We start from the raw sequence: 144,179 nt of genomic DNA on the forward strand, positions 1-144,179 counted from the left end.
CATATTATTTAAAAAGTAATTCTCTTATGTAGACTTTCCATTGAAAAAAGCTGCTTTTATCTAATTTTACATTTTTCTACAATGTTTGTAAAGCCTTTTAAGAAAGAGCTTGCAATCAAACTTTGGATTTTGAATTACGATGATTAAGTCACTTGAAACATCATTTAAGAAGCGTCAGGGGAAAAAAAACAAAAAACCCAAGAAAGCCTTCTTCCCAGATAATTAATTAGATAAAGACTGTTAATAGTTTGCAACAGCTGATAGGAGCTCACAGATGGCTAAGCATTTGGCTGAAGCAAACAAAATAAGCTGATTGTTTCAGAGATTCTTAGACAGCGAAATTGGAAAATAGGAATGAGAGGCCGCGGATCCCAGAACACAAGCGCAAAAAAAAATAAAAAAAATAAAAAACGCCAGGGAAAGAATGCTTACGTTCCCTGCAAATTGGAATGAGAATCCATTGTTCTTTGAATGAGGAAAATATAAACAGCGTGAAAAGAGAGGAGAAATGTGAAATCTATTGCGCATTCAGAATGGTAACATAATAACAGCGTTTGATACTTGATGGCATGTTACAAGCTAATACCTATTTGCAAAAATGTGCACAAAATTACACCATCAGATTTTGGAAGAGAGGTACTCAAGTGTTTACCAGATCAGTAATGGTTGTAGATGTGTAAGATTACAGGCCTGGCTGGTTTCCCATAAAAAACAAAAATATGGCGTCAGCAGCCGTGCTACAGATTGAAAAGTAAATGATTTTCATGTTTAACGGCACCTTTACTGTATGCCACGTGGCAAGAAGATATTAAGATATTATTCCGGGTGAGATTTATGCAAGCGAGTGACATTGTGTCAACAAAGCCTGGATGTGACCGAATAAAATAACAACAGTTTACTAGAGTGTCAGATGCGTAAGCACCGCTGGGAGCGCGCCTCGTCGCATCCGAGCAAGAAAAAAATAATCAACAGATAAACAAATCCTGCACAAGCAACAACTGTTTTCAGATCTTTTAGCACAATATATCAAGGCGTAAACTGACACTTTTAAACAATCGCTTGCTCACAGTTTATACAAACATTTCCTACAGCTATTCTTAGCAATCGAATAATTCGACTAAATTAATGTTTACAATCCAGATATGGCTTTATAATAATAAGAACGAATAAAGAAAAACATCCCAAATATAGCTTGGATTGCTAATGCTTGGGGTACCAGGGGCTTTGTTAGGGGTCTGCCTGTGAAACATCTAAGACCTGATTTGACCCCAGAGGGCACCATCCAGGGTCATACTGGAGATGATGAGGCAGCCCCGAAACTTCATCGATATATGACAGGCCACATGGACAAACTTATCCAGCTGTCATTTGCCCGGGGTGCCAAATGGCCAGTCCAGGCCTGGTGCAATCCATACCTGGGAACTCTCTATGTCTGACCTGGAGTCTCCTGGTGAAGACCCGCTGCCCAGGGCCCTGGGTCAGTTTCTATTTTCTCTGGACAGCGTGTTTAGCCATGTTCACTCTCCACCAACTAAAGTTTTGGGGGTAGCCCGTCCCTATAAGTGGCTAGCCATGCCTCATTGAGAAGCTACTCCCCGAAAGTTTGAGAGTTCCAAGCAGCCCGGGAAGCTCCCCAGTATGGCGGCACTCCATGCTCTTACTGAGCTTTTCCTGTTCCCTCACTTACTATAAACTAGTCCCTCATTTATAGTTCTGATATCGCCAGTATACATGACAAATATTCCATTTCAAGTAATTATAATATAACAAAACCCTCAAAAGTGACATATCCTCTATCCAACAAAAAAGCAGAGGTCAGGCCCCCATACTTTATAATGGATCATCTGCTTGACCAACATCTTCTGGATCCAGAATCAAACTATGTTGTTCGATTCTCTCATTAGATAAACGTATCCATAGTAACCGGATAGCAATACTCCCATATAGCAAATATAAATATATATATATATAAAAGACCATGATTCATTTTTATGTTAGGTATTTTTATCTTTGTCATTTTATTTGGTCTGCGATGTAAGCAGAAGCATTTTAGGGATTGTGATAAGAGGTAAGTTGTCGAGGCTCCATAAACAAAACAGGACGCAAGGAGGAAATCGCTACTGCGTGAACGGTCTCGTCTCTCATCGTGTGATAGCGAGATTAAAAATGAAAGTTATTTCCAAAACCTGACCCCTAGATGGTCGCAGCTACCCTGCGAGGACTGCCGCAAAACTCATTTCGGAGAACGAGGTGAAAGAAGAACAACAGAGAACGGTCTGTGATGGAAAAACCCAGGGAGCGTGGCTAAGGAAGAACTTCTAATCATGACAGGATTTCCAGCGGTAAATGAAACTCTCCCGAGGTGTTCAAACAAAATGAAAAAATAAGCAGGTACACTCACAGCGTGAGCGGCTGCTCCGAACGAGCTACAAGGTTTCACATAATAATCATCATTTTACTTTTTTTTTTTTTTTTTTTTTTTTAAACGCTCATGATCTAAGCAGTGATTTCCAGACAGACGAAGACGAAACATAACTATTCCAAGGCCTGCAATTCATTGGCGAGTGAGGACCAAATGACATTCCCAAGGTCACCGGCGAAGGAAGGAGCTCAGGGCTTCGGTGTGAAAATCCACATAAAATAAAAATCAGGACACAGACGCTCTGGTTACTTATAAAGAGAAATTATTGAGTAGAAGTCATAGGTATACCTGGGACCTCTCACAGTTTGGCCCCTGTGTCCAACTCAGGGTCTAAGGCTAAAGGGCAGAGACCTAAGACTCAGGGCTTTTGCTACCGGTTCTGGGGAAGTGGCTTTGCATGAAGGCGGGGCTAAGTGTACACGAGGCAGGGATAGCTGTAAGTGGGCGGGGAGTGGGGCTGGGTGTGGCCAAACACCACGCCCAAGCCTGGAGAAAGAGATGTGACTTGGAGACTCAGAGAAGCAGGATTTCCGCCGGAGACTCCCAGTGAAACTCCCAGATTTTCCAAGTATGCCGGTTCCACAGAACCATTAGCAGCCATGCACCACGATGTCAGAACCTATCCTCCCATGCACCACGATGTCAGAACATATCCCCCTATGCACCACAATGTCAGTACATATCCTCCCATGCGCTACGATGTCAGAACCTATCCTCCCATGCACCACGATGTCAGAACATATCCCCCTATGCACCACAATGTCAGTACATATCCTCCCATGCACCACGATGTCAGAACCTATCCTCCCATGCACCACGATGTTAGAACATATCCTCCCATGCGCCACGATGTTAGAACATATCCTCAGTCCCCCCCCCCACATAGCTAGCCCTGCATTAAAATATCAAATATATTAATATTTTCTCAATTGAGGATTTGTAAAGATTATTGTAGCTATTATATACTAAACTGGCCAGTATGATGCTACCGGCACTCTTATCACCCACTTTATTAACTCCTCTAAGAAGTGATTGAGTCATGCACCAGTTACAAAACATACACCATGATAACCCAATCAAGAATCCATCGGGTGCATGCTGGGATATTATTGTTAAATGCAAAGTGTGCAGAACAAATTGAATAATGGGAGTTAATGCAGGTACTACGGGTAACTCTATTCACAAAACACCCTAAATTAATCTTTTTTCTGTTCACACAGTTTTCATGATATTGAGTAACTAGACTAGTAATGATTTATCGTTTTGTTTTCTTTAATATAGTTATTTAGTGCCCTGGCACGTTGGACTGTACACATTAGCATTGAAAGGGTTGGAGTACAATAGTTGCCCTCTGCGCTTTACCGTCTCTGGTGGCACACACAGCGCACGCTCACTCTGATTCGCCGTTTGTAAAAGAATAATGACTGTGGCTGAAGGTTACTTGTTTCAGAAAATTTTTAGGGGGTCGAGCATTGAGCGATTTTAACGTTCACTGTGTTTCCGTCAATGGATCGGCACTCGGAGCCACCGTGTAGAGGAACAGAAGAGGTGGGCAAAAGGAACAAATGTCTGAGAACAATAGGAAAGCAACCCCAGAGTCTGTCATCTGTTCTCATCCATGTTGTAATACCTAAAATAATATTTTCACCCGTCACGGATCAATGATTTGAGTTATTCTTACACCCCTCTGGGCTCTTAATACATACTGCATGCCCTCACCTCAAAACATCTGTTACAGGTTCACAGTAAATTAAGCAGGAGCTCCACCGCTACTGAGATGTTGTTTGCATTTCTATGAGCGACTCTCTCATTTCCAGAATGATGAGGGTTAAAGCCTTCATTTGTGGGATGCAAAGAGTGCATGAAGACGTCAAACAGAGTGCAGGCTGCTATGAACATTCCTGGGAACTCTCTGGGGTTTTGCCCCAATCTAAGGGTTAAGGGGCAGATTCTCAGGGCCACACAGCTGACTCCGTCCTATTCTACACCGCTGTGATCATATCTAGTGATCTCCATTGGTGTTCTTGCACCCAATTTGTTATGGAATATATCCCTGCTTGAATGCAGGTGACTCTTTAAATAAGTCAAGGTGTCTTAACACTTTAAGATTCCCAGGGTCGGCTCTTTTAGACTCCTAGTCTCAGGGTAATTGGGTTAATTGTTTGCTTTTTAACGTTTTTTTAATGTCTGATGCATCTAATAATCAGGTGCGTCTTACCGTCCTAAAAAATTAGCATGAGGAACTAGAATTCCTATGACGATGGTGGTAGATAAGTGGAAGAGCCTCCTAGCAGGAGTGGTAGAAGTGAATACAGTGAGGGAATTTACACATGCATGGGATAAGCATATGGCTCCTGAATCTAAGACGAGACCAATAACTTTTAATTGCGTTTAGATGGTCCGAATGGCTAAATTATACGTTTCTGTGATGCTGGCTTAAAGTCATGGGGGTTGTAGTTAAAAAGACACAGCTATAGGGATGCGTATTGCTCGGTCCTGATATGGTTTAACAAGTCCCATCAGAAGGTTTGGACAGCAGCTCTGCTTGTTATAGCTCGGGGCATCCAATTCCCAGCACGGAGATTTAACTCTCAGCAATTTTCACTCTCAATTTTTTTTAAACCAGGCAAAAGGCCTCCCATATCCCAGAGCAAATGAAGTAATATTTGACATGGCGAGTCCTCGGCGCCGGCTCGTAAAACTGGTTAAGATGCGGGTCAGCAGTTATGGGTAAGCACTTTGAATCTTCTGTTTCCAAAACAAATAGGGCACTCGGAAAAACGGCTACACGTCGGCAGGCTGAGCGCCGCCGCATAGCGCAGGGCCGTCTTTGTACTCGTTACAGAACGGCTCTCCGCCGTGCGGAAACACAATCTTAAGTAGTGATTCTTTAGCCCGGAGATCAGTAAACACAGCACTTTATTATCTAGAACAAATATTTGCTGTGGACCAATCACACGGCGGCATTGACCCGTTATCCTTCAATGCGGAAAGGCTTGTCTCGTGAATGAAATGCCTGTCTGAAGCTCTTTATGCTGTCTGATAAACTGAACCAGCCGCCTAAACAAACTCATGTTTAGTCAAGTAGACGGATAACTGTCCGATGCGATAAAGACAAATAACATGTTATTTGGGCAAAACGAGAACTCCAGCCAAACAACCGACCAGAATAAAGGGAAGGAATTGGCTTCCCGGACAAGGAACGATTAAGGTTGGGTCCCTATCTTTGCACTGGTAATCTTAATTAAAGCAGGGTTTACTGTGAGTATACAAGGGCTGACACCGCTAGCCTAGGGGCCACGAGAGGGCCCTAGAGGGTATGGCTCCCTGCCGAAAATCCAGAGAACTTCATTGACAGATAGGAAAATAAACCATACCCAATCATTCTCTCGTGGTTCTATGAGTTCTATCAAAAGCTGTCTAGATCCCCAGTGTGAGTGAAACAGGACAGAGGTTTCCGCTAAGCCGAGCATCAAAAACAAGACTGTATTTTAGTACACAGTTTAAGATTAAGAGTGGAGAAAGGGCAGGAGGGAGCGAGACTCCGGGGGAAGATGAGATTCGATGTGTTTGGTCAAGATGATGCTCTTACTGAGCTGGCAGACAGCAATGTGGCCTGATAGTGGTGCTGGCCAGATGGGGAGAGGTAATGAGAAGTGACAGGAGGGCCCTGGGCACAGAGCATGAAGGACATCTACTGCGGTGTTTTACTTAATGGGAAGGAGAGAGACGCGGGATGCCATGATAAACTCTTTCCAGCATGGCCAGTGACTCCTGGAAGGGGGCTCGGGGTTGGAGGAAACTGTAACTCTGTAACAAACACGACAATGCAGCAAGTTCCGAGCAGCACCAGATGACATTCTACCCGTCATATATTCAAGGGGCAGAAGAAACTCTGGAATTTGTCTGCAAAAAGGTTTAAAGAGCAGATTTTACACAAAGACTGCTACATAGCAGAAGTTTATGGCGGTGGCCTTCCATACCCAGAGACTTCAGAGAGAGTCAATCAGACATAACACGTGTCAGCTTTATAGTGAAAACTCTGAGACTAATCTGACTTTATTACGAAGTGGTAGAGGCTAATACAGTGAGAGGATTTAAACAGGCATATGGCATCTGAACCTAAGATGAGACCAACGACTGAACAAGGAAAAACAGGCAGAATGGACAGGCCAAATGGGTCTGATCTGCTGGCAGAATTCTATGTTTCTATGATGATACCACCTGAGGCGACCACTCCAAGTGCCCCGGCCATCCTGAACGTTGGGGTTAGTAAAATATTCTTACTTAAAACACTTGCACATCATGTGTCTTGAACCAAGAGCTTGCCCCAGATCATTAGTAACTTTTTACAACTTCCACAGTAGATTAATTCCCAACTGCCCCCGAGCAACGGGACGTCGCATACAAAACGTAGCCGAGCCGGTCGATATTTTGCCTTTTTCTATGACAAGCCCACGTTAGTACAGTATATCAGCTTAACGATTATGGAGTGATTGGATCCGGTTGATACAACCTTTATACAGGCGGCTTCCTTATTGTCTAATCAAACAGCTGTTGACATTTCCACCAATCAGCACCTGGGACCGTAACACGGGAGGTTTGATAGGCACAACCTGTTTAAATCCCCCTTGGGTTTTGAATGTTGCCATTAAATTGACTGAAGAAAGAGAAAAAACAAAAAAGAAGAAGAATATGTTTTATGTCTATTCCTGACAAGTCGTTCGCCTGACAGCCCTAAACTTTGCATAGAGGTGCGCGGCTAAACCGTTGAGAGCCGATGGGCTGGAATCCAGGGGTTTGATTCATTAACAGGTATAGAAATACTTAATGACAACATAAAGTTTTCATTTAGAAGCTGAGAGTTGTGGCAAATGGTGTCAGAACCACCAAAAACAATTGATTTCCTGCCCTTTTCCGGAAAAGAATCCAGACAAGCAGAATGCAGATCCGAAGAACAGGGTTACGATATCTTCTCCCATGATATACATATAGGGGGGGGATCTAATACATATACATTGCTCATTTTAATCAGTAAATACCATTACATAAGATTACTGAACTTTAAAACGTAGGATTTGGAAAAGTGGCTGATCCATTTTAAGTCAATTGAGAACAGCAGGCGCACAATGCTCGTTTACAGCCGGCAGATGAAAACATTACTATTGTCTGCCTGGATATGGGAAGCCATCTTTGATGGAATTTCCTTGCCGATTGGACAGTTCCATTGGTTGCTAAGGCGATAAGACTTTCTTTTCTAACTCTGCACCGGAATAGTTCATTATGAATAGCGCCCCCGTTGCACAATACTTTACCTTGGTCCCAGAAAAAGGAAGAGGCATCAATTTTAATTAAAAAAATATATTTCCTCAAAATTGAGCAACTAGTATCAATCTGAAATAAGTGCGTTGATTTGAGTTTTGAGGGGGAAAATAAGTGATTCAAGGGGCAGTTTAATGTCACCCGACGCTCTCTCTAAGGAAGAATGCATATGGTCCATAGTATGATGTTTCCTGTCATTGATTGGCTGCCTGAAGTAGCCAATCAGTAACAGGAAAGGCCTCAAATTGAAATTACACCATGTTGCCATCTACCCTACCTCTAACCTGGCCACCTGAACACCAATGTACCAGACCAATGAACAAGGGAGGTGTACTATGCCCTATTATGTAAGAAAATTATCGGAGAAAATCATTAGAAAATCTTCTTTTCTCTTACCTCCCTTCTAAACGCGTGAACCTGGGAATTTCTCCAAAGAAGAAGAAACAAGCGGCAGAGGACATTACTGAATTACCGCCTAAAGGGCTTTCCTCTCAAAGCGGGCCGCTGATGCTGATCAAACAGCCACTTTATGGAATCTTGAAAAGTTTGTGCAGGGAGGCAGAAGACCATCTTGCTGATTTACACAATTGTACTAATGAGGCGCAATTCTTCGCGGTCCCACTTGATAAAGGCTCCTTCGAGGACTTGAAACGTTTGTCAATAAACCACTTGATTGCAGCGATGCTGGAGAGCTGTCATTACTTAGGCCGTTTCATTCTTTGCAGCCCAATGTGCGAAAATGTAAATATAATTTGGACGATGTCAGACGGAAATGTTATGAATTGAAGGCTACTGATATTTAAGCTGGATACGAGGTTTCTAACAGCAATTCGTTTCAAGACAGCGTACCGATCATTCCTTAACCATGCGTTACAGAATATGTATTCTGCAGGTAATTACCTTAACATGAAAAATATTAGGAATGTCATACCCAAAATCTAACTGTGCAAACTCAAACTATTAAAGGTGCTGTTCCATCGTGTCCCTCTCCCCCATCTCCTGGAGCAGTGGATGGGGAGAGGGGGTAGATGGGGACTATTTTATTACCCTCCACTGCACATGGGGTTAGGGGCTGAGTTATTCTTCCATTATGGCAGTATTGGAAGTATATTTTTTATATATTTTTTAAGGGTTTAATATTATTTCATAGAAGAGTTCATTGTTTCAGTCATCCACCAGCTGAAGCCTCTGCTCCCAACATCTACCCCACATTTCCTTAAAGTATTTAGATCATTTAACAGGAATTGTTTTCCCATGATCCTCCAATAATTACAAGTTAGGAGTCCAACTATTAACCTAAGTATGACGTTATTAGCAAACTATGGAAAGGCATAATTACAATATTGCATAGCGTAAGAATTACTCTCTAACGCCAATCTGCCCCTCTTATTCTCTTCTAATTAAAAATGCTTCCTTTTTTAACTATTTGATCCCCTTAATAGACTTAAAATCGAATAGCCATCATAGTTGTTTTCTGTTAGCATGTTTGTACCAGCTTTTAGGTCTGTATCTTACCATATACCGATATAATGTCTCTGTCTATATTACCTGGAGGGACCTCCTGACTAATTAAGATCCACAAGGAAAGGGACTTTGTTAGCTTATACAGGACTTCATTAGCATTGCCATAAAGAGTCAGCTCAGTGTGGTGCAGCAGGGAAAGTCATCTGAAATATCACACAATTGACACCAATGGCTGCTTTCGGATAAAGGAAGTTTGAAACAATGTGGAACAAAATCTAGTTCTTTTCAGCACTGCACCGTATTAATGTATAAATACTCTCTAAAAATCAAACCGATTTTTCATTATATTTAACTAAATAAACCACTCATGCTGCTCAGAGGTTAAAATCCCTTAGAAAAACAGCAGGGATTTGCACCTTCAGCTATGATATTAATTTATTTCTTTTCGGGCTTTTGGAAAAGAAAAAAGGAAAAAAAATATTTTCTTTTGTGTGTGCGTGTGGGTGTTAAATATTCATTTTTCTCTAAATGCATTAAATAATAATAATTAATAGCTTCCCTGCAAAGATGTGGGAATATGTTATTGTCATTTCTTGTAATAATGTATATTATTTAATATAACGTTTAATCTACCTCTTCTCTATGGTGGAAGAGCTATAATACTAGCAGAATGTTATTTAGAGGTCATTGTTACGTGCCCCCTCTCTAAATCCGAGATACACCATTTAGAAACACTGTAGGACACGGAGTGAAAGACATGTCCTGAAGTTAACTGGTCAGAGGACATTGTTACTTGCCATGTACTTATCGCAAACAGAAATGGGAAAAATGATTTAATCGTATTCTAAAAATGGCCAAAACCAGCACTTTCCAGTTCGAAAAAAACTATTGTGGCCAGTAATGTGTGGTTTGATGTTTATGTCAACGCTCATGAGATGTTTTGGGAAGTAAATAGAGTAAAAAAAAGTCCTGGTACGTTGTGACATCACTGAGTGGGTATTCAACGTAATACCATGTGTTCTCTGGAGGAGTTACCATGATATGTTTCATCCCATGTAAAAGAAAAATATATACGACAAGACAGCTAGCCTACCAAGGCCTCACTCCATTTTGCCCTAAAACACTACCATCTTAACAATAGACATCTTGATCACATTGGTCATAATAATTATCTGGACAGTCCCAAGGGCTTATAGCATCTTAGGTTATCCATGTCACCGGTGCACCTCGCATGCACTTGTTTCTTATAGAGGGGGGGAACCTCATGGCAGCGATACCTAAAGAATCAGCAGGTTAGGAGGTCACCACGTATGGAAGGACCGGCCATGAATAAGAAAGCTTAGAGAGAACCCTTCTAAAATAAGGTGTCATCAAAGCCATTGATAACCTACCTAAGTATCTGTTCCCCATCGTACAACCTGGGCCAGAACAGCAATATCAATTCTACGTTTCCTTTTTTTTTTTTTTTTTTTTTTTACAAGAAATTTTGCCAAAAACTCTACATAACGAGGGGTTTGATCGATAGCCAAGATGGCTATTTAATTAAAGAGGAATGTACTCTTTGAACTTCAAAATAGGAATGATAATAGTGACAGCAGTTTGCTAAAAATACCAAACAGGTAGGTTCCTTTATGAAAAGACATCAGAGAAGCTCTTCGTCTCGCTGGATATAAAAGCCTCAGAGTCGCATTGTACACGGCAGTTTATATTGTCATTTTTGTCATGATTCCCACATGAAACTAAAAATATTCGGTGTTGTAAATATCACCCTGCCTGCTTCCAGGCAGCCCGCTCTGGCGTGGTGCAAACGCTTTCCTAAATTCCCTCTAGTGCTTCTTTGCAGACGCTAGGTGAGACAAAGCGTTCGTTGGATTGGCATGCCAAGTTTTTTTTTCCAGTTTCCCTTCAACTCTCGAGTGTCAAAGAGACAACGGCCAAGAGACATTACCTTCCGACAGCTTTTCAGAGCTCGGTGTGAGATGAGCTGGCACTTACAGTCCAGTCTCTAATGTATAGGTGTCCTCTGTTGAGGAGGGAGAAGAAAAAAAAATAAAAATAAAATATATATATGTAAGAAAAGGCATTTGCTATAGTCATGGGCTGCCAAGCTAATTGGCAGTCTCAGCACAGGGACCGTTAGAGAGCAGAATAAGGCAAGAGACTGCATTACACTTTGTGACTGTGAGGCTGGGGCTGCCGGCTCCCCTGAATGCTGTTGTTTAGCAGGTAAGTGGAACACTTGAGTCTTCAGCGCCGGCTGGCAGGTAGGACACAAAAGCCGTGATTATAGGAAACCAGACACCTAGGAATTGCAGGAAACAAACACTCACAGAGACCTGTCTTTAATAAGAACAAGATCCTGATTTGCATGGCGTCTTTCAGTTTCCAAAGAGACCCCTTTCTTTTCCCCCCCATCATACTATTTATTCAGTGATTCCGTGTCCAGAAAGGGATGGCGGAGACGCGGACAATATTTCCTTTATTTGGAACGTCCACGGAAGTAGGAAAAAAATTATAACCTGAAAGAAATTATAGCTCACAAATTACATGGTGTTCAGGCGGGGAATGAACCCACCCCATTCTTTGTGGATTATAGCATTGTTTTTCTTTGTTCGGATTGCCGGATTAATTTCATAAAAATGCTTTCATTCTGTTAATCTCATAAAAATTTTGTTTATTTTACTACGCAACGCAACGGCAGAAAATAAGTCAGTAATTTATTCGCCTACCGACGATGTTTTATTTCGCTTAACTTTAGGTCTTTCCAAAAAGTTCTAGTAATAGAGTTTGCTAGCTCAGCGGGAAGACAGTTCCTTGTATCTACTGGAATTTCTGTAAATGAGCTCTCGAGATGCTAATCAGCAGAATACCCAGCAGATTCTGCACGTCACCAAAAGTTTATTGCCTAAATTTTGTTTTACAAAGTACAACAAAGATTTGTCTTCAGTCACCATCCTTACTATCAACTGGAATATCCATTCATTGTTACAAATTACGGTTTATTACTAATCCCTGCATACGGATAAACAGGACATGCAATGTGTTTTCTATGCCACATCTCTTGCTTATCCATGTCTAGGATGGATGGTCCCACTTTGGGTCCCAAATTCCCCGTGTCCCTTTTTCCCCTGATGCCCCTCTTTTCTAGGAGCTCAGAATGAAAAAAATGAAACAAAAACAGACGTATATATTGACATGATTTGTTAGCCCAGATAAAATTATTGCTATTTAATTAATTGATATTATTCTGATATTATTACTCCTACTTTATTAAGCTCTGTACAATTTAAACGAGGGGTAGTTTAACACAAATACAATTACACACGCACATACAACAGGTGTTGAGAATGCCCTGCTCTTCCATGGTCCCATGATTCTTGCCACTGATTGGCTGCTTGAAGTGGCCAATCAGTGGTAGGAAAGCACTCATTTAAATCCATCGGAGTGCTTTCTGCATGCAGGCTTTGCGGAGCCGGCGCTGAAGCTGACTGGTGGTGAGTACATCGGGTGCAAGGAAATATGTTTGGCCGGACATATCTCCTGCATGGAAAATAGCTGAGGGTGGGGTAAGAGGGGCAAATGCTTGGGGGGGGGGGATTCAGCAGAACCCCTCCATACATTTACAAAAGTTACACAATGGAAATTTAAATGGACCTCTCAGCTATGACATGCATTAAAAACCATATGATGGTAAGAGTGTCCATTTAACGCGGGCACGGATCATGGCAGGAGTACACGGAAATATCACCAACAACAGATTCCATCAACGCGTGTAAAGTTTTCTCCTTTCTTTTACTCTGTTGCTCTTTTGATGGTAATTTTCTTTTAAACATCAACCCAATCATATTATTACAATCCCAGAACAATTCAAGTCACATTATTATCTTGTCTAGCAACTCATTTTTTTTCCCCCAGACACATCCTTAAAAGCCTCCGCCTTCTCAAATTTGATCTTCGGCATGTAAATCTAAAGCTCAAACCCACAAATTAAAATAAATTTAAAGCACACACCGCTGGTAGCAACGTTGCGATGAGCCTGGCTGAGTTATGAGTTGCTTCTCACAATATTCACACTGGCAGACATATTAAAGATGCCCCATAAAAATATTTTACACGCGTGCTCCTCTGAAGCTACAGCGAGACAAGGACGTGATTGGATTGAAAGATATGTGGATGGGGTAATTTAGGACTGTTGTGATTGAGTAAAGCTTGCGGGGATGGAGCCGTAACCCTTTGAAGAACAGCAGATGCCCTGACTGGGTTTCCGCGCAGACCACCGAGGGTCCCTCTCGTACGGAGAGGGCCAACAATGTACAATTTATTAGACCTCCGGAGCCACTTTGTAAAATACGAGGGCAGCAGGTGTCTCTCCGGAATCCTGCTGCATTCCTTGTCGGAGGCGTCTCTCAGAGAGATTTGTCGACTGCTCCTGCAAATGCCGGTCTTGCTTAACTAACACGGCATCTGTTATATATTAGAACGCCCCCTGGTGCTTTCTACGAAGATTAATTGCATTCAACTCATTGTAGAAAGAACCGAGACATAAGGTAAGGAGATCCAGGTAATTCGGAGCGCTGTTAATAATGCCAGATCATCTTTGAGAAGTAGCCTGCAGTGTTTATAGGATTGCGTTCCTCCTGTGATGATGCGAAGCTGAATCACAATTGTTATGATAATAATTACTGTTTTGTTTAATGGATTTCCTCCCCGGTGACATCGATACGTGATAGGCTGCTGTAGAGACGGTGAACTTTCTCTACAACCCACCCCATGAATACGTCTTCATATCCCTGGCATATGTACTGAAATATGGAATTGGAACAATGATGATGTCATTTTAATTAAGAAAAGGGTCAGGTATGGTTGGAGAACCGATCAAAGGATGATGTCATAATGAGTAAAGATAAATTATGTTTAAAAAGCTGATTTTGCTGATAAGGGCTGGTATAACACATATTTATTCTTTATGTGATGGTGCATACTGCTGTGTAAATTAACATATTCTTTAGCACAATATTAATTGACTTAATAAGAATTTTGTAACCGAATAAAAAAAAAAATGTTATATATTAGAACTATAAAATGACATTGAATCTGAACTTCTAAAAGCTATTATTTAACACAAAGCAGAACTCGTGCTAAACGCTATATTTTCTACACACACTGTAGAAAATACCTATAATTTTCACATGCATTTGCGACCAACGCAGTTTTAGGCGAAAAGCTTATTTTCATCCTGTTCAACTCGGATATAACCAATCATTTCCTGAGCGAGGGTGCTATATAATCATAAAGTCCAACGGAATTAAGAAAAAGACAAAATATTTTTCAAATTAAATTTTTTAATAAGGTTTTTCCATTGGAGGAAAAAAAGACACTTCTCAAGAATTTATATTCCAAAATGACATACTTGCTATTTTTAATAATCAAGGGTTAAAAAAAACTAGGAATTCAAGAAAATTGTGAACTGCCATACATAAAGGGAAGGCTGGCACCTTCAGGCTCGAGAAGCACGCACTTGACCCACACTAAAACACTTACAATTACTTAAACACACACACACACACTCACCCTAAAACTCACTCACCTACCTCTACATACCTTGCTGGTAGCCTAAGCCAGACCTGTTTAATTTACCTTTCTTAACCAAGACTATCGTAGCTGACCTATGATGTAGATTTTATTGCGGCCTCTGCCATCAATCATCAGGTAAAAGCTCAATGAAGCTTCGCCTTTGTTGGTTATTTGCTTCCAGAACTGGGAGTTCTTCTGGGAGAACCCTGACAGGTAACCTATTTTAGATACCTTTAGGCAATGAAATACAAAGCAAAGAAATGAATGGGGTTTTTCTTCTGAATGTGTTTTCCCTTAGCAGCTGGTCTTACGATAAACTCGTTTTAAGAACCTACTTCCAACTTTTGAATATTGTGTATGAGGGAGTAAGAGAAGACGTGCCTCTCGCTACACATTGGAAGAGCTGGTGTCTCTGGCAGTAATTTTGCTTGAGTAACCCCTGTGATCATAGAGATTCACTCTGCATGACATTAGTAGACCATCACCGGTGGAGCGTGTCATGTGAAGCCCCCATTGCCAGCGGTTGGGCACTCTACAAGAGTTTGAAGGATCACACAGCAGCTCCAACAGAAGACATCTCTGATACTTCATTCAGGGTACCCCTTACTGACGTAGGTGGGGTAACTTTGGTGGTGTGGAGGTAACAGCGATATGATAAGACCAAGAGGAGGAGGCGGAAGACAATTCCTCCAATCAGGGAGAGGACGTGTGTGTGAAGGCTCCGCCCTGAAGGCGTGTATTATAATAAGCTTGTATCCCCCCCCCCCGGGAGACTTCAGCTTTAAAAGGTACAGACACCTGTCATCAAAATTATGAATGAGAAAAATAAGTGACTGCAGTAATAGTCCCTGGATAATTGCGTTATTACAAAGCTTGTGATAGCTGTTGATGGAGAAGCCATTACATAAAGAAGGATATTATATATTGATTATAGTTTGCCTTTAAGCCATGATATCATATTTTACTATGAGAAATCCGTTTTTAATACCGGAACACTTCAATTCCGCTACCCACCTGTAACCTGGATATAAAAACAGACTGCTAGCTTATCAGCTTCACCAAGTACTGTACAATTTCAACATTTCTGCGTCGGATCCCCGGAGCTGAACACGGATCTGAGATTAACCTTGGGATATTTACATTTTTATGTGCTGTTAAAATGATTATAAAACCTACCACGGCCTGCGGGATGTATAAAACGCTACCATGTTGCGATTTTATTTTTTTCTTCAACTTCAACTTTATATTAATCTGCAGAAAGTGGGGATTTGATGACAGTCATTTCAAGTTTCCAAAAAAAACCACCAAAAAAACAGCCAATATCGTAGCACCTAAACCAGGTAGACTCTCTAAAACTAAATTGCATCGTTTAGCTTCGGGGCTTCCGCTAATTATGCAAATACCAATAATATTTTAAAACCAAAGAAACGACAAGGTGGACTCTTTTTTTAATTTATTTATTATTTCTTTTTTAGAGTTTTAACAATCGCGAGGAATTCTGAATAAAAGACCCAATAAATAAACAATAAAAAGGAAACATTTTATCACGCTATTTGCTATGTTTCGGCGTTGGATTTTTATACTGATTTTGATAAATTACCGTAATTAGTATGATTATAAAGCGCTGCCTCTGTACGTTTTTAACGCGGTACACGGTAGAAGATCGGCAAGCGTTCTTGTGTTTCCGCCGCTGCCGTGCTTAAATAAAAGAGCCATGTATCTTCCATGCAATTTGTCTCGGGTAATCCCATTGCGGGTATGGCACAGAGTAATAAAGATATATGGGTCAAGGGAAGATATAGTGTTGAGAGCCGCACAATAACATTAAGAGGCAGAAAGTAAACCTCTGTAATTGACTTTGGCAAGGTTCACGAAGCACAAATGAGATCAGTCGTACCGACGAGAATAACCTATTCAGATAGAGCGCGCCATCCATGCTTAACATCATTGGAGCCAGAGACGGCACGCAACGCATTGCAGTCCACGAAGGGTTATGGGGCTAGAATCCAAGGAGGGCGAGAGGGACAGATCCATCACCAGATATCTCCAGAGGGAACCAGTAGCAGAAAAACCCACACCAGTCATATATCTTATTAAAAGGTATGAGGTAGTTACTTAATCCCCTTGGAACCTCTGATGATTCTTAAACACGTGGACCAGGCAGATTGAGAGAAAATATCTATGAGAAAGAATAATATCCAGCGAATATGGAAAGAATAACAGTAATCTGGTATTCTTGCTTTTGCTTTAAATTCTTCCATTGCGCTATAATTTTACATTTCACAGCATTATTTGTGGAATTGCTGTAAAAAAAAAAACATTTCTTTCAAATTCAGCAAAGCTGCTGTGAGTTAGTACTTTGTTATCCATATGACAGGCTGGCGCGCTATGAGAGGTCAAAAATGTCTGACCCCCGTCGTAAGTGTACAAAGGGTATGCTTTTATAACATTTACAGTATAAAGAGGTGCACAGAATACCTGGCAGAATGGGTGTCATGGAAACGTGCCGTTATAGCCCGTTAGGACTATATGGTGTTAAAAATTCCATGGTTACAATTATATGATGTCAGTCTCCAAGGACGAATGAGCAGAACTCTTTAGTTACCAATAATCTCTGTTTTGGCCAAAGATTATTAGCATTTCTATGCTCCGTATCATCTCTAAAGAGCCAATAGACCCGTTTAATAGTCAAATCTCACTCTGGTGCTATGAGTCTAGCCAGTTATCTATCACTCTCTCTAAAAGTGTCAAACACATGCTAGTCGTAGCCCGGTAGTAGCTGTGCTTGGTGGTAATGTCTCTGGAGTATAGCGACCCTTGAGCCCTGCCCTGCTTTACAGCAGATAGTTTGTAAGTTTTACCCATTTGGGTCAAACACACAAACTTCTGACTGGTTCACGGTCGGATGGCGTACGTGCGAGAGCCGAGGGTGAAATTATCTGCCAACTCTCCAAGGCACAGTCTTGACGTCCTGACACGAGGCTCTGCGTGCACCGGCAGCCCCGTACAATAAAATATATTATTGCTATCGCACACATATGGGGAGCGGATTAGACGGGAATGCTCCCAAAGTGTGCTGGAGATGTTCTCCGTAAACGGATGTTACAGGCGTCATGATTAAAAGACATGCGGTGACCTTCTCGGTAAACAACAACTTGAAGGGAAAAAAAAGGAAAGTGAATTCCCACGGGGGCTGGCGAGCAGCGCAGGCTCTAACAGAAGCTGACAATTTTCTCATCTCATTTTGTCTGAGCTTCTATAGGGAGCGTCGCTGGCAGCTGGTCTCACGCAAGACTTTAATCAGGAATACGGCTTCTCTGGACATGCTAATGGAAATGAAAGATTCTCTGTTTCAGGCTTCAGGCTCAATAAAAAAACAGGCTTTTAGTGCGTGTCAACAAGACCCATGCGAGACAGGTAACCCTTCGCTGCCGGGAAGGGCTGCAAGCTTAAGACCTTATGATGTCAGAGGAGGAACCAACAATACTGTAAGAATTACAACCGATTATAATGCAATAATCGGTACATCCACTAAATTATCCCTGGGTAACAGCGAGGGCCGGACTGGCCATCTGGCACGCTGGTCAGAAGCCCGGAGACACTTTGGCCGACAGTGCGCCATACTCGCTTACACTTACATCATTTGGCAGCCTTAAAGTACCAAGGCTGGATCGTCCGGTGGTAAGAATTACCTAGACGCAGAGGGTTTTAGAAGCGCTAATGTCTTGCTAAAAAAGCTTTTAAAAAAGATGAGAATAATGTAATGGTGGCTCTGTGTCTGATTGGCTATTTGGTGTCAACCAATCAGGATAATTGTATAAATTGAGATCACGCTCACTGACCAAAAATGGCACAGAGGAGAAAAATGTAATGGTGGCTCTGTGTCTGATTGGCTATTTGGTGTCAACCAATCAGGATAATTGGATGAATTGACATTCCGGTCACCGACCAAAAATTGCACGGATGAGAATAATGTAATAGGCGTTCTGTGTCTGCAATGAAATGCTGACATTCTGCAGCAATAACAGTAAAAATGACCCGGGTACACGAGAAATACAGACATATTTGAAACAATTTAAATATGATCTTTCACAGGCGTCTATAAGCTTAATTAGCTCTTTAATGGATTTCAGCATTATGGTGGCAATTAATTATCCAAAATGATTCTGTGTTGTATGTATAACGGCTCGCATTATAATTCAAAGTCATAGTCTACACGTTTAATAACGACACGTGAGTGGCGATGTGTAAGAATGTAACACGTGAGTGATTAGCAATGCCCAGCTCTAACCTAACGGTCCGATAACAAGACTCCTGCGCCTGCGTTCTGTGCTCTGGAACTCAACGGGTGAAAAAGGATGTCACTTCTGTCCACTCCTAATGTTAATATTTCATAAAAATCACTCTTTACTGATGGAAAATCTGTCCTTCTACAAAATAAAAGTGATACTTCAGATTTAATTAGAACAACAAAAAGAAGGGTCACAACTGCAACGTGTGCTTTAACGAAACAGAATATATGTTATGTGTTTGCTGGATAGGGCTAAAAAGGTATATATATATATATATATATATATATATATATATATATATATATATATATATATATATATATATATATATATATATATATATATATATATATATATATATATATATATATATACACACATACATATCCTAACCAATCACTTTTACTGAATCATTTTTTTTTCCTTTAAGGAAAATGTTGGCATTTGAAGGTTTATGGTATATCACAGATATGTGCCACCCATACACGGCGGTGGCCCCCGTGACAATTACCTTTTGTGCTTCCCTCACACAGTTCCGATACTCCTTCGCCAGATCGCTGCAGTTGAGCAGCTCCTGCTGGTTTTCCTTGTAACATTTCAGGATGCTGGTCTGGATATCCATACACACCGGATCATAACTCCTCTTCCTAAATATAAAGATACAATACACAAATGAATGACATTTACACCCATATGGACTACAAAATACATAATCAACAGCAAGCCATGAAAAATATATCCTATTCCTCTGTGAGTGTAAGCTCCCTGGCCAAGAACACAGGCGATGTTCTTTTTAAGGGGAAGTACATCTTTCTAAAACAAAATATTTTGTTAAAGGTGAGATATACGTGTCCAAGCTCAACTTACAAATATCACCCTTTAATACATGAAACATCAAATATATCTTTCTTTCAAAAGCTTTCTGGGTAACCACGAAGCCCATACATGCCCGCATTAATCTAACTATATATAACAGAACGATACAGTTCAGGTAATTTGTGATGTAACAAATGAAATGATTTTTCAATCAGATGTCCAAACTGTCCCAAAAGACAAATATTAAACAAAAAAAACTAAGCTTTTTACATTTAAATACTTATATATGGTGTTAAAATAAGGGTTTTGTAGATAGTATTTTATTAAATATGATTTATAGCCAAAAATCTTGAACTGTCCGCGTACAAATTGTTAATTCGGAATGTATATGTTGATAATTATTAGCCAGTTTATTACACGCCAGTGTTCCTCTAGGTATAATATTCAGGGTCTACTATAAGAAAAATGGCCGCCCCCATATGGGCCACATGTTCTTTACGCCAACAGAAAATCCAGTACAGGCCATGAAAACAGAAAATGCATTTTTCAAACCTAATTAACCTCATCATCATGTATAATGTGAGCCGTGTATAAAAATGTACAATTTATTGTAATTTTCTGTTGTCTGTTCGAATGCGTTTCACTTTAACGTTACCTCGGATTGTCAGAGACGGACTCACGCTGTAAATAAATCACGAGGCTCCTGCAGCTCTCTCCGCTGCAATACAGAAATACTCCGGGTTGCTCTTTTCACTCGTTCATCAATTTATCCACCAGGAATCTATGATAAGTGGGAACTGTCACGGGGAACAGGGCTGCCTTTTTCAAAGTGGATCTGTCACCTTTCCCAAATCTAACATTTCTACGCACTAAATAAACCCATATAACTGGGTTAACAGATAGACGGAAGAAACATTCTTGTATTAAAACCCACTTTATGGGAAAAGTGTCTTAACTTCCTGTCCCCAGGATCCGCGTGAATATTTCTCCCCATTATGTTATCTTTCCGCTAATGTTAAGTTGCTGATTGTTGCTGATTGGTTCAGGCAGTCTTAGTATGGGAGGGATAAGGAGAAGGAAGATCATTTCAGAAGAGGAAACGGATTAGATAACGTTGGCCTCCAATTTAGGCTTCCAAGAGGTAAATAAGTCCCATATTTTCTACTAAATATCTCCTAAACCAGGGGTGTCCAACCTGCGGCCCTCCAGCTGCTGCAGGACTACATCTCCCATCCTCTTCAGCCAGCCCCTTAGCTGAAAGAGCATTATGGCAGATGTGGTCCTGCAGCAGCTGGAGGGCCGCAGGTCCTGAACAACTACATAAATTGCCAAGCTTTAGCTTTTTTTCATCAATAAATTTAGTTATGCTAAAAAAGCTGTGGCCCTTCCCTTCAAGTGGCCAAATTTTTTTAAGAACAGAAAGATCGTCGTAGAATAAAACAACGGAATCTCCAACGGTTTTTCATCTCCAGACTGGCACAGATGGCGACTGTATTGTAGAACAATCTATTATGAGCTCGTCTGCCTGTAAGATGGTTACGCACCATGCAAAAAAAGGTTAAAATAGAGCTCTTTGCCACCTGGTATCCAGAAATGGTAGAGAGCGCTGAAACCCGTCGCTGTCTCTAGCAATCCCACACATCGTGACATGCAAGAGGAGCAACGTCTGGGAGTGTATCCTCTTATAAATGAAATCTCATCAACAGATCCTTCCCGTAATATTACTGTCTGCATCAATCAGGTAATTTCGCCGTGGTGTGGAATGCTGCCTGTGATATGTTCTCCTTAGGAAGCGTGTCTGCGGCCGGGCGAATACGCGAGGAGGCAAGCTTTTTATTAGCGGAAGCAGAAAGCATGCTTGCAGTGAATTAGTCATTCATCTTAGTCACAGACAATCTTGGGATTCCTAAAAGATCTGTTATTAACTCATAAGCGGCTGTTGGGAAGGGCCGGCAAGATCCTCAGCCAACAATACAAATCATCTAATGTTTTACACCCAGTGAGCTAAAGCCAGATGGACAACGCGCGTGTTGTGTATAAGGAAAGTCCGCCAGAAAAATAAGGATATATTGCAAAATATATGAGAAATTATTTTTCTGCAGATCTCAAGACCAGGAACAAGGAAGACTCTCTGAATTCTTTTCCACCGAGTTTGTTGTCTTTTCCAAAATCCTTAGATTTATATCTATTTTTCCTGTAGGTCTTATGTTGTTTTTGGAATACACTAAATAATGGTAAAAATAAACATTTTTTATACATGACAATATATGATTTTTGCCCAGATTGGTTATTTAATTTTTTTTTAGTAGTCCAACATTTTTATTTGTGAAATTATATCCTTGGAGTTATTGTTATTTTTTGGACAATAACGCTCCAAAGAATTCTATATCTGGGTCCTCACCCAGAAAACCTGATTGTTCCATTATAGCGCAAATATGTCAGCGACTTCTGCCTCTTTAAAAAAAAAAACAAGTGTGTAATAGATTTTGCTGCGTTTAGAATTAAAAGTGCTTTCCAACTACTTTGCTGAATTTACCACTTTTTATTGAATGCAGAATTCGAAACATAATTCCAAGAACTGTTCAATGTCAATCTTTTCTTAGAAAAACTAAGTAAACTTTCCCGCGTTTGTAATGGATTCTGGGGGCACTTAATCGTCATGTGACGCAAAAGTTTAGAAACTAAGAAAGCTTTTGTGATGTTGTCATGTGATGAAATAATTTAAAGGACATGATAAAATTAATTAAATAATGATCAGCTAGAAACGAACGTTTTGTCTTGCTTTGTTGAAGAGAACCTTTAATGCAAATGTGTGCAAGTGAAAAGTTGACACATTTGAACATTTACTATAATAACGTTCCATAATGCAGTAATCAAAAGAACCGTATGTGGTAGATTTACCAAGAAACACACAATCAATGCAGAGGTAATATATATATCATTTTGGAAAGTCTCTACGTATAAACTTTGCTATTTTGAACCAAAGTTTTCTGTCTGTAGGATTATTCCTGTGAATCCAGATGTTGCGACTGATGCTCCTATTTTGGAACAAAACCCTCATCGGTAGATAAAAGTGCCACCCCACTCACGTTATGATGTCATTGCATGGATGTCTATGCCCCCTGAGGCTTAAGTACCACCAATGCACCTAATAAATCGCATGCATGTCATGCTACAGTCTAAAAAATAATATTCTAAGAAATAGCTATTTTTTTCTGTAGAAAAATGTGATCATCTGTATTGCTGGAGGAAAAAATATTTCTATTACCAACCCTGCGAGAAACTGTTTCAAAACAATAAGGAAGACACAGAACCCTGTTACAACATGGCAAGATTCTTGATACACAAATATGGAAATGGAAAGAATATCAGATTGAGACTTTTTTTCTGCAAGTGTCAAACTTGAGCCCCTCGATACATTTGCCTCTAATTTCCTGCGGCTGCTATTTTCATTAGTGGATCAGTACAAGTGGTTCACAAGAGTCCTTGACTTTTATGATTCCGCCGTATTTCTCCACCTTTTTCACAATCAAACAGTAAAAAAAAAAAGCAAATCTTAAAACATTAAAAAATAATGGAAAAAGTGGTGGGTTTTTTGTGCACCACAAATAGCCAACTACGTCAAAGGAACCGTATGTGGCAGCTTGCATTTTATTATGTACTGGTGATAAGAGTTCAGGAATCATGTCTCATTGGGCATTTTCAGTTATGTTGACCCTAAGAAATGATTGTATTATTAACCCCTTCAATCCCAGGGGTTTTTGGTACCTCAAAGCCCAGAGCAATTTTGCCATTTTTGGGGTATGTCGGTTTAGCGATGATTCTCTTTTCCTGTGAATAGTGTACCCATATAAACTATATATTTTTTTTTCAAGGAGAGATAGAGCTTTCGTTTGATACCATAGTTGGATGATTAGCTGAAAATTTAGAATGAGAAATTTAGTAAAAACTAGCGAATTTTAGAAAATTAAACTAATTTGTTTTTACATTTTCCCTCTGAATCCTCACAAAATTAGGTAAAGTGATGGAAAATCCCCTCCAAGTTTATCAATTCAGGTGTCCTGATTTCAGAAATACCTAATTTATATAGATTTTCCAGAGTTACCCAGCACCAGGGAGCATACTATAAGGTGTACAATTTTGTATAATTTTTATGCCTATGGCTTAACGGGTTTGGGGGTTGTGAACGGGGGCAGGAGGGTTATAGATGTTATGCTAGGGCAATGGGAAGTAAGGTTTTTTTAATAATTTTTTTTTATTATCTTTTTTATATATTTTTTTTTAATTTTAATTTTTTTAAATTTTTTTTTATTTTTTATATATTATTTTTACACAGAAATGGTTAGAGGTCCTCCTAGGGAACTCCTGAACATGCCAGTGATGGCACAATGACATCACAGCTCACATTATAATTTTTTTTTGTATTATATATATTATTATTTTAATGATTTATTTAATATTTTTTAAATGAACTTTTTTTTTTCTGCTTTTCTCTTTCAGGACGGGAGGGGGAGTGAGAGACATGGTTTCTCACTCCCCTCCCCGCGATCCCCCTGCATCGATCACACTGTGATCTCTATGCAGGTCCTCACAGACCTGCATAGAGATCGCAGCGTCTCTGTGCCTCATCGGAGGGCAGGATATCCCCGCTGACGTAACCCGGAAGGGAATGCCCGATCGCGCAGTTGCAAACGTAACAGCTTACCGGCTTTCATGCCGGAAGCTGTTACGGGAGATCGGGCAGCAGAAAGCCGGCGATGCCGGCTTCTGCTGCCAGGGGGGAGTCCTGGTCTCCCGTGCAGCGGCAGGGATGTGTCCCTGACGCTGCACGAAGGGCTGGATGTACCAGGACGTCCATAGGGGTTTCTTTGTGGGCGTTTTTTGGACGTCCCGGTACGTCTATAGGGGATTGAAGGGGTTAGGGTCTTTAATCCTCGGAATATCTGAAATATTGTCAGTGTAGTTTCGATTACCAAAGTCATACACAACTTTTTCTAGGGTGGCCTCATAAAAGGTACCTAATTTGACGATGGACTCGTGATCATTTGATTTCAGTGTGGGCACTTCCATGTGTGCTCCTCTTTTGTGACACTTTGCTTCCGTATGACTTCTCTCTATGGACGAGCCCAGTTTTTTATTGCAGTCAAATTTAGCAGTGAGTTACAGGAGGTTTGACAACTTGGCTCATGTAAGGTGAGGGGTCGGCCACAGAAGCAGTTACTCGCTTTGTGCCCGATTTCTGGCCAAAGGAACCTCTCTGGAAGCTAACATGGGTTTGATTAGCCCGTCTCAGCCTCATAGACAAAAGTGATCCAGTACATACATATAAACTCCTATAGCACTATTCATTGGACTTGTAACCACTATGAGGACTTTCACTCACCAGACTCAGGCATTCTTGTTTGGAACACAGAACCCAGTACATACACAAGCCCTTTGGATGCAGCTCCATCGTGTTTAACACCATGAAGAATGCATTCTGTAGAATCTTGGATGAACTCATGTGAATGGCCCACCTTGTTTCACAAAGCAAGGTGTTGGGACACTTACATTCTGACTTAAAAGCTGGTCACGTTATCTACATAGAAAAGAAAGCTTAGGAGTTTGCAAGCAGTTTGCAGAAGCTCTTCTAGAGCGGACGCTTTGATTGAATACTGATCTGCTGGAAAGGCAGCCCGTGTCTGACCTCGAAGAAGCTTTCATACAACAGGAGGTGCTTTGTATCCTCGACAGAATACATTTATAATAATGATAATAATAATATTTCTTCCAGGGTGCCTTGGTTATTTTACTGTGTTAAAAATTAATTACGATTTCAGGATTTCTTTCTGATCATTTCAAAGGTCATATTTTTTTTGCCTTTATTAATTTAGTTCCATCGTTCTCAGTAATGTATTGCTGGAAGTACATACTTCACCTTGTGATGTATGGACCTTAACGTGACTTAATTTCAGCACACGTGGCAAAAGCCTAGGGGATCCAACGGACCGGTAGCTTTGATGTTCTCATGCGCATTAGAAATGCCCAGATAGTTTTCTTTTTCGGTCCATCCTGGCATGTAACAAAAGTGAGAATTTATAGACGCTTCTTTATAATAAGCGTCTAATTTCCATCAGGACCCCTATGGATAGGAAGGAAAGCAAACTTCACGCGTTCTTAGAGCCGACATGCTATGTATGTCCCATGGGTGGAAATATCCGTATTTTGCTAACAGAAGACCTCATTGTAACACATATTGTAAGACATTTTTGCTGCATTATGTGCATTATTTTAAATAAAAGCATTTTTATCTATCAGCGTATCATCTACTCTGCTGAATCTAAGTTTTGTGGTAGAAACTAAGCAGCGTTAGAAACATGATTCCTAGTACTATCGAAAGACCTTCCCAGAAATATTTTCAAATAGTTTCAAATTTTGGGTGATTTATAACTGAATTGGAATTTTGGACCTTCCAACGTGCATACAAGCAATACATACATCTGAGAGCGACAGCTTCCAAAGCAGCCCTACAGATGTAACTTCTCCAGATCCGTGAGGTGGGAGATGGATCCTACAGAAGGGGCGAGTAGGTTTAGAAATCAAATGCCAACCAATCCTTTATTTTATCTAAATTCCTGCAAAATGGTTATTAGAATCATGGCCATCCTCCGGAGAACCTTGCCGTGTCTGTAGATGTCACATCCCATAAAGGGCAAGAGCTGCGTAAATACATGGTTGGCTGGGGGGATGTGGAGTGTATGTTGTGTTCTCAAGTGCTTTTAGAGCAATCAGTACATAAATTCAAAGAGCAGAACCTCATACGGCCCCCAGACTCTTGTCGTTGGTGAGATACAATTTTGTCTGAATGTGGAAGCAGGTCTTTCATCTCATTAATCTTATTACTGATTCTGGACAGTCCCCCGGGGAAGATGGAATCTCGGAGAGTTTCTTTCTCTCAACCTGATTGTGTCACTTTGTACCAGCGTCTGGGGGGGGCTGGGGGAAAACAGATGGTGTTCTGGTGAAAGTGGACAAATACATTATAGGTAGATCTGATTGCGTCTGAGGACTCGGTAGCCAATAATGCTAATCTCCGCTAATTGGAAGGCACAGCGCTACGGTAAGCTAGTCAACAAATTGGGGTGTCTGCTCTTCATCTTCTATAGAGTATGCATGCTCATTGTTAGCGGTAAATCCTTTAACCATTTGAGCACCACAAACTCGAGTACTACATTACCCACCCGATTAGCAGAGAAAGTATTTATGGACAAATCTGACTATTCCAACGCAAAATTGGACACCAGAGAAAGAATATAACATTATTAAAAGGCAGCTACTTGGTATCTTTTTTAATGTATTCTGTATACAAAAGGGTGACAAAAGATTTAATGAGATTGAAGGCAATTTGCTAATTGTGTTTTACATTCATAAAGAATCCCGAAATGTGAATAATAATCAACCTGCGTGTCGTGGAGTGGCTGCCTCTAACCTAATTAAGATCTTTATTTTTCCAGTAGGATAAAATACACAAACTCAGAAAGATGAAGCGGCACTCTCAACGCACGCCACACACACAATAATTAAGAAAACAACCGATTCCGAGCCCCTCTAAAATATTTATTCTGAGAAAGAATTGAGAATGGGGATTATTAGAATTATCAAGACAAGGTAGTAACTACCTTATCTTTAACACCAACTGTCCCTGTTTAGCAGTCCCACTTTCAGTCCAAATTCTTGTGGAATCAGACAAAAAGGAGGTTTTCAAGAATAATGTTATTGCTGCATATTAGCCATTTGCATGAGTTCTCGCTTTGTATATCTACTAGACAAACACAGTGACTCCATATCATAATGCCTGTGGTAAGCAATAGAATGGCTCAGTCTCATTAACCCAGTCAGACACTCTTTTTAAGGAAAGTCTATGGAGGAATGGACTTAATTAGCATTGCCATAAACGGTCAGCTCAATGTGGTGTTTGATCATGGAAGTTCATCCAAAATATCATGACTGACAACAATGTAAGCCTCCAGGTCATTCTTCAGAAGGAGAAAGATAAATATGATTAGAGTTCTGTATAAAGGGACATATCATTAGTTTTCAGCAATTAGATGTCAATCTGCTAATCAGCATTAGTACTGAACTCTTCAAGAAAGACCACAAACATCCAAAAGGCTCATTATTATTTCGGCAGAACTAGAAGCTGAAACAAAAAAATGTGCTATCTGGGGTATTGTTCCTACAACAATGTTACACAGACCAAAAAACAACATTATCAGAGTAGCGTAAGAGGAACGCAGTTCTGTCTGAACCCATCCATGTATATAGACTGGGCACCTGGCAAACACCCCACGGGCCGATGGCAGATGGAGCCGGCCACTTACCTTTTCTGGCACTCAACGTGCAGATCCGGCGAAGCCCCAGGCTGGATACAAGCAGATCCATGTTGGTCTTATATTAAAGGGCCCATTTTTCTTCCCCAGTCAGGCCCTGCATCCAAGAATATTTCCACGACTACAAGAACATATCTGCTGTGTTTTCTAATCAGCGCCAAAATACGTAGAATTTTTTTTTTTTTAGTACTCTAAGCTTCAACTTGATTAAAAAGCTTTTAGAATTTACTAAAAATTCTACGGAGCCGTATTCTTTCGTTTTTAGGTCATTTTCCAACACAGTGAAAAAACACAATTCCTGAAATCCAACTAATTCTGATGTCTTCTCATGTCATTAGGAAAACTTAAGTAAATTAATGAACACAATTGTTCTCTCCTTCCCGGCAACACATACATCTTCTCCATTTAAGAACAGGTACATCTGTTCCTAATACTTGTTCCACTCATTACTTTCGAGTCAGATGACATTCGGTTTCCTTAATGACGAACCTCTATCATTTTGACTACACTGCAATTCCACCTTATAGAAACCAACAAGGAATAAGTCTGAACATTACGACTGCATAAAGTTGACTAAATCAGAGAAAAAGCCAGCTAAGCTCCCATTAGCATGAAAAGCACTATGGATTGGAGTACTTTATTTTCTGAATTTCTCCTAAAGAAGGGCCATTTGGATCAGAGGTATAATAAAGAGCTTATAAGAGCTACAATCTCAGGGATGGGCAATGAGGGCTTTAAGTTCAGTAAAATACTGAAATCACACATGCTCGTTCAGGCTATGAAATCGAGTAAGTTAATGAAACCTCTATTAACACAAGAAGTTCTCTGCATTTAATCATTCAGTCGAGGCAACAGGGATTTGGTGTGCGAGGCCGGCTATTCCGACAGGCAAATGGGTAGAATTGTCCGCAGTACGGTGGATACAGCGCAAGGCTGGGTTGACATAATAGCTCAGCAACACAAGTGTTCTCCACAAAAAGAAGAGACCGTCAGGGTACTGGCTTGTTGTAGACCAAAGAAACCCAACATGAGGCTTGTCCAAGACCAGGGAAACACCCGCAATTTCACAAATATTGTTTTCTAGAAAAGCAAAGGCAGCGTACCCTAGGGGCAGTTCCTTGCCTTCTTCAGGGTCAATAACACAAACATAATAATTATGGGAAACCAATCCCTTTGTCCTAGCTCTTACATGGTGTAACCTAACCACACAAGTGATAGCACAGAATCATTCTGGTTTGGTGTCCAATGAATTCTGGGTAACTTATGGCAGTTATATCTAAAAAGTGATTCTGGTGCAACTTTCAAAAAGTGGAATGTAACTGTGGATTACTCTAGGGTTGCCCTTCCTGGGTACACCATTCAGTGTTAAGTCCCACCATTACATACTTTTGCTCCAGGTGTCTAAAGGGGATGGAGCCTAAGGTAGGCGGAGTTATGCTACGCTGGATGACAAAACTACTTTAGGCTCCACCCCTTCTGCCCAGGTTGTGTCTCTCTCAGGCATACACAGTTTATGGCAATGCTGCCTGTGTACAGTGTAATGCATTCTTAATGGGCAGTATTATTATGCCGGGAGAGACCTGAATATGACAGGGCAGGACCCCAAAAAACAGGACTGCCCCGGAATATTTGGGACTGTTGGCAAGCATGCTATTATATGAACAGTTCTGTTCTATGCAAACCTAAAACAGAAGGCTGTTATCGTAACACTAATCGGAGCATCCTCCCATGTGATTATTGGCCTAAAAAAATTAATGGAGCATCTAAAGGCAGAGATTTGCAAGTCATTTGTACACAATTCACAGAGCAAGAAAAGCCAACCAAAATGTCAACACTTACAAAACAGCCAAAAGCCATAATTCCGTTCACCCGCAAAAAGATTCAAATCTGCTTAACATTCAGTTCTTGTCCAGGGTGTCTGTATAACACGGATATAACAGATACAACATAGAAAAGGTTTCAGGAGATTGTTCTTAAGTAATCAAGTCCAAGAAACTGGAGTAAAAACCCTGGGCTTACTTTTTAGGAGACATTTACACTTTTGGACAAAATGGACCATATTATAAAAAAAAAAATAATAATAAATAAAAAAAAAAGGTGAGACGGGGTGCCTGAGTAGCAAGCCGGACCCAATATCTCCAGAAACAAATTACACCTCCATAGTGGTCTATTGTGGTCTAATCTACACAGATAACCACTCCAGGGTTCAGGACACAGGCAGTTAATGGCCTGCTTGCATTGAGAAACACTCCAACCTTTCCCGGGATTTAAAATTACCATTAGAAATGAGTGATTTCTCAGGTGTTTAACCCCTTAAGGGCCAGGCTGTTTTTTATATTTTGTACTCTTAGTGACCAAGGCTGTTTTAGCATTTCTGCGCTGACTCGTGTTTAGCTGTAAATGTCTTTTCTTTCCTTTAGTGAACCCACACAAGTTATATATTGTTGGGGTTTTTTTCATAACAAAAAGGGCTCTCTTCAGATATTTTTTTTAACATATCATCTATTTTCCAATAAAAAATATAATAAACTATCGCGTAAAATGTAAAAAAATAACACTTTTGTCAATTTTGTTTGAAAAACATTTTACTCATCAACAAAAGCTAATGAAAAAACACTACTAAAAAGAAGCTATTATATGTGGTGAGTTTAGAAATACCCAAGGGCATTATAGGGTAATAAGTACAAGTAGCGTTTTGTTATTTCAAAACAAGCATTTGAAATGCCCTGGGGTGTCCAGTTTTCAAAAATATATGGTTTGATGGGGGTGAGTTGAATTGTAAGGTTATATGGGGGCAAAAATTCCACATTTGGGACATGCGCAAATCGGTTTTTCAACATTCAACAGAATTTTGAGATGTGGTCTTTCTGAACCCATGTCCTAGTCAGGACATCTTTGAAGACAGCCGATTCAACATCAAACCATTAATGTTTGAAAACAAATGGATAACCCCAAGGCTATCGTTAGCACATCATAATGAATAAAGGGGTGAAACTATAAGTCTCCAGAAAACTTACTGCAAATTCTGGCTTTATCAACTAAACCTATAATTTATTCAAGCTTTGTGAGTGAGGTGAAAGAGGCAACCAAGAGGTTGTTCATTCCAGTTGACATTTAGGGGATAGGATACTGTACCCCTCACACACACATTAGTTAGAGGATTGGGGACTGGATATTCCTTGACCATAAGCTCTACGGCCAAAAGCTTTGGGTCTGCATTCTTGGTGCACTTTGTACACCAACTAAATCAGAAATAAATAAAACTATAAAATCGGTATAACAATAATAAAATAGTCTCTCTAAAGAAGGTTCAGCCATCCATTCATAATGAGATGAGAGTATGGGGAAAAAAAAAACATAATTTAGCTCTGAATAATATTATCTCTTAACAACTTCTTAATCCTCTCTCTGTAGCTCTACCTTTTAAAAGCGATACTGAAACACGCATACTAAAATGTGAGAGCGCGCATGGTGCAGGTGGTCAACAAAAAGAGCAGAGCACTTTAAGGATAATGCCGGAAAGTCGGCAGTAAGCTGCAGCCTCTGTGCTGATATTATTTTACTGAGTCAGCAACAGTAATAACGTTTAATCCGTAGCAAACTAATCTAAATGTAACACTCAAAGGGAGACAAAAAGGGATGCAGAACATTTGCCCGGCGCCTTTTGGGAGCCCTGCTTTATCCTCAGAGCCAGAGCATTAATAGATCTCGAAATAAAATTGCATTTTACCCCGGTGGCGGTGGGGGATTAAATAAGCGCCCTTTGTAAAGCAAGTCATGGATCTCTGAGCAGTAAGAATAGGGGGCTCAGTCTGCTTATCGTCGGGGTGCTGTGTGCTCTGTAGGACCCTAAGCTAAACCACCGGTGGGAACCCCAACTCCTTAAAATAAAGCCAAAAATACGTATTATGATGAATAATAGGATATTACATTACTAATAATAAGGGTGCTACTGTGAAAAGACGCTTTATAGATATGGCAGTGGTGGGTGTGATGCAGGCCAGGCTGTCTGGGAGTGATGAGAGTAGCAGGCCAATAGAATTGCGGTGCCTCGTGCTACGCAGGCATAGAAATACAAGTCTAATCCTTTGGTATCAGCCGTCAAGCGTAACATTTAGGCTGTGACCTTTTGTTCTAGGAAATTGCTTGCCTTTCTAAATTGATGTTGGTTTTGTTGTATGTTCTTGCCTGTTTTTTTCTTTTTTTTGGGCTTATAATATTAAGCACAACTCAACAGCGCAAATGAAAATATAATTTTAATGTAGCCTTTAAAATTAACCTAATTTTTACTGCCTGGCAGTTAAACAATAGTGCATTACTAGTCTCTCGAAGCTCTCGGTAATGTGTTGCTGGTAAAAAGCTGCTTAGAAATGTCAAATTACTGAATGCAGGCTGCCTGGGTAGCGCAGGGTAAAGTAACAGAGCATTTTATTATCTCCCAACTGCCATTAACAGGGAAAATGGATAAAGAAAGCATATGGATCCAAGGACAGGTGGAGCGCTTGGTCGAAGGTGTTGCTTTTAATGGAGCAACACAAATGATGTAGAATCATGTAAGCTTTTGGAACGTAAGAGGTCTCTTCTTCATCTGCAGAAGAGACCACTGAGGTCTGAAAAGCATGTATAAACTGATATCTTTTGTCTATCTTGGCCCAATAGAAGGTGTCATCTTCATCGAATGACTCCATGGCTGCCACTGAAGAGAACGCCTCTCGCTCTTTTGTAGGAACAAGAACAAAAAGCCTTTTGTTTTAAGTCAAATATATTATCCCGAAATTGTGTTTTTATTGTTAAACGTTACTTTAGGGGTAAATCTTGTTTTTGGCCATCACAATGACGGGAAACCTAGCAACGAAAAACCTCCTATGATCTACCCGATAGGAAATCTGGACTTTGTAACTAGGATTCTGCACATAACTTCTTTCAGCTGACTTTCAAGGACCTCTCGTCTTCCGCCGTGGGAGAGGATGGGATACGATGCCACCTGCTGATGAACCGAGCATCATTAGCTACTGATGGCAGCATCTGCACCCCGATGCTTTACTCTGCGGAGGGGCTGCTGCAACCGTGTTACCTGGCAACCTCCTCTCCCAAGGCTCTCCGGAGACAACGTCTTACCTGAGTGCGCACGGAGTTAATCTCCCACAAGCACTTGCATGTCAAGAGGCTTTTGTGTTCAGCTACGTCTTTACAAAGGGTTAACGTTCTGAGTAAAGGCACATCAAAGCATATACACAGACGGCATTGTAATTAGAGAATGCGCACCCTCGCCTGAGAGTCTGAGGGTTTCTGCCCCAGATCCGGGAGTCTCGGGGTAAATGGGCAGATTCTCACCCAGTCAGTAACTTCACATTCTACTCCGATTTAATGCTATCTCAGCATCTCAACTGGTGCTTTTCTGGTTGCTATATCACAACATATATTAAAGTCCCTACCTTTCTACCACATCAGCTGGAAAGCTGTTCTACTGACCCAAAATATTTTCCTATGACACTCCAATATGAGTCCATGGCCTGTTCATCTAACATTTCATGACCTTTCAAACATAATTGCCTCCTATACTACGTGACATCCCATTTTTCCGTATTTACATGTTTCTGCCATGTCCGCTCTCTCCGTCACCCAACCACAAATGGTCCTCAAATGGGAACAGAATGAGATTTACAATACTTTATTTATGTCAAAAGCAGTTGTACAAAAAGACAGAAATTTATCCCCAGTGTTTTACGGAATAAAAAGAAAAACATTTAATTTGATAAAATAACTTGCATATAATTGTTAGCCGTCTGAGTGTGTCTGCGCTCTTCTCCATAGGTATTATTCTGATGGTTACTGCTTGGGAAGACCACAAGGGACTAATTAGACTTTCAACGCACTTTATTATTTACCCGCCGCAGAGATGTGACAAGTCTTTAAAGCAGCAATAAAGCCGTATCAACGATGAGTGAGCTGCGAGGTTTAAATAGAGGTTTTTGTCCCTCTAATTAAAGCAAGTTTAACATTTCTTAAATCTTGGAGGCGTCCCCTTTGGGACGACGACTTGGGGGGAAAAAATTAATCAAGCAACATTTCTAGATTTTATAAACTTTTATTTTAAATAAGATTAAATAAGATGATAAGAGTGGACATGTCACCTTGAAAATAAGTTTGCATTCATTATTAGATGCTCTAAATTGTTTAAATCTTGCAAACAGAAAATTCGCCAGCATGCACCTTTTCTCTTTTTTCTGATTGGCTGCTTGTAGAGTTAAAAAAAAAATAACTTTATCATGAACAAAATGTCTGTGCGATATGAATAAGGGAACAGTCCCCATATTATTAGTCTGCATGCATGGGACAATATGCGCACTGATACATGACTTTGCTACATTGTTATGTATTGTATGTATTGTTACATGTTATTGTTACATTTCTATATTGTAATAACCAAGCTTTGTTTGATGTAGGATGAATATCGTTTTTTGGTGTATATATGCCTTGAATTGTGTTAAAATATAGAATCTACAGGGGGTGAATTATATTGTGTCAGAAGCTCAGATTGTTGTTGAAGTGATGGAAAGTTGTTATACATAAAATCTGGCAGAATTCGTTGGTTAGCGACAAGTGGGGCAACCTGTTAAACCTAAAAGTTAAACATTTGAACCGGGTGGTATTGTAGCAACATAAATTATACACTTCAAAAATTAAAGCCATTTCTTACTTGACTCGGAACTCTGCATTTGTGGCCGCCGTGTGGAACTGTTCTGCCGTCAGTTTGTAAATGTCTAAATTCTGAAACAGACAAGAAATATATGTTTTTAACAACTTCTGCCTCTCTCCTGACAAAGTGCACTGAACACTTTGCTTTCACAAGTTGCTCTCACGTAAAGATAAAACGCCATAAACGCCAAATGTACCAGAATAAGAAGGATGGTCCTTATGGTCCTTTTTTATCTGCTGTCCACAGCACAAGATGACAAAGCGGAATTCTCACCCGATGCCCCGTGCAGTTAGCTACGGCGTATGGCCTAACATATGCACGTCATTATATTTTAGTTCAAAGCTATTGTTGAATAACTACAGCTTATTCATCATCGCCTTATTATTTTAATGATTGGGGCGCAGATAAGGCATTCTTAGCTATGTGCCAATTCCTGTCTGTGTTCCACCCAGATTCTAGCCTGCACAAAAACCATTATCGTCATTATTTATCTACCACAATAGGGGTTTTGGCTCGGTTTGGTGATTGCCAGCTTGTCTGTTGGGCATAAGTGTAGGTGCCTTCTAAAGCTTTAAATGCCCAGGACGCTCGACCGGTTGAAGCTATTTGTAAACTAAAAGAAAAAAAACACAGACCAGACTCACCTTTGTACATGATGGGTTTAAAAGTCTACTTATCAGCAATCATCATTCAGGGCAATGACCCTGAATACAAACGTTCTCAGATACATGACTGATGTGCCTGCGCCGTGCAGACATGTACACACTTAGTAACTGATTATTTCAAAGCCTCCAGGACAGCAATTATATGCAGATGTATGGACACATACAGTATAGGCTAACACGGGATGAGTTATTTAGTCCTTCACTTATACGATGGCTTCCCAGAGGTGAAAGGGTTTTATTAAAGGGCCAATGGCTCTGTCACCACCAGACACCTTCTTCAAGTGGTGCCTGAATGATGCCTATTTAATAAGATCTTTTCGGCTTTGTAATTTCATTCTGCCATCGCACAACTCAATACTTGTGTACCGTCTCCTGCAGTGATACAGATGCTTCTGTATTATTACTCTTTGATCTGGAATCTATCTAGAATGAGATATTTACCAGTGATTATCATGCCTCAACATTAAAGGCATAAATACAAAGGAATATAGAGTATCTATACAGGCATTTCATTCCAGAGTCCTTTATCCTTTGAAGACATGGAAGACCTATCGGCAATATGAAAAGTCTAGTTGAACGTTTCAGCTCCATGGCATGTATTAGGAAGGGTCAAACCCCGCACCAAAGATGCATAGCTAGATCAAGCAGATGACTTTAAAGGGGGCAGTAAAACCCATTTAATTCTTTTTTGGTTTCACGGGTTAAATGCGAACCACTGAGTGTTAAAGCCTGGAAGATTTTGCTGCGGTGAATGCACTCACTGAGTACAGGGAAGGTCGCTCAGCGTGCAGAAAAGATGATATGTGGGCTGCCTGGGAGGATTCCAACCGGTAACCTTATAACCACACCGTGGTGCATGCCATATTGCCACCCCGCTGCTACGCCGCTTCAGGGGCCCGCTACTCCACTACACGTTAAGCCGCTTCTTTGGCTCTATAAATAGAAGGAGCAGGTGATGGCCAAGTCGTGCTCTCCCTGGTTGCGCGTTCCCTGCGGTGAGGGTGACAGAGTGACAGCTGACAGTGTGCTCAGGGACGGCAGAGGAAGCCGGCTGTCACAATGTAATCGCGTATTGCTGGAGCTTCTCGTTTCCCTGCCTGCGAGTTCTATGACTAGACGTTACAGTGTAACTTGCCGCATGAGCCAAAAGAAAAATGCCTGTAGGATGACGTTCTGGAATACGGCTCATGTCCCGGAGTAGATCTAGTCCAGGCTTAAACCTCGGACCGAGATTATTGCTCAGCTTTTAGCAAAATCTTACGCCACCTGCAAGACTTTCCATCCACAAATGACAATACCTGCTTCAGATATGGAACACAACTAAATCTATGTATATTGTACATGTAGATGCAGACTAATGCTCTATAACATATAACTTTTTTACATTTAAAATGACCAGACAGGCCCCCCTGGTTTGGAGACTTGGTCCGCAGTGTGCCTAGGGGACAGGGTTAACTTTTAGGTGACTTTGTGACCTATTGATAGTTGTAAGAGTAACGCATTTGAGGAATAATGTATTAAACTGAAACAATTCCATTTCTAAACACATTTTCTCCTGTTTCTTTGCATATTATCAGGGCTTTTAGGGCAGTAGAACGCTGAGATACTCTCATACCCAGCAAACATTCTAAGATCATGAGCTATGCTCAGGACCGGAAACTGAATTAGTTATATGTGTTTCCCCATCATCTACCACTGGGCAGGTTTAATACACAAGCTTTAATGACTTTAAACGTTCTATATGTGAGATTACCTCTTTTGGAGTCTGTCTGACTTTAGGCATGAAATACTCATTGAGTACTAATCATACGGCTGTGCTGGAAAATGAAGCATTTATAGAAATAGGGAACGGAGGGACATTTTTCCAGGGTACAAATTATTTGGTAAACAAGTATAATTCCAGAGCTGAAATAACATAAAGTTTAAAAGCCAAACAGGAACCAGATGGATGATTTTAGGAGCCAGAAAGAGATCAATACCAGCCAGTACTGAAAGGCGGGTAAAGTTATAGAAGCTGTGGCTACCTGGCTCCTGGGGACTTCTCCTAGTCCTATGAAGCACAAAATGTAAAAAAAAAAACAACACAAAAATAACCTTTTTATTGATTAAAATTATAGCTACGAGGTTTGAAAATGCCAAAGTCAACAGAGTGAAATCCTATTTAATAGAATATTTCACGCAAGGTTTTTCTTTTAGTCGGTGGTGGCTGAAAACATTACCCAAGTGAACCGGGTAAATATATATGCATCGGATCTAAGTAATTATTGTTATCTCTTGCCAGCTCGACACTTGAAAAAAATAAATCAATGATTTCACATGGTGGTCTTAAAATAATTTTGTTATTGGCCACGTTGCCAAAAATCCTTCGCAGTCGTAGGACATTAACGGTACAGAAAGTCATAATTTCCTTTGTCTTTTTTTTATCACTTGACGATGGCTTGTTGACTGAAATTGTTGTGTGCTTCATTTTAATGAAATAAAGTGGCATTCCGCACCAAATTACGAGTGCCTCTGCTATTAACTTCCTATGCATCAAATCATTCCTGTTGTGCAAGCAGAATTAATTCCATTAAAGGGACAGCAAAGGGGTTGTACAACAGCCACCATACACGTAACCATGTAGAATAAATTAGCGGAAGGCATTTTAAACTAAAAATGCACACTTTCAAAACATGTAAAAAAACAAACATATGTAAAAAAACAAACATATTAACTTCTTGTTTAACTAGATACTTTTTTTTCTGAAATAACATAAAATGTTCCATCTATTGTCACTCAGGTGTAGTAAATATCTTTTATATTTTATTATATATATATATATATATATATATATATATATATATATATACACATATACACACACTGAAAATACTGTTTTTCTGTAATCAGTCATTTTTTTGAAAAAAAAATCAATATTCCAAATAAAACCTAATAGCTGGGATTTTTGTTTTTTCAAAATGTATATTTTTAAAAGCATGTGGGACTTCTTGGATTAAAAATAAATAAATAAATATTAACAAAATGATAAATTATTTCTGCAATATGGCTGCTTTGGATTTTAGATGTCCGACATTCTTTGTATTCCCTCAAATGAAAATTCTTGCATGACACGTCACAAGAATATTTATAATTGTAAAATAATTAACAATTATGTATAAATATAGAATTTTCCAGTATCCTAACCCTACAAAGTGATTGTGGAATGAGTAGGGGAAACTGGCTGTAGGTTGTTGATTTTAGTAATGAACATTTTCAGAATTGCTTTTTTTTTCTGTACATTTTACTTTTGTCGTTTAGTAACTCAGGACTTACAAGGCCGCTAAAATGTGGGTAATGTTTCATGAAGGATATTCCAAATTATAACTCTTAAGTACTGTATATAAAGGGACTTTTGCTCCAAAATACATTTCTGTTGTAATTTATTTTGAATCTGGGCACATTTATTTATTTGGAAAGTTTTAACAGGAAGAATATGTTGAGATTTCTCTTGTTTTCAAGTATGTCCTGGGGAGCCAAGTCCCAGTAGACAGTAGTCCAAATAAACAATAGAAAACAAACAAACAATAATAGACATGAACTGAATAAATAGGAACTAGTAGTCTAATAACAGGTACATTCTGTTTTTAGATGTTGGGAGATGCTCATTTTGGGGGGATTTTGGGCTATTTGATGATTTGATGGAATCTGTGAGGCTATTCCACATATGAGGAGCTCTGAAGGAGAGTGCCCCTCGACCTGCATCCTTTTTTAAATTAGGGACGGGTAGTAAAGGGGCTGATGTTGGATCTGAGATTGTATGACGTGCGGGGAGTAAGAGTGAGTGAGTGAGTGAGCAAGCGCGGCCGATGGTGCGCCTGGAGGCAAGCAGCAACCAGCTTTGTTCCGGCATAAAGAGCCAGTCCTACAATCTCTTGTCAATATGAAGACCAAATGGCAAGCTGGGATCTAGGAACATACCAAAATACTTGTAGGAATTAACATGTTCTGAATTTCATCGTTCATTAAATATAATCACATTCCTTTCATGAAATGACTGGAATTGCTGGGTTTTACGTATAAAATATACAAAAAAAGATGAGTGTGATGTTCCAGCATGTTAGGTGTCGAGGTCTGCATTGTGATATCTAATTACAATAAACAGAATTAGGGTGATAGGGGCACATTTGTCTAGTGCCAGCTTGTGCCAGCTTTGAAATTGAAACCAGTATAATCAAGCAGATCTCTTAAAAAGTATGACATTTCAGATATGACTCTACCTTTGGCTGAAATATACAATATCTATCAAGAAACAGATAGAAGAATAATCATTTATTAACCCCTACTGGACTCCAGAACAAATACTTTATTTTAGAAACACTTTCCAACACGTCTTTCTATCGGGCGTCTGCTGTGGGGGTCCAAGCAACAGAAGCAAAAGTAGGGACCCCAGGATTCCATAATTTGCATATAGAACCATCAGTGTTTAATCCTCCGGTTTAATTTTTAACATGTGGACCAGCACCGATAGCCTACAAAGAGATGGGCTTTTTATCTGCATTAGTTCCTCCACGGGTGTCTCTCTGGTCCCGCACCAGAAAACTCTAGATGTATCCGCAATGTGTGGTTTGCATAGATTTAAAGTCGCTATTAAGAAGGAGTCACCCCCAAAAAAGATAATGGTTGTTTTAGAAACAGGCCTAATTTACTTCTGAATATAACCGTTTCTCACAGACCTCTTGAACTGTTAATTAAATTTGCCATTAAAAATTAAATGATCTGAATAAGTAGGTGTGAGGCTTCTCATCTCAGGGATCTCCATAAATCAAATTGTGGTTTTTTTTCTTCTGTTGCTACCCTAGCAATTTTCATCTTTCATACTGTCTGATTTCTCCAAGGGACTGCGTCTCCGAGATCAAAAAAAAAAAAAAGAAAAGAAAGGAAGAGGGGGGGAAAAAAAGCACGAGGAGGGGCGAGAGGAATATATTTAATTTCCCTCTGCAAATCAGACGATTTGATTTTCCCAATAGAGTCTACGGAACCGTTCTCTATCACAGCAGGAGGGGGTATATCGTATCAACCGCGAGAAAGCTGTGTTTATACAAGATTTTAACCACCTTAAAAAGAAAAGCTTTTATTTTTTTGGGACACAAAGCTGCGTGTGGTTCAAACAACATTACTGCCTTACTCTGCTTATATACGCCGTACGATCAGCCTATTTCCAGCCAGATGGATTTCTTTCTAGCTAAAGCAGTATAGCCCCGACGTCCTAGATAATAAAATGTGTATCTTTTCCATAGCCGGGTTCGGATGACGGTGGATACGATACTATGTGACACCTATGCCTTTATAAACGTTTCTCCCCCTGATAATATTATATTTGTCCGGTGGTAGGGGTCGGATTGTCGGGATGTTCAATGAAACGTCATCACCCGCTGTCATCGAAAGCAGCGTAAGGATAAAGCTATTCCGTCACCTTTGGAAGGTGAACCTGTATTAATGAGGAGTGGACAGGTATAGAAGACCAATAGGAAGGTTTACGCAGCTGCCGAGACTAACATATAAGAGAGGACCGGTGACTGTGAGGAAGCCTGCGATCGAATGGCGATACAGGATCCACCTGCTAGGAGTGGGGTTTTAATTTTGATATGATTTATCTGGTCTGACATCACACATGTGTGGGGGAGAATACTGCTATACCGCACTCCACATATCTTTCTGTATTATTAATAAAAGTGAGACAGAGTGAAGAGATAAGAAGAAAGGGGCTACGAGGAACCTTAAAGATGAAAAGATAAGGTATTTCATGGCATTGACCCTGTGTCGCTATAAATGGGCCAGAGGATGATGTTGCTTGTTGGAATCATCAGAAGGACCTGCTTCAACATCACAGCTCAGTTAACAAAACCTGGTAAATATGGCATTTTAGGTCCTCATCCTTTGCCACCAATTATAGACATGTAAATCAAGTAGACCCAGTCTGAAAGGCCGCCATTACATTTGGGTGGAACACTTCACTAGAGGCCAAGGTACAAGAACTGGTCTTTAAAGGAGGCCTCGACAAAGATAACCTGAACTATGGTCAAGTCAGTATTGGAAGCTTGCAGGTACATTCAGAAACTACCTATAATTGTGTCTGATCTCTAAATAAAAAATGGCTCTAGCTTTAACAGAATTATGATTTAGTGAGTTTGATGCTTCATCTAGCCTAAGCTCACCTCCCTACTTCCAGCTGCTTCTTCTTAAGCCCCCTGGCATGTGAATTAGCCTATTCAGGTCAATATGAGTGTTTCCAGTACGGTTGGGTTTTAGGGGGAAAAAATGATAAATGGAAGACGAGAAAAACATTTGAACCAGCAAGCCAAGTTAGGAATGGGCACATGCTTGGATTCCTGTCTAGGGTCAAGTGTGGAAAGAAAGCAATATTAACCTTGTGTATCCACTGATGTAAACACCACCTATGGAGGCATTTCCAGCTGAACGCAATGGAATCCATCAGCACATGGTCTCATGGGGGCTTTAGAGAGAGAGAGAATGGTGCCATGTTGGCTTTAAAAAAACAAATATGCAAACTGGCATATGAAATTTGGTCCTGGTCATGTAACTTCCATAGCAATTCTGGAACCCCTATGCATTTTGGAGCAGAGAAACATTCAAAGGGTTAACAGGAATCCGGCAGAGCTGTATTATTGTCAGCCCGGGATGATTCGGTATATACCGCACTACCTGCTCCCTTGGGCTCTAAATGAAAAAAGGAAGCCCACGCAGACTGCAATTCGCTCTCTGCCACTAATTAGGGTGCTTATACTCCTCATTTTGATGTGGTGAACACTTTATGGGTAAGCTGTAAAAAAAAGAAGCCATAAAGGAGATGGGTAGAAGGGGGGAGTAAATTCAAGGAATGTATTTTACTCTGAGGACACAATTTGAAATAAAATAAAACAGGAAAGAAAGGGATAAAGAGGAGGACACTTAGTTGTTATTTGCATTGGAGCTGCAAGTAATTTGATGTAATGTACGGTATATCAGACAAGCCGGCACTTAGATGGGCATATACAGAGCGGAGAACCATCTGACATCTGCTACATTTTATTTATCCTAATAGAAATGTTTCTTGAGTTCATTACATTACCAATCATTCTCTGCTAATGCTTTAAAAGCAAATGTGCCTCAGTGTTCCCACTTCTGAACTTTATGGGCTTCAGCGAATATTCGTTATTGGCAGAATTAGTCAGAGGGCACTCGAAGCTGCCTTTTGGCTCTTTCGCCTTTCGAGTCGGTGCTAAGTGCAGCCCGTTGTGGGTTGTTGTGTAAATATACTGTCCGTACGCACACAAAATAAAAGCCGGGTGGCCCATTAGGAGATGGATCTTAACCTTCAGAATCTAACAAGAGGAATGGGGAGAAAGGCTTGTTTAAGACATTGGCATATAACAAAAACTGGGGTAAAACCAGAGCAACTCTCCCTAATGGGCCCTGAAACGTAACACCCTCAAAACGACCTTCTCCTTATCCCAAGACATTGCTCCTGGTATCACAAATAGTCAATGCTAGTGTCATTTAAATCAGATTTCATTATAAAGGCAGCACTAGAAAAGCCAAGTCCTGCCAAGGTATAGATCAAAAAGCAGCAGTTTAGTAGAGTTTCCCCTCTACTGACATTGTGGGTTCAAAAGATGAACCTGGTCAGTACCAAAAGATGACTGTAATCCTATGTTAGACACAAAGCTGGTTAAAAGCATCTACTCTGCTGAATTTTACTATCTTCTAACTAAATGCAGAATTAGAAACCACGTTTCTAATTCTGTTGAATGTACTATATTCATAATTATTCAGGGAATGATTAATTTTCATATGGCAGGAAAGCAGGCTCTGATAGGTTGCTGCTATAAAAACTAAAACAAATTCTAAAAAAAAAAAAACCAGATCTTAAAAGAGTAATTAAATCTTCACTAATAGTACTAACATATCTGCTACGGTTAATTTGTCGAATATACACGATATCATCATTAATGATGTTTCCTCTAAGTAGAACAGCATCTTAAATGCCGTGCAGCTTCTGGTTACAACATCCCCAGAATGTGACCCATTGCATATAACCAAACATCGGCATACAGTTCTATCCCACTTTTTTGTATAAGGGTAAATGGTATACTGAAGCATCACAGAGGATGAGGTCCACTTCATGCCATCAAGACTTAAAAATGGTCTCCCTGGATTAAACTATTAAATTGGGAGAATAAATGTTGTATTATAATATACATATTCACGTATACACTTAAAAGTAGGGGCCTTAACGAGGCTTAAGAACTTTCCACGAGTACAAATAATTCCGGTAAGGGTCTCAGAAGCATGGCGCGCATTTTCAATTAAGCGTTCTAGATGACCGGGAGGTGATTCTCTGTGTGAATCTCTTCTTCCAGGATAATGATATCTCTACAGGAGGGGAACAAACGTGAATCCTAATTCCTGCCTCCTCCCGAGACAGGAGGGGAAATTATCATATCATTGTATCCCAAGGACAGCGCGGCGGAATGATTACCGCTCACATCCCTCAGAACTATTATCGGAGTCCACAATCAGAGATAATTCCGGGCGCCCCGAATACCGAGCGACTCCACCAATTAACTGACAAAAAATTTTTTACCCAATCATTTTGAGCATTTCGTGTATTCCATAATTCATATATATACTTTCAAAAGGGATGGGAACGGAAGAGATTCCTCCATTTACATGGCAGTTTATCGCAATAATAGTAGGCACCAGTAGGTTACCTGTCACTCTCGGCAAACCACACGTAGAAATATGGACGCGGCCAAAAAACGACTGCAAGCTCGGGATGATAAGCAGGACACATTGCGCGCCAGACGGATCTGGCTGTCCAAAATATAATTGTGTTTCTGGAGCTGTGACATAAGCCGACGGAAATCCACATTCCAGACACATACATTGAAACCATTTCTACTACGCTTTCGGAGATAAAGAAACACTGTCCATGCTGGGGTCTGTGCTGTGTTTGAAAGGAACTAAAGAAAATAAAAAGTTCTCTTCTTGGCTTCGTGTTCTACACTTTCTTACCTTCACAGTCATTAATCACAGCCAAATCCCTTTTCTGGCAATTGGCAGTTCTGAATAAATTTATAAAGATTTCCAAGGGACATCAACAATGCAGCAACCGTTCTGTAGCCCGTGTCTGGACAGATGTAGCCAATACTTCTTCGGGAATAAAACTAAGAGTTTCAGTTTATATAATCAACATTTATTTGTCTTTAAAAAGAACCATCTTTGTAACCTGCATTTGTCGTCCCCTCTTTTCTAGGAGCTCGGAACATTTGTTGGGTATGAGGGGATCTACAGCCCTAAAAACCGCAATGGTGTGTTTTGAAACAACAGAAAAATGTGTAGTCTAAGCATGGTCCTTCTTACCCCTTGCTTCGGTAAGTCAAATTTTCATGTTATGTACTACTTGTTATGTCCTGTAACAAGACTTAGTACAGCCCCGCTCCTTAGCCAACCATTGTTTTAACACAACGCGTTTATTTTGTGGAATTTAAGGGTCTTAAAGGAAACCTGTGATAAAAAAAACAAAAACATTTTAAGAAAACGTAACTTGCCATGGTGTGCCATCTAAAATGGCCTGACAATTCTGCCAAGTGTTATAGGCCAATGGAAGAATGAATCCCACGATATAAGGAAAGCTAATATATGTTGATTCGGTAATTAATTAGGTCATTATATTTACCTTGTATAGTTCCAAATTCTGTTTACAGAGAAACAGACTATTATGGTAGATACAAACCATTTGGCCCATCTAGTCAGCCCAAACTTACTGATGTAAGGACTCAACTTATTTACCACCTTCAATAAAGTAAAACAGGTAACCAAGCTACCTTTACCAAACGCACACAAACCCGCGGCCAGCCAGTGCAAGAGCCTGAATAAAACCTGGAAGATGTTAACCATGAAATGGCTTGAGGTCATGCATTTGAATTGAAAATTTGAAATTTGAATTATGTCACCCATTTCAAGAAGAAAGAGAACACTAATGAAGTATCACAAACGACCCCCAGAATCAGAATCAATTAGGTGATGATTTAGTGGTTACGCAACATCATTCCATCGCTTCAGGTATTGTATTAGTTTTCGGACATCAATTATTTTAAGTTTTTTTTTTTTTCTCACTATACAATTTCTTCTAGGGGTCACACAAACACATGTTTCAATTTAAAGAACAAGCGATAACAGAAATGTACATTTAAAGCAACTGGCTTCTAACAGGACGGTTATTAGCGACAAAAGAAAGTACGAGTCAGCCTCATTAATTAGTAATAACCCTATCTGAAAGCTTTCTACTATAAGCGCTTCTGAGCAAGAAGTGTACTATTCATCTTTACATTGCCACAAAGCCACTGACTTTAAATGAAAGGGACAAAACACACACACATTATATATATTATATATTATATATATATATATATATATATATATATATATATATATATATATATATATATATATATACACACACTGCATATATATATTTATTTTTTATTATATTATTATATACAGGAGACAAAATACAAAAAGGATTTGGTGAAGCTTTATGGCCGTGACTATAGAAACAGAAAATGTCAAGGTCTGTGTACATTCCGCAAATGAAAGTGAAATTATATAAAAGCTGTGGCTAATAAAAAGCGAATGAGTGTTCTGTGTGTCTAGCTTTCATTTATGGGAATAAAAATCCACAAAAACATTGCTTTATGTATGTTTTTCTTTTGGAAGATTTAAGCTTTATTGGTCGTATTATGAGAAGGTCTTTCTGAAATGTTCATCTCCTCTTGTTATCGAATGGACACTTTTCATGGTTTTGCTACCAAGCAAACACACAACATTTCTCCCCTGTTTGTGACAAACTGTTTTTAAAAAGGATCTTATGGTTAAAGAGTTGTTCTTGTCCTCCCTATAAACATTGGGGGTTTTTTTTACCTTAAAATGCTTTGAGACCCCAAGGATCATCTTTCACGTAATTAGCAAAAAATAACAATAAATAGGAACTATGTAGGTGGCTTCCCTGGGTCTCTAGGTCAGTTTCCCCTTCCTAAGGGCAGGGTGGTAGGGTTTGGCCACACCCACTCCCCTCCCATTCCCCGCCCAATAAAGGCTGTCTGGAGCTAGCCCCACCCCTTCAAAGGGAGAGCTCTCGGTGCCCACATCATGGCTCCATACAGTTGTTGAAAATAAATAACCTCTCCTATTCCATGCCCTTTTGGAGACCACCTTGAGAAATCTTGTTTGAGAATAACTGTTTTAGGCAATCGTAAAATATGTCGACAGTGTCGGTTTGAGCGCCCCGCTCCCAACAGGCTACCGTTTCTATTAACAAATATTTGCAAAAATGAATGTATGAGGTGAGGATGGATCATGCATATTTAGTTTGTTCTAATTAAACAGCAGGACCTCTTTCATCAAGAGCCCTTGGTGTCCCTTTAATTTGTGTATTTTTGAATTTGGAAAACATATTCTTCCTCTGTTGAGATAAGCAAGTTAAGACATGCTCTGTGCTGATGTCAAATTGTAGATATGTGTATACGCACAATATTTTTGTGTGTTTTGAACATGAACATATATTAACCCTTTTAATGCAGTTGATCAAATGTCACATTGTAAATGTGTGTGTTATTTTGGCACTGAAATTGTTAAATTCAAATAAATAAAAGGGAAAAGTTGAAATTTTACATATCATAGCGACTCATTGTATTGCATTATTATTATTATTATTATTATTATTATATATTGATTTTATATAGCACCATCGGTACAATGTGTAAATGCAATTCCTCTTGCCACATTTGGTTACTTTCCTTATGTTAACACAGTTTTGGTATCCAGATATTATTTACCTTCTTTTCAATGCTGGCCAACTGCTCCTTATGGAAACTGTCTAAGCGTTTGAGCTCTGCCTCCTTGCGTTCCAGTTCTTTGGCCTACAGAAGAAAAGACATGGCAGTTTTAGGATGCCCAAGTCTGTTCCTTGGCAATACAATAAACACAACAAAGAGGAAGAACAACAAAAAAAAGACTTTAATCAACACAGGGAAAAAAATAACATTACCGTATTTACATTTTTATAACATTTCAGCGGCTTCAGATATTTTTATTGAAAAACTGCTTACTATGGAACTAATTATGCAGGAGACATTTATTTTAAAAAAACAAAAGATTTAAAAAAATAATAATATATAAAATGAAAAGTAATAGAAAATCACGTTCTATAAAAAAGTTGAAACATTTTATGAGAAGCATCTATGGAAGATGTCAGGTACAAGTTGGGAAATACGATCTATGCACGAGAGACAGGTGATATAAGTAGAATTCACTGAAATTCAATAGTTAACGGAGTTTATTATATTTTTTTATTCTTTTTTAAAAAGTCTAACAACATCTATGCTGTTGATTATTTTGACTTGAATACCAACATGAGAGTCCCCAAGGGCAAGATAGCTGGAAATTTGCTGGGCTTTAATTTCTGATGTAGCCTTGCGAGACATATGTTTATATGGCTGTTAGAACCAGGCAGAATTAGAGAAGCGTGTTTAATTTAGAGTATATAATTGGAATAGAAGGAAGCAATCATCTCAAACACAGAGCTCCTGGACAACGTCAAACGTATAGCTTATGGCAAAGGCCTTCGTAAGTGGGTTGCACTATTAAGGGCTGTGGATGCGTTGGGGTGAAAAGGGATGTCGGCAAAATATGATGTAGTAGAATGGACAGGACTTTGCCCAAGGGGCAAATAGCTGTCTCTAAAATGGCTGCCAGGGGTCTTTAGGAAAAAATATTATATATGAAGGCTGGCTACTTCCTTGCTCTTCCCAGGAGCATCCCAAGATGGGCAAGGAGGGACACTTCACAAACTTTAGGCTGAGCGTATATGGCAATAAAAATGGCCTCGTCTGGCTTACCGTATTTTAAATGTCAGCTTCATCTGACACTCAATGAGCCTGACAGAGTCTCCGGCAGAAATACTGCAGGCGAGGAACGCTTGAATAGAGAGGGACCCAACTAAAGATCACTTCAGCTCGAAGATGCCAATTCAAATTCAGGTCAGGACGGGGGTGACGAACATCATTCTGAAAATGATTTGTTTGGGTGGATGAAATGGTGGAATTTTTTTTCGGTTTTTTTTACATATGGTAGACAGCAACTCTTTGTTTGTCCCTTTTGTATCTTACAGGATATTAACATCTGGAAGAGTTTCAAAATCTTACGAACGCTTCTTTTGGAAAGAGCCATGCTTCTGGCAAGTGATGCCTATGTCTAAAACTTACATAGTACTAAGCAATGTCAAAGAGTCCAAGTTGGAGAAGAAAAAAAAACAACTTTGAAATTATAATAGGAACACACACAGTCAGTGCATAGCTTGATCCCATTCGGGATGTTTTCAGTAGAAAGTTGTGATTATTTTATTATTCACTTTAATCAATGGTTTTCAGGAGTTTTTCAAAAGTTACAAAGCTCTAGAGATCAAATAAAGCATAACTCAACGAAACCCGTAGATATAGGACCGCTTCTGGTTTTTGTTTTTTTAAACATTGACTTAAAGGTATTCCCCAGTCCATGTTGGATCTGAAGGGCTTTGCATCTCTAAACAACGGTTGATAGTTCCTGAACAGTTTGAGGTTTCCCAATGGGGAATTTGCCATAAGGATGAAGTACTTGATTGCCAAGAACCTAAATACTGATCGTAACAGGTTTTTTAAATCTGTCAAAGGGCATCCTGGCACTCTTTGTATGCATACCTTCCATGTGAATGAATGTTTGAACTTATCATTCACACTAGCAGCGACGCTGTATGTGAATGAATGGATACACCATCAGAGGAATCCCTCTGCCAGGTAGGGACATACGTGACTTCTTAACATATATTAGAGCTATCACTTGGACCCTCATGGTTTAGGCTTAATGTTCCTACAGATATGACTAACAAAAACACAAAACCATCTGTTAAAAGGGCTGTGCTTACTAAGAAGTGCTCCATATTACACATTACGCTAAAGATAATAGCTATTCTCTTCAAATCCATGTATTCTAAACACTTCAGTCACATCACGGCTATATGAATAATAGCTTGCTAATTTGTGTACAATTTGCAGCTAAGGGATTCCTGCATTAAAGATGCACTCGCAGCGAAAGGGTTTCTTCCAAGAAGGGGGAGATCTTGCTTCTAATTACAGCCAGCATGTGCGCATCTGCATATGGTTTCCAGGATGGCAGGCCTGGATTTGGGGAGTGTAAATATTTCTCAGTGCTAATGATTTATAATAGGCACTCGGGGCTTTCTTTTTTTGTCTTAGGTTCAGTCTAATTTCTGTGTGTGTTTTTACTTCTGCCAGCAAAAGACGCTCGGAAACAATGCACGGAATTATTTGCATTTCCCTTAAACAAACAGCAATGGCTTCGGTAACGAGCACCGCGTCAGCCTCTTATTAAATGAAATGTTATGTCCACATGCGTGCAGAAAAAAAAAAAAAAAAAAGATACAAAGATACAAGAAAACATACGATTAAAAAGTCAACTTTCAAACTGTGCTAACAAGGAATCTCTGCTGATTTGGGTTGAGCCGCTTGCTCGTACATCCCGGTGACAGCGAGAGTCAGACTTTAACCTCTCTGACTGCGAGAAAGCTTGATTAGAAGCAAAGCAAAAAAAAAATGTTTCAGCTTTTAATGAACATTATATATGCAAAAACTCATTAGGGAGAAGACCTGTGATCTGCGGACTGCACATTCTAACCAATGCGAAGGTTATTCCCGGTAATCGCTGTCTGAAAGGTGTAAGAGGGTGTAGTAATTGGCGTCTGCAATTAACACCCTTTCATTTTAGAAGGTTACTCTTTTTTTTTTCCATATTTTTTCTCAAACACTTAGCTGATTTATCCAGTGGTTCTCTATATGGTCAGACCTGCTTCTAATGACGCAATCCTTTTTTTTTTTTTTTTTATTCTTTTTAGTTCAAGACACAGAGCGGCTAATAAACAGTTTTTTTTTTTGTGCAGGTCTAATAGGATGGGCTGGTTTGTTGCCCTTTCACAAAGGTTCAAAGGCATTCAATGTGCGTAGGTGTTTGTTGGAGGCGGTGGGGTTTCCAAGGCTGGCATGTTGAGGGGTTGTGGTGGGTCCAAAACATTTGTCGATGTACCTTGTTTAAAACATCTATTGGTTTTCTCTTCTGTCGTGTTGAGTGCTTGCGTTGTTTAATATCACATATCCGCCTGGGGAGCGTGCGGATAGCGAGACCTGCAAGCCCTGGACGCTACTGGGAATTGTTTACAACTCAGCTATTGTGACCCCTGGACCCCTAATAAAATGCAAGAAATCTTTATCAAATCCCCCAATGAAGGCAAAAACTGGATGTATTCTACTTTGTAGAACTAGATACATTAGGGTCATCTCCAAGGACTCTGGATCTTGAGGTGCTTCTTCTGTTGGCTACAAAGTATGTTGTTGATAAGTATCTAAAATCATCTTTGTTTGTTTTTTTGTAGATAGAAACATAAAAAAAGAGAAAGAAATTAAAGAGACTACAGTTCCCACCAAGAGTCCCAACACAATGACAACATTACAAGGAAAATAAGCAACATGAGCCAAGCAGCGCTTACCCATTCATCCATATCCACAGGCTTTGCAAAAAAGAAAAAAAGGGGGAGAAAAAGAGAAAGGGGGGAGGGGGAGAGACACAAAAAAGAGGATGTCAGTGATTTATTGAGTCGGAGTCCATGCCGGCACACAGCTCCGCATGCACCAGATGTACAGAACATTTATGGAATGGAGAAGATTAGAACAGGGAGTGATGGCTGTGCAGGTCGGGCGCAGATATCTCTATAGATTTTACAAAGACTCCCAGAGAGTCACAATGGGCCATCAAACAGCAAGTTTGGGGTTAAAAAATCTGTAGCTGGGGTCCTGCAAATGTCATTTTGTTTTCCTGCTTTCCTTTCTTTCAAATATTTTTTTTATTCAGTTTCTTTCTAAATAGGTTAAAAGTTACATAAAGAATGAGAAAGTAACATGAATGGCGAAAATAACTTACGGAAGGAACAGGGAATGTGTAAAACCTTCACCGATGTCTAGACAGAATACCATTAATGGATCCCTTTGTTCATTAATTGGTTGAAAAGGCTTAGCATTTTTTTTTTTTTTTTATTATTATTGAGCACCTGACCTAACGAATTTAGGGAAAATGAAATATATCAGACGGGACAAAGCGGTGTCCAGCCCTTCTTTCTGATTCATGCGTGGAACCATCGAGCAGAAGCCGGGTCTTTCGCGTGAGATTAGCCGTCCACTTGCTCCACATCCTAAACTGTCCTAAATTGCCATCTGAGGCATAAACAACCAGAGTATAAAAATAATTCAGTCGCTTGAACAAAATGTCAAACAGCCATAAGATGGAAGAATTCAGAGAGGTAGCAATGTTCTTGAATCTAATGTTTTCTTTCACTAAAGGACTGCTTCAGGGTCAGGTAGCTCACCGGGAAAATACACATTTCTCTATCTATGGTAAAACATAACACTTCTACATTAAAAATACATCCGTTCATATAAGAATAGCTATTTTGGGGGGTGGGGTGGTGTGTAATTAGAAATAGAAACCTACTTTATAGTAAGTTCTAATAAAAAGCCACACTGTTTATGGACGGTTGATGATTAAATCTCCCAACATCAACAATCCTTTGCCCATCACATCAATAGCAGCCCCCAGTTAAAAAGACGTATTAACTCTAACACAGCGTAACGCATGGTTCTACTTTATAAAAAAAATATTTTCATTAATATTTTTCCCCCTTAAAGCTGAAAATGGCACATAAATGATGTTTGAATGGGGAAGTCCTACCAGTTTCCGATTATTTCTTTTAGTTCTATTCCTAATTGCTTGTATGCCTGATAGACGCAGAGTACTATCACACTTACATAATCCTTTGCGCTTTAAGTCCATCATTGCCTGTGCTGGTTGGATGTCAACGCTGTTTGGTTTTTTATTTTGGACGTTGTAAACTCACATACCTCACCTGTAGTAAAGTCACTCACCAATACAACTTAATTAAGTAGTGGATTCCACAACTTTACTGCCCTTACTGTATTAGTAAAATATTGAGTGTTTTGCAAATGCCTGCCTTCACCAGCATTTGTGGATTAGTCGTGAAGGTTAATCCCTAAAAACATTCCTTAAATTTGCATTGTCTCGTTCCTTGGGGACCAGGGTAATCCTTCAAAGATAAATATAGAGTGAAGGAAGAGTGATGTAAAATCATTTTTAAGCAGTGGCAATGCAGTGACATCACTGGCGGTAGGTCAGAGGGGTGGCAGATTGCCCTGTTGGGTGGAAGGGCTCCCCAGTGCATCTCTGCTTAATCGGCCAGTTGGGGAGATCAGATACCTCCCTAACCAGTCAAGGTACAATATGGAGGTCTGTGTCCATGTGGAACACCCTAATTAGTTTCTTGATCTAATACCACACATCCTTCTGAGGAGTAGAGCTTAGAAAATACATCATATCCTGGTGCTTAACAGATAGGATGACGGTAGCTCATGGTAGACGATGGGAAGCTGCCTTTGGCCAAGCCTAGAGCAGCCCCCAACCTAAATACATCACCGAGTGCTATAACAAGATGAGGTACACTGTAGACAAGCTTCTGAGCCACAAGGGGGACCAGGAACTCTACATAACTAATACTAGGTGGTCTAAAGAAGGCCTGGGAAGATCTGGGTCTCCTTCAGTACCGATTTTTTTTTACATTGCTTTCTGACATTCATATTTCATGGTGATGGGTTGTGGTATCATCAGCTGGTGCCCTGATTCTCAATGTGTTTACTGACAGGGAGCAGGACAAGAGAGATTAAAAAAATAATACAAACAAGAAAAAGATGTAAAAATAAAAAGAAAAAAAGGTATTTACTACCATGTAACCTTAAAGTCTAATCGTTGCTGTGGTCTGCAAAAAGACTGTTTATGATGAAGAGAGCTGTTTACAGTCCCACTTGCATAAAACATGATTCTAGAAAGAAAAAAAAAAAGTAACAGAAAAAGATGTAGAGGCACCAATAATGAGTTTAACCACCCGGGGTCGTAAATGATGCTCTAGCAGACAGATTATATTGACAAAAGCACAACATTTTTCCTTCCATATCGACAAAAGCAAACTGTAACCAGAAGGCTTCTTCTCCCCTTCAGATATCCATAAAATATCTGGACATCCAAACTACTACTTTCGAGGTGTTGTAAAAAGATGCATGGCAGCATCCCGAGCAGTTTCCCCCTAGAAAAGCTAAAATAACTAAAAAAATTAAACCATTTTCCTAATTACAGCAGGTTTTTTTTTTTACAATAGCGCTTAAGCCTGTGGCCAAAGAAAAAAAATATATGATTGGCTGAGAAATAAATTGGAAAATATATGCTTAACGGGTTTGGTGCATGAAACCTGTACAATGGCCCTTTAGATCTGAAATCAGAATCTTGAATGAAACCAGAAAGTAGAGAAAAGTTTTTATCTGACTCAGGGACTCATGAGGCGTACAAATGGTCATGAGATGCTACCGTGGCGACATATCGTGAAGTGGGTCAGCTCATAGCTGCCTTATTCATTAAACATTTGATTCCAACATTGAAGCTTCATACGGTCCTACATACAAGCCTCCAGCCAGCGCCCAACTCCCGAGACGAAGGCTGTGACTGTACGACCGCGTGGAAGATAATGTATCCGGAGAGGCAATCCAACGCTTGGCCAAGGCAGACCGGTTAATTAATCAATCTTTAAATTACAGGCATAATCTGTCAGCCTGAATTAGACAAGTAGAGAAGGTGTGCTTGGAAAGAAATGTATCTCTCCACATTTCCTAATTAAATAAATGATATCCAGCGTGAAAATGCAGAAATACTCAGGCATGTTTAAGTCAACGGCGTGAGCAGCTAGGTGCAAGCCTCGTAAATCTTCACACCTGTACGCTCCGCTGACTCGATCTGCCACGTCTTCATCTGCCTCATCGTTCATCCTGACTGCGAAGGGGTCACTCATTGAACTCCTTCCCTTCCACACCTTTCTTGCATTAGCATATCTGTTGCTTTCGTGGTCATCAAAATTCATAAAGTTTTGCACGTTTCCACTCCATTGAGACAATCTGCGTTGACAGAAGTGCCCCCCTGCTCGTCTACCCCCCCTCCTATGCCGCCTCTCTCTTTCTCCCTCGCTAATTTTCTGCAAAAGTCTGCGAAGCGCAAAATTGCAGACATTTCAAATTAAAGACAGAAAAAGGGAGAGAACCTTATCAAACAAGCATTAGCATCATCCGAAAGTCTTTAAACAAAACCGGGCAAAGCAATATTACAGATCCCAAGAAAAATGAGAGTGTCCAACATTCAAACTTTCGGGGGGGGGACATCTGACTGTCACCAGAAACTCAACAAACATGGCGGTTTTATTCGTTGTTGGAGGCAAAGTGGGTCTACTAACAAACTTAAAGGGTCTGCAGTAAGTTTTCACATTAGATGATTAGGTGAACTTCTGCTACCTCAGATCCTAGCAAGTTCTCCTAAATCTCTGTGAGCGGCACATCCTGGAAGACAAGATTTACTCGGATTTGACCACTCGAGATAAGTCCACACTAAGATTTGGGATCATTGCGATCAACAAGGACATCTCTATGGTTGGAGAATGGTGAGCTCATCTCTATGGTTGGAGAATGGTGAGCTCATCTCTATGGTTGGAGAATGGTGAGCTCATCTCTATGGTTGGAGAATGGGGAGCTCACTGAACACTCCTATTGGTTTCTACACGATTATCTTGCAACACACAACTGTTGAAAAGTTTTGAATTTAGATTGGTGGGATTTCCTAAACAAAGGCTGCCTGAACCAATCAACAATCAGCATTTCTATAACAGGAAAAAAATGACTTAATGGGGAAAAGTCATCCAGATCTCATTAACAGGTCTGCTTGCTTTGTCCACACATAAGGTTTGCTCCTAAAACATATGAATTGCTTATTTTAACATACAGGTCATCATGTAGTTTTTAGAACTGCTAAACGTAGGATTTGTGGAAAATCGTCAATTTCTGTTTTAAAGAAGAAATCTGATGACCCTGACCTCGGCAGGAGTGGGTTTTCTTGAAGGCCAAATGTACCTCCTCAGCAAAGGGCAGGTTAATTGCATTGTGGATGTATTCATAGTTTGGCACAGAAGAAACACGAAATGGGCAAATCCAACTGAAAGGGAGACTCGTGATTAATTGGCCTTTTTAAATTGTAATTATGTCATTCGACAAAACCCATGAACATTAATTTACAATTTGCCGAGTGAATAATTGAATAATTACCAGTTCCGTTGAGCGCAGTCCACACTCAGCGCGTTAAAAAAAATAATAATAACAGAAAATGTTAAAATTAACAATTATAATGTGAAAAAAAGAAAAATTTATTTTTTATCCGCTTCATGTGTTACCCGTTATCCTCAGAGCAGGGGGTGCTTTATTACTGTTACATATTCGCATTTATGTTTAAAAGCATCCATATTATATGACCCTGGTTCGTGTAGTTGATTTTTTTTTGAAGTTCTCTACGAAAGTTTAAAGTTAAAGTATTTTTATTGATGTCTATCAGTAAAGAGATTGAGAAGGCTAGACTTTACCTTCTACCTTATACTTCTGATACACCCTAAAATCATTTTAGACCCCAATTAAGCCATGTCAGGGGGGGTTAAGATTTAAAGTTGTAAAGAGATGGGTGGCAGGGAATGCGGGGAACAGAGTTTGTATTACTCAACCTCATGCAGACATTTAGCGTATTCAAAAACCAGCTCTTAGCGTATTCAAAGCCAGCTCTGAATCTAACTGGTGGTAAATATATTGCATATCAGGATGGGGGCTGATGCAGAATCATCCCAGGCATTTTCAAGGGGGATACCCCCAAAATGTAAAGCGACCTCAGCCATCATACACATTACAGTGTGGTTACAATATGATTGTTGGACTGTCCCTTTAAATCCAAGCATCTGGTCTGGGCTTTCGGACTGACAATGGGAATACTGGTAAACCAATTGGTTACTGGATACTGCGGTCTACAAATTAGCACCAGGGCCATTGCTTGCCGCTATAAAGAATATATTCATATAATTCAGGAAATAGCGACTTAATACACCAAAAATTTCACAAATCTAAACACCGCTAGAGTATAATTTCCCTTTACGGCGGACGTGCGGAGCGACGCATGAGCTGCAGACCATTCAGACTCCATTAAATCGGCATTTTTCTGCTTTCCTTCTGCCGAATAAACTAAAAACATATGCAAGCAATTTTGTTTTTACGAGTTCATAGTGACGGCATCCCTAAAAAATCTAAACCATTAGAAATACCGAAATTCTTATTGATTTTGGGCAATTTGCGTACCACTAAAAATCTGAAAACGAATATATGAGGTTAACGCGGAATCCTGGCCAGCGCGTCCCAACTCCAAATAAACTTTCTGGCTTGACGGCGTAACGCTACAATGACGCTCTTTTTACATTCTTCATTTTCAATGGAATGATTTATTTTTACTGTTTACTTAGCGAGAGGCAGCGAACAAGGTCGCCGATAAAAGCGAACGGCGCTAATCGGGGATTCAAGGATGAGGCGGCAGCTTGTGTTCTGTCCTTGCAGCCTAACTTGAAGGTTCCCATTTAAACTTGCAGCGGAATATTCAACGCCGTTTGCATTCGGTCGGCGATCACAGATAAGCGACCTATTCAAGCGCCGTCGGATTTTCATAATGCTTAGCAAGCCAAAATCCAGCCCCGTCTTCTTCTGTATTTTGTTGGTCTTATTTATGCAGGCGTCTCATCTAAAGCAGAGCGTCAGCTGATGAATGAACACTTTTCATCGAGCAATATAATGCAGCAAAGCGCGGGAATGATCTACGTCAAGTGTTAATGCAAGTGGTTATAATATAAAATTAGAGGGATGGAGGCTTAGATGATATATACTGAACTTTTACTTTACCCATAGAGCAGCCTCCCAGCAGAAGCGGTAAAGACTAATACAGTAGGGGGATTTAAACATGCATGGGATAGGCATACGGCTCCTGAATCTCAGACGAGACCAACGACTGGTTAAGGTTTGGGTCTTTACAGCTCGATGGTCCGAATGGTTCTTTCTTAGCTGCCAGCAAGTTTTATGCTTCTATGTTAGGTGACTTTTAGTAGCCGGAAGGACTGGTCAGCCATCCGATGGGTTTGCAGTAAAACCTCAAGTTCCCGCTGAACCTGCCCCCAGTACTTTTTAGATTGTAAGCTCTACAAGGCAGAAGCCCCCTGCCCGAATGCACACATTTCTACCATGCCGCCTTTATTCTCCTTTCTTTGAAAAATGCAGCGGTTTGTGTTATATAAAAGTAGACGTATTTACACATATTTGTATATTATCATAAATGTTATGGTTTTGTTTAGAACGTTTATCAATATTATTATTCTGTATGTTTCTTAATGTATCTTAATGCTGAATAAAAGCGAATAAGATTGCTTAGGTAATAGCTGAGTGATGATTGCATTATGTCCTACAATCTATAGTACAGCAAGTGTACAAAAACAATCATAAAATAAGTGTTAACATGAGGATAAAAAGCATGTATTTTCATTCCCTGGGGGTCTCGGGGGTTTTTACACCAGTCTTAGAGTAAATGAGCAGATTCTCAGCCTTATCTAATTAAGGGGAATCACAGCCCAAATCTTTGATGCCCCCTTTGGTGCTTCTGCTTCCAAAATTAATTATTTCAATTATATTCCCTTCAAAAGAAGATTCTAAATACATTGGCATCGGTAGAGGTAGCAGCGGAAACCCACTGACCACAGAGACCGAGTTAATGGGGGAAAGGCACCAAGATCAAAGATCACATATTATCATAAAATAAAGGACCAAATTAACAGAAAAGTTCTGTAATGATACCAAACGTCACAATATCTCACGACACAGTAATAAAATATCACCAGTATGGCTGTCTCATTCCCAGAACGGAGACGGCACCCGAAGTGCCGAGTATCCGGCTAGAGACGGCACTCGGAGTGAATGCGATTAAGTGACACATTAGTGGGCTAATCATTGAGAATGTATTAAGGATCCTTCTGGGAGTTTGCGAGTGTGTTTTACACTTTCTCTCCTGGGGACGGTCCACGGCTGACGTCAGCCTCTGCTTTCCCAGCGTAATCTCGCATGAGACACAGGCCGTGCGCTGTAAGGTCTCGCTCGGAAACTGGACCATCGTCCCATAGACAGACCCCCGAAGAGACCAGTGAAACCTGAGGTGGACAGGTGGGGGCGAAGTGTACGATTAAAGGGAAACACACTCCCAAAATAAAAAAGGCACTACAGAGACGTCCCAAGCCCTTTTACTGTCTCCACCACAGCCCTTTCTACAGGTGCCTACCTGGCAACGCCGTATGGACGCCTCACACAGGGTTCTTATGGTCTAAGAAGATTACTGCTTAATTCTGAATGTTGGATGTCTTTCAAATGCTAATTACTGGATCACAGACTGAAACACAATTTGTGAATGCCTTCTCAGACTCCTTGTAGCTCTCAGGCTGCCAACTACAACTCCCATCATTAAACGCCAATAGAGTGATGGAGTCGCAGTCTACAAAAGCAGACAGACCAAACTATCCAGCCCTAGTCTATATATTATGAATGAATAAATAAAATGATCCAAGTTTACTGGATTTGTGTGGTCTGAAAACTGATGATTGGCGTGACTGATTGGCACCGTAGGAACTGCTTGGGCATAAAACATTTCAGCAGCACCCACGGAGAGTGGCGACAGAGAACTTTACAGTCAATCCCCTGTAAACACCTAAAACACAGAGCAGGAAAGAAAATGAAAGAGTAATCAAGAAGATAATTCACAACCAAGAATAACATTTTATTTTTTAACTTTTGTAGCACTAATAACTACAGTTTTTCCAGTTATGTCTCCATACATAATGCACTTTACCGATGTATATAATATACTTATTGTACTTTATTAACATAGAACCAGCGTGAGAGAGAGAGTATATATATATTCTAACTTCTAGAAATAAATCTAAATATTACACATTGTGTCTGCCATAGGCAAGAACTCTGTGCCCTGGGAGGGTAAAGCTGCCCCCTTATTAACCTCACAGACAGATGGAGCCACACTTACCCTCTCATTATCCAGAAAGTAATGATTTGTGCAAATTACAGATTGACTGTGAACTGATAATATATATATATATATATATATATATATATATATATATATATATATATATATATATATATGTGTGTGATTTTAAGCTTGCACGGGATAGGCATATGCCTCCTGAATATAAATTGAGACCAAAAGCTTATTATGGTTTGAGTTTTTAAAGAAGGAAAAAAACGGGCAGACTAGATGCCATTAAATTCTATGTTTCTATTACTGTGCGTGACGCTGAAACCTAACCCAACTGCGAATACTTTACGTTCTGGATTCCAGAGGAGTATCCCCAAATCTCTGAATCTCCACTTACTCCCAGGTGGACCAGTCGACATCTCAAGATGACAGGTCCATCTGTACTCTCAAGGCTTAGTTAAAGACCCCTACGGATCTGAGGGCTGACATAATGATGTTAATGCTGTATACATTACCTGAACGTGCCCCAATTATCAGAGAAATCCGGTCACCCTACAATGTTCTCATGTCTATAAATGATGCTAACAAATCATAAGATAAAAAACAATGTCTATTAAAGGGTAGGGGAACTGGTCCTCCCCTATACAGAGTGAGATATTGGATGCAGAATACATACATGCATGTGAAGTGTGCAATCCTCTCCTCCTCCATACTACTGAGTGTATATAGCAGTACCTGGATTAACATGACAGCGTATAGTAACTCCTCGCTATAAAACAATACCTGCAAATATATACTCTGTGGACCTCACTAACAGCCAAATGGTTAAGTGCCTCGTGGAACAAAGCAGCTGTTTGAAGCCTTTGAAGTCGGGCGTGTAAATAGCAGAAGCCGGAGTCAACACATTTCTGGGTCTCTCTCATTCATTATGACAGTGGAACCGTAGCCAGGGCTTGGGGGTCCCACCTGTGTCCTTAGACTGCCATCTAGTGGTGAGACGGAGGAAGTGAACACAATGCAATGGAATGTTGGCTATCAATGTAGGAGACGCCAACAGGTCAGACATTTACATCCGAGTCCATTACGGTCCTAACGTTTGCTGGAATGTACTATAATTTCTAGATTGTGAGTTCCTTTGAGCAGAGCTCTCCTTACCTTGTATCTGTAACACTGAATTGGTATGTCATGCACTACTTGTTATGTCCTGTTTACTCATTGTGCAGCTCTGCGGAATATGATGGTGCTATATAATTCAATAAATAAGAATAACTCCTCGTTTTGTACATAACCGCTATATGTATGCAGAAGGTAGAATCATCTGGACGTTTATACAGAATAAACCACATTTGGCACCTGCCTTGTTCATGGTATGATGTGTGTGGGCGGGGCTATAACAGAGCCCTACCCTTTCTCACCATGCTCCACCCATATGGTGTTTATATCATTATTGCTATTATTTATTGATTTATATAGCGCCATCACATTCTGCAGCGCTGTACAATGGGTAAACAGGACATAACAGCACATAACACTTACAGAAACAGAAGGTAAGGAGGGCCCTGCTCAAACAGACTTACAATGTTTAATACACACAGAGGGTTCTTACGTCTTCTTATTACTCATGAACTAAGCTAGTATTATTTCCGCATTGCAATATTTATTTTTCAGAAGCATCCCGATTACACTGGAAATCTGGGAAGCCTTCCCAACACGAGCAAACATACATCTACTCTTCCAGAACTGCAGTATTTAACAGAAATGCACTTTTATTGGTAATGATATTTTTGTCATTTTCCGCTTAAAATAAGGGGAAACAATCTGGATATAATACAGTTACGTAGCTCTGTCTTAACCTTTGTGTACCGAGCCAGACCAACACAAACAGTGAATTGACATAAAACTATGAGATTAACATTACGTGGAGTAATCGTTACAGGTTTATTTCCAGGATTGTAGAATGGGAGCCATGAATCTATTATATGTGAGCGTACATAGACTGCCATTCTCCTCCATTAAACAAACCAACCCCCCGGAAAGCGCGGCTAAAACCATATCCTAAGCATATGCCATCTATTGATTGGGTGACGAGATTAACCCTCGGTGTACAGTGATGCCATAAAATTAGCTATAAAATTAAACTGTCAATTAAACCAGATTATTGCTAGTACACTGCGGGCAATAGAAGAAGGTTAAAGGTCAACTCCTGCAATCGATTCTGACTCTTTGCATGGTGCTTATTGACCAAACCCAGTATGAGGTTCTCTTTCTGCATCATATAATACAGCGTAAGATTTTTTTGTCTACTGGAATACAAGTAAAACAGGGGGGGGGGGCGAAGTGGTCCCCACCGTCTCTGAGTTACCAGGTTGCTAAGAGACGCGGTTCCCAAGAGCTTGCCACTTTAAGAGAATGTGAGCTGATGAACAAGATGCAAAATCAAAGGGCACATTTTATTCGGAGGGGGAGGATTAAATGTATTGCGAGGGAAAGGCGGTCTATGGTGGTCATTTGTCAAATGTGATGCCTGTTCCTAGCTGATACAATCTGTGACACGTCGTGGCTGCACGGAACAATGTAACAAAGATAAACCGCCGGAATCAGGGGGTGGGCTGTAGGTGGCTGCCCCTTACTCAGCGTTACCAGAAGAAAGAAAAATCACAATAATAGTCAATCTGTCAGAATACGGTGTACAAAAAAAGACCATACTTCGAAAACTGGACCCAGAAGAGGTGGCCACAAAAGGTATTTCAACTGATCAAAGAGGGACACTTACTTTAAAGGATGTGGCTTATTGAGACATGTGACTTGTGATAGTGAATACGCCATTTGAAATATCCTCATTTTATTGTGGTTTTTAGGGCGGTAGAACCCTGCGATACCCTCATACCCAGCAAACATTCCGAGCTCCTACAAAAGAGGACATAAGGGGAGGAAACAGGAACATATAGATTTGAGACTCAAAGAGGGACACATGGGGGGCATGACCTATTTTCTAAGGTTACATACAACAAGACAGCCCAGGTCATCATATCAAAATATCTTTCTTATGCTGAGGAGGACATACCAAGACAATGCTCTGCTTCCAACTAGTTTGGAGAAGACCATTTGTGCCCCAGCGCACAAAGCAAGCTCCATAAAGACACAGTTGGATGAGTTTGGGGTGGAAGAACTGGCCCGGCCGCACAGAGCCCTGACCTCAACCCCATCGAACACCTTTGGGATGAACTGGAACGGAGATTGTGAGCCGGGCGTCTCGTCCAACATCAGTGCCGACCTCACAAATACTCTACTGGATAAATGGCCACAAATTCCCACAGAAACTCTCCAAACTCTGAGTGGAAGCCGCAAAGTGGGGGACCAGCTACATATTAATGTCTATGTATTTAGAAGTCATCAAAGTCCCTGTTGGTGTAATGGTCAGGTGTCCCAATACTTTTGTCCATACAGCGTATCTATACATATATAAAATGTTTGCTTCCATATTCTGGTTAATATCTATGCATCATCCTCTATCTCGACTTTTGGCCTTTAGGTATCATAAAGAAAATGTATCACACTTGCCATTATATAAATGGCACCTTTATTGCATGGCAACCTTGAACACACAATATATTGTGAATATTACATAGAAAGCATATATCTGCAGTATCCGATTTGGACAATATGATAACAATGCCTATGGGCAACCCCGATGTACACCCTCCTTCAGATAATTTATTCTTTTAAAACATTTGACTTATCAGAAGGGAAGCAAAGCGCTGCACGGCGGTGACTTCCCTGGCAGGGAAATGGTTAACGGCAGCTGTAAGATTGGAAATTCCAATTAACAATGACCTCTTTCATATTTAATCACTTCTATGCGGGGAGAAACCTCTGCTTAGAGATAGGCGTTTTATTTTCTTCCTCCTTGTAGGATTATACCATACCTGAGTTAAAGTGGCTTTAATTAGAATTTATGCGGGCGAAGGCGGAATCAGGTGCCAGGCTGGAGTGATAATCCGTCAGAAATAATTCACAAGCTGATAATATTTATATACGTATTGACGTATTAGCATTCAATCAGGGCCGCCTTCCGCCTCCTCCGCTTCTGCCTATGTCTAGAGACTCTGATTATGCAAATGGCGCCCCTCGTTAGGTTGGCGTTACGACGAGGCTTTAAAAGATGGCGGCTCTTACTACATTCTTCAGAGAGTCTGGGCTTCCTTGCGCTGTATTTGTGGGTAAAAACACGTAATTCGCGTGTAGGCATGTATAGACCCAGCGATGGCCCGTTAGCGGCCGTTATCATGGCTTGGCATGCTTTGGCATCTTCCATTCCCTCCTGGTCACATGACAAAAACAGCCGCGATTTAAGGATTTATTAATAGGAAGCGAGATAAATAAAACACATGAATTCATGAACCAGGATCAACGTAAAAAGACAGTAACTGTTTGGCTTATGTGGTACAAATAAAAGGTTTTGTCCACAATTAGTAGATAATGCTTTAACGTCCTCGATCCGGTGGTAGTTTTGTTTCCAGCATCATTAATTTAACCAATCGCAGTAAATTCCTTTTTTAAAAGGGGCATTTCGGTCATTTTATTTTTTATGATCGGGGACGCAAAGTAAACTCGGGATGCACTCACAGTTAAAGGGACACTGCAGCTATCATATGCGCTGGAATGTAAATTTAAAAGCTCTATTTGCAAATGGGGGTCTCCATAATCCCCGCACATGCATTTGCCCCTTCCTCTGCCCCACCCCCCCCCCAGTTATTTTCCCATGCCGGAGATGTATTCAGTCGAAGAATCTCCCTGTATGCGATATACTTATTGTCAGCCAGCTGTTCGGACCCCGCACGCACGGGCATCCATCGCTCCCATTGATTTCAAACAGCCAATCAGTGGCAAGAAATATCAGACCAGAGAGGTGGAGGGCAGTTGCAGCAACAGGGCTGCAGCTTCTTGTTCGGGTAAGCCTTTTTTCTTTTACTTTTTGAAGAATGCATATTGAAGCACCGACAGGGTACACGTGTTCTTTAATGAGAGTCGTCAGTGACATTAAACTGTCCTTTTAATGCAATTAAGTAGCAAACAATGTATAACAAAACTACTTCAGATGACAGTAAAGCTGTACGAGTCTTTTATATCTCACTCCTCTCACCACGAATAAACCGGCGCCGCTGATTTACCTTCATATATGTAAAAAGCCGAGCCCGAACGTGAACAGACTGATTAAAATTCCGCTCACGCCGCCAACGTATGTATTTCTATTAATGTCCAACGTGTGTCGGCCTTAAGATAAGGGCTCCTACATCGTGTCCGAGTAGTCATCTAGAGAATGGAGCTCTGTGTAAGCTATTGGCCGATACTTAAATCCCGGGAAAAGTCATGCGGCTATCTCCCGAGCACACGTGCCGGTGGCCTCAGATAAGGCTTCGGAGGAGGGAGGGGGAACGGGACAGAAATTAACGATGTGAAGATTCGGAAAGGTGGAGGCGAGAGGAGCACAAATCAATGTCATGCCAAGCGCCCTTACACCAAACGAACGCACGCCGCATGTCGGCCGGGGAGATCCGCCGCACAAACGTGTTATAGACAGTCTTGGCTAATCTTCATATTAATCCACGTCATCTCGAGGGTTTCTGATGAATCCCCGGGGGGGGGGGTCACTTTATAAATAGGTCTGAATAGTACAAAAATACCACTTAGCACTGATTAGGGGTTTAAATTAGCCGAGATGTTATGAATTCTTACAATACTTTATTTTGCCAATGAGGCCGTTCAGCTTCCCAATGTTCCTAACGCGCCACTTTCATTGTCCATTGCATGTATTTGGCTTTTAAAAGTTACCGTCCCACTTAGACAACACTTTAATTGCATTCTCTTACACGTCGAGCAAATAAACATTAACTGATCTGTCGATTTAATAACAAAATCATAAATAACACTGCTGCCTACTTTACATTTTTTGTATTTTCCCTGAGATTGAAAGGATTTCCTCTACAATTTCCGAGTGCCTCAAATTCTTACCTTTTACCCCTCTCTCCTCTCTGGGAGCGATGCACTTTTTTCCGAGTTATAAAAAATCAAATTGTACACTGGCTGTAATTAATGTGTTAAAAATGATTGGGCGCGCGTATACATTCAAGTTTTCTTCAGTTTTCCACTTTAAATCAAGCAAACAGAGCTAAACTGGCATGTACGTTTCAGCAGGGAAGTATGATTCACTAAATTGCCACGGTTACCGTCAAACAGTTAATAGTTTGGAACTTTGACGTGAATTTAGTTAATTATTTGGAATTTTGATGTGCATTTATTAGCTGCTAAAATCAACCGCGCCAAGTATTAATCAATGGCGTGATTAGGCTGAGTGTACTAGAACTATTGAGTTGGTTTTTTACATTAACAGGGTCATGGAGGGAAGTTGCAGCGACGTGCAAGCGCATATTCTGAACTCGTAGAGCACAGGGGCATCCGCCGAGGCAACAGGGACGTAGGGAGTGGAGTTAAACAAAAGTCATAGCATTAACATAGAATGTCAGCAGGCGATAGCTGTAGCAACCTCCTGCGCTGCGCTCCTGATCACCGGATACTCTTACGTGCATGTGAAGCATTAACAGCTATAGAAGAGCAGACAAAGCAAGGTGGAGGAGACCATAGGTGGACACATGACACATCTGTAGGTATACAGGGGAAGACCACGTCCACGTCCCATTTCCTATCCACTCCCTAAAATGTACATTACCAGGACTATTCATTTTTGTATTGCCTTCTTCTGGCAAGTGTTCTGCTGTTAGTAAATCCACCCCTTTGCTTATTGGACCCTGTAACAGTGAATATCATCCGCAGCCGGGACTAGGCGAGCCCTCGTGATACATGGCGACGCAGGTCAGCCGTACCCCAGCTAACCGACCTATTGAGCTCTATCCCCATTAAAGAGGAACTCCAACCACCTGGAACTACAGATCAAAGAATGGCTGTTTTATAAAATGAGTCTTTACATCAAGAAAAATGGGAAGTCTAGAGGGGCCAAAATGGTCTTATCTGCCGTCAAATTCTGTGTTTCCTTTCTCAGCGGCCTTCACTATCCATTATTTAAAACTAAGTGACATCATTCCCATAGATATTTTGCCGTCTTTCAGAAACACACAATCTGCTATACTCCTTGTAATCAATCCTAGCAATCAGATCACTGGTTAATCCCTGAAGTTTGACTTATTCATAAAAAAAAAAAAAAAATATGCAGCATTTTCATACATTAAAAAAAAAAAAACGTTTATCCGTTTGGGATTAAACTCTAAAAGATAACTGCCCGGTTCTGGTCTACAATCCTATTAGCTCCTCCACAAATCCCGCACAAGGCTTCATCTGAAAGAATTAATTTCATTGTTCTATTAGGTAGATACATTTCATGATAAAATCTATCTTCAAAAGGAAAAGTACTGCATGCGCAGTCAGCTGGAAACACATTACTAAGCCTAGTTTCAAAGAACCTAATCCTCTTTCTGCGTGTCTTAGAACCTCTCTGTTTACAGCTGCTCATTTATTTATTTCATCGCGCCGCACTTCAAAACTTTGGTTATCTTCTTCCTATACAAAAGCCAGGTGATCCGGCATGCGCTACAGGACCCTTGTCAGGAGGGCAGGAACACAAGCCGTAGCCAAGCTGGAGAGCGGAGCCGGCCAAGGAGCTTCCTACCCTTCCACAACTAGGTCCCCATGGACAACTAGAAGGATACTCGCCTTAGAACCGCATATCCAAAGGGTTAGTCGGCTGCTCTTATGCAAAGCTTGGTAATTTACCCTCCTCTAGACTACATTGAAAAGTATGAGAGTCGATATTACACTAGACATTGGTTTGCCTGGAACAAAGGTTTGCCCCGTGCGCTCTTATACCTCCTACGGCTTGATTAGGATGTTCCGTTTCTTAATGTTGCTTAAAATGTAAATTCAGACCTCACTATTATGTTACATTTGATTCATAAAGCGTCACCAGTTTCCATAACTCCGTTACACAAACGTATGTTAAGACATACTGGTACAGAAGAGGACCCTGCTTTTACAAGCTTGTAGTCTATTAGGAGGCTGCTGCGGAATTAGAAGGCGATGGACTGCTTGGGTGAGCGTTCTAGGCCTGGAGATCTCGAACAGATAAGTCTCTTTCAGAATGCAAGTTGTGGGATTGAGGAGAGCAGAACGTAAGCTTCTCTGAACAGGTGGGTTTTCACTGACCGCATATAGAGTTAAAAGGGTAAGGAGCTTGAGGGAATAGGTACGGTGCAGGTAAAATCACGGCTACACCAGTAGGAAGAAGTGGTAATGTCCAAGAGAAACACAAGGGGAACGTCCAGAAGCTGTCTTGGAAATGTTGAGCTTCAGGCAGCAGAATGCAATATTAGAGAGCCAGTTAGTGGGGCAACTTACAAGACAGGGCAGTAAATGTGTGATTAGCATCAAATTATTATCCCTTTGATTCTGTCTTGCCCGTTACTGTAAAAATCAGATGACACCCAAGATGTCCAAACAAAACAAAGTGAAGTTTAGATACTTGTATTTAGGATAAAGGAACTGGGATCTGGGAACATCAACCAACTGATGTCAAGCCATCGTGTGAAGAGTTCTAAGTGCGCCACAATGTAGCACACCATCCTCGCCTAGAGAGGACCTCTTTGGAGCTCCAGATGGCACTCGGCTTAGAAATAGGGTAAGCCACTCCATTTTGGACTCTACCATGTTGGCGTTTGGTAGACAAGGACTATATGAAGGGCAATAAAGCCACCACCAAAAACAGCACATGTCCAACTGACTAATAATAACAATCCTTTAAATCTAAAACTAGTTATTGGCATTCAAAGTGAATCAAGTGACTGCAAAAGACAGAAGGGACGTCTAAAAGAAAACTTGTAACATGCAACAGGCTCCATGCTATTACCACCCCAAATAATATATGCATGGAAGTAAAATACCCCTTGAATACGCCGCTTCCACTGTAACATGAATAACACAAACAGAAAGGGTGTAAATTCTAACGTCTCACGGATGAAGACGTGTTCCGAGTCACGCGACACTGTATAATTTCAGCCAGACAAGTAGGGACGTGATAATTACGCAGGAAGATTAAAAAGAAAACAGTAAGATTGTTTCGGGACACAAAGTTTATTCTTTTCATATGTGAGAAGGTGTGAAAGTTCAGGCAGGGCGAGGAGAACAACCTTGGATTTTGAGTTGTGCGCTCCGTGTCCTTCGTTGCAGTTCGTTCGTGATAACTTCTGTCAGGTGAAATGAATAAATAATAATTGCAGCTTAAAACACCACGTGCAGCCCTTTTAAATGCGGCCAAACTGTGTGTTTCTCTCCGAGAGCCTGTCTGACTGCAGACAGCAACGCCGGTGTCTACGAGGCATCTTGGGATGTATTTATAAAGCCGCTAACAATATATTTGTCAAAATGTACTTTCTTCGTGAAAGGAACAGGACAAGCTGTTCTGAAATGCTTATTATTGAAATATTTAATAAACTAAAAAAAACAGATGACAAACAACATGGATAATGAATGAACTGCATTAAGACTGAAAATATACACAAGCCCTTAAAAAAAAATTTGCATATATGCATGTAACGCTACGGTCCACATAGATAGAAGAAGCATAGTAAATAAGTTACTTGCAGATCAACTGACCTCTCCATATCACCTTCATTTCAATCATCTCACCCTCATCCAAGCACTCCTCTCCTACTGCGTCTCCCCCCCCCAACCATCAAATACATTGTAAGCTTGCAGGAGCAGAGCCCTCTTCTCTCTCCGCACCAGCGTGTGTTATGCCATTTTCATTTATTTCCACTACTCCCTATTATAACAGCACTACGGAATCTGCTGGCGCTATATAAATGAAATGCAGCGTAATACCGAATGCCCTACGTACACGCTACTGTTCAAAAGTAGGGAATCACTTACAAAATGTTCTGTGTTTTTGAAAGAAAAGCACATTTTGTCCATTAAAATAACATGAAATGGATCAGAAACCCAGCACAGATGGGGTTAATGTTGTAAATGACTATTGTAGCTGGAAACAGATGATTTTTAATGGAATCTCTTCATAGGCGTACAGAGGCCTTTATCACTCCCATCACTCCTGTGTTCCAATGGCTCTTTATCACACCCATCACTCCTGTGTTCCAATGGCCCTTTATCACTCCCATCACTCCTGTGTTCCAATGGCCCTTTATCACTCCCATCACTCCTGTGTTCCAATGGCCCTTTATCATTCCCATCACTCCTGGGTTCCAATGGCCCTTTATCACTCCCATCACTCCTGTGTTCCAATGGCCCTTTATCACTCCCATCACTCCTGTGTTCCAATGGCCCTTTATCATTCCCATCACTCCTGGGTTCCAATGGCCCTTTATCACTCCCATCACTCCTGTGTTCCAATGGCCATTTATCACTCCCATCACTCCAATGGCACGTTGTGTTCGCTGATCCAAGTTTAAAAGGCTAATTGATCGTTAGAAACCCTCTTGCAATTATATTACCGCCAGAAATGTCCTTGTTTTCCCATGAAAACAGCTCAGCGACCCCAAACTTTTGAATGGTAGTGTATAGTCAGTGCTGAAATAGCTCAATTTTGTGTATTCAGAACCTCTGTATGTTTGATAGACGGACTGACCAATTTTGTCTTTGGTGCTGAAAACACAACAAAATCAACATCGCTTTCTTTTAAGAGGCTTGTGTGCCGGGAAACACATAAAAATATATCATAGTATCCAGTGTTTTGCTTTTTTTTTTTTTTTTCCACACACCAGTTCTTTCACTCAATATAACGTTTATTTGTTATGAAGCTTTATTGTCGTTTTAATGATTTGTAACCGCATTGGCCTCCAGGCCTTGAAAATGATTAGCATGCTAAATCCATTCTTGGTCCTGTTGGAAATGAGCTCCCTCAATCACGGCTCCTAGTTTTGGATTTATTATGAAGGTAAACACTCCAGATTAAGGACAAACTTAATTACTGTGTGATACGGTGTACAAATAATTCCCTTCTTAACCTTGGAATAGGATTGAAACCTAGACTTGCAAGTACAACAGTAGATAAGAAGCTATCGCATCCATTCCTCGAGTCTCCCTCTTGGAATAAAACCTTGCTCCTGTTTAGCGGTTGTCAAACCGGCGTTTGCATTTTTTTTTTTTTTATCGTTTTGGAGTCCAAAAATAACCCGCCACGCACTTTTATTGCATGCGCTGTAGCGCTCCCTTTGAAATCACTACTTGAAAGTTGAGCGGAAACCCGTTAAGAAAATTGTTTCTTTAAAGATACTGCAGAAAAAGCAGCCAAAAAAAAAATCAATCAACAAACACCCATTTTACCCACTGCCGTTCAAAAGTTTGGGGTCACTCAGATATTTCTTTGTTTTTGAAAGAAAAGCAAATTTTGCCCATTAAAATAACATGAAATGGATCAGAAATCCAGCACAGACAGGGTTATAGGTTCGGATATAAGCCGCCCCCGTATATAGGCCGCACCCTAAAAGTTTGGTGCTTTTTTAAAGAAAACAAAAAAACATGCTGCCACTCTGTCCCCCCCCCCGAGATATGCTGCCACTCTGTCCCCCCCCCGAGATATGCTGACACTGTCCTCCCCCCAAGATATGCTGCCACTGTCCTCCCCCCCCCTCCCCGCCGAGATATGCTGCCACCTCCCGTGCCGGCACCCCCCCCCCGTGGAAAGTGCTGGCAGGGGGAGGCTGTCTGAGCGTATCAGAGAGTAGGATGCAGGTCCCCTGCACCGCTGCGGGGGATCTGTATCCTAACCCCGCTGCCTGCCCGGCAGTCCCGGGCGTCAGGTACTAGACCCCGAATATAGGCCGCACCACCACTTTAAAGACTTGAAGTGGGGGGAAAAAGTGCGGCCTATATTCGAGCCAATACAGTATTTATATATATACACACACACACGGCAAGTGCACAGGCCCCCTAAGAACCCATGAGCAGATCACACATGAAGATGTCCATTGTATTAAATTTGTGAAAGGTCCTAATTATGTTATCACTATATTTGCAACAAAAAAACGCTTTCCATATTGTTTATCCTACTGAAACATACTTACAGGTTTCTAAAGTGTCTCTCTTTAGCACCCAAATTCCAACTCTCCTCCCCTGATGCCCCTCTTCTCTAGGAGCTCAGGATGTTTGCTGGGTATCACAGTATAGAAACAGCAGAACATGTTTCTTAAATTAAATTCTGTGAATTAAATACATTCTTCTTCTATTAAATGCCTTAATGGATCATATAAATGTCCATCATTAGATGACCAAGTTGAGTAACAGTCTCATGAAGGTCCTGACTCCTAGCCATACCTGTAGCAACACTCCATAGAACAAAAGTGTAATTCTTAGACCGTTTCAGATGTCTGGAGGTAAGTAGTTCCCGCTTTCCACCAATACACCGGCCACAGCACACAAACAAGGCAAGAGTACTAACCACACAGAATATCCATAAAAAGGATATTTTAAGCAGCAGACGAGGCTTAATAGCTTGTCATAATGTAAGCCCCACTCAAGAGTTTATTAAATGTATTTTTTTTTCACTTATTTCAGAAAAATGTTTTTGGAGAAGGCTTTTTTTTAAAAAACTGGCAGCACTTGCTGTGTAGTATTGGAGAACTTTGGAGAACTTACCAAATGCTCAGCTCTCCGACGCTCCTGGTCTGTGCATGATTTTTCTCGCAGGATAGAAGAAGTCACCCTTTCACGCGCCGCCTCTCTCTCCCTCTTGGCGAGACGCGCTAATTCTTCCTGGATCATAGCTTGTTCCGTCTCATACCTAAAGGATAAAGAAACCAGACACTGATACGTTGATGATGATCAATGTGAACAGGCATGGTGTGGAAACCAAAAGAACTGTTCTCAAACACTTTCAGAACATGCTAGTGCCTCTCCTCGTCTCGTAGTGAATTTGGATTTGGAGAGTTTTCTTTTTTTGTATAACACACTAAGAAATTGTAAAAACTCCCCTTTTATGGTGCAGAACTATCTGGGTTTTAACATTCTTTTCACATGCTACAATAAGACAATAATGTATAAACATAGTCATCCTTTACAAGATCCTCTTTAACCACCATACTGTCCCATTTCTATGCTCCCACAAGGATTGGGCCAGAGCCCATAGAAACTATTGGACTGTTTCTGCTTTTGGGGTCTGTTTAAGGCAAAAACAAAAGACACTAAAGTTTTACTTCAAAAGGGACAATTAAGTACCATGTACCCCTCAATGGCTGTCCACACATATAGATCAGCGAATTGTTCACCCAGACAATCCCCCAAGCAGTTAAAGCGCCAGGACATCTCCAAAAGGGGAAATAAAATTTTGCCTTAATCCTGAATCAATAATCTATCTGTGTTTTTATGTTAGTTTGTGAAACTTTGTAACGTCAGTTTTAGTAAAAGGGCACCTAGAAGTTTTTTTTAAAGGTGTGTTATATTTCATAAAATCTCTAAGGGAACTGAACACTGCTCTGGCAATAAAGAAAACTTTTCTCTGCGCAACAAGAAATCCCTTTTCCAATGTCAACGGGTGACCTTGTGTTCTCTGTATAAAGAAGGCTCGGTCTTTTAACCTTCAGTTACTGAACGAGACTCACCTCCTGTACAGGTCATCGTCCGTGTCGGCAGGCTGACGTCTGTCGTCTCCAGGAGGGGTCTTGGCATCACCTGCAATAAAAGAAAATATAAATTATGTTTTAACCCAAGAAAAATATAGTTAATATACTACAAATTGTACACTACAAACCCTCAGTTTTGGTTTTGTCTTCTGGGTGGCGGGTGGCGGGTCCTTCCCTGGGAGGTGGAGAAGTGCCAGTGCTACGTGATGAATTTTGGCCTTTTGATGGAACAGAAGACTCTTTCATCCGACTGACAATACTATCAGAGAGCTGCAAACATCAGACACAATAAAACACTCTATTAACATATATCACACATTCACACTATATACTTGAGCAATCAGTATTTAAACACATTTTTCTATCATTGTAGCTAAAAATATTAAAAAAGTGTTGCGTAGTCCCAAGTAACACTGCAAATCATTCACTGTGATTTATCATATAAAACAACTTTAGAGTAATAAAATTACTTAATGTTGAATATTTTTTGATAAATTATCTTGAAATTAAGGATTGATACATAAATGGCAGATGTGAATGTCATCTCTGTATCATTTTTTGCACTGGTGGCTGATTTCTTAGTTTGGAATATATTCATGTAGTTGACATTAAAGCACAAAACTGAAGAAATTCATTTTAGAAAAAGGAAAGTATGTGTAGTTGTGATCTGTTACCACCAGGTGGAGCCACTGAAAAATCTCATTTTTATGTAAATAATACATTTTCAATTTTTACAAATTAAAAAGCCATTGCTAAAATATGGAATAATACAGATTCCTTTAAGGAAACTGTTTGCTCTGCCAACACTAAAACTACTTAGTATGAGCTGAAATCTTATGTAAGGGTTGTTAATCACTTTATTAAAATGTGTTATTAATTATCTGTTTGAAAATGAAGCTATTAGCAGATATTATGCACAGGCAAAAAAAAAAAAATACGCCACAAGAGAAAACCATAGGCAATTAAAAACATTGAAACTTGCAGGATCCACACAACTTGCACAAACGGATACGCACTGTGGGTGAAACATTCTTGGAACAAAACAGTTTTACGAAAAGAACGAGGTTTTGGGGGTTTAGTGAATACGCCAGCTGAACGTCAGGACGCTGATCAATATTAGACTTTAATGCTTAATCATATACATTAGGACTGAGTAGGTGCTGACCGAATCCTACTTTAGATTGCAGATTGGCCTGGCCATTTAAAGGACACCCAAGGCCACAAACATGGGGGGGGGGTGTATGGGAACCAGACTCTGAATGAGTGCTGGCACTGCCTGGTATCCCACCCGTGTAGAGTGGGCATTTATAAACACCAGTGGGTTTTTTTTCTTTATATATAGACCATGATGAGGTTGCCACTATGGTCCAGAGTTGACTCTGTCCATCGAAATGTCTGCTGCTGCAAGTCATGAAGGAACACAGGTGGGCTTTTTTCCCCCTTTTTTCTTAAACACAGAGGGCAATTTGGGGATTAACCCCTTAAGGGCAATGGGTTGTCCTTAAACCCATTAAAAACAATGCATTGTCATAAAGGGGTTAAGTTAATGGGCCGTTACAAGGTTGGTGCCACGGCCCTAGATTGATACCAGCCCTGAGCGCATCAACCCACAAATTAAACGATTAAATTGTCTGCCCCACGCAGGTCCAGGGCTGGTAAATTCAGCTGGTGCTTTTACCTGTACATCGCATCTGATATCCCTATATATTATTTGTACATTAAGATGAACGAGGCTTTCCGCTATACATAATATAAGATCTATAAGGTTTCCACAACTGGCAAATCTATACAGTATCCACGCCGTACCCCACCTTAGCCCCCCGCCAGTCCCAGGGCTGCACCTGGATGAAACGTTTTACCGACTTAAAGCAAAAACATACTACGGCGCTTCTATCGGCTTTCTTCTATCAGTTGGGGCTGAATTCTACATGAAGAATTAGGGGGAGACATTTCTTTGCAAGTATGATGAGAATAGAGGGGGGTGATCTTTATTTGCACTGACTGGGGGGGGGTTATCCTTTATAAATTATATTTATACAAATACATGCAGTGGGCTGAGGGAACCTGACCGGTCCATGCATGAAATAAATGAATGCTCCCCAACTGTATGCATTCAGGGCTGAGGGGCCACCTCATGCATTAAATGTATTTATCCGTGCCCCCCATTACTCTATGCCCCCAATAAAGGCGCCAGGCCTTCCGCATGCACAGCTCTGCCAGCTGCTTGGCCATACGTGGTATAATGTATGTCTTTGTATGCACTGGGGATGGACCCCCTCCTTGGGCACAAAGTTGAGGCGTCCTCTCACCCTGACTCCTCGCAGCACCCGCACCCTGTCCTCCTCATCCAGCCCGAAGGACACCTTCCTCCTGGTGCTCTCGCTGCCCCCCATTATCACCAGGGTAACCTCAGCCAGGAAGATGCCCCCTTTCACTGACAGAAAACGGGCACGCGCAGCACCGGACAGTCGCGATTGGTGGAAGGGAAACCCCAGCAGCCTATTACCAGGCGCTTTTCTTTGTCTACCAATCAGAACCGGCAGGCTGACCGCTTGGCGTATCGGAAGTTGTAGTCCTGCGGCAGATTGAAGGGCGCGGGTTGCTGAGAGATGTCAGTTTAGGGCGTGGGTAGCCGTGGGCTGTCCGTGCAGCCCATTAAAGCTCTGGCCTTGTGAGATTATGTCCTTCTCTCTGTCAGTGAGTTCATTTTATTGGAAATAATGTGTATGTGTCTTAGCGTGAGTCTGTAAGTAGGTGTAATGTAGGGAGGGGCTACTTGACTGAGTGCAGTGGATGTTATTGTTCTGCTGGATAGTAAAACCTGGTATTATTTAGATCTTGTGGTTTATTGTCCAAATAGTGTAGGATAATTTGAAAAAAATTGCATCATACAAAATGTGGGCAACAGGTTACAAAACAGAATTGCTATTAGCAACATTAAACTACTGCACAAATATAGACAAAAAGTAATTTGTGACAATGTTCCTTTAAATATGTATTTGGCTCATTGACTAAGGGATGTGGAGACAGGACTTTACAAGGACTACAGAACCTCGGCCATAAAGCAATCGGCGCAGCAAGGTTTGTGGGCAGGAGGTGGCGCCCGTATATCACATGATCACCCGCAATGGAGTTCTCCAGGTCACTATAACTTTAATTTAACAATATCTACAAATAACACAGAGAGACACTTTTGTTTCCCCTCTAAATAAGCCATTGATTAAAAAATATAGTTTACGTGCAGAAATAAATCATAATCCAAGACGATGCTATGCGGCTGCCTTGGGGTAAAACTTTAGTTTATAGATGTTATAAGAAAAATAAATAATCCGAATGATTTTGTTCCAGTAAAGCTGGCTGTGCTTTATGATTAGAACGCTGAAACGGATCCTTCATTGCTCAGATTCGCATTATTTAAAAATCAATAACAAATTCCCAGCCAGCTCGTTATATATTTATTTATTTTAAGAGCTTTTCATCTCTTTCTCACATTTTATCTAGCAGCATCTTCAATATTTATCCTGTATAACCGCTACATTATTTAAAGGCACAGTGCACCTGTTATAGAAACACAGAATTTGATGTCAGATCAGACCTTTTTCGGCCCCCATCTAGTCGCCCGTTTTTCCTGCCGTGAGGCTGTTCCAGTTATCTACCACCTCCTCAGTAAAGTAAAACTTCCTTACATTAACATCTAAAACCCTGACCGTCTAGTTTTAGCAACAACATTTTTAAGAGGTGCGGCTGAGGAAAAGGGGTGTTGCTTAATTGTAGCCCTGCCCACTTCCACCTTATCCTTTTAGACAATGCCCCGCCCATTTAAAACACTTCTGTCCTTCAAACAGTGTAATCATTCTGCACGTATTTCATTTTAAATAATGGGGCTATTGGGTTTTTCCATGGAAGCCATGCTCTGTGTCAAAATAGGTAAGAGAACCAGAATAACAATTTCCCCACCCAAAATCTTACCAAGAATACAAATGACATTTGATTGTTCAAAGCAGTCTTTATTTTTTCTTCCAACCATAAAAATATAATATTTACATTTTATATAGAGATCTCTATATACACTTCTCTCCTCTGTATACCCGCAGCTCATTGATTTCGCCCCAACGAACTGCATCTGGTTTTAAATAAACCAAGAATTTATGCAAAAAAAAAAAAAAAAGAAATGCAACACAAAGGCAACAAAATAATTATTTTTCAATGACCTGAATGATAGTCATCCACCTGTTGTCAAGCAAGGAGGTCTTTAAAATCTACCCATTTTCTGGCGCTTAAAACTAGTTGTTTTTTGGTCTCTGCCTTATTCTTTTGACTTTTGCTCTTTAGTGGGTGCCACGCTGCTCCAACATTCAAGGGGTTAATCCATTCCCACTGTGGGGTCTTTTATTCCCAAACCAACGCTGCAATCCAATTATCTGAACATATTATTTGCAGTCCCATGTAGTAACACGTTTGCATTTAATTTACCCGTCTCTAGCGTCAATGACTCTCTTATTGGTTATTTTTTCTTACTTTTTTTTTTTTTTTTTTTTTGCAGCCACACTTAAAAATAGGGGAGAAATCAGGAAAAAGGTTTTAAAAAAATTTAGATATAATATCAAAAAGTATATTTAAAAATGATTTCTTAAAAAAAAAAGCAAAGCAAAATAGTTTATTATAATAGGTATTTCTTTTAATTATTGTAACACTAGCGGTAGGTGGCAGGCCTGCTTTTAAGAACAAACTTTAGAAAGCCTCGCTCTATCTATTATCGGAGAAGAAACTTTATTAATTAAGGGCTTGGTTTACCTACACAGAAATGGCACGCACATTCTATTAGACGGCGGGGAAGCACACATATAAGTGAATAGAATCTCCAAAAATGTCTAGAATGCAATATGATATTCTGTTTACAAATACTATGTAAACGTCGACAGATACAAAGTAACCTAACCAGTTTAATCCATGATGGCTTCCTTGTTATTAACACTTCTTATGTGTTTCGCCCCAAAAATCACTCAATGATGTAATATTAGCATTTTTGTGCATCTCGGGTCTTACAAACCCATTAAAACTGCTGTTTGGCAAACTTAGTTACTAAAGGGTGAGTTGTCAGTAGAGTTGTGGTTGTAACTCACCGACTTCACTATTCATTATAAAAAAGGGTCAACACTGGCGGGTTTCCCCAGCAAGAAGGGCTGAGCTGGCCCTGTATAATGCATTATTTAATGGGTGGAGAAATCTCACTGATTTAACTATATATTATAAAGGACCAGCCACGCTCTGCACGTGGTAGAAGCTCACTGGGGTTGACCTATGCCAGTTTTACCTATATATACCGCACAACGCACAGAACAAGCAAAGCACTACAGAGGATGCATCGGAGCACAGCAACCATTACAAAACTACGCAAAGATCTCCAAAATATCCAGCGAGATCTTACTAAAAGTAAAATTAAAACTAACAGAGAAGCTCATTTTCAGAAGAAACTTAAAAGTTAAAAAAAAAAATAATCCAAGTTTTCTTCCTCCACCCAACAGGATGATACTATGTGGTCAAAAAATAAAGTGACCGGCCGAACGGTAAGGAATGCAGTTAAGAGAACGATTGTGCAAACCTCGCTTCATCATACAAGCAAGGTTTACTTAATCGTCTTCTTAAGAGTCAAAATATTTAAGCAAATATTTTAAGCCAATAAGCCTCTTTTTCTTGCATAAATTCTCTTTTCAGTATTGTCCAGGATTGATAGGAAATTCAGTGCATTTTCATGTATATTTTTAAACAATGGAAAATAACAATGTTGCCATATTCTATGCTTCTTATAGAATAGGCAGCCTTTCTCACCAATGGGCTCAGTAGTAACGCCTCCAAGGGAAGCACAAACTCGGTCAATGACGTAGGAAAATACGGATTTTAACACATCCAGCCGATACGAAGCCAGGCTGGCGCATTTCTGAGCACCAAAAAACGTAATTTTGTTGTTAATACTAGAGAAACGCATGTTTTACTATAGGTTACAAGTGGATAAACCCTTACAAGGCCTGTGCTAGAGACTGATTTTTTTTTGTATGGCGGAAACTCAATTACATGTTAACACTGCATCCCGAGGGACGTTTAATGACACCTGATTACCGTTCTAAATGCGGATCATAACCCACACATACTAGTCGTCCAGGCACAGCCGTCGTAAACGGAGAGTCATCCGGGATAAAGAAACAGGTGGCCTGTTCTGTAGCTCAGGTCTAACTACCGTATAGATCCCACCAGACGTTTTAGGTGTTTGTTCATGCCTGAGGGTTTTTGCATAGCAGATGACCGCGGGTAACTTTATATATACCGAAGGAGATCTTATTTGTGGAATTCCTTGGTTCCTTGGATTGGTCGTGATTCCGGATTGACTACAGCAGTAGGTACCTCGACCCAGTCGAGTTCCAGGTGGTGAGCATAGCTACCCACAGCCTTCATCTTCCCTCGTAGTGAAAGACTTAAAAGGTCCAGCAAAGATTTTCCTATCTGGCAGCATGAAGCAAAGCAAACATCCAGTGATACTGACTCTGTCACAACAGAGACGGCAGGGCAATAATAATAGCAGCACCGGGTCTGATTTCAGTGAATAAAAAGTCTACTCGGTTTCTTATTGAGCTGCTTTGGAAGAGCAGAATTTAGGAAAAATAAAGGTCTTGCCCAACACGTCTTTGCTAGATTGAGACACCCCTGGGCTCTTTCCTCCACTAAGTTTTTGGAAAAACACAGAGAAAAATGTCTGAACGCAGAGTCTCTTCGTAAGACTCCCTCGGCTGCTCACACTTAGGAATTTATGGCTTTCCAGCGATCACTGTCAATGCTGTTGACGCTCCCGACAATATGTGGCATTGAGGCTATATCATCGAGGTAAGCCGTGGTGTCTATCTGCGTGTTGGAGTAGAATCCTGTGTCTATGCCATCTTTCTTCACTACGGCATAGGGGTGCGGGAGATGGACGTCGGTCTCATCGGGCTCGTCCACTTGGGATTTGTAGGAGAAAAGAATCTTTGGTTCAGATCTGCAATAAAAGGTAAAGCGTCAATAAAGTGGTATTTAGCAAGGAAGATTGTGTACGCCGACGCTCCTATATTCATATTTTCAGTTATCAATGTCAACAGAAAAAGGCGCATAGAGTCAAAGTACAGAGCTTTTATAGCAACTATTAGTCTAAAATAAAACATGATTCATAAAAAAGGGAGATGGAAGATTGCTACTTTAACATAAACTAGTTTTAGGAAACAGACCCGGCAGCCCATTCCTTTTAAGGAGTTTATAATGTGAGAGAAGGAAAATTAAACATATGGGGTCTTGGTAGAATAGCCCCTGGATTTTTGGTTACTCACCCAAAGAAGCTTTTCAGGAACGCTGCGTACATGAGTGGCGCAAACAAGCTGAAGTAAAGGAAGGTGGTAATGTCTACTAAGCTGTAAGAGAGGAAGAATTCTTTTTACAAGAAATTTACATTATTAGGAACATCTGGATGCCACATACTGAATATGTAAAGGCTTATAAGAGGGCCTTAAGGGCTGTCCCTAATCAAGAAACGTTTATAGATTATATACTTTTATATATTGCTTGGCATACATAAGGTTTCATAAAGACCATTTATTCAAGCTTCTTGAATTAACATCAAGAAAGAGAACTATATGGGGAGGAATAATCATTCGGACCCTGAGAAAAGGAAGTTACGACAACTGCAAACATTATATAGGTATATTTAGCATTTATAAAATGTATAACGATTTGGGGGAAACGATGCAGGACAACAAAGTATCTGAACATCGACAGAAGGATGAATACTAACCACAAGCCGTTAATGATATCCGCGCACAGTAGGGCGCTGCCGATGCCCTGCACCAGGTTGAGGAGAGACAGAATTATGGCATACACGTAGAAACTCTTCCGGGCTGCAAAGAAAGTCACATCTTACTCAAGAGACAGGAAAATATAAAATGTACAAAAAGCACTATTCAACAGAAAAATCCCTGGCTTTGTTTAAAAAAAGTATAGCGGGATGAGAATTTAACAATAATAATATCAGAAAATTAAAAACAGTATACGTGCGTTAGAAGGTATTTAGTCTGTTTACTAATAAATAACATTCAAAAATATTAGACAAGGCTAAGTAAGCCAAGCAGATTTATTTGTAATTGCCTGGTGTTTGTCACAAATTTAGAACCGGCAATGCTGCTGGAAAAATAAAATAAGAAAAAAATAAAAATGTTAACTTACACGGGAGGGAGATGCGATCTTTGAGTGGCGTTTTTGGTAGTATAGAGACAAGGGTATACACCTGCAGTAAGTATTGGGAGTTAATGTTAAACACATGGAATCAACAATAGACACAGGGACCGTTAACAGAGAAACACGGAATCTGGGTACAATATTTGGCCGCTGTAAAACCCCACATAGGCGTAGCCGTGATGCATACATACAGTGGCGTGCTAAAGCGGATGCCGTGAGCTCACAGCACACAGAAGCGTCCGGCGGGGTCACGTAACCACAAGGCAGCTTCATAGAAGAGAGGGCTCCGGGAAAGGTAAGAGGGAGAGCTACAGTGATTATAGGAGAGGTGTGAGTGTGTGTGGGGCAGGGCATAGTGTTAGCGGTGTGAGTGTATGCTGTTAGTATGCGTGTGCACGTTTCTGCACAGTGTTTGAGTGTGTGTTAGTTTATGGTATTAGAATGAGTGTGTGTATGGTGTTATCTGCAGTCGTTATTGTGCATGAGAACTTATGGTGTTAGCGTCAGGGGTAAAAATACAGCACCCACGTGTGACTAACCCCAACCTCAGCCATGAATACGACTTATCCAAAACCAATTTCTTTTTTTTTTTTTTTTGTCTAACCGATGATATATGTGATATAGCTTCCTTCTTAGTTAACTTATTGTATAGGGAGTATCCACCCCTAGTCAATGAAAGAAACGGCTAATGTTCTGTTGCATGTTAATTGCTGGAGAGACAATCTCATCTAAATATTTTTTTGGTATCAGTTTAAAACATCTGAAGAAGCACAGGTATAAAATGAGATCTAATCTGTACCCAGCGGGAAGTTATGTCAACGTATCGTACATGGTTTGGGGCGATCGCTTGAGGATTAACAGTTTCAGCACTTACGGTGCAGTTACAGTGATCCAAATCCCAGGAAGTTTAACAATCTTACACTGTAAACAGAGGATCTGAGTAGTCGTCAGACCCGTCTTGATATTCTGTGACTAAGGTTTTGGTAGCAGTATAAACTGCTTTGTGTGCCCACTATGTAGGAGGTGAGAGTAGGTTCTCACGCTATTGAGAGTGCGCCTTGACGTGGCGGGTGAGCTTAATTATGCTTTGGCCAATTCATATAACCAAAACCTCTCATTTATATTATGTTTATATATTTGTTGCCAACTTTATTAGGGTGAGAAGCGCAGACAGTTTCTGTTTTTTGTATTCTGTGACTATACCAGGAAGAAAAAACATGAGCTTGCAAGCCAAAAATGCCTCCCTCCGTGTCCATAAATGTTGAAGTCCTCAGCTGAGAGGTGAGAGTCCGGGTACAAGATTTCCAGGGTTCCCTGAAAGGAAAAACATCAGAGAAGAGCGTCAGAAATAAACAAGCCGCAATCAGAAGGAAGTCCCTCAATAACATGGGTTTTGAACCATTCATCAAGGCCTTGGGGACCCCACTGTGTTTAAAGCAATCTGGCTCCACAAGCCAACGAGACACAACTTTATATACATATAACTATGCATTACACCAGCTGGACCCTCCTATCCTGGGGACGGCATTTTTACAATGTTTAAAATAGACCCTTTAAACAAAATTATGACTTTACCTATGTAACAGCACATCAGTATTTCTGGCCTAGTCAGAGAAAAAAGTTACCAGATAAAAAAAGCACCCGTCTTACCTGTGTCACTGAATACGCAAGGGATAAAACCGCAGTAATAGCCAAAACCCTCTTAACGCTTGATTTACTTTCAAGGTGGCCTGGAGTGAACAGAAAAATTGTAAAGAGGGTGTCAGTAACATAACATGACAACGGTGTCGAGATACATTGTTTTCCTTTTTCTATAAATAACATTCTATAAACTATATTATATTATTTTGTAACAACACATATATATATATATATATAAGTTACTCTATGCACACGGCTGTTGTATAGGGATAAATATGTACAAATGATGATGATACGTACAAAAAGCGAGACCCAAAATGATGACACTCAGCTCGATGGTGAGGAGGAAAAACCTGGTGATTTCCCACAGAACCTTCAAGATCCAAAGGAGAAAAAAAGTTTAATGGATGAAAACAAGCGAAGGGACTTCGATAAACAAATCGTATCTAACCCAAAAGCAGAAAAGAGGTTCTGGAAGAACGGGGTTTGGCAACTCACCTTATCAGTGACAGTAGCCACACTTGAAGAACTGACGGTCATTGATACTATAGCCCGAGTAATGCCGACCAGAGCCACTACAAACACCTAGAAGAAAAGAACAAAAAAGTATATCGTCCTCCTGCTTCAAAGATGCACCTGGGAGTAAAAAGGGATTTTTTTGCCCTGGAAAAATCTTGTAACCAAGAGGTTTTTTTTTTGCTTTTTGTTTAAATAAATTCAATTGGACTCACTCACCAAAATGTAGAAAGTGGTGAAGATGGGGCTTGACGTGACGCGGATTTTTGCTCTAGCTGAGGGCAGTTTCCAAATCAGAAACACAAAGAAAAGAACATTCGGGATCAGAAGCATGAGGTCCCAGTATCTGACCCTGCGCAGGAACCAGGAATATACTGAGATTAGGAGTTAAAAGCATCACCAGAGGAATTATCATGCACAGTTAGTAGACATGGCCCATGTTTAGTTTCACCCCAGTCCTTAAAGGCAGCAGACATACTGTTGTGGCTGCTCAATGATAGTAATAACAAAAAAATGGAGAAGTAACCTAGTTGAGCGGAATAATCATGTATAACTCGTGAACATGAAGTTCAGATGACTGCTCCTCCACTTATAAAGGTGTGGGGCTAACAGACATACATCACTTCTCTCAACACGAGAGACCCGCTTGAGTGATAATTGTTTAGGGATATCCTAAAGGAGGGACGGAGATCGATGAACATACCTAGACGTTCCAATGTCTTCGTACAGGATGACCAGGCATACATGTGGAATGGTGATGTTAGTGGTGTTATATTCTGGGAATACTGTGGGCTTCATCGAAGTAATGTAGGGTTGGATAGAAGGGTTGGGAGTCGTGTTGAATTGCGAGATGGTCGGAGTCTCTGCAGACATCCTGCATGTGATCCGAGCAGGACGGAGATAAGTAAAGAAGGGCACCGTCTTCTCTTCCTCGTCAGGAAACAGGAAACAAATCCTACTTTTAACACCAGAAGAGAGGCGTAAACAGGTCACTCGCAGATAAGATTCCCTTTAACTGTTTCATTGGAGCAGCTGTCCATCTCTAATCAAAATACAGTGAGCTGTTAAAAATAATTGATAGAGGCTTTCAAGAGGGGGGGGGGTCGTCATGACGTAGGGACGTACCTGCGTGTTTCCTCCTCCTCCCTCCGTCCCTCTCTCCTTCCTCTTCCGGAGTTCGCCGGTTACAATTGCCGGCTATAATCCAGGCTTGACGGCTCGGCGCCTGAGCGGTCCGGCGGTTTGGCGGTTCAGGTGGCCCGGCACCGGACAAGGTGATATTGCGGCAATACGGCGGCACGGCAGTTTTTTTTTTTTGTTTTTTTTTTATCCTGATGTACTGTGCCAAGATCTGGTAGCACTCCCTCTGGTGGTGAGCTAACCTGATTACAACTACATATCCTGCAAAAGGAGTTACGCTGGAAAGCTGATGAAGCGTTTGTTGGGATTTATTGCCTAAATGCCTGTTCAGCATTAAGATGCACTGCGGTCTGGACACTGCAAAAGGAGCTAAGCTGGAAAGCTGTTCATCAGTATTTGTTGGGGCTTATTGCCTAAGTGCCTGTTCAGCATTAAGATGCACTGCGGTCTGGACACTGCAAAAGGAGTTAAGCTGGAAAGCTGATGAAGTGTTTGTTGGGTTTTATTGCCTAAATGCCTGTTCAGCATTAAGATGCACTGTGGTCTGGACACTGATTTGTTTTAGATTATTTCAACTCAATTCAATCCAATTCAAGACTGGAATTCTACATATTTGATAATAAAGTAAAAGAACAAGGAGAAGAGGGGAGGAAGGAAAAAAAAAAGAAAGGGAAGGGAGGAAAGGAGAAAAAAAAAGAGGAAAAAATACATATATATATTCTGGGTGGCTTGAGCCTGCCACCTTTTTTATTAATTATTTTTTTTTTTTTAATATATTAATAGGAATACTAGGATAATACGAAGAGATAGAAAATGCCTCCTAAAAATCCATACTGGAAGTCCGCAGGCATTAGCTCTCCAAAAGGGTGTATTGTGGCAGGTAAAATTGACAAATTCCTTAAAGCCTCCCCGGTTATGACGAAAACCCGCTCAGCAAAAAATGTGTCCTCAGTGGAAGGTAGAGAAGATATAGGCGAATTAAGATCTGTATCTCCCCCAGAAACTGAGAATTTTGGGGGGGGGGGAGTATAGTCGGCCAAATGATCCAAGTTCAATTGCCAAGTGATATCTTGGCAATTGAAGAGGAAGATGGTAGGGTGATAAGGATTATTTAAAGGAGTGTGCTCTACCTACGATCTCGGATGAACAGAAGGATGTATTAGAAAGGGAAATTACGGTGGATGAGATGAGGGATGCACTTTTCTCAAAAAGGGGACGGTCTCCCTTTTGGGATTTATCAGGAATACGCAGGTGCTCTCTTACCTATGTTATGCTCAGTTTTTACTGAAGGTCTGAAAGAAAAGCAGCTACCAAGTTCTATGTTGGAAGCAGTAATTATTCTTATTCTTAAAAAAGATAAAAATCCAGCAAAAGTGGGATCATACCGGCCGATTTCCTTACTTAATACTGATGTGAAAATCTTAGCCAAAGTGCTCGCTAGAAGATTGGCAAGGTGTGTGTCGGATCTGATTGGAGAAGATCAGACAGGGTTTGTACCAGGAAGATTATTACATTCTAATCTTGAAAGAGTTTTCGCCAACCTCCAGCTGGGCAGGAACTCTTCCCACTCCATCCTATCTTTGGATGCCATGAAGGCTTTTCATAGGGTGGAGTGGAGTTTTTTATGGCATAGGTTACTATACTATATGCGGATGATCTATTATTGTTTCTCGAAGATACTGAAAAAATGCTCCCAATAGTGATAGACATGGTTGATAACTTTGGTAGTCTTTCAGGTCTTAAAATTAATTGGGATAAATCAACACTTCTCCCATTGAATCCAGCAAGCAGCCCCAAGGTCCAGGGGGTTAAGATTTTGAGTCAGGGGGATCCTGTGGAATACTTGGGGATTAAAATTTCGAGTAAAGTCGAGCTTTTTATGAAGCAGAATCTTATCCCATTAGGTATAAAGATACAAAAAAAGACCTGGGCTAAACTCCCATTATCGTTGGCAGATAGAGTGAGTTTAGTGAAGATGATTGTTCTCCCGCAGGTTTTGTTTATTTTGTCTCCCTCACCAGTGTGGGTTCCGGATAAATGGTTTAGAGGATTAGAAGCTGCACTGAGCAAACTTTTGTGAGGAAGAGGAAGAGTGCGTATGAAATATGCCAAGCTTACATCACCGGAGGGCGAGGGTGGTTGGGCATTACCCCATTTCAAATTATACTTTCTAGCTACGAAGATTCAGAATTTGAGGTTAGATGAATATGGAAGATTAATACGGTTTCTTTTAGAAACTAGTGGGACCTCTAACCCCATTGAAATGTTGGAGACGGATTTACAAGTGGAAGGGGAGGTTGATTATACAACTTTGGTGAAATCATATAGGAAAGTATGGCAAGAAACTAAACGTATTTGCAAAATTGAGGGAAGTTTACCCCATACACGTCTATGGCACAATTTAAAATTTAAGGAGTTTCACAAGGGTTTAGGGAGAGACTTTTGGATTAAAAAAGGCATTAATTTTGTTGGTCAGTTGTTTACTACTGGCCATATTAAGGACTTTGATGAGCTTAAATTTGAATATGGTTTGGATAATGGTCATAAATTTTGGTACAACCAATTATTACACACATATAATTATATGGAAAATAAGAAGTTTTTTTTGTACTTGAGACACATGATTTGTTTGAATTTTTACAGAAAAGGACTACAGGGAAAAAGACACTTAGTATTATTTATAAAATGTTGCTTGGAGAAATGGATATAAGGTTCCGAGATAAGATTAAAAGGAGGTGGGAAGAGGAGATTGGGGCTATTGACGAGGCCTCATGGAACCGTATTCTAATTAACACAGGGTCTTGCACTGTAAATAAACAATACCAATTCACTCAACTTACAATTATTTATCGGCTATACTACTCTCCGCATCAGCTATGGAAGGTTAATTGTAGAGACAACTCAGATTGTCCCAGATGTGGGGCCCTTAATGCGGGTTTATTGCACTTATGGTGGCAATGTGATATGATAAAAAATTTCTGGGACGATATATTTAATTTTTTTAAAAGTACATTTAATTGTAATGGCGTAATAGATCCAAAGGTTGTAATACTAGGTGATGTAGAACAGTTTGGTAGGTTAAACAAACTCTTCAAGAAAAATTTTTTTCTAGGGAGACTACTGATCTCGAGGAAATGGTTTGATAAAGGAGCCCCCGCACTACCCCAGTGGTTAAATTTGATTGACCAAATAAAACAATATGAACAATATAGAAGTGGAGAATCCAAAAAGAAAATGAGGGACTTCCAATTTACTCGGGGTCTATGGTGATATATAATTTATTTATGTATTTAATTTTTTTTATTTTTTTTCTTCCCCTTGCAGACACAGGGTGGGTTGGGAGGGGGTTATAAATTTGTGAATACTGTCTATTTGGTTTTATTGTATTTATTTATTTGATAAAAGAAATAGAGTAAAATTTAAAAAAAAAAAAAAAAAAAAAAATAATTGATAGAAAGTCCCTAGCCATAAAACAAGCCACTGCCTATAGAACAAGAGAACAAGAATAATCTAAAATTAGAAAGTTAGAGGTAATGGAAGGAACTTTTACTTTACGGGGTGGGTGGTAGATAAACAGAACAGTTTCCCAGCAGATATGGTAGAGGTTAATACTGTGAGGGAGTCAATAATAGACAGAAATCCTTTTTTTTTTTTTTTTTTAAACGGAAAACTGAAATCCTGCATACATCAAAAGTGACAGACTATAACATGTATTAGCTTCCATTTGAAGATAAAGACAGCGAGAAGAATGAGAGACTTAGAAAAGACAAAAAAAAATGAAAGTTAAATATTTGTCTTCATTCAACTCACCGCTCTTTTGATATGTTTGAGTTGGCCCACAGTCAAATACCTTACTGGAAAAAACAAAAAAAACAGGAATGTCAAGAGAAATCGCAAATAGTTTCATTTTTGGCATTTACTAAAATGAACATAAAACATTCAGACAGAAGAAAGCAGGAGCAGCTCAGATATATGGTATCTGGCATAGTGATGTGAATAGCAAACCTGGCAACACGCACAGAGAAGCCATAACTACTAATAATAATAATGATGATGCTAATAATAATGATAATAGCCTCTGCATTACGGAACGCATCTTATAGTTATTCTGACCTCACCTATTGAGGCGCGGTGAATATGGTGAATACGAGGACATGGCTCTGGAAAGTTACCCAAATGCTGAATGTTCTGCACATGTTATTAATAAAGAAGAATATTGTCGATAATGTTGTTTAGAGGTTTTCCAATCTAATGAATGGAAGTGTCATGTGACAGCGGGGGGGGGGGTGTCTGGCCAGACTCACAGGTAAACAGTGCGGACTGTAGTAGAGTTAAGAGAGGCGACCGGGGGTGGGGGGGTAAAACTGTACTACAATAAATTGGGAGGGGGCACGAGGGTGAATGAGGTGAGGAACAAGTGACCCAAGGGCAAGAGAGATACGTTTCTGCTTCCTACCTGTTACTGTCTGGCTCCTAGTCCTACCTCTCCTCCTTTCAATCAACCCCAACTATTCCGTTTCCCTTTAGTCTAAAGATCAAATGTGGATCGATCGCTCGACTGTCAGCTGAGAATCCTGCGGAGCCCCGAATGTCAGATGGAGATAAACACTTCCGGATTCCTCACTCAGTCTACTACAGTACAGGGAACGGCACGGGTCATGTGATCAGGGACTACATGAAGCGCAGGCTCCCTCTGTCCCAAATCGCAATATATATAATATATATTAACTAAACGACTTGGAGTCCCCTTATAAAAGCTTTAGTAATATTTAGAAAGAGATATTCCGGTGCAAAAAGCAGTGACCATGGTGATTGCCTCACGTTTTGCCCAGAATTGCTCTTTGTAACTATGGCCGATTATGTAAGAAGCAAGTTATGAAACGCCGGTTTATATAAGCTGTTCTTACGATCATTAATAGTTGCCCACTTTCTGCGCATGATGGGAGTTGTCACCCACAGCTGGAGTGTCAGATTTTCACTTATTTAAAGATGCCTCTCTGAGCGCCACATGATGAGCTACAGCTTCCGTGACACAAAAAGCTGATGAGGAATAATTTGAAGCACTACAGTATAAATAATCGGTTATGAAAGAGTTAATATTTAAAGGTTTCGAGGGTCAGCTAATATATAAAGCTGACATGTAAAACAACGTAAGACAATATACACTTGGTCTAATATATATTTTATGTGTATGTATATATATATATATATATATAGCCACTAATAATAATATATAATAACTCATACTGTGTATGTATATATATATATATATATAGTATATGGCTTGGCATGTTGTTGGGAAAACCCTTTTTTTTTTTTAATCTGATAACAAATGGCGGCGGGTACTGTAGAAGCAGGAATAGGTTTTTATTAGAACTCTGAGATGCTCACATTGGTAACCTTCAGTATGTGAAATATTTGCTCCAGTAAAATTATGCAACAAAACTAGAAATTGAGGTGTAAGAGAAATGGGTGAAGGTGCTCGTGCCGTTAAAAGGTCACAGAGGAACACCGTGTGCCTAATCTTCTTATGAGGCCACTGTCCCCAAAATAATACGTAGCCCCTTCCTTTTAGGGTCTTCCCGGTCTTCTCCAAAGATGTTCTTCAGGAACGCGGCTCCACGGCAGCAATTTCAGTAAATACCCAACCAAGCCCAAAAGTATGCTACGCATGAAAAAAGTGCAAGGTGGGGGCAAACAATAAAGTGCCTCTATGACCCAGCCGTATCTGCACACCAAATCCATTTGCCGGGAGGGACTCTCTCCCTGGAGTTCACTCATACTTAGGATTTCCACCTTTTCTGCCCCAACTAATGGCCAAATTTTTACTGATTACTGCCTACAAAGTGAAATAGCGACTCGGTGGGATCCCTGCTTATGCCAGGTACCAAGAATGTCAGAGTTCTAAGACGAGAGGCTGACAATCGGTTCCGCGTCACGGAGAGCTCTAGGGCTAGAGTACTGTGAATGCTCAATAACTTTGAGACACAGATTCTTTCCAAAAGAGTTGAATAAGCAGATTTTATTGCTCGTGCACACGCGGGAGTGTCATCAGCCAGACTACTCTCTCTCAATGAAAACAGCATGTCTTATATACCTTTACAAACAAGACAGCTACGTGCTAAGATCTGTCTACGTAGCAAGTGTCCTGAAATATACATACAGAAAGATACAGAAAACCATTCATCCTATTATGGTCAGTTTATATCAAAGACCATGTTTGCAGCTGAGATGATCAATCACTTCTGACCCCCCTCATTGTGGTCCTTGAATAGACTTGGTCAGTTTCTTTTAACTTACTTGGAGCAAGAAATAGCCAAACACCCGTCCACTCTTAACCTTTCATTGTACCTAGAGTCGCACAGAAAAGGACACTCAGGGTTAACATAAAAATATCTGCTGAGAAGCTGAAGGCACATATTCAATATTCACAGTACCAAAAAGATTTACAGCATCATCTTTAGCCTGGAGTCAGCAAACCAGCATCCATGAGCATCAGCTGGCAGGGTCAAGTAAGCGCTTCTGCCCCCTCCCAATGAAATATGGGGCAATTGTGAGAGAAGTGGTCTGACACGTGTGCCTACTTTTGCACAACAGTCTTCCACATTCGCACACACAGCACCAGACGGAGAGCTGGCATTTCAAGGTTGCCAATAGGCCAGGAAAACCAAAAACAGTCGGCAGGATGCAGACGGGACCCGATGGGCATCATTTCAGTTTCCGCGCAGGGTGCCTCTGTAACAAATGCCATTTACTATTATTGTTTTATATAACGCCATCATATTCCGCAGTGCTGTACATAAATTAAACATATTGCTAGGGTTTTGGGATCGTGACGGAGAAAGCAACCCAAGACAGGCAAGCGGCACAGCGGGGTAGTACAGTGGCCACCATAGATGGCATCAGCTGCTGTAGAACCTCTTGGAAGCCATAGCTGCCAGGCACCCTGCATGAATAAAATGCATTTAAGTAGCGCTGCATAGGCCCAGACATTCCAAGCGACAATGATCTCATTATCATATTCTTAATGCATATTCAGAACCTAAACACACCCTCCAGCCCCGGCTGTCTCCGTTGCGCTGCACTAAAGCCCCGCCTAGTAGGTTGATACATATTAATAAGGAAGGGGGCGGCTGTCTCTTGACTGGACAGCTTTTCGCGCGGTTATTGGGGGTCACGTGAGGGTTTCGCGCCAAACTCGCTTAGAGTGTAGGCGCAGAGCGGATACCCGGAGAGCTACAGCATGGCGGTGAGTGTATTTATAGGACAGCACTGGGTGTCACAAAAAGTGCATAGTGCGGTTTGTTAGTCCATACAGGGAACTACTCCTCGGCACCAGCGGAGCAGGCTCTCATTTGCATTGCAATAAATATCCCTGTCGCGCTCGCCATGCCTTATGGGTGAGGGTAATGTGGTATTTAGTTGTACCTCGGCCTGGTCCGCAGTTTAAAACGAAATCCCACGAATACAACATAAGTAGATCTACAGAGGAGAATAACTAAGCGTTTAAAGTGGAATTAAATCGAGTTATTAGTGTCTGTCAACGTTGTAGCTCAATAAGTATAATAGCTGTTCTGGGTATTGTCTAAATGTGGAGCAGTCACTATGGTAACTGCTGGAATAATTTTCCTGATGCCCTGGTTGTCATTGATGACCTCATCAAGCTTACTGCTTTTCTGTGGGCATCTTTTTTATTTTTTATTACTTTTTTTTTTTTTTTTTTTTATTATATACAGTGGGTACTTGGTCCCCTGACATAGGGGCCCCCAAACAGAACTATGGCAATCCCTAAAGATCCTTCTGTTTTGGACCCAACGAATGTATACAGAGCCCTTATTTACTATACTCCCCGGGGAGCTGTCAGAATCCTGCGTATGGGTAACTTATTTGCTCCATACATCTGTTTGCGTTATTGGTACAGGAGTATGATTCAGCTTAACAATGATGTAGAAACAGCGGGGTGATGACATCATAACCAGTTCCACGTGTTTGTAAAGATTGTTTTTGTGATATATGCTTTTTATTTTCTTTCAGGATTCATCAGAATCGTTCAGCGTCGCAACGAGCCCCAGGACCGGGTCAAGGCGAGGGGATGCCCTGACATCCAGCCCTGGTCGGGATCTCCCGCCTTTTGAAGATGAGTCCGAAGGACTCCTGGGTGATGAGGGTCTCCCGGTGGATGAGGAGGAGGATGGAGAGGAACTGATTGGGGATGGCATGGAAAGGTATTTAACAAAACAAGATCGGGGTTTATTAGACAAGAGCTAGGACTGGTCTTACTGATGTTTTTTTGTTTGTTTAAGGGATTACCGTCCGATCTCTGAACTGGATGTTTATGAGGCCGAGGGGTTGGATGATGAAGACGCAGAGGAATTAACAGCCAGTCAGAGGGACGCCGCGGAGCAGGCCATGAAAATACGAGATCGGGAGTCGGGGCATGACCTGGGACGCATGCGCAGGGGGCTGCTCTATGGTACGTCTAGTGCTCTATAGGTGGGGGTTACTGATGTATGTTGATCTTGCGCACATCTATTTTTTTTTTTTTTTTTTTTTTTTTCCTCTCTTGTCAGCCTTTGTAAACTTTTTATTTTCTAACAGATAGCGACGATGAAGATGAAGATCGTCCAGCTCGGAAGCGCAGAATGGCTGAGCGTGCTGCTGAAGGCGCTCCCGATGAAGATGAGGAGATGATAGAAAGCATCGAGAATCTGGAAGACATGAAAGGTTACACGGTGAGAGAGTGGGTGTCCATGGCAGCGACCCGCCTGGAGATTTACCATCGATTCAAGAACTTCCTGAGGACTCACGTTGACGAACATGGGCACAACGTCTTCAAGGAGAAGATCAGTGACATGTGTAAAGGTACGCTTTCTCCTCAAAACCTGGCTGGTGTGTCGCGGTCACCGAAACACCCGGCTGCGGAATGTAAAGATTTAAAGTACGACACGCTTTTAAGGGCGTCTGCAATCTGTTTCCAGAGAACAAGGAGAGCTTGGTGGTGAATTACGAGGATCTGGCTGCCCGTGAGCACGTCTTGGCATATTTCTTGCCAGAAGCTCCAGCAGAAATGCTCAAGATATTCGATGAGGCGGCCAAGGAAGTTGTGCTGGTCATGTACCCCAAGTATGACCGCATCGCTAGAGAGATCCACGTCCGTATATCCCACCTTCCATTGGTCGAGGAGCTGAGGTCTTTGAGGTGAGCTCCAAAGGCTTGTAATGCGGGACACAGTGTTCTGTATCTGGGGTCTGATTCCCCCCTGAAGTTGTACACTGTACAACCGTGCTATAAAAGTATTAAGCAACTGAAATTCTTTCTCTACTGATGCCGTTTATTTTTCGTGCCCACCTCAGACAGCTGCATCTGAACCAGCTAATCCGAACCAGCGGGGTGGTGACCTGTTGTACTGGCGTCTTGCCTCAGCTCAGCATGGTGAAATACAACTGTAGCAAGTGCAACTCCATCATGGGACCCTTCTTCCAATCGCAGAACCAAGAAGTGAAGCCAGGCTCATGCCCCGAGTGTCAGTCTCTGGGGCCCTTTGAAATAAACATGGAGGAGGTACGTGGCCCTCAATGCAATTGACAGAGGCTTGTGTGTAGCTGGAGCAAATGTTTTCATGGTGAACGATTTACTCGTGCAAAGTATCCAGTGCAAGTTTGGGACTGTTTAACAGGCCGAATAGAATGTAATACACTCTTTTTATATGTTCTGTGACAGACTGTGTACCAAAACTACCAGCGAATAACCATCCAGGAGAGCCCTGGAAAAGTGGCAGCAGGAAGGTTGCCACGCTCCAAGGATGCCATCCTGCTTGCGGATCTGGTGGACAGCTGTAAACCCGGAGATGACATAGTAAGTCAAATCTTAAGCTTTATGGGCAAATGATGACTTAAGCCAATGCGGACAGGCATCATGTTTGTTCTTTCTCCCTAGGAACTTACTGGTATCTACCACAACAATTATGACGGGTCTCTCAACACTTCCAGCGGTTTCCCGGTGTTTGCCACGGTTATCATGGCCAATCACATCACAAAGAGAGATGACAAGGTGGCCGTGGGAGAGCTCACAGACGAGGACCTCAAAACTATAATAGCGCTGTCCAAAGACGAACGGATTGGTGAAAGGGTGAGTTGTAAGAACGTTGCGCGCGTGTGAACTCCTGTCCGATTTGAGAGCTGTGCGTGTTTTTGTAGCGTGGCTGAAACTGCTTTTTCTGCAGATCTTTGCAAGTATGTCTCCATCCATCTATGGGCATGAAGACATCAAGAGAGCGTTGGCACTTGCTCTGTTCGGAGGGGAAGCAAAGAACCCAGGTAGGTGGTTTTTATGGTTTTCATTGGCCAAGCACAGATTTATTGTTTCCTAAGCCTAAACTTTAACAAAAAAAACCCACAACATTAGAATAAGTGTACCGATATCCCAGGCTGAAAAATAATTTGTGGGTTCTTGCATTTTCTCGGTATGCTGATTAGTGTGACTGATCGTTATAAAATTCTTGTTATTTACATCTTTCTCACCCAGGTGGCAAACACAAGGTCAGAGGGGACATCAATGTGTTGCTGTGCGGTGACCCGGGTACAGCAAAGTCCCAGTTTCTTAAGTACATTGAGAAAGTAGCCAGCCGAGCCGTGTTCACCACCGGACAGGGAGCTTCCGCTGTGGGTCTGACTGCCTATGTGCAGCGCCATCCGGTCACGAAGGAGTGGACGTTGGAAGCTGGAGCTCTCGTTTTGGCAGACAGAGGAGTGTGCCTGATTGATGAATTTGACAAGGTAGGTGCCAAAATATCCCGGCCTGCTAGTCTAAGCATACACCTAAAAAAAAATTAAAAAAAAAAAAATTTGAGGTTAAACTTCATTCTGTTTTAATTTTGCTCTTATAGATGAATGACCAGGACAGAACCAGTATCCACGAAGCCATGGAACAGCAGAGTATTTCCATCTCCAAAGCCGGCATTGTCACCTCCCTGCAGGCTCGATGCACCGTCATAGCCGCTTCAAACCCTATTGGTACGTCAACGCCATGGGGGATCAGATGGTCTTTAGAGACCCAACAGCGCTGATGCAGCTCTCAAAAGGATTAGTGTCAAAAAGCACCCGGCAGAGATTGCTGTGGTTCATTGCCATACTGGTTACAGGGTCCTGTGCTTTTAAAACAGGTTTGATTCAGAGTTTCCAGTTTGTGTAATAGGGAAGCCGGAAAATGGACATTGTGTATCCACACTATATAAAGAAAAGCAAGAGACAGGATAACTTTTGTCTATTTGTTAAACCAAGAGCTTGTAGGTATTTTAATCCGGCTGTTAAAATGGGGACCATTTGATAACTTTTGCCCCATGGACTAGTAAATACCACAAAAAAACGTTTATTAACACAACGGACTGTTCAGTATTTTTCTCTGGTTTCCAGGCGGCCGCTATGATCCTTCATTAACCTTTTCGGAGAATGTGGATTTGACAGAACCCATTGTGTCTCGGTTTGACATCCTTTGTGTCGTGAGGGACACGGTGGATCCTGTTCAGGTACTTGATTTTACTTCTGTTTGTTTTAAACCTGCCCCCAATGCTGTGTTTCAGTGAAATATCTTTACTTATGGGTTATGAGTTAAGGTGTAATGCTGGGTACGGTCTGTCTTGGCTCTTAGGATGAAATGCTTGCAAGGTTTGTGGTGGGAAGCCACATAAAGCATCACCCGAACAATAAAGATAGTGGAGATACAGAGGAGTTGGTGTTGCCCAATACGTTTGGAGTTGAACCATTACCCCAGGAGTTACTAAGAAAGTACATCATGTATGCCAAGGAGAAGGTTCGCCCTAAACTGAACCAAATGGATCAAGATAAAGTGGCAAGGATGTATAGTGATCTAAGGAAGGAATCTATGGTATGTAGGTTACTTTGTTGGTCATCCCTTGCTGATGGGCTTGTGCCATAAACATGTGGCTATAATCTGTAGGTGAATTTAATATCTTTGAAAAAATAACCGTTCTTTAATGCTTTTGTAGTTTGGATGTTGAATGCATTCTACTCAACCACTAGATGGCGCAGTCGTTTTTGTTGTAATGGCCTCTCCTGAGTCTAGGGAGTAATTTAATAAATTTTGGATTTCTGCCCTTGCAGAACTCTCTAGCCACCATTGACATTCAAACCGTTAAACGCATTTAACTACTTAGATGTCTGAAGTTCAGGTACGCTTCTCTTGCGCATGAATTCATCCTGCGCTGACCGGCCTCCCTTGGTCTCTCTCTTCTTACGCATAGGCAACCGGAAGTATCCCAATCACGGTGCGACACATTGAGTCCGTGATCCGCATGGCGGAGTCTCATGCACGCATGCACCTGCGAGATTACGTGGTGGAAGATGACGTGAACATGGCGATCAGGGTCATGCTCGAGAGCTTCATCGATACTCAGAAATTCAGTGTCATGAGGAGCATGAGAAAGGTGAGACGGCTTTGTCTGTAACTTTTCCATAGAATGGTTTTGCCGCATCTCCTCTTTAAATGCCTATATCCAGCACCAATGCTATGTGAAGCAGCCAAGTCCTGCTCCTTCTGCAGCGTATGCTGGAGTAACAATGGCAGTAAATGTGGCTGGCTTTAAGTCTGAAAAAAGGGATATTATATGGGAAAAGTAACCATTTACGCTCTAACTACAAACTATATTCATCTTTTGCTACTGTGAGACAAGTCTTTATTAGTCTGCTTTTTCAGTCTTTTTATTTATTTATTTTTATTCTTATTATTTTTAAACAGACATTTGCACGTTACCTGGCATTCCGAAGGGACAACAATGAATTGCTGCTGTTTATTCTAAAGCAACTGGTGGCAGAACAGGTCACTTACCAGAGAAACCGATACGGTGCCCAACAAGACACCGTAGAAGTATCTGAGAAAGATCTGGTAGAAAAGGTAAGGCTGCTGCTCCTTTTTGTGATGTTTGAGCTCTCTGTATCGCCTTCGGTCTCCCAGCTCGAAATAACTTTTTAGTCTAAGAATCCTTGTTAATCCTAAAAAAAAAAAAAGTTTCCTTGAAAGAAGTAATGTTTTTAGAAGTCTTAATGGGTTAACATTTGCACCCTTGGCGGTTCTTTAAATTTAATAAGCTCCATAAATAAAACCACTGCACTCAGCAGATTAATTTGTCTGGGGACGTCCTGCCAGGGAGTTCGCATAGATCGTGTTTGGCTTCGCCACGCAAATAAATCGGAGTTGTGTTGCCAATTCGGGCTTCTGTTTGTATGAGAAAGTTGACAATTTAGAGGAAATCTCCGCAACTTTGTATGTTTCTGTGCACTTCTCACAGTATGTTATGCTAAACAAAGCAGAATTTACAGAATTCCTTTCTGCCAATGCATGTCTACATCTAGCTTACCAAAAGTCGGCAAAAAAGCATTAACTGTCCTGTTGCCCCTTTTAACCCCTTCATGACAAAGCCTGTACATGTACAGGCTCACAATGCGTCTTAAGGGGTTTTGATTTTTTCTTAAGCTCATTGCAACATTTTTATAGTTTTTATGTAATTGCATTAAAATGAAATTTTTCATTAATTTTAGGCTCGTCAGATTAACATCCACAACCTCTCGGCGTTTTACGACAGCGAGTTGTTTAAGATGAACAGGTTCTCGCACGACGTGAAGAAAAAGCTAATCGTTCAGCAATTTTGAGACTGGACTTTTCATTGTAATTCTGACGTCCCCACCGACGACCTTTTCCGCTTACATTAGACTGTTTCAGAGTCTATCGCAGGAGCTGCGCTTACTGTCTCATATGGACCCCCGGAAGGGCTTGTTGGGGCAATTGTGTTGGTTTGAGGAGGGTCCCTGTATGTAAATACTGGTTGGAAACCAAAAAGCTGTATCTAATGGATAATTCCTCAGACATTGCTCCCCCCCCCCCCCAAAATTGTTATACTTGTGGCAATTTAAAAACTTTTCCATGGAATATATTCCTGAGCCTGACGCCTTTCTTCTAGTATTAGTGCCAGCGGTCTGTCAGATGTTTTGCAGGAACCTCATTATTTTTGTATAGTGAATAAAGTAATTTGTAATTGTTTTTTCTAATGAAATATAAGCAGTTTTCTTGTCGCCATGTTGCGTGATTATTTCCGATGTCCTATAGGTGGGTGAAAAGGGGCCGTGTTTCCCTTGATAATGTAATGGGACTTTAGAAATTAAGTCAGTGCTACTGAGAAGTATTGATATGTTTATACTTTTGTTTCACCCATTCAAACAAATGCATCTGGAGTGCGGTATTTACGACGACCAAGCGCTGAGTGCTATGTCCGAGACGTTGCTATGGTAACTCGGTTGCCTTTTAAGAGAATCTTTTCTTTGTGGTCTTGCGAGGAATCGGCTTGAGTTCTCGTATACATCGCGCAGTTTCTTGTAGGGTGAGCGCTTGCTGTGGTTTTGCATAGATTTATAAAAATAAAAATAAATCCTATTTGAAAAGTAAATAATCCCGTAGCCTCACGTCTTCAAGGATATGGATGTCAATCTTGGTACCGCTACACATTGAGCTTTAGCTTTTAATGGTAATTCCCATTTTAAATCGGGCTTTAAACTTTTTTTATTTTTATTTTGCTTCATTGATAAAATTGCAAATATCTTCTGTCATTTTGCTAATTAAAGTTTCTGGAATGCCAAGAAAAGGAGCAAAATAACTTATAGATTAGAGGACCGATTAAAAGAGTCCTCCTATAACGATACCCTTTGCTGCTTTCATTAAGCTTAGTGTTTTGCCAACTTTTTTTAGCGTGATTAAGCAAAAAAAAGTTTTTATGCAGACAATAAATGGACTCTAATCAATATAGACATTAAATCTGGATTCTGTGCCCTTTGCCTGAAGCATTGTTTACGCCAGACCTGGGCAAAGCACGGCCCGCGGGCCACATCCGGCCCGCTGAATAGCTCGGACCGGCCCGCAAAGAGTGTCCTGGTGACTCACCAATGAGTCCGGTGTCCCCCCCCCCGCCCCGGTCACTTACCTTAAACTCCTGTGTTGGAAGCGTTTGTCTCGGGTGCCGGCGCTTTACGCTGGGCGCCGGCATATGACGTCAGACGCCGGCGATCAGCAGTGAAGCGCCGGCACCCGAGACAAACGCCTCACGCTTCCAACACAGGAGTTTAAGGTAAGTGACCGGGGCGGGGAGATCCTGAGAAGGGGGGGTTAGGGAGTTAGAGGGGAGATACTGAGAAGGGGGGGTTAGGGAGTTAGAGGGGAGATACTGAGAAGGGGGGTTAGGGAGGGAGGTCTTACTGTGTGTGTGTGTCTTACTGTGTTTGTGTGTGTGTGTCACTGTGTGTGTGTGTATCTTACTGTGTCTGTGTGTGTGTCTCACTGTGTCTGTGTGTGTCTTACTGTGTCTGTCTTACTGTGTCTGTGTGTGTCTCACTGTGTCTGTGTGTGTCTCACTGTGTCTGTGTGTGTCTCACTGTGTCTGTGTGTGTCTCACTGTGTCTGTGTGTGTCTTACTGCGTGTGTCTTACTGTGTTCATAGCTTATTCAGTTATTGTAATAAATATTTTAGCCCATTTTTTAGCTCAAAATATTTTTTCCTTTTTTTTCTCCTCTAAAATCTAGGTGCGTCTTATCAGCAGGTGCGTCTTATAGAGCGAAAAATACGGTATGCACTCCGAAGCCTTGTTCATTTTGTTCACTTCTGTGCTGTGCTAATAGTTATTCAGGCCTTACTTATTCAAGCACCTCTACCAATGACGTAGGCTTGAATAACTTTATTAAACAGCACATAAGTTAACAAAATGGACAAGGCTTCGGAGTTTGTAGTTTGTAGAGGTCTGGCCCTCTAAAACCATTCCAATTTCTCATGTGGCCCCATGGGAAAATTAATTGCCCACCCCTGGTTTACGCGGATGTCTGTAGGCTAATTTTATACAGCAAGAAAATAGCAGATGGCTAATTAGAGGGGAAACTACACCGATCTACTAAATCAGGTCACCGTAATGTGCTGTCTGGCTGAGGAAAAGCCCTGCTGCTCGGTATAAATGTAATAAAGACGCAGTCAGGGGAAATTAGTGTATAAAAGGTCTATTTTGAAATAGGTTAAGGAACAGAGCTGGATGGGTTTTTAGCACTGTAACGTTTAATTGTTGAGGCGTTAAGATGGGCACCATCTTAGCCACCCTCTGTGCTTTGATACCTAATAAAAATTAAGGGATTCTCCCACAGGCTCTTTGGCAGCTAACAGGTTAATTGCTGGTTCTATAAATGATAATACTTGTAATGTCTTCCAATACATGGCCAAGTTCGATAAAAGTAGGATGTTGACTTCATTAAGGAAAGTGCCCTGATCCGGCAGTCAGGGTGGTAAATGGTTTATGACTTGTTCTCTAATCCTGATGTACAAGGCGATTTGCCGGAGGGGCAGGCTCTAGGACCGTGAGGGAGCCGTGGAGAGATGCGGGCAGACACTGCACCAGCCCTGCAGGCAGGAGGGGAGCGTCTCCAGCGGATAGGGGTGATGGGCAAGGGGGCAACTCGAGCTTACATGGGTGACTAAAAGGCACCAATTCCAGGCTAGGCTTGTGAGGAGGAGATGCAACAGGGTGTGAGATTAAATAGCTGGGGTGTGATTACAGGGAAATACACCACCTTTATACCCCAGGTCAGCCAACCTCACCCTGTATAACTGCCCCTGAATGCCATCATCTGCATAGAGCAGCATCCAGAAACCACTGGATTTATACCCCGGAGCGTAACCCCCAATCCTTACGTGTGGAATTCCAAAAACAGGATCACAGCACTGCATTTGAGATCATTACGCAGCAGCTACCCATCAGAGACGCCCCCCCCACATTACACAGCAGAGACACCCCCCCCACATTACACAGCAGAGACCCCCCACACACACACATTACACCACAGTTAACCATCAGAGACCCCCCACGTTACACAGCAGATACCCATTAGAGACCCCCACACACACATTACACCGCAGTTAACCAGCAGAGACACCCCCCACACACACATTACACAGCAGAGACCCCCACTTCATATAACTTGGAGCTGTGTATTTGCCAGATGCTGCTCGCATGCTTGTGAAGTATAACATTTAAAGGGACAGCCCTTTACAGCCAGGCAGCCGGACTCCACCTACAGTTGTGATTCTCCTGGAGACTGCTGAGTCCACACTGGCCCAGAGCTTCACGGAGAGACTTTGGAGAACATCTAAGAGACACCAAGACGAGATCTGGCATTTCGTGCCCATCCCTGGGAAGCAGAGATGCCCTCTGCCCAGAAGGTGTGCCAGCACTGACGTCAATATGCTTCTGCCAAGGCATCTATTTTTGGGTAAGCTCAGCACCCCATCATTTGTTGCATTACCTAAATTTACTCTTTGCCGCAGCGAAACGCTCTTCGTTTTATGCATATAAGATTAAAAAACTATGCAGGGATCTGAGAACCTGCGACTCTCGCCCTTTAAAATAAGAAATTACAATTTGCATGCCTGTCTCATTTACAGCCCCGGAGAAGAAGATGAGAAATGTGTAAAACCAGACAATGTAAAATGTTTTGATGAAGACAGGGTATTTTTTTTCCGATTGTTTGCAATTATTAAGCACTGGATCCGATGACACCGACTTCATTTGCAGAAGTTGAATTTTTTCCCCTTATATTCCATAAGCCTACGTTATATCGCAAGCTCTTTTCTGCCAGGGCGGCCGTCCCTACGATAGGAAACAAGCGGATATTTAATGCCCCGGACGGCAGCCGCTGTTGGTTCAGGACCTGCTGGTTTTGTTGATTTTGTCTGAGGTTGTGTTTTGTGTAATGAGATTAAAATCCTCGGTGGCTGCTAGAGATTCATCGTCCTAAACAGGCCCTGGAGGATCACGCAAATTAATTCATGTGTGTGTGCGTGACACTTACACGCTGTCTCCCATTAGGCGGTGCAGCGTGGCGTCTGCAACCGAGAAGAACTGGGAAGACTCCCCATCCACAGAAATAAACATACGGCCACGCTTAATGAACCTAAATATTTATGCCACGGCGCACATGTCTTAACGTAGAATTAAAATATAAGGAACTGTGAATGTAAATATAGATATCATACCCAGCGAACATTCTGAGCTCCTAGAAAAGAGAGACATCAGGGGATCTATTGACCTATAGCAATACAATTTACAAATAATACAGAATTTCTTTTGGATGGAATGGGTTATAAATACAATATTACCAGTTTTAAATAAGGATTAAACTAGTGATCACAATGCCAAATGTAATTTATGTAATAAACATATTTTTATGAATACTATCCTGGTTCTTTGTAGGGTTCCTCTGTTTTCTTTCTGTTGATGCCGAGGAACCCCATTCTGAAGGATTTTCGTCCACCTCGCTGCTGGACTTTCCCTTATCCCAGCTGAGGGGGTTGGATTCTGATGACCATGACGGCGAGGGGTACCAGGAGCCAGATCCTATGCAGGAGTTTCTCCACTCACATCAAGGTTCGGGCTTCTCCAGTGAGGAGACAGAAGAGACCTCAATATTGCAGTCTGCTCAGTTTTTTGAGGATGATGAGGAAAGGCACCTGAATGGAAGCAGTGAAGGCCACGCGGAGGTCCAGACAGGTCAGTGGAGTGAAATCAACAGGTGATAATGACAAAAGGACAGGTTGAGCATGAAGACCTCTCCAAACTAAAAGTGAGGATTTATATAGTAATTTGAACAGGAGAATTCTGTCTCTTTGGTAAACCTAGACCAGCGAAAATGTTAAAACCTACAGTATAAAAATAATTTCCTGAATTTCATAAAACTGTTACGTGGCAGCTGGGAGAGATTTGTGGATCTTCTATTCAACAACAGCTAGAGAGCCTTCTTCAGAGGGAAAGCTCTCCTGTACCACCACTTTGATTGAGCTCTTACTGTGTAACGTTAATCATCTACCACCTCTGAGGTTAGGTACTGTCAATGCCATAAAAAAGTGAAACTAAGGCTTTTCGTAATATTAAAGAATGGCTCTTACATGGACACATTTATTGATATAACATGGACTCCAAATCGACCCAAGTGCCACTTTAATTGATCTAAAATCCATTACTTTTTTTATCTGATTGTTGCAGATAACCCAACTCATGCCACCAGCTACGAAACCATCCAGGAAGAAACTAGAAACAGAAGCAGTCACACTAATGAAAATCCAGAAGCTCCTACGTCTTTGTGGCCTATAGAGTCAAGAGAGGTACCGAGGCAAGTGTCCCCTGATACCAGGACCATAGCAGAGAAGGGAACTATGCAGCCAACAACACTGAAGGATGAGATATCGCCAACTCCAGAACAAGAGTGGACAATATCCGCGCTCATATCTGCTGCTCCTATACAGTCAACGACCAAATCATCTAGGAAGTCCAAGAAACATTCAGCGTCCAGGAGCCACCACGTCAACCGCGAAGTCTTGCCCCAGCCAGAACATCATGTGGTTTCCCAAGGTGCGAATCCTCATGCAGGGCACAGGGCTGAGGGTGATGGAAGCGTGGTACCCCAAGATGAAGAAGAAGAAAAGATGAATCCTCCGATGCAGTCCACACTACAGGACAAGGACAACGCACAAAGAGATGTTCCTACGGTGGTACCATTGGGCTCGGAGCAGGTAACTGCTTCAAAGGCATGTTTGTATCTTCTACAGCTACATCTGGATAAAATGGGTCCAAGAGAAAATGGAGGGGGAGACAGGGAGGAAAGGCAGACAAGCCACAGTGTCCTCTCATTCTGCTTCTCCTCCAGATTAAAGGACGAGTGATCTTTCCATTTCTAAAAGTCACGTCACTTGTTTCTTCTCAGGTGATTTGCAACGACTGGATTAATCTGGCCGGAAAAAATTATGTTATTCTCAACATGTTGGATGACATTGATTGTGTAAGTAACGATGCTTCTTAGGGTTACAATTCATCGTTGCCCTTAGTTACACACTACTCCCATTTTTCACATGCGCAAAGCCCGTTTTGCTTTGAACCTGTCTTTGTGCATGACCAGTAACTGAACTGGCAAAGAGTCAAGGTTTGGCTGACCAGACCAGCCTCGGGCAGTTGGCAGCTATTGCTGAAGAGCTTTTAGTGGCGGTACACAGCCCTGCCTGTGCAAATTACGCCCTTCAATCTACAGGGCCTGCCCGAGAGTTACTGGTCGCCATGGAAACAGGCGGCTGTCTCTATTAACCATCTCCAGGGTCTCTACATCGCCATGGAAACAGCAGACATGATTAGATGTCCATAGAGGGAGGGAGACGTATTAAACTGCTCGGTGACCTTTTCTTTTGTGAATTGACCCTCTCCTTTCTGGGCCTAAATAGTGAAAATCATGATATTTATTTTTTTTTAAATGAGGGGTTCTGGTTAACCCTTTCCTGAGACAGAGGTTACCTTTTGAATTTCGGTTGTTTGCCAATGGAACTGTATGTAGAACCAGATTCTTAGTTGATTATAAGCCAAAATTTCCCCAAAAAACAAACCAGAATGACAATTATATTTACGGTATGTCCTAAACTTGTGTTTTTTTAAATATATTTAACAGGAACAGTTTAGGTGGCAGAACGGGCAGCAGCTGCTGTCACTTCTGGAAAAAGCTCTCTCTTGGAAGGCAGAGACCCCCCAAAAAGACTGGGTGATATCCCTGAGCAAGCCCAACGAGAATGACAATCATCTGCTAATGACCATCACAGAGGAGCAACGTGAGTCCCCTGTACATACACAACACAATGTGCCACAAGCGACACTACCACGGGCAAAAGACCAACAAAGTTACCTTATAACACACAACACATGCGCTGAGCATCGCCCTGCCTGTCCGGTGAAAACCCACCAAAGCAAAGCCACAAACGGGGCGCATAAAGGAGCCACTCGTGGTCCTGAGGAAGTCCTTTAGACAACATGGTGGTCATATTCCACCATATTTCCATAGTGGCTTAAAATCTTATAATTGGGGTACAACTGCCATCTGCCACCCCCCCAGATGGGCCGTCACCCATAATCCCCCACGGTTCTTATATCCACGCAAACCTAAAGCAATCATGCGCCAGACATTGTGCGGATTGAATTCATGGGAGCACGTGTAGCACACGTTGGTGAAGATTTAATGACCATCCAAATATTTGATGGGGATTTCATTACCGAAAGGCAAAACTGACTCATTAAAATGAGAAGCAGTTGCATGCATTTAAACTTTTCCTCCGAGACCCCATAAAAATGAGTTATAAAGTACAGGAGCCATAAAAGTCTAGAGAAACGGGGTAGAACTTTGCTCCGCAAGGGTTGTAAACACACAGGGAGGTAGGATAGTATCGTAACGCTCACACGATGTTAATTGGTCAATTATGTTTTAATTAGAGGAATCATAAAATTCTCTCTCTGGTGTGTGTGTCAGCGCTTCCATATTTTGGAATTCTCTGCGTAGCTCGAATTCTGTATCGCTGAACGTGTATTAACGGAATTCCTGCAAATTCGATTTGTCTTCTCTCCCGAATTCTAGGTGTAGTCCCTATTAAAGACGTCTTCACTGCCTTGGAGGACATAGAAAGGAGTCTCACAGAGGTGAGGACTGTTCTCATCCATTGGCGATATAAAGCTATACAATAATACGAAAAAGGTCTCAGCCTTTATGGAAGGTAGTCAGAAAGTGGATTAGAAAATTGGTTCCTGAAATGCGGTCTTCTTCTCTGTAGATCGGCATTCAAAGTTATTCCACCACAGTCGTCTGTGAACCAGACCTGGACCTCCCCCGGAGTGATTACGGCAAACTCTTCATCGTTTTGGTCATCATTGGATCCATATGCGTAATGATCATAATAGCCGGAAACATCTATATCTGCTGGCAGAGACGCTTGCCCAAACTCAAGAACATGGTGAGTCCATTAATTATTCCCCGCTAGAACCCAAACAAATGGTTATGGTATTTAAAAAAAAAAAAAAAAAAATTGAAAAATAATTCCTAATCATGTAAAGTCTTATCTCGTTTAATTGAATAAACGTGTTTTCTTTGTCTATTTCTTGGATCGTTTACGTAACCACTTCTCCCATAAGAAAGAGTGAGCATCGTGGTGATGTTGAGCGACCTGTTGGCTACTCGTAGTATAAGTCGGAATTTTGTAGGCATGACAACAGATTGGGTTATTTCACTAACCTCCTGCCTTTTTTTTGTGCTTCCAGAAGAAGGAGCTGCACTTTGTTGAAAATGGTTGCCACGATAACCCAACGCTGGATGTCGCGATGGACGCCCAGTCGGAGATGCAAGAAAAGAAGCCAAGCGTGAATGGTGGCACGTCTCACCGGGTCGATGGCTGGCAGACCCTCATCAACAGTAGCGGCAAGGAAGAGGCTGAAGTGATTGAGGAAGATACCCACCTGTAGAGACCGATCAAGCCAGCGGCCCACCAGAGTTTGTAGATCGCATTCGGCACCTTAAATTCATAGATTTTCAGTTTGCGAGCGCTACATGCTGCTTTGTTAATAAACCCATCAGAATGAATGCCAAGAACATTCTACGCCAGCGGATTAACTAATACATTTCCAAAAAGTGCCCCTTCCCATACTGCCCTTAGTTATGTGCCCTATAGCCGTTCCCAAGAAGCACAGGGTTAGAAACCCAAACTCATAGTCCATTCTTTAGCAAAATACAACATGGTGTGGTTCCAAGATAGTAGACATGGCACACGTACAATGGTGCCCAACCCAGTCCTCAGGGCACATCAACGGGGCAATATTTCGTAATTACCACATTGTATTGCAGTAGGAAGATCCATACCATCGTTGTGTCTTGAGGACTAGGTTGGAATATAGTGGTTTAGGGCACTAGGGTGAGTATGTGCTCACCCTCCAACCAGTTCCCGCACATTAGCAGCATTAGTCTTTGTGCCTAGAGCCCCCAGGGATATACACCCAGCCCTGTAAGATTTCTTACAAGTTCTAGATTGGGCTGCATTACTTATGCGTGTCATTCCCTCTTTCTCGTCTGAGACACCACGTCCGCCTACCTAATGCCTACTCCTAGACTTATGGAGTGGTTTTATATAGTATTTCTGCCTATCGGCGAATACATTCCATGTTGTCTTTCCAAGCGACCAGTAATTAATTCATTGTATGTAACACAAATGTTGTTGTTTATGGCACTTAATTAGTCCAAAGATCAGCTGGGTATTTTTCCAAAGCATTTAGGGGCTGTTCTGATCCCCAGGGTCATGAAAGTATTAGATTGCTCTGGAGATCTGTAACGTGACATTAAGAACATAAGATCACACGTGGAGCAATCACAATGGACATTGTAGTAATGAACTGCATTCAGCACTTTTATTATTTATTTTTCATTGATTAGTATGGCACCATCATAGTCCGTAGCGCTGTACAGTGGGCAAGCAGTGCATCACATAATAATTTGGATTTACAGAAACAGAAGGTGAGGAGCGCTCAAAGGAGCTTACAATCTAGAAGTAGAATGTTTCTTTAAGGTTACTACAGTCTAAGATCTAAAAGCTTAGGGAGTGTCCAACACAGAAACATTTCACCAAAACCTCTTCATTCCAAACCCAAAGAATCCCCTCGGAGCCCAATTTTATTTTATTGCTTAACTCGCCTTTCCTCAAATTCCAAATCCAGAATTCTTTTAATACTCACTTGTAATTAATTGTCAGTTCCCGATGATGCCTCTTTTCGGAATGTACATTTTTATTAACAGGGCCGAACTGGCGGTGACGGGCATCCCAGGGGGTGGATGATCGCGTAAGTGAGGCTGACGGTGGGATATGCACAGGGCGAAGGAACGCCTGAAACTCTCCACCCAGGTGAATCTCCGGATCATGGGGGTGGCGTTTAGGCATGGCCCAATCCCGCCCATTTCCCCTCCCACCCCTTACAATTTTAATGTGTTTGGGTCTAGCAACGCCCACAACGTCACCGGCACTGCTCAGTCCCATCAGTCGGCCCGCCCAGTGATGTCAGTGGGCCGCTCACTGGTGTCAGCAGACCCGACCCGTTGACATCGTCGGCCTTGCCCACCCGCACGTAGCTTGCGGCCGGGCATATCCAGCCTCTGGGGGGGATTCCTGTCAATGTGCTATTTTAGGAGTGCAAAAAAGTTAAGTTAATGTAAAGGAATGATCTAGAACCCAAATATTTAAAGCATGCGCCGCATATCAATCAACCTTCAGCACTGAACATGACCAGAGCACCTTAATTATCCCTCCGTAGGCGTCATGTACCACCACCGTGGTTGCACTTGATTATATAAAGCAGGTACGGGGGTCTTAGAGGATAGGATTAAAGAGCAACTCTGTTACAAAGTGATCTTATCACCATAGCAACCAATAGAATGTTCTTGCTTATTGGGCTTCTCCATTGGTTGCTATGGTGATGAGATCACTTTTAGAACTTTGCACTAGAATCGTTATGAACTTTGATTGAAACGATATTGAACTCTATAGTAAAAACAGGTTGGGGAGGACATTGGCGAAAGAGCTTGCACTCTATCAGTATTGCTGTCGGAGATATACTCGTGCATTTTCGATTTGTATTGAGCAGAGTATGTTTTACGTATCGTCGGTAGTATATTTATATTTCAGTAAAACGTGTTCCGATATCTGGTTCTTCATATTAAAGTTGCCGTCATGGCCCACCAGACGCTGTTATAATTTCCATTGTTGCTGCACATTAAACGTTTAGATGACGCTGGACTCCTGATGGGTTTTTCATTCAATTATTTATTATTATTACATATTGTTTATGTAGGACTGATTTAGTTCATCGGCATACCTGGGTGCATCGGTGGGCGGTCCCATCAGGCAGAAACATTTAATGTGGTAGGAAGGAAGTGGGCGTGTCAATGCTCCTCCCACAACCGGTAGATTTTGCACGTCATCTGGAGCACAATATTCCAGTTATAAAACACCTTTATTACTATTTATAAACACATTATTGGGGCTTTTAGGGCTGTAGAACCCTGTGATCACATCAGTTCAAAGAGGGACATTTGTGCATTAGAGGGTGTGGTTAGGGGTGTGACCAAGGGTGGGACTTCACTATAACTTTAATGTGACTTTACAAGCCATTGATTTCTAATTCTTCCGTTAAATAAGTCATAAGAAGAACAATTTATCTCGGTTACAGAACATGATTTATAAACTATTTCCTGCTGTTTCTATACACATTATTTGGGGCCTTTAGGGCTGTAGAACCCTGCGATCCCCTCATACATTCCGAGCTCCTAGAAAAGAGGGAATTATTGGTGGAAACAGGGACATATGGATTTATGGAGGGACTGGCCCTCCTTAAGAAGGACTTATGGAAGGTATGAGAGTAAAATTACTGGAAAGAACAAGTTTTCGCCTGTGTAACGGTGGAATGCATTTTGTGGGCGGGGTTATGTTTTGGTGGGCGAGGTCTTCTGCATTGCCAAAACTTGGGCGGTATTATTACTATTGGAGGAAGAAGCCGTGCTCTCGTGGGCGGGGTTAATATTTAGGGGCGGGATTATAGTTGCTTGTGTCAGTGCGGCTGTCAGCTGTAGTCCAAGTCCGCTCTCAGTGTGTTCCCGTCGGGCCCAGCAATCCCCTCCCTCCGCTGAGCTCCACCGGTGCTTCCGCTTGCTGCGCCCCGTACCCACCGGGTCAATGAGCCGCTCTGTTCGCCCAGCGCCGTGCCCGGGCCAATGGACACCAACGATCTGTTCAGCAGCTGCAGGAAGGGAGACATCTTCAGAGTGCGGTGAGGGGCCTGGGGGCAATAAGTGGGCCGGTGGCCACCCGGCCTGGGAGCGGGCACTCGCACCTACCCGGCCTGGGGACTCTTCCCAGCACACCTAGACTGCGAGTGAGAGGAGGCATTTACAGTATCAGGGGGCAGCCATTTACCCGGCCTGGGAAGCGGTGGGTACTCGCTGGGGCGGGTTTCATACACTACCCCCTGCTCAGCAATGGGCACTTATGGGGCACATTACACGTATCCCACCCCGGCAGGCTTAACGACTGCATCCCAGTTCCTGCTGCCTGTAACCCCCTCCCAGTTGTGACATGAATACAATAACACCGTGTAACCGGGATAGTGAGTGTCAGGCAGGCAGGGGATAGTGAGTGTCAGGCAGGCAGGGGATAGTGAGTGTCAGGCAGGCAGGGGATAGTGAGTGTCAGGCAGGGGATAGTGTGTGTGGCAGGCAGGGGATAGTGTGTGTGGCAGGCAGGGGATAGTGTGAGTGGCAGGCAGGGGATAGTGTGTGTGGCAGGCAGGGGATAGTGTGAGTGGCAGGCAGGGGATAGTGTGAGTGGCAGGCAGGGGATAGTGTGTGTGGCAGGCAGGGATAGTGTGAGTGGCAGGCAGGGGATAGTGTGTGTGGCAGGCAGGGATAGTGTGAGTGGCAGGCAGGGGATAGTGTGAGTGGCAGGCAGGGGATAGTGTGAGTGGCAGGCAGGGATAGTGTGTACCGTGTTACAGTACCTGCTGCTCTTATTTGTAATTTCAAATCAAAAAGGGGGTTTGGCAGTAAGTGTGTTACACGCCAGCAGGGGGCAGAGCGGCAGCATGTTATACAACCCCCCCACAACAACCCCCCCCCCGTCAAATCCTGCTAATTTTTACAAACTGACATTACACTGTGTGTGTGTGTGTGTGTGTGTGTGTGTGTGTGTGTGTGTGTGTGTTCGCTCGCCACTTCACCAGTTAAAAAAAACATGCTTTAAACATAATTACAATACTATGGTTTACATCATAACACTAATTGTGTACTAGAAATGTATCGATAATATAAATAAGATATATAAATGTGTAGATGATGTATGTGGTAAATGCCCAGTGTTATTGGCTGGTCACAGTTCCGCCTCTTTATGGGATTTGATGGTCGGATCAGACTGCGCGTCACTTTAGAAACTATCGGAATAGTGAAAGAGATTATCTTTTATTTATATCACAACAACAATTATACACTCACAGGGTCTGACAGAGACGACCCGATGCTTTATGTAACCCCGGGCCGGCTCGCAAGAGCTTACAATCTAGAGAATATAGTAGTGCTCTGGAATGTGGGGTCCAAATCAGTAAATTATTATTCTTTTTGAAAATGAACCATTTATTAGCCGTTACTCGGCTCTGCTCCTTCTGAATTTATCCTTTTGCGTAATTCTAAGACCCCAAAATCGTTACCAAACGCGTTTCCGTTTTCTCTCTCGTTTTGAGGGAATTCTCTGTTTATCTGTGTTTTTGTTACTATATTCCTTTAACGACCTGTTTGCCTGGCTCTGCTTGGAGGGCCGCCAGCCCGATATCTGGTGACACGAGATACTCTGCGCTCGGCTGCGTTGAGAACATTTTCTCGCCTTTGGACGGCCGCCCGTGTCGCGGGGAGAGGTGTCCGCGATCCTCCTTCATTTCGATTCTTTTCTCTCCGCAGACACCTTGTGGAGCAGAGAGACGTGGAACTGAATGTCCGAGACAAGTGGGACAGTACTCCATTGTAAGTTGCACCACGAGGAAGGGATGTCACGTAAGGAAGTTTTACGTTACCGATTGGGTAGTAGCTAAGTGGAACAGCCTCCCAGCAGAAGCGGTAGAGGGTAATACAGCGAGGGGATGTAAACCTGCATGGGATAGGCATACGGCTCCTGAGCAGGAGAAATGTGTGGATTAGGTAAATGTTAAACATAAATATGATATATTATATATATTGTATATAAAAAATATTATTAAAAAACATAAACATCTCGTGTCATTTTTATGGGGAAAAAATAAAATTTTGAAGATAGATTTTTTTCCTTCCCCATCTTAAATGTGAAGTCAGATCTCGCGTGTCGTTGGCGATGACTCCTCAGAATCCGGAACGTCTCTATAATTATTCTAACTGAGATAACGTGGTGTCTCTTATTGTAATAATTGCAGTCTCGTTGTTTTAGAGCGTGCTGTTGGCGTCGCATCTCATGGCCTCTCTCTCTTTTCTTATAAAAGATACTATGCCTGTCTTTGTGGACATGAAGAACTCGTGCGTTATCTTTTAGCCAACGGTAAGATAAACGTAATAAAATAAATTCCAAGTGAATTGTATCAAAGGTTCTCTGTGCTAAATTGACCAATCATAGCGTAGCTGCGCTCTCTACGGGTCTACAAACCGTAACTTATTAAAAACCCCATAATCTGCGGGTTCCGGCTCGTTTATGATACGGCATTGATCAGTCTGGGAATGTAATAACGTAGCTTTACCAACCGGGCTATAAACGATAGAAGAAACATTACTATTCTAGAGCTTCTTGATCCACGGAGAAGTCTTGATTGGCTTTTGGAGTCAAGGAGGGATCTGGCAAAATTTGAAAAAAATAGGGTTTTTTTTAAAAAAAAAAAATGTTTTGCCTTCTTTTGGGTTAAAAGCAGGTAGGATGGGTAGAAGGGTAGAGCTTGATGGACTTAGGTCTTATTTCAACCAGAATGGCTTTTTATGTCCATCGTCTTTGGGTTTCTACCGGCTGTACTTGCGGGGAACGTGATCCTATTAGAGTGCCGAGGAACGCTTGTTGGCTAAAACCAACGGCGTCCCTGTGAGGACGTTACTGCTGATCCTTTGTACCGTACGGTACGTCTCTGATCTCAACGAGTTCCTCTCCTTCTCTGTCTCAGGCGCAAAGTGTGAAGTGAACACTTTTGACGGCGAGCGCTGTCTGTACGGAGCCTTGAGTGACGCCATCCGGCGGCTGCTGAAAGAATACAAGCAGATAACGGCCAAGTGCATGCAGAGGGATTATTACGATGACTTCCTCCAGAGGTATTTCCTTGATAAGGGGGACGCGGACCGGGTGACCGGGGGGGGGGGGGGGGGGGGGTTGGGTGCCTTGGAATGGATCGGTAATGTCTGGATTCCGGGCGGAATGTTTGATATACTGTGTTATTCCTCCTCGCGTTGCAGACTCTTGGAACAGGGCTCGTACAGCGATACGGTGTTCCTCGTGCACGGCGAGTCGTTCTGCGCCCACCGATGCATTCTCAGCGCGCGCAGCCCGTACTTTGCCGAAATGTTCGACACCAAGTGGAAGGGCAAGAAAGTTATTGCGTTGAAGCACCCGCTGGTAAGCCTGGGGGATCGGATTGATAACACGTCGGCAGTGATTAGCACATCAGCGCAATATTAACAGTCTATATTATCAGTTTATTAATATAGCGCCTTCATATTCCATAGCGCTGTATTATGGGATCTCAGGGGGTTGTGCGTAGCGAGCTCATGAGACGCGTCGGAAGGAATTTGTTACCCAAATGGCATTTATTCTCTTGGTATAAATTATTATCCAGTAACTTTGTGTCGTAGAAATATACCCAACGCGTAGATAAGTCCGGTTTGTGAAGGGCAAGTGGTAATTGCCCCGCCGTTTAATAAACGACCTGCTTGTGTTTTGTTTCCAGATTAACCCAGCTGCCTTCGCCTCTATTCTGCAGTATCTATACACAGGTGAGGGAAAAGCTCCCAACTAGTATCATGAACCATGTCATTAGTTGCACAGATCAGGCAGCGATAAGTTCTGGATTAGGTCTGGGGTGGCAGGTCCAGGGGCGGGAGGGGGCAGCAGGGATCCTCCGGCTACTCGATGGTCCAGTTAAATGGGAGATCCGTGATCTCGATGTCCGCCATGGGTTCCTTCCGCGCTGCTCCTCCTTTACAGGTGGCATGCTGGGATATCGCATCATATCCTGATGCCTTTAAGTAAGGTAAGTGGTGCGGAGGGGGGGGGGGGTAGGTGGCCACTGGACCGAAGGTAAATCCATCACTGTAGAGAAGGAGTATAGCAAAGATACAGTGATTTTAAGTGCATGTTGGTTTGGCTTCAATATATCACTGAGATGATATGGGCTAACGATGTTGGCCGGTATTAACATGTCTCTGGTGAGGAGCAGTTTGCCCTTCTGGGCAGGAACCTCGGTAATGTGAAGTATGACGTGATTAGTCCATTGAAAACATCTACCCCCTCCTTCTTTTAGAACTTTTATATTGTGATAGAATACAAATCTATATTAGAATGTTGAGGTTTTTGCTGTAGCGTAAGTTATTCTCTCGCTTTATCTCCTGTGGGCGATGTTTACTTGTCTTTCTTCCTCTGGCAGGCCGGATGGACATTGATGTGGAGCATGTAGAAGACTGCAAGAGGTTGGCCAAGCAGTGCCGCCTGCAGGACCTCATTGAGGAGCTGGAGGAGAAGTGTAAAAAGGTTTATGAGTTTGGTACGTGTCTCACGGCTGCACCCGCTTCTTCTACTTTAGGAAAACCTCCGCATGGCACTGTGACGTGCTGGAGATATAAATGATCAGGTCTTTAGATGTGCAGCGTTCGGGGGGGGGGCGGGGGGGTCTGGGAATGTTGGTGTAAGTTAAATGGTAGATCATAATAAAATTGGCTGAATTTTATGCATATTTTATGGGAAGGTCTGTGAAGATTTTCCGCAAGGTGCCGTAGTTTAGATTAAATGGCGTATTTTTGTACAAACTGCAGTATCGTCCAAACCGGGGACATGCGTAAAGGTCCTGACCGTGGAACCGGCCGGAAACTGTCGTCTGCAGGAGGATTTGGCAATTCTCGCGGATTGTGCCTTGCCGTCTGAACTTCGGGTAAGGTGACCTCCTTAATTTTTAGAACCTTATTCTAATGAAGACACCATAGAAATATTTTTTTGGTTCGTTTAACGTGTCCCTGTTTGGTTTCTCATTGGCTGTTCTGTTCACTCATACACGTGTAAGTAACGTGAACCAGCAGATAGCATCCATGTGAAATCCAGAAACACCGGTGGATTCTTTAACCGGGTTATCGGCACTGGCCAGGGGAGGGTTGACACTTTCTGGTGTGGGGAGGTTTAGCCAAGTGACCCCATCGGCCCCCTACCCTCCATGGTAACTCACATATGCACTGGCGCAAGTATTTACACACACCTATGCACTCATGCTAGCACACAATTGCCCCTCTGCCCCCTGGCACTGGCTGTGTTTGGGAGAAGGACCAACAATCCCATCTGTCTAGTTTGGTGTTTCAAACGTTGCTGGTTGTTCTGTTTAATTGCACTCCCAGATTAAACAAGAAATAAATCAGGGGCTCCTGTACTACCTGGCTGACAACCCCCCTCCAGCTTGAGTCCAGTCTGCCTGAGCTATTTAAGGTTTAAAATACCCCGGCTGCCCCCTGGGTCTCGGCTACTAAATATAACTTTAATGCTTGGTAGTAAGGAACAGAATGTTTGTTTTCCTCCACTGGCAAACTTCGCTTTAGAAATGGCCAATGGGACGTAATTATAGAAACGCGGAGGACCAAAGCCGTGGGTTTCCATTTCTCAGTGGGGTTTATTCACTAAGGCGAGAGTTGGCATTTGAGTTTTCAATAGTGAATTCAGGGAGCTGAAATCAAAATTAAGACTTATGTCGTTGATACAGTGCCTTGCAGTATGGTTACCGCAGTGCATCGGGATAACCCGTTTCCTTTCTACTCTTTAATCTCTTCCGTCTGATTTATTCTTGGGCAGGTTGGGTTCGGGGAGCTCCCCTTCGACAGTACAGAATATTTCAGCAGTTATCCCGATGTGTGCTTCCAGATTGAAGACTACAATTTTCTGTGTCACAAAGTAAGTCCGGGCATGTGCCGACTTTGTATGATGCGGTTTCTGTGAACATAAATACAACTGCGTTCTTCATAGAGATGCATCAGGGAGCCGTAGAGTGAGGTCTCGGTGTATTGGTATCCATACGGTGCCAACAGACCCACATGGAGCCGAGGTTAGGAGGCTCCCCAAGTTTCCTGATTGTATCTCCGTTGAGCGAGGGAGTTGTGACCTTAAGGACACACTCGCTACTTTGTTATGAAATAGTTAATTTATTGCTGAAAGTAGAATTTCACTAAACCATTGCAGACACCGCTGGAGATTCATCCTGTCCTCTGTATCTTTCATCTTTCCATTTCTTCCTTCAGTCTTTTTTCTGCGGCCGGAGCGATTACTTCAAAGCCCTGCTGGAGGATCATTTCAGCGAGAGCCAAGAGCTGCAGGCGCAGCCCAGCATCCCGGCCATCAAGCTTCACAACATCACAGAGGAGACGTTTCTGCGAGTTTTGTACTATATATACAGCGATGACACCGAGGTGAGACGCTCCTTCTTTTACTGCGTGGGAAAAAAGAACTTTTAAACCTCCTTTGGGTCTCTGTTGAAGACTGAGATCTATAAGCTGTAGTGGGATCAGAGGATCCTTCCGGTGATTCTGTACACTTTGATTCTGCAACACAGGTGATGTATCCGTGATCTTCAAGCAGAACGGTCCAAGATAGAATCTGTTTATTGGCTGTGATTACGGAGGACTTACACATGGTGTTAAAGGTGCTTTCCTACCAACTCTGATCAGTATAGTAATTACATTCAACATTAGAAACCTCAGTCCTAGTGCTGATGACAATTTTTTTTTTTTTATCATATAAAATTCTGTCTCATTCATAATGTTTTGCTGGGAACACCATATTGTCATGTGACGCAAAATAGCCAGAGAAGAAAAAAATTAAATGACAGATCTGCTAAGGTTTATTTGTTCAACATACATGAGGGTAGTTAAGTGGAACAGCGCCTTTAACACGAAGTGTATCTGGGCTGTTAAATTGCTGGGTGTGTTATTGGCAGCCGCCACCAGGTGGCACCAGAGCTCTAGTTAGATATGTATTTGCGTCTAACTGTGCTTCTGTACATAGATCATGTGTGTTAAAGTCACGCGGTGGCACTCTATGTACACACAGCCTGTTTAACCCCTTCATGAACTGGCAATTGCTCTGCATGTTTATGGGGAGGGCTAACCTCTGCTGATCTCTGCCTGTTCCCTTCCCTTTTCTTCTTCCATGAAGTATTGTGATCTTGCACGTTGATACCTTGCAGATACTGGGCTGTATGGCAGCTTTTGTCATTATCACCCGGTGACAGCGCTCCCTAAACCACGAGCCGATACAATGTAACGGACGGGGTCCTTCTTTAGGGCCCTCTGTAAATATGTTTAGTTTCCCTTTGATGTGTATCGTCTCGTTTAGAAATATTCGCTCGGTCCGTGATTGTCCTCTTCGTTGTGTCTTCTGCTCTCCTTCCTTTTATAAACGTGTTTCTGTTCCCGCAGCTGTCGCCTGAGAACGCGTACGAGGTGCTGTGCGTGGCCGACATGTACCTGCTGCCTGGGTTAAAGCGCCTGTGCGGGAAGACGCTGGCGCAGATGTTAGATGAAGACAGTGTTATCGGCATCTGGAAGGTGGCAAAGCTTTTCCAGCTGACGCGGCTGGAGGATCAGAGCACCGAGTACATGGCGCGTGTGATCGAGAAGGTATGTTATGAGATCATCAGGGCTCCCTAAACTCCGCATGGAACGTATGGCGGCGGCAACTTGTATTTAGGTTGTTGAGGACTTTTCCGGCTTGTTTTTGTAACTGTTGATTGAACTAAAAGACAACGTTGGCTCAACTCAATGATCAATAATAAAGCCGGAGACGCTCTTTATTTATTATATTTATGGTGTTTCCAACTCTCTTCATCCACAGCTCGTTGATAACGAAGAGTTTGCTGCTGCGGTCCGGGAGGACGCAGCGGCCGTAGAAATGCGTCAGGAGACGGACTCCATACCTCTGATCGATGACATCCGTTTCCACATCACGAGCAACGTGCAGACCTACAGCGCTATAGAGGAGGCTAACCAGAGACTCGATGCCTTAGAGAGGCTGCTGGCCAATTTGGGGCTAGATTGCTAAATCCGATATGCTCCGATACACTGGGGAATAGGGGGTGTTACATGGTCTTTGGGTGTTTAACAGCAACACACACCCACACACACGCTAACAACAAAATGAATTGTCCCCCTGAGCCTCCAAGCTCTCTGCGGTTGGGTCCTGGAGCCGTATCTAATTAATACGTCTGCTTCTCGCATCTAACAGTGAGCTTTAGGGAGCGCGTAGACGCTAGAGATCGGCATGCCGATATGTGACTATAACTCCTATCACAACAACCCACCCTGCTCTTGTCTTTGGATGATAGGACCTGCCATTCACCACATGGAATACCTCGTTTAAAAAGAAAATGTTTACTGAAGGGCATGGTTTGGAAGTTGACCTGAGCCCTCGTAGTGATGCTCGCCATGTTCGGTTCTCTAGAGGTCTTGCTAGAGGTTATTCACTAAAGCAGGAGTTACGAAGAGCTGGCCCTGCATGATACTTAGTGCAAGAAATTCAATGATTTAACTATACATTGTACGGGGCCAGCCAGGCTCTTCATCATGTAACGGCTGAGACTGCGGCTATCACGCTCCCTCTTTAGTGGATGAACCTCTTTATGAATAAATAAGAACATGGAAGTGTTTGGCTCTCATATTTAAATTCTGCTTCAGTTTTATTTCCCACGTGAGCGTGAAAGTTTCTATTATCACAGCATGTTCACTCGGGAATAAACACGCATTTTCTAGCGTCGAGTTGTTTTCTTTATGGATTTCAGTGAGTGCTCGTCGGATATATGATTCTAAGTAGAACTTTGATGGACTGCCTGGCATACAAAGGATCGGACTGGGCAAACAACCTGGCGGCACACTACGCAAGCATCAAAACTTGGCACACAGCCGCACTTCTGTCATCAGGCTGCTGCTGGCCTTAAAGGGCCGGGGCCGGCCCTGACAAGTGATGATAAGTATCTCCTTGTTAATTGGGTGATTTGCAAACACTTGCCGTTGTGGACTTTTATCCATGATGGCGCTGTGTGCCGCTGGATGTTTAAGGTGGATTTGTCACAAACCTGTGTGAAGGTGTCTATAGAAAACGGTAAGCAACTGTATTAGTAACCCACCTTAAACGTATACCGCGAGAGCGGCCCTTTCAGAAGGGAGAAAGTGAGAGATGTTTATTGTAAAGATTATCCCAGGGATAATGATTTCCTTTCAGAGGGTTGGGGTAAATCACAGATCACAGAGATCCATTAAGGTTGGATGCCCCAACCTGCCCCCCAAATCCACGTCAGGGGCTGTTATCCTCCCCCCTCAACATTGCGGTATGATGTCATAACCCAGTGCTCCACCTAGCGGCGCTAAGTAAAGATACTATAGGTGCTGTGCCATCTAGTATAGTAATAATTTAAAAGGTTGTTATAGGCTTATACTTATATACAGTATATATTTAATTATATATTAAATATAATATAATTATGTACATATATAGTACAGTATATTATATACTACACGTTGTGATCCTCATCCTTTTTTCTTATTAATCCCTTAAGGACGAGTGTGTTTTATCTCCCAGCCCCCCCCCCCCCCCATACCTTCATTTAACCACTTGCGTGCCATGGAATGTGATTGCAGACTGGGAATAACCTGAAAAAATTTTCTGACAGTCTCAGGCCTGCAAAATCAGACGACCCTTAATTCGATGTCATCATTAAAATAATGCCAGAAAATCAATGTTTTCGAAGCAAAAAAAAATTTCATGTGTACAAATCTTTCATCGCCTCTGCCGGCTTCTCCTTTGCTACCGGTCTGCCGGCTAATTAACGAGCAGAGAGGAGACGGCTATTTTTAAAGAGATTGCTTGGGTTCCCTGCGGTTCTTCTGTACAGAAATGAAGCCAAATTCGCTGTTTGACATCCCTGGGATTGAAAACATCATTTTTTTTTCTCCTACATTTCATTCCTCTGTATTAATGTAATAAGCAAATGAAAATGTGAAGCTATTGACATCTTAATTTTATATTTCAAATATCGGCAATGGATAGGAACAAAGGAAACAAGAAATTAGCATAAGAAATTATTCCTCCCCATTATATATATGTTCCTCAACATCAACCTTTGCCGATACGTGTGACTATATACCATTAAAGGCATATCTGGGCAATGTAGGAAGCCACCCTCTACCCAAGGGTAGAAATGATGGGCTTTGTAGACTGGGCCACCCATTAGCCCCTTTCAAAAAGAGTTCCTACGCAACTGCCGAGTCAGCGGAATAGGGAATCTGACCCTAGGCGTTCCTGACGGAGAGAAGTAGGACCTTTAATGTGAAATCTGGGGCTTCTGGAGTTGGACACAAGGGGCGAAGCTGGGACGGAGGTGGTGGGGGTAGTTAGGAGCAGACAGGGTGAGGGATAGGAGATGAGGGAACTTGATACCCCCCATCAGGAGGGAGCAATAAATTGTGCAATTTAAAGGGTCAAATCGGAGGAGTTTGCGGGTGCGTTGGCACCAAACGCGATACTCGATCCAGTAGCTCCATGAAATGGCAAGAGACGGGGACGGGTAAAAAACCAAGAAGCCATTTTTTTTTTAACACGTTAAAGCTCAAAGGGGTACGACGTTTACCCCTTGGACTACTTACTAATAAAATAATCTGAATTAAACCCAATCCCTGCCTGCATCAGACTTCATAATCTTCATCCCAGATGATTAACCCATTTCATGCTGCAATACATGGTGGTTTCATAGCATTGCTCATCCACCTCGCAGCCGAATGGTTAAACATTGTTCGATCCCCTGAAAATCCGTGTCTTTAATCCGCCCCGTCGGCGGCTCCTTTCTTTGCTCTGCCAATTTGGTTTCGAAGCATTGGGGGTACTTTGATCTTACGTTAAAAAGGTCTGCAGGGAATGAGCATAGGCAACGTTAAAATAGGACACGCTGCCTCTTATACATGCGTGGCACGGAGGAAAGTGCAGCCTTTCTTTTTCTCCACAGGCATCGTTTGGCTTTATTTGCTGCGAATGGCGTACAGGTGCCGGCAGAATTGTGCGCAGCATGTCTCTAACCCTTGGCAGCCTGAGAAGCCCGTAACGCTCCACTTAAACTCATTAGTGTTCTTTTTGTACGCTTTTCTGTGGCTGGCTGCTATCTCTTTTTCTGCCCAAATTAAAGATTATGAATCCGTGGCACCTGGCCATTTACCAGAGTCTTCAAAAAAATAAAATAAATGCAAAATGCCAATGCTGCTGGATACATAGCTTGACCTGGGTGCTAGAAACCCTAGGGGCACTCACAGGAACCCAAGAAGAACTCATGGTACTTCTAGATTGTACGTTTTAGTCTGTCAATTCTAGTTTTGTCAGGGTTGAGTTAGCGGGAGTGAGGGAGAGTGTGTGTATGGTGTTAGAGTGAGTGAATGTGTGTTGGTGAATGGCGTTAGCGTGAGTAAATGTGTGTTGGTGTATGGTGTTAGAGTGAGTGAATGTGTGTTGGTGAATGGCGTTAGCGTGAGTAAATGTGTGTTGGTGTATGGTGTTAGAGTGAGTGAATGTATGTTGGTGTATGGTGTTAGAGTAAGTGAATGTGTGTTGGTGATTGGCGTTAGCGTGAGTAAATGTGTGTTGGTGTATGGTGTTAGAGTGAGTGAATGTATGTTGGTGTATGGTGTTAGAGTAAGTGAATGTGTGTTGGTGAATGGTGTTAGAGTAAGTGAATGTGTGTTGGTGAATGGCGTTAGCGTGAGTAAATGTGTGTTGGTGTATGGTGTTAGAGTAAGTGAATGTGTGTTGGTGAATGGCGTTAGAGTGAGTGAATGTATGTTGGTGTATGGTGTTAGAGTAAGTGAATGTGTTGGTGAATGGCGTTAGCGTGAGTAAATGTATGTTGGTGTATGGTGTTAGAGTAAGTGAATGTGTGTTGGTGAATGGCGTTAGCGTGAGTAAATGTGTGTTGGTGTATGGTGTTAGAGTAAGTGAATGTGTGTTGGGGTATGGTGTTAGAGTGAGTGAATGTGTGTTGGCTATACAAACAGCTAATTTCAAACAATGTATATATATATATACTGTATTGGCTCGGATATAGGCCGCCCCTGTATATAGGCCGCACCCTAAAAGTTTGGTGCTTTTTTAAAGAAAGTTTTTTTCTTTAAAAAAGCACCAAAAAAACATGCTGCCACTCTGTCTCCCCCCCGAGATATGCTGCCACTGTCCTCCCCCCCGAGATATGCTGGCACTGTCCTCCTCCCCCCCCCCGAGATATGCTGCCACTGTCCTCCTCCTCCCACCCCGAGATATGCTGCCACTCTGCCCCCCCCCCGACTTACCAGAGGAGACTCCCGGGTGTCTTGTGGGGCCGGCGGAGGACATCTACGCAATACGCGTACACAACATACGGAAGTTGTATACGCGTATTGCGTAGATGTCCCCCGCAAGACACCTGGGACTCTCCTCTGGTAAGTCTTGGGGGCAGAGGTAAAACGCATCGTGCGGACGGTCACTGGCTGCGGCGATGCGGGTAAACAACCTCCGCAGCCGGTGACCATCCGCACGATGCGCTTAGACAACCTCCCGTGCCGGCACCCCCCCCCCGTGGAAAGTGCTGGCAGGGGAGGCTGTCTAAGCGTATCGGGGAGTAGGATGCAGGTCCCCTGCACCGCTGCGGGGGATCTGTATCCTAACCCTGCCCGGCGCCCGGGACTGCGCTAGACCCCGAATATAGGCCGCACCCCCACTTTAAAAACTTAAAGTGGGGGAAAAAAGTGCGGCCTATATTCGAGCCAATACGGTATATATGATGAAACTCTAATAAATAGACTGAAACGTTGATTAGAAAACTGCAGTTTCTGGAGTGATTATTTAAAGAGGTCCCTGGAGTGCCGGTAACTATTTTTGGATGTTTTATGATTTGCTGTTGCAGCTACTTGGCACCGGGCTAAAAAGGTGGTGATTGGTGTGCAATTGTTAATTTTGGACATTATATATATATATATATAATCTTTGACCCTGGAATATAAATTGTAAAAGTGAGAAAAAAAAAAATATTTTCAAACTGCAGGATAAAAAATTCATCCTAAAATGAGTTCTAAATAAAAGGCCTACTGCTTTTTTATGCAACAGAATCATAGAAATAATTGCAAACTGGCAATCTGAGAGTAAATGTTCTTTTTTTTTAATGGGAGAACAGACCGGTGAGCACAGCATGACCGGTCGCCCCGATTAGCACAGCAAGACTCCTCTTATGACAATGCGGTAACCCCCCCATCTAGCTCTCGGTACAGAGCCAAACGCAGCAGCGCATGCATTCGTTTGCCAATTACGACTGCCTGGGTGAGCGCAGGACTCAATGCAAGTCTTACAGCTGCAAAATCTGTACTGGGGGTGGGGGTGGGAGAGGAGGGAGCGTATGGGGGGTCATAGCTTGTGTTATTACACATTGAAAAGCGGAATACGCATAAAAAGCTGAGACAGCCGCAGCTCAGAAATGGAAGGCTGATTAGCGGTAAACAGCGAGGCAGATGATGCGCACACACACAACAAAAAAACAAACATAAAAATGGTTTCTGAATTTTAAAACAGTATGTCGTTATGAATCATGATTTTTCCTGCTACCGAAGACGGGAGATGTTTAACTCTCCATAATGTCTAAGGGGTTTGACCACATAGCCCAATGATATAGAGGGCACAATTTAGGATGTTGGATACGTCTCTTACTTGGGTAAAAGTGCTCGATGAATTCTCTGACCAGGTTCTTGACCAAGTTCCCCAGAGCCGAGTCAACATTGGGTTGGTGGACCTCAGTTGGCCAATAATTCAGGGTTCAGCTACTCATTGGTTTACCAACTGTGTTTTCCATTGTCCTTGGTGTGGCCCAAAGCCTTGACAACCCATCGTTGATTTCCAATTTTAGCCACTTGTGCCGTACGTTGCAGAGGAGAAATCTCCACCAGCCCAAGGACTGACTGGAACCCAAATGTGAAGCAAATTTCCACTGCACAAGAGATGGATGCTTTGGCCTCCGTGGGGCTCGTCACCAAAGTACCGTTAATATCCCTCTAGAGACAGTGAGCTAGGAGGTCCACATGCAAGCCAGGAGGACATTTCTCTGGTTGTCTCTGAATTACCACCATCTGGACCAACTCTGGACCTTAAAGTCCTAAGCCTATGACCTAAACATGCTACCTTATGATTTTGTAATGGAGACTGGGAATAGCCCTGTAGAATCAAACGTATAAAACATTCAAATAACTTCCATAACAATATAAAAAAGAAAGCTGATGATCATTTTCTAATCCCATTTGCCTCTCGGCACAAATAACAGGTCTACGTCAATACAGCAGATCATGAGATGCACGATCATTAATGCTTAGGGCTAATGTTAGACGTTAGTTTTCTTAAACCATGTCTCATACACAGAACCGTTTCAGTCTTTGTTCTCGTCTTATATTCAGGATCCACATTGTGCCAATCCTATGCATGTTTAAATCCCCTCACTGTATTAACCTCTGCCACTTCTGCTGGAAGGCCGTTCCACTTATCTCCCACCTCTCAGCAAAATAAAACTTCCTTACATTACATCTAATCCCCTGACCCTCTAATTTGAGATTATGACCTGTTGCTCTAACATTGCTCCTCTTTTGAAATAAACTTACATTTTTCCCTATTTTCACCCCCCCCCCGGAAATTTGTCACTCGCCCTACAAAGAGCAGAACGGGTATCATTCTTGGAAAAAAAACAACACATTTTTATTGTTAGCGACAGGGTTTACATACCTTTGGCAATCATACATTTTTGCCTCTAGAAGGATACATTACAGAGCTGCGTGATACAATATAACAGAAACGACATTCTAAGGATTATTCAATAAACACGGAGCTGGAGAGATAAAAAATACAAAAATCAGGTGAAATAGAAAAGGTTAAGTTTTACAGTTTTAATATTTGCTCCTTTTAACACAAGGTGCACAATTATTTACACACATTACTAGAATGCGTTACCGCACGGACAATCCAACCATGCTTTATTCCTTATTTTACTCGGGTCGACGTTTAAGAAAAATCCAGATATTATATTATCAATCAAGACACATATCAGTTTAGTCATAAACACTAAAATTGTGAGCCTTATGATGTCACTTGCTGAAAAATTCATTGTAAAAATGGGGTAGATTTGCTAAAAAAATTATTTATAAAAATGTACAATGGAGCCGAAAAGAGTTTGGGTTAAAATTAGGGGAGAATTGTCAAGAATGGGTAAAAAAAAAAAAAAAAAAAGTATATTGAGAGTGAGCGGAGTCATTGTTAACCACTTCCATGTCCCTCTTATGGATTTTCTAGATTTTGGTAAATATTGGGTGTAGAATATGAGAATAATAATGTAACCACCGAAGTTTTCTTCCAGGGAAATGCCGCCATATTGCATTCGAAACAAAGGGAAGTATCCAAAAGTAACGGGACGTCTTGGTTCGAGCGCCACTGGAATGGAAGAACGTACTGATCGAGCAGCGATTTACGTGATTACGGAAACTCTAAATCCAAGAGTCAACGGGCTCATTATTATTATTACCTTTATTTATATGGTGCCGACAATCTCCGTAGCGCTTCTCACAGTCCGTCCATTCAAAGGGTCCGACGAAACTAGAACGGACAGACCGGAGACATCATGTAACGAGGGCCTGGCTCACAAGCTTACAATTTTAAACGGCTTAATCAGAGTTTTGGGCAGAATTTGTCACATTCTGCTAGTTTTGCCACAACGCGGGGTACCTTACAGCTCCGCGGACATTTCACCCATAAAGTATCCAGGTTTCCCGAGAGATATGGATGTTTCCCATCGTAAAGACATCACGCAGGCGTAGAAGTTGATTATAAAACTCACATTTATTGTCAGATGGCGTTTGGATTAAAAAAACATCAAACGTTATAGTTACTAGAATTTGATACAAATGGAGGATTTTCACCGGAAAACATGGTGGGTCGTCAAAGAAAGAAACGCGCGGCATTATTGCCATTGATGGGGGGGGGGGGGAGCGGAAAACAAACAATATATATAAAGAGAACGTGCGTATGCAAAGCCTCATCAGCCCCAGAGTTCTTCTCGTGTCTTCGCTGACGCATTCGACACATTAATGGGATGTTCGTGATTATGGATGCCGGCGCAGCTGTGTTGTCGTGTTTTCATGCTGCGGAAAGCACGCGATCCATACAAATGAACACAACCGAGCGACAAAGGGGGTCCGACGACGCCTGGTTAGCCAATGCCAGTATCTTTGGAGTGGGAATGACCCGTTATGGTTTTGTAGGTTGGGGTCATTATCTACTAAGCTGTCCGGACATCAAAGACGGGTGCTATTGATTCCAATATCTTCTCCAAAGGGTGCTACAGAACCAGGCATTTGGTACCAAATCAGGGGCCGTACATTATTAACTTAAGGTGGTCTCGCTCGGGACATACGGTTCTAAAACGCAGACGACAGCCAAAGTTCTCTTACTTTGTTAGTTTTACTAAACCATAGCTTAGTCTTGTGGTTATTCCTATAAAAGTCAGAATAAAAATATACTAATTTAGTCTTTTAGCTGAAACCCTAGGATCTTGAGTTAAGAATTAATCACGTTTGCATGATTTTTTAGGGTGATTTACGCCATATACATGCTGTAGTGTGAAAAGTTTTCCTATCCCTATCTGCAAAAGGTAGAAATGCCTTAAAGTATCCCATTAAGTATTAGAGTGTCATAAATGACTCATTTCCTTTTTAGGATGGAAAATAATGAATTGTGTAAAAAAAATAAATATATATATATATAATGCGCCTAGAACAAGCAATGAAGACTATATTTATTTCGTGATAAGTATCATCAGCGTGTCTCTAAATAACACTTTGCCAAGAATGTTGCCCAGGGTCTCCCGTTATATATTTGTCCTCTACTCCAAGGGTTAATCACATATCTCTCTCTCGTCTTCCTACTTTTCACTTTTTCCTTTTCTACAAAAAAAAAAACCCAGAACGTCAGCAATTCTTCCGGGATACTGATGAGCAGCCACTTTCTATCCGAGCGGAAACGTCCGAGGTCACATCTAAACGGCCCCGATCCCACGTACCTGCCACGTGGCCACATTTACTAAAACTACCGTATTGGCTCGAATATAGGCCTCACTTTTTTCCCCCCACTTTAAGTCTTTAAAGTGGGGGTGCGGCCTATATTCGGGGTCTAGCGCCCAACGCCCAGGACATGCAGTCCCAGGCGCCGGGCAGGGTTAGGATACAGATCCCCCCGCAGCGGTGCAGGGGACCTGCATCCTACTCCCCGATATGCTCAGACAGCCTCCCCTGCCAGCACTTTCCACGGGGGGGAGGTTGTCTAAGCTTTACCTCTGCCCCCAAGACTTACCAGAGGAGACTCCCGGGTGTCTTGCGGGGCCGGCGGGGGACATCTACGCAATACGCGTATACAACTTCCGGTGCCGGCACATCAGCTGAGTGCCGGGTAGGAGGACAATGGCAGCATATCTCGAGGGGGGAGGAGGACAGTGGCAGCATATCTCGGGGGGGGGGGAGAGACAGAGTGGCAGCATATCTCGGGGGGGGACAGTGGCAGCATATCTCGGGGGGGGGGGGCAGTGGCAGCATATCTCGAGGGGGGAGGAGGACAGTGGCAGCATATCTCGGGGGGGGGGAGAGACAGAGTGGCAGCATATCTCGGGGGGGGGACAGTGGCAGCATATCTCGGGGGGGGGGACAGTGGCAGCATATCTCGGGGGGGGAGACAGAGTGGCAGCATATCTCGGGGGGGGGACAGTGGCAGCATATCTCGGGGGGGGGGGACAGTGGCAGCATATCTCGGGGGGGGAGACAGAGTGGCAGCATATCTCGGGGGGGGACAGTGGCAGCATATCTCGGGGGGGGGGGACAGTGGCAGCATATCTCGGGGGGGACACAGAGTGGCAGCATGTTTTCTTGGTGCTTTTTTAAAGAAAAAAACTTTTTCTTTAAAAAAGCACCAAACTTTTAGGGTGCGGCCTATATACGGGGGTGGCCTATATCGGAGCCAATACGGTATATGAGTAAAGAGAGCGGCTAATACAGCATTGAGATAGACATAAAGCTACCCAGAACCTAAGACGAGACCGGGGACCGATTACAGGTTCGAGTCTTTACATCCGGAAAGGAACGCGCAGACAAGGGGGGGCCGAATGGTTCTTATCAGCTGTCAAATTCTATGTTTCTATACAGCCCTGTATGGAAGAAAGTGCCTGCGATACCGGATTATTAACGCACGCCTGCTCCAGACTATTGCAGATCTCTCGTTTCTCCCCGATTCCAGATACACGATGGGCTCTACTGACTAAGGGTCACATTGCGTTGAGTTGGCGGTGGTGTTGTGGGTCACCTCGACATTCGCAGAGCTCAAGGTCAGTCTAGTTACGACTGGTGAAGAAACACTTTGGTAATTAGGGACCAGACCTGTTTGGCAGACGCCTCGACCTTTCTGTGCCAAAAAAAGCTACATTTGGCAGATGATGAGCGAAAAGAGATCAATAAAGGAGCTACAAAATATGTAACGGTATTGGGGGGGGCACATCAAAAACGGCTCTTATTTAAAATGCTCCTTTTCTCAAGAATATATATATTTATTTTTTTTTTTTACATAATCTCTACCCTCCTGATTTATTTATGAACCGGATTGGCGATATAACCACTCGGAAGCTTTGACGGGTTAATAGATTTTTTACCGTGAAAGCTACATATACCGAGTTAAAGGGATGATGGAGAGTACATAATGCGACACAATTAACTTTGTTCCCTCTAACTTCAACGGCCCAGCAATGAAATAAAACATTTGAGGGCAGATCTGTCACAGAAAACACATTTTCAGGTTACATTAGAGCTCTCAGAAGAACCCAGCACAATGAATTATTCATAACGAGACCTCTTAAATGTTTCATCGCTAGGCTGCATAGCTAAAGAGGGATCCCTGCTAGAGAATCCGAGCGGAATGCATTTTTCATAAAGCACCTGAATTATCTTACTGATGCCAATGAAGCGTCCAGAGGGATGCAGGGAGAACGGAACAAGAACCTCGGTGTAACCGTCCAAAATGAGATCAAATCGCTCATTTCATTTGTCATTTTATCTTCCTGCTCCTCGCTCTTCAGATCTCACGCTGAAATATCATTCTAGAGTCACGCTGGCATATGGCCGTCAGGTTAACCTCCCTCTGGGGAAACACGGCTTCGAAGACAAACTCATAAAATAAATACGTCCAAGGTCTCCAAGAGGTCCTCTTCTAACGTTGGTGTTGGGTAGGGGTCGGTTTAGTGAAGAGACTCTGTATTGAGGTTCTTATATAATGCTGATTATGGGACAAATGATCACGGGGAATGTTTTCTATTAAGTATCACTAACAGTTACTCGCCTTTCTGAATACAGTAAGAACGTGACACGTCCTTGCGATCCGGAGCAGATCTGGTACAGGTGGACTCACCTGCGCTGCAATAAGATTTTATATGCTTAAAACATGATTAAGAGCAGTGGTGATCTTTTGAACAAGAGAGGCACCAGGACACTTGGCTGCCCCCCATGTACCCTCCAGGCGTTTGTTCCCAGTCTGCTCTATAATCCATCAAAGTCACTGATCCCCCCTGCCTGCCAAGGTCAAGAACGGTGCCCTTGGATAGACAGATATGTCCTTCAAATATTACTCCTGTCCCCAAAATGAAGGTATTCCTTGACCTTGGCTTGGCATGAGCCTTTGGCGACAGTTTTCTATACACCCACATGAAAGAGAGGGGTCTTTCTGTCCGGTCTACGTCTCCCACCTCTCTATCAACTCAAATGACACAAGAGATCACTGCTCCCAATCTCTAATTTTACCTGGCCCTCTATCCGAGTCACTCTGTCTGAGTGTCCTCTGTGTGAGTGTCCTATCACCAAGTATTATCTTAATATTCATTGTAAACCCACCCAAAACCTTGATTAGATGCTACAGTTACCATATGGTGTCATCATTCATGCACCGCAGACCCTCTTCCTCCAAGGACCAAGCACTAACCAAACATTCTTGCACCTTTAAATCTCATTCACATGTTCTACAAAACTGGACCAAAAGGATTTAGAACACCGGGATCGCGTTGTCTTCACGTCCTCAACTGTTTATAGCTGTTGAGGTTTAATGAAAGGATCAAAATTAACACATTGTATACCGAGCTACAAATTGAAGCAAAAAACAGTCATCAAACCGATAGTAACCACGGCGGGCGACGTCTGCGTTGACCTTTTCTTTGCCGACGCGGAAACAAAAGTTTTGCCATGGCTTGCTCTACGCATCATAGCGTTCATAAACTTAAAACACACCGGAGATTACCAGATTAAAGGCCACAAATTTCATTATTTCTGAATAAAGGTGTGAAATATGAAAAAAACAAACAAACAAAAAACACCATTCCTGAATCACCATTCAAGCAGTAAATATATTAACATATTAAACAGTATTATTTATATACTATGTAATAAAATCTATTAAAATAGAAGAACGGGGAATATTTACATGGATTCCGTGTAGTGATTTCCTAGAGTTTTGTTTGTAAAATCCTTTTTGCACCTTTTCTCAAACGATGAAAAGTTTTTCAAATACGTCACAAACTCAGACTGCTTTTTGTGCCTTTTTTTTTTTTGTATTGCTTTGTTTTTTCCTTGATTTCAATCTAAAAATACACGCTTTTTTTTTTTTTTTCCTGGGTCCGATCAGCTCAGATTGTTTGGCAATGCTTCTGGGACCAGGGTCTGATTCATAAAATTATTGCTGAGAATTGTAATGCCCAATTTCACCTGACTTTACGAGGTTTCCAGTTCTGAGGTTTCATTTTTTTGTTGTTGTTGTTGTTGTTGTGCTTCCTCCTCGGTTGGGTTTGGGATTTCCTCCCGTTGCATTGTGTTGCGCGACTCCTTGTGCTTTCTCAAAGTGCGGAGAAGTGAATTGGTCTTCAGCAGAGTTTAAGTTTCATTGGGTTTTGAAGTTCTTCCGGGTAGAGTCTCACCTCAGCGGGGATCGGTCATGGTGTTGGCTCCACCAAAAGAAGGTGGTAGATCTGAAAGAAAGAGGCAGAACTGAGATGGAAGCCAACCAGGGTAAGGGGCCCAGGTGAGCGGATGATGACCTTGGTACAGGTATAAAATGGCAACTTTCTAGGTGCTCCCAGTTTCCGGTGGGTTTGGGGCCGACGCCGATTCCGGTCTTTCTATCCTTTGAAGAAGCCAGTTTTCGATTTCTTGGAACACAGAGCTGGTCACCTCTGGCAACTCTTTGTGCAGAGCATGGAATCCGGTGTCATAGACCTGTACAAGAAACACATACACGATAAACTGCTGTCTCATCAGAATATCTGTCCGTAAAAAGCTTTCATATTAAAATACATATAATGGCTGAAGTGGAACCGACTTCCGAAATCCTACATTTCATCATCCCGGTAGAAAATGACTAATAATATATATTCTATATTCCTCACAGCCCACGGTTAAAAGCTTCCCTTGTATGTGGCGGGGATCTAAGCCCCTCTGATCTCAATGGAAAATGGAGCCCCTCAAGGACTCAAGGGGTTAAAATGTATTGGAAGCCAACATTGGTGACATCACATATACACAATATTACGCATATAAAGTCATACTGCGCTAACAGCTGTGTAAAGGAAATCATTTTGATAAATATGTCTATGTAGTCATACGTGATGATGTCATATCACGGTGCTCCATTTCTTAAAGGAGTGCAGCGCCTTTTATTGTATTTAAGATGCCAACAGAGGATTAACTTAATCCGAGTAACAACGTACAGAACAATGGGAACAGAACTGTTACTATGTGAAGAGGGAAGTTTGGCTATGTTTGGTTTTGCGGGTGAGATAATACGATTCTGGTTACCTTAAGCGTCTTGTCTTCACTGGGGACCGTTTCCATCATCAGGTGGGATCCTCTGATGTCACAGAGTTTGTCTGCCGTGCCGTGGAATAACAGTAACGGGAGCTTGAAATTAGGGAGCGCTCTCTCCACCCGGGACGTGGCGTTCAGCAACTGCACTCCAAAGGAAACCTTCATTCCGCCATGATAAACCAGAGGATCCGTCATATAGGACTCAACCTACGGCAAACGGCCCACGTTATTATTACCACCGCTCTTTATAGCAGCAAACGGGCTTCGGGAGTAAATCATTTCCTTAAGAATCGAAATTATCTGTAATATGCGCCGTAGCTGAAAATGTTAAAAACGCGTCGAAGACGTAACGCGGCGTGAAATCATATAAACAGCTGAGATCGACCAACCGCTCATGTAACCGGTGGTGTCTCGTATAAAGATTTGGAATAAACAGAGATGGGCGAATAATGTAACACTCCGCTGCCGTATTCCATCAGCTGCCGCAAGCGACTACGAGTCTGTGAAATCGTTTTTTTTGGAAGGATGAATTCAGGGGTTAATAAGCTCTGGTAAAAAAAAAGTTTATTTTTATGGGATTTGGGTTTATATGAACAGCCATGTGAATTCTCCCATGGAAAGGTTAACCTTTAACTTGTGGTTGAAATGAGAAGCGCAGCACTCTGGGAAATTGTCCGACCCTTCGACCTTGGGAAGCCATATTTCCTCCGAGGCCTTTTGTCTCCAGGAAGACTTGAGCATCTCTTTAATTTAGGGGGTCAACCGAGCAGCGGGTGTTTTTTTTTTCCTATACAAAACTGGAGCTTTGTCAGCTTAGTTTACAGAAGGAACCGTGACCCGAGGAGGCATTTACCATGTGACTTCATATCATATAGTCTGCGTATTAGTTATTAATTTATATAGCGCCTTCGTATTCAGCAGTGCTGTACAAAGATTATACATGACGAAAATAAAAACTAAATTCAAATCCAAAGACTTGAGGCAAAGTCCACGAGCCAACCCGTAAACAAGACTACATAATGGACACTCTCGAATGTCTGTCACGCAGGCCAAATTACTTAATTATTCCGATTACCAGGGCAAAATTAAAATGATATTTCATATCATAATAACTCATATTATATATTTATAGTCCATAAGATAATAAGTGGACGAGACTGGCCAAGTGCCCTTAGGATTGGCAAACTGTGCCGCCATCTTTTTCCCACCATCTCCAGTCCCATTCTTACCCGACAACTAAATAAAACATTTATTCTCACTGTGTAGAGGCAAAATAAGTCTTTGTAAAGCCCTAAATGTACTTGACATTTATCATTTTAAAGAAAAAAAATCCTTCCTTCTCGTTTTTTCCTACAAAATCCCTCGCTGTGCTTACCTCTTTCTTATTCCGAGATACAAAATTCGGGTCGATACAGCCCAGGGAAAAGTTGGGGAGAACATGGTTCAATATTTTCGCTGCAAAAACCTGCCAAGAGGAAAAAATTATATAAAAATGCAGAATTGTTTAAATAAACAGAACACAAAACATGTCTTTTCTATCTCTTGAACGGAGTTGGTAAGCAAGACTTCGAAAGGTATTGACAGAGGCTGTAGGAGCCCAGAAAACAAACTAATCTGGGAAAATCAATCTGTACAGACCATTTATTTTTATTGAAAGGGACAGAATTTAGTAAACATGAAGACAACACTGAATACATTCGTTTACACGTGTAAAGTTTTAGGGCTGTGGAACCCTGTGATACCCGGCAAACATTCTGAGCTCCTAGAAAAGAAGGACAAAACGCTTACCTTGAATGATGTTGCCGACTCAGGGTTGGGTAAGACTAATGGGGATATTAAGATGACACCTGAGAAGTCAGCAGGTCTTTCGCTGGCCATGAGGATGGATATGGCGCCTCCCTGAGATGCAGAAGACAAGAGAACTTCCTAATATCCGTAATCCTAAATACAGTCAGAGAAGAACGCCATGGCTTCCTTAACACCCCAATCTTTTCTACTGCCGTGCTGGCATTTTTCTAAATAACCAACATCAGAACAGTCACTGATAGAGTTGACACATTTTCGTGGGTTAAAATATAACTTCCATTGGATAACATTCCCCTAAAGTAACATTGCCCCAATCTGCCCCTTGAAATGCCATCTTGGTGGTAATCACAGCACTTTAGAGAAGGTCTTCGTTTTTCTTAGCCTGCCCATAAGAACCCACCAGCATCTTCACATTTGGAGTATCAGAAGGTTTACATTGTGCCTCTTACCATGGAGTGTCCGATGATAAACATGGGAAGGTCGGGGTGCTCTTTCTTCATGAGGTCCACATGCTGTAAGCAATCCCTGACATAGACATTGAAGTCGGACACAATCATCCTCTCCCCCTCGCTCTGACCATGACCAACTGCATAGAGAAGAAATAGAATAGAACATAAAGCAGATGTAAACCCTTAAAAAATACAATATAGCAAGTGAAAATAAGAAACCAATAGCACCTAACAGTTTGGTTTTTTTTAGAAAAGAATGCAAAGATACGTAAAATTGCTATTTTTTTTTTTACATAGATGTGCTGAACGATGCAGAGTCATCTCTGCCCATAAACTGTTCACAGCAGATAGCGGGTTATATTCAAACGTCGGTTCCCCGTTCCACTTTTGTGATAAAAGTTTTGACAACTTATCTTCGGCAAATATTCAGTGGAAAATCTGACACCTGCAGCTTCTCTAACGAGCTACAATTAGCTCTTGTTAAGTAATACATGACGGGCGCTTTGAAGTTAACATTTTGCTATTTTACAGTTCAGAACACCAAACGAACCAATATAGTTGTGCAGGTTAAAGTAATGTATATATAATAATATATATTAGCATACAGTATACACAGGGGCAGGAACCTTAGATTTGTGTTTGTAAGGCTAAATTAGATAATGCTGGTCCTGCCACAGGCTGCCACTGATCTCAGCTTCCATGAAGTTAACGACTGAATAAAATAGCTCCAAAACACTGAATATGATTAACATACAAAAAGCACACACTTTAGGTTTTTTGTTGAACGGCGAATATGTTTAGTTATTCGGAAAGCTCTAATAAGTATCCCTTTAACTGCGGTGTGTGGCATTCACACGCTTTTAATTCATTCATTGGCACGTAGATGAATTAAGAGGAAAAAAAAGCATTTCAAATCCTGACCGCATCACCTCAATAATATGCCTGAAAATTATCTTTATATCCTGGTTTACCAGAATCTAAAGGAAATGGGGGGGGGGGGGCTCAAATTATTTATATGGGATATATTTATATAAAAACGGTATTCAATAAAAAAAAAGTTGGAAGTTGGCAAAAGATTCATACTTATGTATAGTTGCCAACTGTCTAGATTCGGTTCATAACCCTGGCAAAGCATGACTCCAAATTACCCGATATCCACATATTCCTAGCCCGTCCGGGAGAGAATGACGATAATTTAGGCTACTTTCATAATTCTGCTTTAAATATCAGGACAGCTCATTATAAGGACCGTTGTTGGAGTCCTGGCCAGTGGTCTCGGGCTCTAAGCCTGATGCCATTCGGAGGGTCTCTCTACAGCACGCGGTGGGGGAAGACATAAAGCTCCGAATAAATAGTTATTGTGCCATCTAAATGGGCCGGTTACATGAGAGATCTCTGATCTCCCCAAAAGGTGATCTGCCCCCCCTCCCCCCCTGTGATACATCGTAGGGTCTTCAGGACCCCTTCCTAGGACCACCTACCCTAGGCCCATGGCGGAATCACCCGGCGGCCTCATGCCTTTACTATTGGTTCATGATAGGACTTCCTCATTGGAAATCCAGAGAGGATTTATCTAGAAATCAGCAAATCCTCCAATCCTTTATTTAATCCCTTTTATAGAAAAACCCAAAAGTGCTGAACTCTCTGTACCCTTTTCTCCCGTCCCCTTTGAATGATTGGAGGTAATTCAATGCAATCACATTATTAAAAGAAAAAAATAAAAATCAAGGCATCGGGAGATCAAAAGACGAGCTTTAGAATCAGCTGCTCTTCAAAGGAGCATTTTTTTTTTTTTTTGTATTTTCAATTAAAAATCTTATTAGCACATTACTTCACTTTTTGCAAATGCGTGTCGATCGTTTAGTTTCGCTCACTTCAGCGCTCACCTGCCGCGCCTGGGCCGTACTCATTTTATATTGTAATTAAATATATCTTTGGAACGCCGAGATATTTTTTTTTTCCTCTCTATTTATTTTTACTGTTTATAGATTATTCTAAAAAAAAAAATTAAAAAAAAAAATTAAAAATTAAAAAACAAGCTGGATCCATCTGTTCCGGGAGTCATAAGATTTTTGTGTTAATTACATGACAGCTGTGTATGGATGCGACTTTTAATGGATTCTGACTCGCCTACCGGAGATATAATTAACCAATAAGAGCCCAAAATGTTTTTGTTTTTACAAAACAAAGGAATCGGGATAGATTTTTTTTTGGCATGGAAGCCAAGCCGTTTACGTTGCAGACGTGAAAAATCCTAATATAACACAGTTTGTGATTTAGAAAAAAAAAATCATTAAACAGTAATTTCTTCTTACAAGAAAATTGGGAATTTGTATACTTTTTGGCAACATTGAGTAGTTGAAGCCAAGTTTTTCTAATGTATTTTTAACCTGATCAAATCCTCCATATTGGTCTTCTACGGCCTTGAGACCCGCAGACAGAGCTGGATTAGATGGCTCTACTTGAACACAGGTGTATCAGTAAACGAATGAATATGTAGAGTTCCTGGCCTTTTTTTTTTTTTTTTTTTTTACAGTCTCAGATTTTTTTTTTTTCAGATAGGTGATGCCCCAAAATGTTAGATTCCAGCCAGCTTTAAGGAATATAACCCTGCTTCCAAAGTAGGCGGAAGGGAACGAGAAGAAGAGAAGTTGGTTCTCCATTCTGTCATTTGTTTTAGGCTTGGAAAATGTAAAATAAATGATGGAGCATTTGGTGAATGTCATATCACGGTGGGTTTCGTAGCCGTCTTGGCCAAAACCAAGTTAAATGTTATCCACGGAATGGCTAGACCAAATCTGTCCTCCTCTTCATGCAAACAAGCTGGCAAATCCAACCGCAACCCTCGTGGGTTCTCCGCTGGCGCTGCCAAGCTGCATGTCAGTTTAGTAAATAAAATATCGGTGCCAGGAGCAGGATTTTCTCTGTTGGATGGCTGGATGGAGGCAACGCTTCCTTCCGTATTCCCTGCTGCGTATGGCCGCTTGTGCAGCGCGCGTTGGCTACGAAACATACACAAGGTGGACGGGAAAGCCAACGTGACCTGTCCATGCGGCCCTGTACCATCTGCTCATGTAATATCCAGGGCGTTATAACACCACGGAGCTGCTGTGGATGACTGTCTCCAAAACGATACGCACCAAACCTAAAGGTTCTACTAGTAAAGGAGACATTTCAATTAGATCACGAAGGAATATTTCAGCAAAAACCAGCGGTGGGTTCAGGATACGGAGAAAAAAATTTAAGACAATTCAAAGTTTTTCGAGACATAAACATGGTAGACACTGGTGGTAAGTGTCATCGGTTTCATCTATATCATTGGCCATCATCAATGGTGTCTACAAAGAAAGAACGGAAGGCCCCCCTTTAGCCTAGGGATACATATCTAAGGATGAATGCAGACACAGGGGCCCCGTCTCACTGTCCCTAACCTTGATCACCAGTTGATCGAGTCCAATGGTCCAATGGTGAAACCGTATCTTCTGGCCTAGGCCAACTCATGTCCGCATGTCCTGAGGCTCAGAGCATCAGACGAGTCCTGGTGAGGAGGTAAATGGAGGGGCTTTCCTTGGTTAGGCGTAGGGCAGGGACCCCATAAATATACCACTGCTACGGCGGCTAGACCTCATGGATCGTGGCACAATATAGATGGGGAAGATTAAATCCACTGGAGAGGTTCTTTAACTAATAACATTGTGACCCTCTAAGGATCTACGGGCAGCGCCGTGAGAATTCCACGCTCTGGCAAAACCTCATGAGGAGCCTTCAGCTGTCTCCCTCGCATTGTTAAATGATGGGCAACGTTCCAAAGCAATTATTATTTAATTGTAATCGGTCTTTCCCGGTGATTAATAGGGAGTTTTTCCACTTAAAACGGAATACATAAATCACAGCAGATACATAAACCACAAGACGCCCTCCTCCCGTGTCTCTGCGCTGCGTATTGGTGGCAGTCGGGTCAAACATTCCCCGCTCGCTGCTCCCCAGCGGGTAGCAAACCTGCGATCAGCTCATCAATATGCAGCGCGCTCGCTCGTCTCTACAAATATAGAAGCAATTTGAGGAAATGCGGAGAGGACAGGAAGAATAACCCTTTCCTCGCGAGCGGGAGACTGCCGGGCCCATTTATAACACATTTATAACACAGCAGGGTCTACGATGCCACGTGAGAGAGAAGAGACGGATTTCACTGCCAACCATCCTCGTCCAAACAGAGCTCGCCTTCTGCCTTATTGCCTCTCAAACTCCAAACGGACTGTAAGCTCACAGGATCAGGGCTCACTCCTCTCCCCTGTACCGGCCTGTCCTTTGCGTGTTCATGTAATTGTTAATATTTTGGTTAAATCTGTATTCTTTCTTCTTAGAAATTGATAAATGATAACGAGGTCCCGTAGACAATGGGGACTCATAATACTTTTCACATTAGAGGAGCACAGAAGTCCTTTATAGATCTATGATGGCAAACACCGTACCCTCAGAGGTGGGCCGCAGTGATCAAGCCCCCCCCGGTATTTACACTATGGAGGGTGTACCGGCTCAGCACAGACTCCAAAGACTTTATTAAAAGGCGATCCGTGTCTTTAGGACGTGGCACAACGGGATATCACGCCTTCTATTTGGGATGCCAAAGGTAAATTTATCACCGGTGGGGCGCAGCGGACCCCTCGCTCCCCTTGGGGATATCTGATGGCTTCCACCGCCGTCCCCGGAGTTCAGGGGGCTGCCGGCTTCACCTCAGGGTCTTCCTGCTGAGTACAGGGAATGGAATCGCCGGAGAACGGCCTCGGTGGCTTTGGTTTAATTACGTTGGGTGTGTGAGCGATACACAGGGGTGCGGCGACGCTCGCCGGGATTAGGAAAGTGTAAGTGTGTGTCATACCCAGGTGCGAGTTCATTGTTACTCAAGCATAGCACTTTCTCCATACAACAAAGACGTCTCAGTCATTGACATGATGGCCACGGCCCTATTCTTCCCACCATCATCCCTCATAAGCACACACGTGCACAGCAGCACGCCTAAATACATACATCGGCCGCTCGCGTTTTACGCTCCGGAATGAGACGGCTGATCAAAATTAAGCTGGTATATCCCAGTATTGTATACTATATTGAGAGGGTTGTGGCTAAGTGGAACAGCCTCCCAGCAGGTGTGGTAGACGTTAACGCAATGCGTGGGATTGGCGTATGGCTCCTGAATCTAAGAAGAGGACAAGCAGGAAAATAACAGGCAGACAGATCCACACCGAGACCCCAAACCCCCCCCGGCACACAATCACCGCAGAGTCACGCGAGTCTGGAGTCTTCACGCTCTACAACCATCTGGACGAACATTCACGCCATGTCACAGACCCGCTGTCACCATGCCTCCCAACTGTCCCGATCTTCCCACTCTACCCCCGCTGTCCTGCCGAGCTCCACCTCGGGGCTGCTTTTCGTGACAAAAGGTAGAGGTTGGCGGGACGGCGGGACTCGTAGACTGGACACCAAAAATAAACACACATCTGCGTACGCTATTACAATGTTCTGTATTTAAAAACACGCTTCCATATTTTGCTGCAAAGAAACCCACCCCATGCACTGTAACCAGAGTGATTATTCCGATATAAGGGTCTCCAAGCACGTGGGAGAATATCCCGGGACCCCTCTGATAGAGAGACGCCGCGCATGGTGGTTACTTCCCTCTCCTGCGTCCCAATCACTAAAAATCTATTAATACAGAACGTGTTTATTGGGATTGATTGGAAGGAAAGCATTGCTGCAGTCGGGGGGGGGCGGAATAATTCCTTCGCCAACAAAATTGCATAGTTACACAAACCGGCGACATTTTACTTAGCAACATCCGCCGGAGTCACAATACGAATCAAACCATCAGGCCCCAGAAATAGAATCAGAAATACAACCAAAAAAATGACAGAATGAGGATTATTTCCGGGGGGGGGGGGGGGCTCACTCACCGTGATCGTGGGAAAACACGGAGACGTTCAAGCCGGTCAGGATTTGCGCCAAGTCATCGTACCGGCAGCAGTGCTCCCCGGCGCCGTGCGAAATAAACACCAGAGCCCTGAAAATTAAACACAGAAAACAATATCAGCACTGCTATTTTAAACATCTAATCGGCCCCATACGGCCCCCGTCTAGTCGCCCGTTTCTGCCGCTGTAACCTTAATTAGTCGTCTTAGATGCCTTATGCTCACGCATGTTAAAATTCCCTCACTGTATTAACATCTACCACTTCTGCTGGGAGGTTGTGCCACTTATCTACTACTCTCTCAGTAACACTTCCTTACATTACATCTGAAGCTCTAGTTCTTGTTAAATCTTGTTAACTCCCTTGAAATATTTAAGTGTTTCTATCACATCCCCTCTCTGCCGCCTTTCATGCGCATACATTTATTTGAGAAGCTCATTAAAATATTTAAAAAAAAAACTTTTTTAAAGTTCCCTCCATCGTATAACGTTAAAAAATACATTAAAAAGATCCAAGGGATCGCAGAGCAGAAGGGTGGGATCTAGAGGAAGGGTGGGTGTGGAATAAGCAGAAAGGGGTGTGGTGATGGGCGGAGCCAATAAAAATGACATTATTTGTATTATAGCTCACTTTTCAGTACTCCTCTGACCAGGTGGGACAAGCATTTTAACCATAAATGGTCATTTTCTGGATTCCAATTTTTTTTCTTACGCCAGCCACATTCCTGACAGCTGGCTCTATTTTTTTTGGAATTTAAGGGATGACCCCCTCCGTATTCATGAAAAGCAGATGTCTTTTTGATCTAATGAAAAAACCCACCACGTTAGCCCACCACGTTGTAATTCGGGACGCCTACAGAATATTTCCGTAAAGTCTTGGTTTTTTTTTTCTATCTGGGTGCAGAAATAAGTTACCAATTAGGGCGTGAAATAATATACAGACGGCAGGTACGGCAGGTACAGCAGGTACGCGGAATGGGACGCGCTAAGGTCACACGCTTAAGGAATTTCAAAAATGTCGGTATATTCTGCGGCTCTATAGAGTAACGTATAGGACACATTAGTGCCAAAGTGGCTGAATGATCCATACAAATCTAAAATAATAAAAAAAAAAAAAAAGGGACTTTGCCAGTTTGCAAATTCAAGAAAAAGTCATGTTTTGCAGATTACATTATAGAGCTAAAATCTACCAGGTTAGTGCAACTAAATATAAAACTATTCATAGAAAATATAATAATAATAAAAAAAATATATATATATCCACATTTAGGACATTTGGTACCCAAATCCCCCGTCTCCTCCCTGGATGCCCCTCTTTTCTAGGAGCGCAGAATGTTTGCTGGGTATGAGGGGATCGCAGGGTTCTACAGCCCTAAAAACCACAATAATGAGTTTATAAACAAAAGTAAAATGTTTACAAATCAAACTCTGTAAATAATACATTTTCCAAAACAATTCCCAGAAACGTCCATTAATAGACCGGAAGGTCCTGTAACATTTTGTAAGCCCCCATTTCACCCCCTAAAACAAAACGGTCCTTCTTTGGTCATTTCGCATTTTTTGGGGGGGGGGGGGTATGCATTATTTAAGTAAGTTCTGCCAAAACGATATTATTTTATACCTCTATATATTATGTGTTAACCATCTGTCTGCCATAGGTGAATGCAGCACACTGCAATATAATGTGTTACATTCTGGCAGTTAAGGGGTTATTATGCGTTTTCTGGCTAGTGCTGTATATACACTGAGCCTTACCCACTTCCTCATTCCCATACCTGACCCCCAGACCCTAAGTATTAACCCTTTAGGAGCCCACTGTGTAGTGACTCACCAATTGGGTTAATAAGACACCGGTGCTCATGGAAACGACGACCTGTCATTACTTCATTGAGTCACCTATATTCAAGCAGGAATATCAGCCATAACATACTAGGAGCAAAAGAACCAATGGGGAGTCTTATATATGATCAGAGTGGGGGGTGAATAGGAAGGAGTAGACTGCGTGACCCGAGAATCTGCCTCTAACACTGAGATTGGGCAAAAAAAATTCTGAGACTGGGAGGTCACCCCACGAGAGTTCCCAGGTACGATTAATAAAGGTTGGGTTAAAGACAGATAGTGCCTATAAAAAATAAGATTAACCACTTCATCCCTGAAACACTTAGGATATATAGACTTTTGTTCCCAAGTGTTGGTAGATGCATGGAAGGGCCTCCCAGAGCCCGAGTAATGTAGGGCTGTTCAGATGGCTTTGTCCTTATTCATAGTAGGAAATGAAACTCAAATAAAGTGAGCTATTGGCAGATTGCGGCAGCGGCTGGAACTCTGTGCCCTCGTATTATCGCCGCACACGACAGATTGAAATGTCTGCCAAAGTCATCCATGATTCACCCCGCCGCATCTCTGCGTAAACACGGCTGTCACGCCGGCAGCATGAGCCGCTCAGAAATGTCACCGGCAATGGGGTTTATGAGCGACCTTGAGAGAGCGCCGAGTGTCATCGCGAGAGACAGACTCAGGGCCTGTGTGCGAGACAGACCCAGGCCTGTGTGCGAGACGGCCCTTTCCAGCCGCGCATGTCCTGTCTTTAAAAACACGTAGAATGTGACGGCAGATGAGAACTATTCCCCCCCCATCCAGGCTGCCTGCTGTACAGACCCAACCCTTAATCAGTCTCATCTTAGATTCACTGTATTAGCCTCTACCACTTCTGCTGGGAGGCTGTTCCATTTATCTTCCACTCTTTTTTTATCCCAATAATAAGGAATTGAGGCGTCACGCAGGGATTTTATATCACGTCCCGCAAGGGTTTATATTCACTATTAAACAGCTACTTGGCCACCGATCTACCCTTTATAAAGTGTGAAAAGAGACTCATCAGAACGTCGAGTCATAAAGATCATTTTCACATACATAGAACGTTCCTTAGACCGCGTGTTATTAAAAGCATCGCCGTAACCCCGGGCAACCAAAATATATCTTCTAGATTGTAAACCCGAGCAGGTCCCTCGTCACCTCGTGTTTCTGTAAGTTGAAATGTTCTGTTATTTACTACGTTATGCCCTGTGTACCCATTGTACAGCGCTACGGAATATGATGGCGCTATATAAATACCTATTCTTAGAGCAGCAAATGGAATTGAGCTTCACTCATCCGCCATGAGTGGAACCCCGCTAACGTCGCCAAAAGTCGGGCTATGTATGCGGGTGACTGTGTGCTTGCGCGTCTATGGCCCCCCAAGGGCCCTAAGCCAGTCCTCTATTATAAGACTGTTAATAAAGTCAGCCTATAACCTCCCTCCGCTGTCACAGTCAGGAGTTCAATGACCTTCCCCAATTAGCGTTTGTATCGCGTGACATCCCGCGATGGAGTCACGACCCTGAAAGAGTTAACACAGCTGCCTATGAACTTTAACCCCTTATCACTTT

The 144,179-nt window shown here is 42.0% G+C and overlaps 5 protein-coding genes across 5 annotated transcripts in view; 2 read left to right on the forward strand and 3 right to left on the reverse strand.

Moving 5' to 3' along the window:
- Positions 1 to 19,462: 19,462 nt before the first annotated feature.
- Positions 19,463 to 75,789, reverse strand: LOC149276761 (MICOS complex subunit mic25-a-like). The gene is made up of 8 exons (XM_089503305.1): positions 75,706 to 75,789; positions 73,525 to 73,666; positions 73,376 to 73,445; positions 72,414 to 72,558; positions 51,259 to 51,279; positions 47,501 to 47,584; positions 34,960 to 35,030; positions 19,463 to 19,721 (listed from the first exon to the last, which is right to left on the reverse strand). Exons 1-8 carry the CDS (start codon positions 75,787 to 75,789, stop codon positions 19,463 to 19,465), a joined length of 876 nt encoding a protein of 291 aa, XP_089359431.1.
- Positions 75,790 to 80,188: 4,399 nt separating this feature from the next.
- LOC149276762 (transmembrane protein adipocyte-associated 1 homolog) lies at positions 80,189 to 84,679 on the reverse strand. The gene is made up of 10 exons (XM_089503306.1): positions 84,510 to 84,679; positions 84,026 to 84,158; positions 83,789 to 83,875; positions 83,591 to 83,663; positions 83,300 to 83,379; positions 82,853 to 82,963; positions 81,638 to 81,698; positions 81,210 to 81,312; positions 80,749 to 80,829; positions 80,189 to 80,423 (listed from the first exon to the last, which is right to left on the reverse strand). Exons 1-10 carry the CDS (start codon positions 84,677 to 84,679, stop codon positions 80,189 to 80,191), a joined length of 1,134 nt encoding a protein of 377 aa, XP_089359432.1.
- Positions 84,680 to 92,189: 7,510 nt separating this feature from the next.
- On the forward strand, positions 92,190 to 98,610 carry LOC149276763 (DNA replication licensing factor mcm2). Its single transcript, XM_089503308.1, has 16 exons — positions 92,190 to 92,195; positions 92,981 to 93,171; positions 93,250 to 93,419; positions 93,545 to 93,808; positions 93,925 to 94,144; positions 94,300 to 94,507; positions 94,667 to 94,801; positions 94,883 to 95,074; positions 95,169 to 95,262; positions 95,471 to 95,721; positions 95,832 to 95,958; positions 96,358 to 96,470; positions 96,593 to 96,829; positions 97,206 to 97,388; positions 97,700 to 97,855; positions 98,500 to 98,610. The coding sequence occupies exons 1-16, from the start codon at positions 92,190 to 92,192 to the stop codon at positions 98,608 to 98,610; spliced, it is 2,658 nt and encodes an 885-aa protein (XP_089359434.1).
- Positions 98,611 to 110,593: 11,983 nt separating this feature from the next.
- LOC149276764 (ankyrin repeat and BTB/POZ domain-containing protein 1-like) lies at positions 110,594 to 118,655 on the forward strand. Its single transcript, XM_089503300.1, has 12 exons — positions 110,594 to 110,649; positions 112,325 to 112,387; positions 112,876 to 112,931; positions 113,539 to 113,683; positions 113,825 to 113,984; positions 114,316 to 114,361; positions 115,012 to 115,128; positions 115,397 to 115,512; positions 116,415 to 116,513; positions 116,858 to 117,025; positions 118,034 to 118,234; positions 118,449 to 118,655. Exons 1-12 carry the CDS (start codon positions 110,594 to 110,596, stop codon positions 118,653 to 118,655), a joined length of 1,434 nt encoding a protein of 477 aa, XP_089359426.1.
- Positions 118,656 to 131,791: 13,136 nt separating this feature from the next.
- The window catches only part of LOC149276765 (monoglyceride lipase-like), a 13,622-nt gene continuing 1,234 nt past the window's right edge, over positions 131,792 to 144,179 (reverse strand). The window contains exons 2-7 of the mRNA XM_089503309.1: positions 140,739 to 140,845; positions 134,785 to 134,921; positions 134,318 to 134,428; positions 133,905 to 133,994; positions 132,521 to 132,736; positions 131,792 to 131,941 (exon numbers count right to left, since the gene is read on the reverse strand). Of these exons, the coding sequence (XP_089359435.1) occupies positions 131,792 to 131,941; positions 132,521 to 132,736; positions 133,905 to 133,994; positions 134,318 to 134,428; positions 134,785 to 134,921; positions 140,739 to 140,845 (811 nt within the window). The remainder of the gene's footprint in view (positions 131,942 to 132,520; positions 132,737 to 133,904; positions 133,995 to 134,317; positions 134,429 to 134,784; positions 134,922 to 140,738; positions 140,846 to 144,179) is intronic.

Source organism: Sceloporus occidentalis, unplaced genomic scaffold (genome assembly GCF_023333645.1).
Source record: "Sceloporus occidentalis isolate IW3139 unplaced genomic scaffold, rSceOcc1.0.p SCAF_225, whole genome shotgun sequence".
Classification (NCBI taxonomy): Eukaryota; Metazoa; Chordata; class Lepidosauria; order Squamata; family Phrynosomatidae; genus Sceloporus; species Sceloporus occidentalis.

Excerpts from the sequence above, each read along its gene's own strand:
- LOC149276761 (XM_089503305.1), bottom strand. The coding sequence starts at position 75,789 with ATGGGGGGCAGCGAGAGCACCAGGAGGAAGGTGTCCTTCGGGCTGGAT. Across the intron at positions 51,280-72,413 it reads GTCGGAGAGCTGAGCATTTG|CCTGTGGATATGGATGAATG; the intron begins GTAAGTTCTCCA and ends TTTTTTGCAAAG. Across the intron at positions 19,722-34,959 it reads AATGCAGAGTTCCGAGTCAA|GAAGAGGAGTTATGATCCGG; the intron begins GTAAGAAATGGC and ends CTTTATATTTAG.
- LOC149276763 (XM_089503308.1), top strand. Across the intron at positions 96,471-96,592 it reads ACACGGTGGATCCTGTTCAG|GATGAAATGCTTGCAAGGTT; the intron begins GTACTTGATTTT and ends CTTGGCTCTTAG. Across the intron at positions 96,830-97,205 it reads ATCTAAGGAAGGAATCTATG|GCAACCGGAAGTATCCCAAT; the intron begins GTATGTAGGTTA and ends TCTTACGCATAG.
- LOC149276762 (XM_089503306.1), bottom strand. The coding sequence starts at position 84,679 with ATGTCTGCAGAGACTCCGACCATCTCGCAATTCAACACGACTCCCAAC. Across the intron at positions 83,664-83,788 it reads TGGCTACTGTCACTGATAAG|GTTCTGTGGGAAATCACCAG; the intron begins GTGAGTTGCCAA and ends TGGATCTTGAAG. Across the intron at positions 80,424-80,748 it reads TTCCTGAAAAGCTTCTTTGG|ATCTGAACCAAAGATTCTTT; the intron begins GTGAGTAACCAA and ends CTTTTATTGCAG.
- LOC149276764 (XM_089503300.1), top strand. The coding sequence starts at position 110,594 with ATGGACACCAACGATCTGTTCAGCAGCTGCAGGAAGGGAGACATCTTC. Across the intron at positions 114,362-115,011 it reads TCTGCAGTATCTATACACAG|GCCGGATGGACATTGATGTG; the intron begins GTGAGGGAAAAG and ends TTCCTCTGGCAG. Across the intron at positions 115,513-116,414 it reads CCTTGCCGTCTGAACTTCGG|GTTGGGTTCGGGGAGCTCCC; the intron begins GTAAGGTGACCT and ends ATTCTTGGGCAG.